General features: G+C 44.0%; 3 protein-coding genes across 7 annotated transcripts in view; 1 reads left to right on the top strand and 2 right to left on the bottom strand.

The window, feature by feature from the left end:
* Nucleotides 1-27,709: 27,709 nt before the first annotated feature.
* Nucleotides 27,710-85,309, top strand: PDK3 (pyruvate dehydrogenase kinase 3). Of its 2 annotated transcripts, none has more exons than XM_037512597.2 (12): nucleotides 27,710-28,030; nucleotides 53,058-53,199; nucleotides 57,714-57,785; nucleotides 59,927-60,111; nucleotides 61,692-61,781; nucleotides 67,803-67,880; nucleotides 74,677-74,753; nucleotides 76,028-76,129; nucleotides 76,517-76,627; nucleotides 79,519-79,632; nucleotides 82,111-82,250; nucleotides 84,393-85,309. In XM_037512597.2, the coding sequence occupies exons 1-12, from the start codon at nucleotides 27,925-27,927 to the stop codon at nucleotides 84,421-84,423; spliced, it is 1,248 nt and encodes a 415-aa protein (XP_037368494.1). In that variant the 5' UTR covers nucleotides 27,710-27,924; the 3' UTR covers nucleotides 84,424-85,309. The 2 variants fall into 2 exon arrangements, with proteins under 2 accessions (XP_037368494.1, XP_037368495.1); XM_037512598.2 differs by having other exon boundaries at nucleotides 27,885-28,030; nucleotides 82,111-82,242.
* On the bottom strand, nucleotides 79,732-80,371 carry LOC119246268 (60S ribosomal protein L17-like). Its single transcript, XM_037512599.2, has one exon. It carries the CDS (start codon nucleotides 80,339-80,341, stop codon nucleotides 79,787-79,789), a length of 555 nt encoding a protein of 184 aa, XP_037368496.1. The 5' UTR covers nucleotides 80,342-80,371; the 3' UTR covers nucleotides 79,732-79,786.
* Nucleotides 85,310-101,853: 16,544 nt separating the features above from the next.
* Nucleotides 101,854-144,179, bottom strand: part of PCYT1B (phosphate cytidylyltransferase 1B, choline) — a 114,438-nt gene continuing 72,112 nt past the window's right edge. For 2 of the 4 annotated variants that reach the window (XM_037512591.2, XM_037512590.2), the window contains exons 5-8: nucleotides 142,434-142,512; nucleotides 131,953-132,095; nucleotides 129,492-129,680; nucleotides 101,855-105,043 (exon numbers count right to left, since the gene is read on the bottom strand). In XM_037512591.2, coding sequence (XP_037368488.1) covers nucleotides 104,831-105,043; nucleotides 129,492-129,680; nucleotides 131,953-132,095; nucleotides 142,434-142,512 — 624 coding nt within the window. In that variant the 3' untranslated portion in view covers nucleotides 101,855-104,830. Of the gene's footprint in view, nucleotides 105,044-128,090; nucleotides 128,144-129,491; nucleotides 129,681-131,952; nucleotides 132,096-142,433; nucleotides 142,513-144,179 lie in introns of all 4 variants that reach the window. The other 2 variants (XM_037512592.2, XM_037512593.2) reach the window with 2 other exon arrangements.

The raw sequence follows: 144,179 nt of genomic DNA, 5'->3' as shown, positions 1-144,179 counted from the left end.
TAACACTAATGAAATATTAAGTGCAAGTAAACATTAATTTGATTTCCTAAAAACAGATTAAACAATGGTTGCAATCTATATTAAAATGTTTTTCAGTTTCTAAGATGTATCAAATATGATTCTTTCTAATCATTTATCATGATTAAGAAACTCAGGAAGCCAACGTGTCCTTAATTTCATTTACCATGACTTGTTATTGAAACCATTTAATTGTGAGAGTTCTTTCAGAGCGTGCAGCACATCCGATGTACTTAACAATTGTGCCATCTAGGAAGTGTGGGGGTGGGGGGACAGTGGCTGGAGAGCCAGTCACGTCTGGAAGGCATCCTGGCTTTGTGGCTTACTAGCTGTTTGACATTTGACAAATTGGTATAATAGAGGCTCAGCTTCCTTGTCTGTAAAACAGAGAACATAATATTAGGTAGAATTTTATGAAATTGCCATCTGTAGAGGTCAAAAATGGTCAAATACCAGCAATTTCATATGGTTCAACCTAATGATTACCTTACAGGGTGGTGGTGAGGAGCAAACGAGATAATACTTGTTTAATATCTGGCACAATGCTTATTAAATGTTAGTATCCCCTTTGATAAAGGTGAAAAATATTAGCATGGATGTTTAATTATCTTTTGAATTGGCTGCACATACGTTAGTCCATTGCACATTCTGTCCTTATTTTGTAGTTTGCCTTGTTCCAGAAAGGACGGAAGGGAGCTGTTAATGCATAGTTGGCACTAAATAAATATTTGGATACTAGTGAATTAATGTTTAGTTTTGGCTCCTGGGTAAGGTATGAGCCATCATTTGGTACCTTACTAGAATTTCATCAAATGCCAGAGAGTCCAATTTGGATTGATCTTTTCCACAAGGGTTTGTAAGAGAGTCTTGTTTTGTAATTCCCCCATGGGTTGTTGTTTCCTAGGAGCCAGCCCCTCACCCCACCACCCCCTCACCCCCCATGTGGTAACTGTTTAACAATGGGCTCTCTGTAGGTGGGGGTGGTAAGTGGGTGGCCCTGGACCCTATCAGTAGCATTGTCAATTTCCACGGTGTGGATGCTTTCCTCACTGCTGATTCCCGACAACAACTTGATGTCACCAAATGCAGAGCTGGGAAGAGGTGGGTGCAGTCAGCCGGGAGCAGCTGGCTCCTGTGGGTCACCGGTTCCAAGACACAGGGAACCCGGCCGGGGCCATGCTCTAGAGACAGGAACTGCTAGTTTATGTAGGATATTTGATTTATATCTGTGTGGTTAATATAGAATTCTCACAATTACTGAACATTTTTGAAAAACAGAACTAAACAGAATAACTGTGAAAATGGAACAAAACTATAATTACAATATTTATCTCTAGCCTAGATCTGTATGACACCTTCTCATTAAATTGCTTTTCTTGATGAGACAACCTGCAGGGTTTTGTTCTTTTAGTTTTTCCCATTTGTCAACCTATTATTTTAATGGCTAAAATACTAAGTAAATATTCCCAAGAAAAAAGTACTATGTAATTGTATTTATTGACTCAGTGATCTCACTGACTCAGATCTTGGGAAACTCCCTTTTGATGGGATTGTAAAATCAAAGATCAAATTTTTTTTTTAATGTGAAGAAGTGTGAATCACAAGCGAGGGAGGGGGGAGCTGGTGACTGAGGAGATGGATCCTTTTATTAATAATATGTGTAAAGATTTTAAAAATGCTATTGCAGGGCCTCCTCGGTGGCGCAGCGCTTGAGCGCTGGGTTGCGAAGCTGCCCACAGCCTCTGCAGCGCCGGTTCGATCCCGGCCACCGGAGGAGGGTCCCACATGGCGCGCCGACCTCTCCTGCCGCCCGCTGCTCCCCTCAGCAGTGTGCTTCGGTCTTCTGCCTGCTCTGCTCCCCGCTCTGGCTCTGGTGAAATTCTCTCACCCTCCCGCGCTTCTGACTGTACCCAGTGCTTGCATAAATAAATAAAAAACAAAACAAAAAAAAATGCTGTCGCAAATACAGTTTTTTTACTCTAAATCAGATACTACGTGAGAAACAGTATTGTGTAGGGGGACGGGAGAGGGATTTTCAAATTGATGGTGGCATTTATTCGGGTTGTCACAATGACTGGGGGCACTATTGACGTTTATGAGGGTAGGGCCCAGCAGTGTTAGGATTGGATATTGACCCATGCTCTGAATGACCTTCAGACGTCCTGATGAACCATCATGTAGGTGAAAATAAGCACCTGAATGCAAGCTCAGTATAAATTGAGGGACACTTGTATTTAGGTTTGCTTAGAACTTTACAAGTGTTAGTGAATGAGCGTGACTGCCACCGAAGCACACTGAGGCCACTCGGTCTGTGTCAGTCTCACGTCTTGTGTCTTGAACTGTCACTGAGAGGCTGTGATCAGTATAAATTTCTGGCTACTTTATTTTTGTCTTCTAGTGTGGCCAGGTCTGGAGATTTACGTTTTGTATATTATATATTTGTATATTATACAGTACTTGTATTTCTACTCAGTCATTATGTTGTTGTTGTATGATGATATATAAGGGCATGCTATCAGCTGTGAATTTTGTTGCAGGATAGTACAGGAGGGCTACTAAATATGTTATAAAAGTGGTCTGAGACCACTGATCGAAATAACTCATCCTTAGCCTAATATGACCATACGTTTCTGCATCCAAGGCTCCCTGTGTACGTGCCTATCATCCGGCATCAAGTGTTGTCCTGGGGCCTCCCTGGTGGTGCAAGGGGTTAAGCACAGCACTGTGAAGCTATACAAAGCCACTGCAGCACGAGTTTGATCCCCGGCCAGCCAGGGAGCCACCCACATGTCTTGCCCGCTGCTCCCCTCAGCAGCGTATTTCAGTCAGTCTGCCTGTTCTGTTCCCTGCTCTGTCTCTGGTGAATCCTCTCACTGCCCGCACCTCTGGCCTGTACCCCAGTTCTTGTATGCATACATAAATAAATCTTTAAAAAAAGGTTGTCCTGTATTAGGGCCTCCTTAGTGGCCAGAGGTTAAGTCTCAGCACTATCAAGCAATCACCAACCACTGCGGCCTGAGTTCCATCTCTGGCCAGGTTGCTGACCCACATGGCACAGCAGACCTCTCCTGTCTTACCCACTGCTCCCCTCAGCAGTGTATTTCAGTAGATGCGCTTATTCTGCTCCCCACTCTGTCTCTGGTGAATCCTCTCACCCCCACACCTCTGGCCTACACCCCAGTTCTTGTATGCATAAATAAATAAAAATAAATCTTAAAAAAATTGTCCCATATCATATTCCCTTAGCTTCAAGACTGAAAAGTGATTGTTCAACTCTGCCCCAGACATTTGTGGTTTAAAATAACATTTCAATCCATTTCCTTGATCCCAACGCTTAACAGTCTTGCCATTTGTTCTTCGGAACATTTGGTGCCCTCCTGGAAAAGGACATAATCAAAAAAGTCCAGTGGATCCAATCTTGAAGGCAGTTGTGAAATGAAGTGAACCTCAATTTCCTTGAGTTCAGAATTTCCCCCCGAGGAGTTTGGAAGCAAGCATTGATAAGCACATCCGTTTCATCTCATGCCATGCATATTGGCAATAAATACCCTGGTAAGAAAATAAGCAGTTAGTGCTATGCACACAGTGACAAAAAATAAATATATACTTTGAGCTGGATTCATATCTGAACCTACAGATCATGTTGTCAACACAGTGAAAGAGGGAAAAAAAGCATCATCAGCGAATAAGCCTGTAATGAAGATGCAGGGCTAACCTTTGGCAAGACTGCAAAGTAGCTGGCGGCTATTCCAATGCCCCCCCCCCCCTTCTTTCTTGGTTGCCTCCTTCTTCCCTCAGCACTTCCCACAACTGCATGCTTTCACCCGCAGTCAGCATGAAATTAGCAAGCATTTTTTTTTCATTTTAAATTTTGGAACCAGAATGCTTTTATTACCAGAATGTATGAAACACTGACCCTTTTATGATTCCACAGTACTGCCTCAAATTCACAATGATTCATCTTTTAGATTGCATCATATTTGATCAAAATAAATATGATTTTGTTGCTCTTCCTAATAGAATATAGACTTTAGCTTTGACAAACTAGACCAAATTAAAGAGGAATGACTAAGTTTGGGCCCAAAATAAATGTAGTATAGAAAGATCTTGGAACTCCACCAATGCACCAAACCATATTCCATTACGATTTTAGCAAGTATTTTTGAACTACTTCTGTATGCCAGGCACCGTGGTAGGCATACCTACGTGATTCTGATTTGAAGGAGTCTCCCTATCAGGAGGAAAGTGGTCTGATAAAAAATTTTTTCTTACTAACGCTAGGATCTTTCAAAAGCAGGTGGATTTCTTTTAGGGAGCAGGATAGAGGTGATCTTAGACAAGAAGGATGACTAAGAAGGGGCATGAAGGCATTTGGAAGCTGGTAAGGTATTTCTTTTTTTAAAAGATTTATTTTATTTATGCATATAAGAACTGGGGTGCAGACCAGAGGTGTTGGGGGGGGTGAGAGGATTCACCAGAGACAGAGTGAGGAGCAGAATAGGCAGATCTACTGAAATACACTGCTGAGGGGAGCAGTGGGCGAGACAGGAGAGTTCTACTGTGCCATGTGGGTTAACTCCCTGGCCAGGGATCAATCTCATGCTGCAGTGGCTGTGGATAAACTCATAGTGCTGAGACTTAACCCCTTTTCACCAGGGAAGCCCAAGGTATTTCTCTTTTTTAAAAAATTTAGTGAAAAGCTGCATATCATAAAATTTACCACCTTAACCATTTCTGAGTTCAGTAGTGTTAAGTATATTCACACAGTGGTTGTAAAACAGCTCTCCAGGACTTTTTCACCTTGCAAAGCTGAAACTCTGCACCTACTAGATGCTCTGACCCCAACCCCAGTACCACCACTCTACTTCCTATTTCCATCAATTTGACCACTCTGGATAGTTCAGATGAGTGGAATCACACAGTATTTATCCTTTTGTGACTGACTTATTTCATATAGCATAATGTTCCTCAAGATTCATGCATGTTGTAAATGACAAGATTTTCTTCCTAATGTTGTATTTCTTGATCTGGGTGCTGGTTCCAGGTATGGTCATCTGGCCAGTTAGGGCAGACGGTGCTCAACACCCAGGAGTACTTGCTGAGGGGAGAGCTTCAGAAAAGATGGCTTCAGACAGGCCCTCTTCAAATCTCTCCTGATGGGCACCTCTCCGTCCCTTTATACAGAAGCCTTTTGCTGTCCATCATAACCCAAAATCACTAAAATTCATACCCCCCAAATAAAAGCAAAAGGGTAAGAAAAAACTGTTCTTAAAGAGAATAATGAACTTGGGACTGTAACAGGGTGGTCCCAGGAAAGGGGGAGGTTCCCTGCCCCACCCAAGGGAGGGTGGAGCTGAGCAGGAAGAGGAGAAGCTGCAGAAGAGACTGAGGAAGGAAGCAGGATGGAGCCAGGAGACCTGGAGGAGGCGCATGGAGCCTAGAGACACGTGAAGAAACTGTGCTTGTCTTTTGGTCTTGGACTGGGTGACACAGATGTGGGTGAGACCCGTGGGGAGGTGACAATGGCAGCTTTTATCTTGATGTTGATTTTGTTCTTTTTCTTTCGGGCTTGTCTGGTTGTTTGTGACCCTTTTCTGTGGGTCCCCACTGGAAGATGCTTTAGACTTGTGGCAGGCTTTGGGGCCTTGCTCTGGGCCAATCCCATTTGGATGGACTTTTACCCACGAGGGGACGGGTAACTTTGGGTGCTTTATTTAGAAACTAGATTCTTTGCCTTACCTGTATTGTTTTCTAGTTTTATTAAAGTTCCTTTTCATTAAAGTCTCCTATGTTTTGTGTTGATGCGGCGGATGGCAGAACCCATTTAGAATAGGCAGGTTTGCGGGGTTTTGGGCTGCCCCTCTTCCTGTCCTATAACAGGACGAGAGTCCATTAAAATGAAACTTTAGGAGAAAGAATAAAACAGAGTTGAAAGAATCACATAGGATTGCCAGGTTCAGTAAAAAAACAATAACAACAAACCACAATCACTTAATACAGGATGGCCAGTGACATTTGCATTTCAGATAATCAACAAATAAGTTTTTCAGGTGCAAGTATTTTCCAACTACTGAAATTCAGGTTTCACAAGGCATCCCATGTTTCACCTGGCCACCCAAGATGCAAGGGAAGGGAGAGAGAGAAACAGAGGGAACATGAAAAATGTCTTTTTAAACAGAAGACCATCCCCAACGCCAACTTCTCTGACAAGTTACCTAATACTGGGGAATAATCCTTGCTGTAAATGAGGGCTAGAACTTTCCACTAGAAATCAGTTTGATTTTGCAATTGTCTTGCTAGAGGTCCAGAGTTTAAACCAGATTCTGTCACATTGCCTGTTTCCCAGAGATCTGGAAAACAGAAACTGCCTAAGAGAAGGGTGTGTGGGCTGCAGGCAGGAAGGGCGAAGGGCTTCTTCTAAACCTAGTTCCTGCTAGTGACTAGTCTTATCAGTTTGCATCTGAAGAAATCCTTGATGTGTATAAACAGGGTTGCCATTAAAAGTGCTACAGTAGTACTGATGGTGAAAAACAAATCCCCAAACACTCCACCCTTCCCTTTCATCAAAGCAGAGTCCAAGAGAGTGACTCAAGGTGAATGGGGCATTGCTCCACAGAGTCGGCCTTGCCCCAGAATTTCTGATTCCCTTTGAAGCCCTGCAGTTAATCCCTTCTAATGCTGAGTCGATAGAAGGGCTGCTCGGGCTGGATCAATGAAAATGCTGCAGCTCAATGTTTAAAAAGAAATAATTTTTTAAATTGCAAGTATATAGTGAGGATTAAATCATTAGAAAATGACTCTAACCTGAGGTTTGGTAAGGTCCCTTTTAGTGATTTGTTTTAGAATCAGAAGTATAGTTGCGTATAGGTAAAGGCAAATGTCCTTAGGTAAACTCTGTTCTGTGATCTCCTTACACCATTCATTACTCAGCTTTTCTTTCATGGAGTGTCTGAAGTAAACTTTGACCTAGTTCAAATGGAATTATCACAATACCTGAAACACAATGAAGACTGAATTTGTTATATGGAAGCTGTATCTGTGACTGTTATCAACTGGATTTGTAGAATATTGATTGATGCTTTTTATGACCTTGTGAAACTGTCAACAGCCGTGACCTGTAAGTCCTTGGGTGCCTGTAGGTGTCTACACTTTGGCTTCCTCGCCTACAAAATGAGGGAGTGGCCGAGCTGATCTCTACTCTCCAGTCCCTAATACTTCATGACTAAATTACCCTGAAGTGTGTCCATCTCCCAGAAACAGATGACTCAGAATAGCTTCCGGAGCTTTCCTCGGTAGCAATGTTTTTTTTTTTTTTATTAGATAATAAATTTTATTGTTATATTCCCCATACAATTGCAGCGCCCCCATTCTGACCCCAATCCCTCCCCTCCCGCCCCTGCCCCCTAAAAGTGTCTCTGGTTCATAGTTTTTTGTTGATTTTGATTTTCACTTTCTTATAGTTATTCATTTTCCTGGTCCCTTATTTAAGTTTTCTAGATTCCTGCTATGAGTGAGACCATCCGGTATTTTTCTTTCTTTTTGGCTTATTTCGCTGAGCATGATCCCTTCCAGCGCCATCCATGTTGCTGCAAATTGCATGTGTTTATCTTTTTTATTTGAATAAACAAAGGTAAGAGGAGTGTAGAAATAGTGTTTTCCATTCCTTCTTTCCTGGGTAAAATAATCAAGAGCTGGGGTCTCCCTGGTGGCACAAGGGGTTATGATGCAAACTATGAAGCTGACCACAGCCTCTGCAGCACGAGTTTGATCCCCAGGCGGCCAGGGAGCAACCCACATGGCACAGCAGACCTCTCCTGTCTCACCTGCTGCTCCCCTCAGCAGTGTATTTCAGTCAGTCTGCTTGTTCTGCTCCCTGCTCTGTCTCTGGTGAATCTGTTATAGGACAGGGAGAGGGGCAGCCCAAACCCCGCAAACCTGCCTATTCTAAATGGGTTCTGCCATCCGCCGCATCAACACAAAACATATGAGACTTTAATGGGAAGGAACTTTAATTAAACTAGGAAACAACACAGGTAAGGCAAAGAGTCTAGTTTCTAAATGAAGCACCCAAAGTTACCCGTCCCCTCGTGGGTAAAAGTCCATCCATATGGGATCGGCCCAGAACAAGGCCCCAAAGCCTGCTACAAGTCTAAAGCATCTTCCAGTGGGGACCCACAGAAAAGGGTCACAAACAACCGGACAAGCCCGGAAGGAAAAGAGCAAAATCAACATCAAGATAAAAGCTGCCATTGTCACCTCCCCACGGGTCTCACCCACATCTGTGTCACCCAGTCCACGACCAAAAGACAAGCACAGTTTCTTCACATGTCTCTAGGCTCCATGCGCCTCCTCCAGGTCTCCTGGCTCCATCCTGCTTCCTTCCTCAGTCTCTTCTGCAGCTTCTCCTCTTCCTGCTCAGCTCCACGGTTCCAATTGTTAGGGGAAAAAGGCTGTCCCAAAGCTAATTCCATACAGGCTTTGTGGACTCCACCCCCACCCCAGTGTTAGGGGGAAAAGGCTGCCCCAAAGCAAATTCCATACAGGCTTTTTGGACTCCACCCCCACCCCAGGCCAAAGCCAAAGACACTGGGAACTCCAAATCCCATCACCACCAAAGGGAAGGTGGCTGGGACCTGAGGGTGGGGTTAAGCAGCCAGGTGGATACAAAAGGCAGACATGTGGGCTTTGGGGCTCTCTCCATTTTGGGGCCCTCGGCCAGCTCGCGGCGTCCGTCTAGCTCTGAGAGTGACTTTGGGTTTCCAGGTCGTTGGATCGGGTAGGACGCATTAAAGACTTTATTTCCCTATTTTCTCCCTGAGTTGTACATTTTCCTTATTTCTTTTTCTCTTGTAAATAAACCTTTTATTAACCCTTTTGCGTGTGTCTGTAGTAGAGTATTCATAAGTCCCTTTAAAGCGCGCGGGTGAGGACCCACAGCCAGGCAACCCGTTTAATATCGGGGCTGCTCTATAACAAATCCTCTCACCCCTCGCACTTCTGGCCTGTACCCCAGCTCTTGTATGCATAAGTAAATAAATCTTAATAAAAATAATCAAGTGTTGGGCCTCCCTGGTGGCGCAGCGGTTGAGCGCTGGGTTGCGAAGCTGCCCGCAGCCTCTGCAGCGCCGGTTCGATCCCCGGCTGCTCCCCGGCCACCAGAGGAGGGTCCCACATGGCGCGCAGACCTCTCCTGCCGCCCGCTGCTCCCCTCAGCAGTGTCCTTCGGTCCTTCTGCCTGCTCTGCTCCCCGCTCTGGTGAATTCTCTCACCCTCCCGCGCTTCTGACTGTACCCAGTGCTTGTATAAATAATAAATAAATAAATCTTTAAAAAAAAAAAAATAATCAAGTGTTGGAAACACCCAGTGATAACCTATGGATGGGAGCAAGGGTGGGAGAAGTGCAAAGCTGGCCCTGTGTGGGGAGTAGATCCCTGAGAGAAAAACACACCTGTCTTCGCTCCCTAAAAGCCAGGTGGTGCCTGTTGGGAACAAGAGCTCATTGTTAGCATATTCAGTACTGCCAGAAGCAATGTCTTCTGTTGCATTTCCACCTCTAAGGCAAGACGAAACCCTGCCTGGGGCTGAGTGTTCCCGTTCTCCCCACCTCCCAGGGGAATGATCTGTAGGCAGCACTTTGAAGATCAGGGTCTCTCAGTCCTAAGAGTATTCATGCCCATTAAATCAAATGTTGACAATGCAAATTAGCTGTATCACGAAACCCCTTTTTTTTACTTGTACACTCATTGCCAAATATTTGTGCAATTTCTGAATGTTTTACAGATTATAAATGAATCTTAAAAACTGTCCAATCACATCATTTTACTAAGACTCTTTGACCTGAGACACCTGTGATCACCCCCGCAGCCAGTTTCTCGAGACAGTGGCAGCTTGGAAGGGAGACTTGTTGCTGTGTGCGCCGTATGCTTCAGGACAGACTAATGGCAGCTAATTCGCTGGGTGATCTAGGAGAAGGGGAATTCCAAAATGGTAAGGACCAGGATGTATATGGAGTGTATATAGTGTATGGTGTTTTTTTTAAAGATTTATTTATTTATTTATACAAACACTGGATACAGTCAGAAGCGCCGGAGGGTGAGAGAATTCACCAGAGCCAGAGCAGGGAACAGAACAGGCAGACTGATGAAATACATTGCTGAGGGGAGCAGCGGGCAAGAGAGGAGAGGTCTGCTGCGCCATGTGGGATCCTCACTGGTGGCCGGGGATCGAACTGGCGCTGCGGAGGCTGCGGGCAGCTTCACAGCCAGTGCTCAACCGCTGTGCCAACTGGGGAAGCCCAGTGTATGGTATTTTGTAGCAAAATTCAGAAACTTCCAGAAAATCTTGCAGAAATTTCATCTTCTGGGGCATGGAGGTGTGGATGGCTGAATGATCTTCACACTCCCCACTCAAGATGTCTACCTCATTATACCTAGAACCTGTGAATTTGTTACCTTGTGTGGCAAAAGGGACTTTGCAGATGTGATTGGGTAAGGCTGTTGAGATGGGGAGATGAGCCTGGATTGTCCCAGTGAAGCCAGTGTTGTCATGTGTTCTTAGAAGAGGGAGGTAGAAGGGTCGGGGTCAGAGGTAGGAGGGTCAAAGTCAGGTCAGGGTCAGGTTAAAGATCAGTGATGATGGACACAAGAGTAGGAGTGATGTGACGTTTTGAGCCAAGGAATTCAGGCAGCCACCGAAAGCCAGAAAGGCAAGGAAATGGATTCTTCTCTAGAGCTTCCAGAAAGAATGCAGGCCTGCCGACTCTTTGATTTTAGGACTTCTGACCTCCGGAACTGTAGGAAAATACAACTGTTTTTTTTTTTTTTTTTAAGATTTAGTTTTATTTATTTATGCATACAAGAGCTGGGGTGTAGGCCAGAGGTGCAGAGGGTGAGAGCATTCACCAGAGACAGTGGGGAGCAGAATAGGCAGCTGACTGAAATACACTGCTGAGAGGAGCAACAGGTGAGACAGGAGAGGTCTGCTGTGCCATGCGTGTTGCTCCCTGGCCAGGGATCGAACTCATGCCTCAGTGGCTGGCAATAGCTTCATAGTGCTGAGACTTTAATTCCTGTGCCACCAGGGTGGCCCCATTTGTGTTGTTTTAAGCCACCAATTTTTGGGTAGTTTTTAGCAGTGATGGGAAACTGTAATAGCAGAGTATTGGGATAATGATTGGTGGGAATGATCTGAGAGCCAGTCACTGTCCAGACTCTTCTGAGAGCCTGTCATCAGCTAGAAACCAAGAGATCTCGATGGTGGGCAGCCATGGGCTCTGCCAAGATGAACTTACAGCCACAAGAGGAAGACTGGCATTCAACCAAAACTTGTTATGAATTAACTTCAAGTGTGAAATGTGCTGTGAAGAAAGACTGCAAGGTGCCAAGGGAGCGATTGAAAGGGGATCTAGCCCATCTCGTCAGGGAAGCTTTTCCCGAGGATGTGACATGTAAGGCAGACCGGAAGGGTGAGCAGGTGTTTACTGTCTCAGGTCAGTGGGGGTGGAAAGAGCTTTTAAGACAGAAGGCAGAGCATTTCCAAAAGCAGTAGGCAGGCAAAACGTTGCATTTTGAAGAGTTAAAATAAAATCTGGTATTGCTAGAGCAGAGAGAATAAAAGCTAGAGTTGTATAAGGGGAAATGGAGTGGTGAATAGGGGCTAGAGTAGGCAGAACCTTCTAGGCCATTGAAGGAGAGTGGCATGACCATATTTACATTTTAAAGATCATCTAGGTTGCAGGGGATGAAAGAATGGAATGGAGGGACCAGAGAAGATTCTAGGAGACTAGGGAGAAGGACACCGCAGTAGCCCAGGTTAGAAATGATGGTAGCCTTGGCCAGGATGGGGGCAGTTGGGGTGAAGAGAAGCGGAAGGATTCAAGAAATATGTGGGGCAGAGAACGAAGACTCGATGATTGATGGAGTGAGAGGTGACAGAAAGGGAGGTGTCAAGGACGATACATAGGTTCTTAGTTGAAGCCACCAGCAAAACTGCCGTTTCCTAAGGAAGGGAACAGTGCTGGAATAGAACATTTGTGGTGGGAAGTTCCTGAGTAAAATGATGAACTGAGACATTCACGTGCAGATGGCAGGTAGGCGTTTTGATAAACACAGACCAGAGACTTACGTCTGGGAGTTGGAATTTAACAGGTAACTGAAGCCATGGGGTGGGGCGGGGAGTGGAGATTGCCTAGGAAGAGAGAAGCAAGTAAGAGGAGGGCCCAGGAACAAACTTGAAGGAACCCTAAGGTGAAGCGACGTAGCAGATGTCAGAAAGAGACCCGGAAGTGGCTGCAGAGCAGGGAGAAAATCAAGGAGAGGCTGGAGGCTCTGAATTCAGAGGGAGAGGGTTTCTCAACAACGAGGGAGGGTGCATGAGGTGAAGAAGAGTAGCAGCTTACAACGTTTCCCTTGGACATGAAGATCATTGGTGACCTTAGCAGGAATTTGGTGTGGTGGGGGGATGGGGCACAGCGAAAGAACCATCATCCCTGAGTGCTTCTGGCAGACACGAATGAGACAAGGGTCCTCAGGAAAAGCGACATGGTGATGACAAGTCCAGGGGGAAACTGCTGGGGGCAGGGGGCTGAAATACTTGGTTCACCTGTCACCTCTGGTGGGGTCACCCCATCACGCTCTTCTCCCAGCTCTCTAGCCTTCCTCACTGCCGCCTCTGTCTTTAGTTATTCTGCGACTCAGACCATGAACTTGCCTCTCCTTTCTCTCTTCCTTTCATTCTCCTGGTGTTGCTGGAGAAATCGTATGTGTCCAGAGAGACACAGTTGAGTCAACATTTTTCTTTGCAATCGCTTCTCATCCAGTGTGTATGCCACGGTTCCTCGTCAGGAGCACGGCCAGTCCTGCGAGCAGACAAAGGACGCTCGTGGGGTAGAGGCCCAGGGGAGGGGAATGTAATACGCCTCCTCTCTTGCGAGAAGCCAGGAAGGCTTTGGAACAGCCAAAAGAGTTGCTCTAGGTTGAAGTGTTAAATAACGAGAAGAGCACACGTTCTTTTATTTTTTGACCTGTCTGCTGGAAGTCAGGGTCCGTCTAATTCAGATAGAGCTCCTTAACCGTGACTACGGGGGCTATCTAGGAGCCCAGCCTTCTCCACCCTCTGGGCAGCCTAACATAAGAATGGGAGCAGGGCCTCCCCCGGTGGCGCAGCGGTTGAGCGCTGGGCTGCGAAGCTGCCCGCAGCCACTGCGGCGCCGGTTCGATCCCCGGCTGCTCCCCGGCCACCAGAGGAGGGTCCCACATGGCGCGCAGACCTCTCCTGCCGCCCGCTGCTCCCCTCAGCAGTGTGCTTCGGTCCTTCTGCCTGCTCTGCTCCCCGCTCTGGCTCTGGTGAATTCTCTCACCCTCCCGCGCTTCTGGCTGTACCCAGTGCTTGTATAAATAAATAAATAAATCTTTAAAAAAATAAAAAAAAAAAAGAATGGGAGCAGGTGTTCCTCGGATGCTGCTGCTGAATAAGACTTAGCCAAGATCAAAGTGACTTTCTCTCTGAAACCAGAGTAAGAGGAGCAATGCCGAGGTGGGGCGGGGGTGGGGGGGAGCAACAGTAAAAGAATGAAGTCATTTTGAGGGAAGAAATAAAAGAAGAAAAGGGTTATACAGAGAGAAACAGAATACAGTGCTGACTCATGTAATAAGCTTGAATGATGAAAAAATAATTGGAGTAACTGGGAATAATATGAGAGTTCTGAACTCGGTTTTGAACACATGCAGAGCTTTTATTTATAAATTTGGGGGTAGTTACTCCCCCCCCTTCACTATTTCCTTAGTCCTTCAGATAGGGAAATTCTTCCCTCAAGTAAAACAAAATTATTTCCTTTGGCCTCCTGAGAAAGTGCTTGTCAACTCTTCCTTCAGGATCTGCTGAATGAGTTAGTACTCAAGGAATGATGGCGGCGGGCGATGACATTAGCACTGATAAATAATTGAGTTCTTCTCATAGACTCAGGATCTCCATATGAGAGAGCAGCTGAAGTCCAGCCCTCTCACTTTACATTTGAGAAACTGGGCATGAGAGATGAAGCGATTTGTCAAACCCACAGAACTAGTCAGTGGCAGATCTAGGCCCGAGACATTGAGGTTAGGCATCTGCTTAGGCTTGGTTGTCATGCTCACATGCACTGAAAGAACAGAAGCAGCTCCCATAATGGAAAGCTCGCCGAAGTCAGGAGGGCGCCATGACAGTTCTCACAGCAAGCTTCGAAAGGAGCTTCGATCACTCCCATTTTGCATTTCCCCATGTCGCTCTCTTCTTAAATAAATACATACATAATAGGAGCAAGTGTGACCCCAATACCTGAATCAAAATATTGTAGCATTCGCTGGAGCTCTCTGACAATATCAAATTGTGAGGAAGAGGCTACGGATGAACAAAATCTCTTGTTCATTCTCAGCAGGTTAAGTTGGTTTAATTTGCATTATCTTATAAACTTCGAATGCCTTTCAATCCCATTATTCCAAGTCCATAAATCTCCCCAATGATAACATTCACAGCAGTGCTGCTTACTATTTTTACTAGCTAAATAAATAAGTAGATGATAAATCAATTGATTAGAAAGCACCCAAGAAAATGGAAATTGAGAACAAAACTAGAAACAACCTAAATGCCCTATGGCTACACTTGTGACATAAAAAGAATGTGCGGAAAGCTAGTTCCAGAAGTTTTCTTACAGCACAGCACTCTGTGTATGAAGTTGCAGAGAGCTGAAATGAAATAATATGCGTATGCCAAGAGGTGTGATAAAATGGTTTTTCATAAAATCCAGAGAATCATAAAACCCTGGGCAGACACAGGGCTCCTGAGAAGCAACTCTCCACCCTGACCAAGAGAGTGGGTGGCCAGCACCCCGCCCCTGGCCTCTCAGCTGTGTCTGCCCTGCCAAGACTCTCCCTCCCCCCTCCCCACCCCACAGCACTGGGGTTCCAGTTACCTGCACTCGCTGGCCAGATTACAAGCCCTGGGTTGGCTGGCGGCCCTGCTCCCCTGGCCGTGTTTTCTGGCATGATTTCTAGAAAAAGCGATTTGCACACCATCTGCTTGGGGGGCAAAAACAAAGTCACCTCTAAGATCCTCATGGTGATTTTTTTAGCGTGAACATGGAAGTCTGAAAACATGAATGGAAAACCAAGTTGGAAGCATTGGAAGTAGGAGGTCACCTGGTGCTGGCACTAATCATCATCCAGGCTTCCGTGTCAGCCAGCTGTGAGCTAGGGGTGCTCCTGCCCAAAAAAGCTGAGGTGAGAGGGGCCCACCTACTTGCATTTGCTCCCTCAGATCCCACAGGCCGTCCCGGTGCTCAGCCCTCCAGGGATTTCTCCTAGCTGCCTCCACTACACATGCTCCCTGGTCTGTGGCTCTGCCTTCCGCCAGAAAAACATCACCCCCAAAGAAGCATTTGTGAATGAAACACCAGTTATGAAATTACCAGGGAGGGGAGGACATAGGTCACACAGTCTCAGCCCTTCTTAAGCCCTGCCACCTTGATTTCCCCTCCAGTCTGCTTCTCCCAAGATGATGGGGGTTAGGGAGAGTGTCCAAATTTTCCCTCTACAGCTCCAACCCTAAAGCTGTGTATCTGAACCCATTAAGACGCTCTGCACGAACAAGGAAATGTTAGGACAGTGTGAATGTTCTACTCATAATCTTAGGATTTGGACAAGTCTGTATAATTAACCCTCATCTTTTGGGGTGAAGGAGAACTGAGTAAGGGTATTCACATTACCTATCCTGAGCTCATATATTTGCAATGTGTTTTCACCCAGGGACTTGAAGGATCTCCTCATTAATTTTTCTTCCTGCTACATCTACTATGATAGATATTTATAGGAATCTTTTTTTACATGAACAGGGAAAGTCTGATCTTCAACAGCACCCACACAAAACCTCCTTGTGAAGTTGGGTTAGACGAAAAGGAAAGCAATATTATATCACGCGTCACTGGTCATGGTTTGTTAACTTGGCATAAGGACTAGGGAGGTGTGACTTAATTTAATGAGGCTGCTTCATGTGAAGCAGCGTCAATTTCAGGAACACGTCTCCTCCCATTTTGTTGGCATCACTTGCTCTGCTGGTTTAGGTCTGCAAGTCAAGGCAGAGAGGAAGGACCTGGCAAGCAAATAACATTCTGAACAATTGCCTAGTTACTGGTTCAACCATACTTCAGTGGCTGGCCTTGGGCAAGTTACTTACTTCTTTGAGCCTCAGTTTTCCCCTCTGTAAATGGGGTATATTCCTGTGTGCTTTGAGGGACTGATGTGAGCATTAAAAGAGGTAACTATACCCAACACAGTTTTGGCACAAAGAAGCTGCACATGTATTTACTTTGTCTCTGTCAACATGAGGGGCATATTGTAATGTGTTGTGCCCAGCACTTTCCAGAAGTCTGATGTGAGCCCCACATTCCAGCCACAGATGTAACTTTTCATTTCCTGGAAGCTACACTTAAAAAGGTAAAAGAGGGCCTCCCTAGTGGTGCAAGGGGTTAAGATGCAACCTATGAAGCTGTCCACAGCCTCTGCAGCACAAGCTTGATCCCCAGGCAGGGAGCAACCCTCATGGTGCAGCAGACCTCTCCTGACTCGCAGTGTATTTCAGTCGATCTGCCTGTTCTGTTCCCCACTCTGTCTCTGGGGAATCCTCTCACCTCTCAAACTTCTGGCCTGTACCCCAGCTCTTGTGTGCATAAGAGGATAAATCTTTAAAAAAAAAAGCAAAACGCACAGATGAAGTTAATTTTAATAATACATGTGATTTGACCCATTTAACCAATGTTATCAAAAGTCTTTTTCACATGCAATCGATATAAAAATTATTAATGAGATGCTTATATTCCTTTTTCACATACTAAGTCTTCAACATTCAATGTGAATTTTATACTTACAACATGTCCCAATTTAGACCAGCACGTTTCGAGAGGCTTAATAGCCCCACGTGGCTCATGGTGCTGTGTTGGGCAGGGCAACCTTAATGCTTCTAGCAAGATTGAATGTCTTTAGATTTTGCAATCTGGTGCAATCTGGACTTTTTGATTCTTTTCTGTTGATTCTATTCTATTTGATTCTTGTCTACATTTCAAACTGTGGGAGGTGCTTGGCCCTGGTCCTGTTCCTTTAATATCTGCAATCTATAGTTGTCTCATACATCAGATCGTACATGGGACAGCTTATCCTAGAGCAGAATCCCCAAACTTCTTGAGAGGAATGATTGACTCCTGGAAGCTTTCAAACCTCCAGCAAGTTAGGATAAGTGGATCGGGGCAGGGGGGCGGGGAGAGGGGTAAGGCGAAAGAGTGGGCACTGATAAGGAGACACCAGCAGCCAGCTACACAATCCTCCCTGATGGAAATCTTTGCAATTTGGGAACTGACTCAAGTCCAATGTCAGGTTCACTGTTGTTCGTTGGGGGTTGGGGGATCAGGGGAGGCTGTGCCATGGCAAACAGCCTGGTTGGATGAAGGCTGCCCTAGACTTGCTGATATAAGAAACGCCAAGTTTTCCAGATAATAGGTGGCACCTTAGATGTCAGAGTCCACGGCAAATAATGGTTAATGTTCAGTTAATTATGGGCACTAAGTAAATATTAATAGAAACTGATAAGATCGTTTTTGGGATAAAAACAGAAGAGCAGTAGATTTGGACAAATCTCTGTGTAATTAACCCTCATCTTTTGGGGTGAAAGAGAACTGAATAAGGCTATTTACATTACCCGTACTGAGTTCATATTTTTTTTTTTTTTATAGAGGCATGTTTTTTATTTATTTATTTGTTTGTTTGTTCGTTTGTTTCGTTTATACATGCACTGGGTACAGTCAGAAGCACGGGAGGGTGAGAGAATTCACCAGAGCCAGAGCCGGGAGCAGAGCAGGCAGAAGGACCGAAGTACACTGCTGAGGGGAGCAGCGGGCGGCAGGAGAGGTCTGCGCGCCATGTGGGACCCTCCTCTGGTGGCCGGGGAGCAGCCGGGGATCGAACCGGCGCCGCAGAGGTTGCGGGCAGCTTCGCAACCCAGCGCTCAACCGCTGCACCACCGGGGAGGCCCCTGAGTTCATATATTTGCAGTATGTTTCCACCTAGGGACTTGAAGGATTTCCTCAGTGTTAATCCAAACATGGCCTCCCTTAAAGTACCTCTTTAGTGGTTCTTGTTGTTAGCATTTTGCTGTTTCCTTCTAGACTTTTTTCTATGAAATTCTTGTCATCTTCTCCCAGTCGAGCTCAATTTTAACTTTATATCTTGCTTTTCCTCACTTATGTTTGCATTTTCCATCTTCTCATCTAGACCTCATATAGCAAAATTTTAATGACAATGTAATGGTCCATTGAGTGCATGTGCCATGATCTAATTAACCATGCTCCATTATTATTTCCCTTCTTCCGGGCATTATGATATAATTTTGTTCTATAATATTTGTGCACATGAAACATGACCTCTATTTTTTAAAATCAAATTAAAGCTGGGTTTGAATTTCCACATGCAGAGTTAACAAAGCACCCAACAGCAGCCCTCGCTGGGGCTGCTTATTCCTGTGTGCATATTCAGGATTTCTGGAGAAAGTTTGGCATGAAAGTTAGGAAACTTCTGACTCTCAGCAACACAAGTCTACTCAAGTTGGTCTAAACTATAAAGGAGCTATACTAGCCTCTGTAACTGGAAGTTTAGGGCTGGTTCAATTTAGTCATCTGATGATGTCATCAAAACCCCATCTTCTTTCCACTTTTCTCTGCTTTCTGCAAAGTCAGCTTTACCCTGGTCACAAGATGGTTATTCCAGAAGCTTCCTCTGAATAACAAGCAAGTTTCCTTCACGGAAGCCCAAGAATTGTCTCTTCCTTTCCCATTGGCCTAATTGTATCACGTGACCATGGCTGGTGTCCAGAATTAAGTTTATTAGTTTTTAGAATGAGCTATAGATCTCATTACTATGACCAAAGTGGCCTGTGCCTGCCCCCCCTCTCCCAAGCACAAACACACTGGTTGGAGAAGTAAACAAAAGGTGTATGTGTGGGGTATCAATAGAAGAGGAATGAATTTACAGAGACTACCAAAATGTCTCCTATCTTCCAGCTCTTGTTTTCAGTCCTAGAAACTAAAGCACGCCACTACACTACTACACAAAAACAGCTCACAAACTCCTGAGAGCACAGCAGCCCAAATCCCAGACCCAAAGACTCTGTTGTCTGTCTGGTTGGGGAAGACCAACCCTCCAAGCATCAGCCAAAGCAAAACAGAGGTTTAATTTCCCATAAATTATCCTGCTACACTATCCCTGTACTTAAAATCTTTCCTGACCTCTTTTGGAGGAAGAGAAAGACTACTAAGCCTGAAAACTCTTTAAGTTAGAAATGATAGAATGAGACTTTCAGTGGTGATCATAATGTAATGTAATTGTAATGCTCAAACTAGAAAGGTATATACCAGAAACTTAAACAAAAAAGAAACAGAACAAGAGAACAAAGAAAACAAAAACAAACTCTTGAATGATGAGAACAACTGGTGGTTACCAGAGAGGAAGAGGGATGGGGGGCAAATCAGGTAAAGGGGGTCAATTGTATGGTGATGGATGGAAACTGGACATTTGGTGGTGATCATAATATATATTATACACAGATGTCCGAGTATAATACTGCATGCCTGAAACCTCTATGATGTTACAAATCAATTTTACTTCAATAAAAATTAGAAAAGAAATGAAAGGTCTGGGATATATGGACATCATGGGGATTTGGACCATCCGAAATAGTTTGTCAAAAAAAGAAAGAAAGAATCAAAAACCTAGGTAGGCACTTGGGAGACTAGAACTACTGCTTCAAATCACACACACATTTTTTTTTTTTTTTTTTTTTTTTTTGCACAGAAGAACTAGGGTGTAGGCCAGAGGTGCCGGGCAGGAGAGAGGATTCAGCAGAGACAGAGTGGGGAACAGAACAGGCAGATTGACTGAAGTACACTGCTGAGGGGAGCAGCGGGAGAGACAGGAAAGGTCTGCTGCGCCGTGTGTGTGTGTGTGTGTGTGTGTGTGTGTGTGTGTGTGTGTGTGTGTGTGTGTGTTAACTTCCTGGTCCGGGATTGAACTCAGGCCATAGAGGTGATAGCAGTGAGACTTAACCCCTAGGCCACCGGGGAGGCCCTACACACATTTTCGATTAAAGATACAAATTTAGGGCCTCCCCGGTGGCGCAGCGGTTGAGCGCTGGGTTGCGAAGCTGCCCGCAGCCTCTGCAGCGCCGGTTCAATTCCCAGCTGCTCCCCGGCCACCGGAGGAGGGTCCCGCATGGCGCGCAGACCTCTCCTGCCGCCCGCTGCTCCCCTCAGCAGTGTACTTCGGTCCTTCTGCCTGCTCTGCTCCCCACTCTGGCTCTGGTGAATTCTCTCACCCTCCCGCGCTTCTGACTGTACCCAGTGCATGTATAAACAAAACAAACAAACAAATAAATAAATAAATAAAATGCCTCTATTAAAAAAAAAAAAAAAAAAAAAAAAGATACAAATTTAGTAAACTTTTTTTTTTTATAAAGATTTATTTATTTACAAGAACCGGGGTACAAGCCAGATGTGCGGGAGGGTGAGAGAATTCACCAGAGACAGAGTGGGGAACAGAACAGGCAAAGGGACAGAAGACACTGCTGAGGGGAGCAGCGGGCGAGATAGGAGAGGTCTGTGGGGCTGTGTGGGACCCTCGCTGGATCGAACCGAGCGCTTCAGAGGCTGCGGACAGCTTCACAGCGCAGGCTGCGCTCAACTGCCTGCGCCACCAGGGGAGGCCCTAGTAAACTTTTTAAAGTAACCCTAGCTCTTCACACTTGCACTCCCCACTATTAAAATGAAAAGGTGAACTGGTGAATCTTAGATGCAGCCAAAATTTCCTTCAATAGGTGAATGAGTAAGTAAACCGTGGTTCACCCAGACAATGGAATATTAGACCTAAAAGGAAATAAGCCATCAAGCCCCGAAAAGACATGAAGGAACATAAATGTACATTGTGAGTGAAAGAAGCCAATCTGGAAAGTCTACATACTGTATGAGTCCAACTACATGACGTTCTGGAAAAGGCAAAACTCTGGAGACAAAAAAGATCAGTGGTTGCCAGGAGTTACCGGGAAAGAGGACGGCATAGGATGATGCAGAAGATGTTGAGGGCTGAGACACGACCCTGCATGAAGCGATAATAAGTGAGATATATCATTTCGCTTTCCCAAACCCACAGTGTCTACACCACTGGGAGTGAGCCCTAACGTAATGTGAAGTGTAGACTTTGGCTGATAATGATGTGTCAATGTAGGTTCACAGATTGTAACCAGTTCACTCTGGTGGGGGATGTTGGTGAAGGAGAACGTGTGCGTGGGGGTATGTGGGAACTACCTGTTCTTTCCATTCAATTTCACCCTGAGCCTAAAAATGCTTTACAAAATAAAGTCTATTTTTAAAATAGACTTTATTTAGGTTGGTATTAGGACAGAGAATTGAGTTTCAGGAGACCTGGCTTCAAATCCAGACTGTTATTTACAAGCTGTGTAATCTTAAATTATTTTAACCTTTGTGTGTCTTAGTACACTTAGCTGTAAAATGAAGATAATCGTCATCTGTCAGGTTTGCTGTAAAGAGAGAAGGTAGGTGCAGGTGCTGTCGCCTGACAATGTTGCAGTCCACGATGACCCGCACGTACACTGGTGGTCACAAGAGGTGACACCATGCGGCCTGGGCATGGAGGGGGCTATGCCATCTGGTTGTGTGTGATTACACTCCATGTCAGTCACACAATGACAAAATTGCCTAACTACACACTTCTTAGAACATGTCTCCCGTCATTAAGCAATACACGACTGGACTTTCACAAAGCACACAGTAGGTCCTCAAAGCACACAGTAGGTCCTTAAGAGTGTAGCGAGGAGGAGAAAAAGACAGGAAAACAAGGATTTCATAGGCAAACCACGTAATGGTGGAGGCTTTTTAGAACAAGATCCACCAACTAGTGACTGAGGATGGGATAATCAGGGGTTATTTTTCTTCATTTGTTCCATTCCACTTTGACTTTTGGTTTATCAAGTTATGATTTAATCAAATTTTCCTTATTGCTTCAGTTTCTCAGAATACCACCCCCTTGCCTTTGTTCCCCATCAAGAATGGATGGGAAGGAATGCAGTTTGGGATCAATTTTATATTTTTCATGTTTTCATTTATTTAATATTTGCAGTGACCCTAAGTAGTGATTGGTATTTATGCTAGACCCTGGGGGTGGAGCTGTGAGTAAGCCAGATGTGGGCTCAAGGCCACCAGGCTTATGTCCAGTGCAGAAGATAGCATTAATCAAATTATAACCAGGCTTTTTGACTGTTACCGTGGGACGTACAATCAGGACACCATACAGCAGGGGGAAATGCAGAGCCTTGATGGCCAGGGAAGGCCTCCCTTGACGTCCAAGTGATGAGTATGCCAAGGTCTGAACTTTGGCTACTAGGAATGGGAGCTGGGATCACAGGCACAAGGCAGGGCACCGGTTCTCACACTTGAATTGAACACAGGTCAGGATCTCCAGGGGCACTTGTCAACTAGTTAATGATTACTACCTAACAGAGGATGCTAAAGTTTAGCAGCTGCAAACAACAAATAGTTATTACAACAAACTCTGAAAGTTTCTGTGGGTCAGGAGTTCAGGAGCTGCTTGACTGAGTGGCTGTGGATCAAGTCTCTCAAGAGGTCACAGTCAAGGTTCCAGACAGGACGAGGATCTGCTTTCAAGCTCACTCTTGTGGGCTTCTCTGCAGGACATGGCAGGTGGCTGCTGAGACATGGAGACAGAGAGTGAGGGGGAGAGAGATACCCCGAGATGGAAGCCACAGTCTTTTTTTTTTTCACCTGTTGACTTTATTATTTTGGGGGGTAATACATGTCCCTTAAAATTGTTACAATTTAAAACAAAGGGAAACCAGCCTTGAAAATTCTCTGAGCACACAAAACCAGTTTAGTCATAACTGAAGCCTAATTTAGCTTATTTTGTGAGATTGACCTGCCATTTCTTACTTATACCTCTGGAAATCATAAGCAAAACTTAAGCTGTTTTCCAAGGTATGTCATACGAGGTAGCCACTGACCATTTCCCTAGCAGATAAGAAAATTTGAATATGATCAGTCACCATGAAGAATAAATAGTCACTGCACCATAGTAAGTCTATTTAATATCCATCACCACATATAATTACAACTTTTTTCCTTGTAATGAGAACGTTTAAGATCTACTCTATTAGCAACTTTCAAAACTTGGAGTTATAAGATAAAGAAGTTCTGGAATGTAACCCTCAATGTGAGGACTAGAATTAGCAATACAGTTTCAGATTCCTAGCGAAATTGAGGAGATAGACAAAATTCCCAGTTTCCCTGCTAACATCTTATAAATAAATGTACATTTGTTACAATTCATGAACCAATATTGACACATTGTTATTAAACAAGTTTAGTCCAAAGCTCATTTTTCATCCAGAATTCCTCAGCTCTTAGTAATATTCTTTTATCCATCCAGAATCTCGTCCCAGATAGCACTGGGACACGTTCCTGGTTATGTCTCCTTAGGCTCCTATTGACTGTGACAGTTTCTCAGACTTTCCTTGCTTTTAAAGACTTTGATAGTTTTGAGGAGTACTCTTTAGGGCGATATCTGCAGGGCTAAGCTGTAGCATAACCAAGTCCTTGAAGTGAGATTTTATCACTTCCGGCCATGCCCAATTTGTGAGAAGACAGTACTGAATCTAGCCCACACTCAAGGAAAGAATTCAGTTCCATTTCTTGAGGGAGGCTGTCAAAGAACTTGTGGCCATAGCTTAAGAACGCCATAGCTTGTTAAAACGCAGATTGCCTTCAGAGTGTCCAATTCGGTGGGTCTGCAAAGGGGTCTAAGAGTTTGCATTTCTAACAAGTTCCCAGGCGGTGTTCCTGCTGCTAGTCCAGGCATCTCCCTTTCAAAGGCACTGGAATGGGGCTTGGGCACGGCCTTGCTGTGCACAAGGAAATTAAAAAAAATCATCAAGCTCTATTTCTCATAAAATTCTTCTAATTACAACAGCACTGAACTCAACCCACTGGTTTAGCTTTTGGACTTTGCCAGTTAACATGAAACTATCAGGTAAAGATATATGCATTGCTGTATAAAAGAGATACACTATCTGGTATTTATTTAAGATATGGGTTATTTGTCACAAATGCCAGGGAGAGAAATTGGGTCTGTCTGTCTGGCATAAGAAATAACTGGGACACAGAAGAGCTAGGTGACTTGTCTAAGGCCACACAGCTAGTTAATGACAGAACCAAGGTTAGGACCTGGTCACTTGAGCCCTGGACCAGCACAGTTTTTATCATACCAGGCTCTTTCATATTGATGCCAACTTCTAGGACTTTACCACCTTTTGGAAAAGCATTAAGAAAGCTAGGCGCCTGATAGCTGAAGTAATCAAATCAACAGAAACCATAGATTTAAAGTAGCGTTTGATTTCCATGTTTACTGCAGCACTATTTACAACAGCCAAATTATAGAAACAACTTAATTGCCCAAAAACAGATGAGTGGATCAAGAAGATGTCGTATATATGGTATACATGATGGAATATTATTCAGCAATCAAAAAAGACAAACTTGTGTCATTTGAGGCAACATGAATGAGCTGGAAGGGATAATGCTAAGCGAAATCAGTCAGAAGGAGAAAGGTAAATACTGGATGGTGTCACTAATATGTGGACTATAGAGAAACCAAACTAAGGGTTAGAGACAAGCTTAAACTCTAACCCTTGAAAGCTGACTAAAGAACTGAAACATCTGGAGAGGGGCAGTGGGTGGGGGGTGGGGGTGAAGAAGGGGTAAGAACAAAGAGGGAAGGAAATACAATGGGCTTTGGTGGTGGGTGCACTACAGTAGCAATACCCGATGGGGGCACCGCATTATTATCTCAATAATAAAAAAATAAAGTAGCATTTTGATCAGTGATAAGGGGCTGATATCCAGCATCTACAAAGAGTTCACAGAACTTCACAAAAAGAAAATAACCTGATCAAAAAAATAGGCAGAAGAGCTAAACAGAAACTTCTCCAAAGAAGACATACAGATGCCAACGAGCACACAAGAAAATGCTCATCATCACTTCTCATCAGGGAAATGCAAATCAAAACCTCAATGAGATGCCATTTCACACCCGTGAGAAAGGCCTTTACTGAAAAGACCAGAAACAATAAGTGAGGCAGGCCGTGGAGAAAAATGAACCCGTGTACACTGTTGGTGGGAGTGTAGACTGGTCCAGCCCCTGTGGAAAACAGTATGGTGGTTCCTCAAAACATTAAAAATAGATCTTATGATCCAGCAACCCCACTCCCAGGTATTATGCAAAGGATGAAAGGGGATGTGCACTCCAATGTTCTTTGTAGCACTGTTTACAGTAGCCTAGTTATGGAAACAACCTCAGTGCCAAGGCCAGATGAGGGGATTAAGATGTGGTGTATACACACAATGGGCTACCACTCGCCATTGTGACAAGAGTGAAATACCACTCTTGCCATTTGTGACAGCATGGATGGAACTGGAAGGGATGACGCTAAGTAAAATAAGCCAGGAGGACAAAGACAAGTACTGGATGGTTTCACTCATCTGTGGCATATAAAGAAACAAAACAAAGACTTCAACAGAACCAAAGCAAAATCAACTCTAGAAATCTGACTATAGAATTGAGGCTACTAGAGGGGAAGGGGAAGGTGGAGAGCAAAGGGTGGAGGGGGCCCAATGGACTGTGGGGTAGAGGACAACGTGTTGGTGGGGGTGCTTGTGTGGGGGTGCGTATGGTGAGGTGTGAACCTCTAAATCATATACAGTGCTGTCAACCAATGTCACCTCAATCAAGAGTAATAATAAATTTTACAAAAGAAGAGACATGGTCATTTATGTAGCATTCCACCACCAAGGTGACCAAGATGTACTTGAAAACCCGGAAGTGTGGAAGGCCACCGGGGTGTCTTTTAGTGTATGCGTTACTTTAAGTTCAGAGTCAAGATGTAACTTGAGCAAAGAATTGTGGGCATAAGCACCCGGCGAGGGCACAAAGACTAGCTAGCTACATACCAATAATCATTGAGAAAACCAGTCCAATCAGACCAAAGGAGTGGTTTCCAGTTACACTTACCTTTCCTGAGAGAACATTCTACCTTTTAGTTGATGTGTACCCACTGCCAGAAATAAAATCGGGTTTGGTGGAAAGGGTAATCAAGCAGAGCTTCATATATTCACATACATGAAGCAGGAAGTTGCCTCTTGGAACGGAAAGTTCCCTCGGTGTGGGCTTGCCCACAGTAGCAGCCACGGCTACCTTGACCCCCTTCACAAACAATAAAGTCTATGATAGACGGGGTGACAAGCTCCTGCATACAAAGTGTTTAAAACCTTACCGTTCCTGCAATTCGGGGCTCAGACTTTTGGGAGCTATCCCACTGGGCCCGCGGGTGTGACAATTCAATCTCCTGCTCTCCACCTCTCTGAGTGCCGCCTGATTTCTCAGGGAAATTGCCATAACATTAGGAAATCGTCATTTCCTATAGTGAGCTCCGAGTTCAAGTTTAGTCTTACAAAGAATGCCCAACACACGTCGTGTAGCAGAGACTTCGCCCAAAGCAGTGGTGCTGGTTTGGTGAAGCTGAAGAGTTGGGGAGCTGCCCTGTGGTGGAGGTGGTGTTGAGGGGGCAGGAAAGATAGTGCCAGTGACCTTAAATTTGATCCTATCCAACGGTAATGGTGGTGGGGGCATGCGGCAGAGTCGTGACTTTATAATTCATCTTGTGCAAAGGTGTTGGCCCCGATGGGTGAAAAGAGGTCGTGAGGGCCTCCCCGGTGGCGCAGCGGTTGAGCGCTGGGCTGCGAAGCTGCCCACAGCCTCTGCAGCGCGGGTTCGATCCCAGCTGGCTGGTGAGAATCCCACATGACGAAGCAGACCTCTCCTGTTTCGCCCGCTGTTCCCTTTAGCAGAGTATTTTGTCACTCTGCCTGTTCTGTTCCCCGCTCTGGCTCTGGTGAATTCTCTCACCCTCCCGTGCTTCTGACTGTACCCAGTGCTTGTATAAACAAATAAATCTTTAAAAAAAAAAAAAAAGAGGTCGCGAAATAGATTCAGGATCCTAACAGTCCTGTCTGAAGGTGTTCATAAGAGTGGAGGTGGGCGGGCGTGCGGGGCACAAAACAGTAACATTGCAATCCTGCCAAAATTGGGGGGTGGGGGGGCGAAACCAGCCAACAGTTAAATGGTAAATAGAATATGAAAGTGCAAGTGGCAAGATGGTACCAACACCCTGAGATCGCGGGTCAGTCTATCCCGGAGAGCTTCCCGGAAGAGGTGTCTTCCCTTGAGTAGGGGCCTTGAGCGTCGCTCAGCAGGGATTCTGGGCGTGGGGCTCGGGCCTCCTCCCAGTCCCCGGACACCTTCGCCACCTTTCGGCCGCGGCCGACCCAGCCCGCGCGGGGGGCGGGGGGGGGCGTGGCCGGCCGGCGGCGTCCCAGGGGCCGGGGCTGGGGGGGCCGGCGGGGGGAAGTGCCCGCGTCCGCGCGGGGCGACACCGGCCGCGAGAAAACCCCGGCGGCGGCGGCGGCCAATCGGCGGCCTGCGCGTGCGGCCGCGCGCCCCCCGCGCCCCCCGCGCCCCGCGTACGTGCGGCGGCTGGCTCCGCCCACCGGGGCGGGGCCCGGGAAAGCCGCGGGCGGCCGGCAGCGGCGACCCGGGACCAGCGGCGGCTCCGGAGGCGGCGGCGGCACCCGCGGCGCCGAGGCCCAGGCGGAGGCCGGGTGCGCGCTCGGCGGACGTGCCGGATCCGCGCGGCTCGGCTGCGCCGGCCCCGCGGCCGCCCGGGCGTCGGAGCTGGTGTGTGCGCGGCCCGGCCAGGATGCGGCTGTTCCGGTGGCTGCTGAAGCAGCCGGTGCCCAAACAGATCGAGCGCTACTCGCGCTTCTCGCCGTCGCCGCTCTCCATCAAGCAGTTCCTGGACTTCGGTGAGTGCGGAGCCGCGGGCCCCGCGGTCGCCACGGCCCCGGGTCGCGGGGCCGACGCCTTCCGGGCCTGTCGCCGCCGCCGCGGGTCTCCGCTGCGAGGCAGAGTCCGTGGGAACCGCGGGCGGAGCTCGGGAGGTCCGGGGGTTCGAATTTCGGGGCAGAGAGGGGCCGGGCCTGGCACCCACCCGCCGGCGGGGGGCTTACCCGGAGACACTGAAACCGTATCCGGATCCTCATCTCGGCCGGGACTCCTGAGACCCGCCAGGGCTGGCCTCACCTCCACTTGACGCAGAGCTCACCTTCCTTCAAAGTTCGGAGGAGACTGGGGGTGGCTTTTTACCGGTGTTGTTTGTGGACGATCGTTTCGTCGGGGCCGGGGCTGTTTAGAAACACCTCGAGGTGGGGTCATTTAGGCAGCGGCGTCTTACTCCTTTTCTGCTCGAGGCGCTTCTGTGCGGCCGAGCGCAGGACTCGAACTGTCGTCTTTGTAGTCTGGTAAAGGAGTTAGAGGCCTGGACTGCTGGCGCCTGAGCACCGGGGGGCGGGGGGAGGTGGGGGAAGGGTGCAGGGGGCGCAGCGCTCCGACGGGTGGGCCCCCAGCGTCCCAGCAGGCTCTGAGCCCGCGGGCCTCTCGCGCCTCACCTTTCGCCCCCCCACCTTCTCCCTCGTCGGGTGGGCTGGTGGACAGGTTCCGTGGATGGAGGTGGGGGGCAGATCCCCGGACCCCCAACCTGCTCGAGGCCTGCGATGGAACTCGATTCCACCACCTGCTGTGGAGCTGATCGCGCTCCCCCCAGCGGTGCGGTTTCAACGCCGAATCCTGGCAGTTGGGGAATGCGAAGGCGCTGGCGGTGAAACGCCCGAAAGTGAGAAGTGCGCATCCAGGTGTCGGCATCCCTGAAGGAAAAGAAAATGGAGCGGCGAAGACGTCCAGGCGCTCAAGGGAAAGAGGCGCCTGTTCATTTCATCATTTTGGTGTAAAATGACAAGGGGTGGTGTCAGGTGGGCAGACAAAGTTCGGGGAAGACCGAGATGCCAAATTTGATAGTGTCGGTGGGAAGGGAGGAAGGAGTAGGTTGAAACGCTAAGACCACATGAAAATTTAAGATCGGTTGGTCAGAAAACGATGACGAAACTCAGAGTTCTATGGCATGTGGATTTTTTGCATCGTAAACTTCACTCCCTTAAGCTTTGGGCTAGTTTTGGCTAGTTTTACTTTCTACCATCGCTCGCCACTTGTTAGAATTTTAGACGTTAGAAGCAGCTCCTTAGTTTAGGAAGAAAATATTTAGAAAGAAAATGTCGCCATTGCTATAAATAGCATGTTTTTCATCTCTTATTTATGCTTTGGGAAGATTCTGAAGACATCAGCCTTTCATAAACTGAGCCAGGTTAAGGTTAATTACAAGAGAAGGACCCAAATGCATCCAGAGTCTTCCAGTTCTTACCACGCTCAAAGTTGAAGTAATAGTTTTAATGACTTGGTTAAATTTCAGTGGATGTATTTCTATAGCAGCGCGTATCTACCCATGTTAATAGGTGTCTGGGCATGGATGTTATTCGAGTAGGAAAACCACAGCGCAGATGGTGTTTTCATGGAAAACCCATGGGACTGGTATCTGGAAGTAAATGTTCTCATTCTTCCTCTGCCACTAGCTCATGAGTGTGGCCTTGGCTGAGTGACTAAACCTCACTGGGGTCATTTTCCTCACTAATAAAATGTGTGGATCATAGCAGGTCACCTCTAAAGCACACCTCGAAAAACTGGGTGAATAATTTCAAAGGAAAAGGGTGAGCTTTTCAAAATGATCAAGTCTTTTGATAAAGATCCCCTATCTAGGGCTTCTGACCTATCTTGGGGGGAGAGGGAGGAATACACTAATGTAAATAATGCAAGAAGCCGAATAATTGAAGTCTTTTCCTTATAAGGAAGCTCATCAAGGAGCTATATATCACTGTAGTGGACTTTGCTAGAAACTATAAGCCTGGTTTGTAATATCCAGAGATGAATCAGATAGCAGGCAGCCTGTTTTAATGACATGCCAATTAACAGAAGCAGGTCCTTACACAAAGGCCATCTCTCCTTCTACCTTAGTTCTCAGTTCTCTCTCTCTCTCTCTCTCTCTCTCTCTCTCTCAGCTCTATTTGGGCAGTGAAGTGGGGGTTGGAGACATTAGAATGGCTGTGGGGATATTTTTAACGTGAGGAGGAAGAAGAGTAGGGGGCTCTATACCCCCAACGGTTTGGAGAAAACTGCAGGAGAGGGCCACCTCAAATGCTTAAGGGGCCAGATGGGGAGCTGCAAATGACTGCAAGAAGCCAACCAGCTGGGGTCTATGGCAGTGCCCCAGGTATGTGCCACCTCGGGAGAGGCAGCTGATTGGTACCAATTTACTGTTTTAAAAGACCAGTGGCTTAAACAAAATGGACGCCTAGAGCCTCTTGACTCATGGGTTGCCATTTTGTGAACTGTATGACTCTCTTGGCTACTTTAGAAATGAGCTGTAAGTTTTTGGCTAGATTAACTAGACAGGGGCCAGAGAAAGAATATACATGGAATTTCATGTTTTATAGTGTCTTAGAATGATGTCAACAAATAAATTGTAGTTCCTGTAGCCATTGAACTTAGCTTTATTAGACTCGTGTGTGTATCCACACTGGTAAATAAGGAGATTGTCTTGCTTAAGAATGAATTGTTTCTCAATGGGGACAGGTCATTGTTGGGGGGGATGTGGTGCTGTGCATTGTGGCAGCAGCTTTCCTTTGCCCCTGCCCACCTAGTGCCAGTAGCAACTTCCACCCACATCCCATTTGTGAGGCCTAGACATGTCCTCTGGGGGAGCAAAATCACCCTCTGTTCAAGACCTCTGATGTAAAGCATTTTAGACCAGCAGTTTTCATGCTGGGCCCTTCTCCCCAAACATCTAATATAAATAGTCTGGGGGTGGGGTGCAGGGCATTGGTATTTTTAGAAGATCCCCAGGTTGTTCCAAAGCATAACCAGAGTTCTTGAAACTCCCTCTGATTAGACCTTCTGCACCTCGAGTGCTATCTATCCCCTTTTCATTGGTGTGCTGTGTCCTGCCATGCCCTTTAAAAGAATAAAAGTTTCCTGAACTCAGTCTTTACTTGAAGTAAGGCCTTCACACAGCTAGCAAGTGTAGAAGGTATCGCAAGTGTCCTGTGTGGATTGTGAGTTTATATTGGTAGTAGTGCATTCTAAATGGTGGGGGTTGTTTGAGATTTTCTTTTTGGTAGAAGATTATATTCATATGATTCCAAATTCAAAAGGTACAAAAAGACATAGAAAAGTCAGCTTTCTGCTTTTGTCCACTTTGCCTCCCTGTCTTTGGCATACATGGCAGTTTGTTAAATACCTTTGCCTATACCTTTTTAAATTTAATATCTTAGAAAACTTTCCATATCTGTATCTGCAGAACTTCCTTTTACTTTTTTTATCACTTCCAAGGATTAGCCCATTAGCAAACTCCCTGTTGATGGCAAGTAGGTTGTTTGCAATCTTTGCTGCGTGCGACAACTAGAGCTGCAGTGAATTGCTGCATGCATTATTTCATGCACGTGTGAGTGTGTATATAGGACAGGTTTCTAAACATGAGGATCACTTCATCAAAGGGTATATGCACTTGAAATTTTGGTAAACATTGCCAGATTGCTTTCCATAGGTTGATCTGTTTACCTTCTCACTAGAAGTTTGAGCGTGCCAATTTTCCTCATACTTTGTCACACTGTTGTCAAACTTATTAATTGAAGAATGGTATCTAGATAGGATTTTTTTTCTCCTTGAGTAAACTTTTTTTTTAAGATTTTGGTTATTTTGAAATTTTAACCATATACAGACGTATATGGAACATAATGTGATGTTAGTCTCTAAATGTTTGCAGACTGTTAGATTTTTCTTATCAATGTCATACTTGTTTCACCAAAAAAAAAGTGTTCTCTTTCTATGCCAAGAACAATTCATCTTTCAAATTATATATTCTTTTTTTTTCTTTCTTTCTTTTTTTTTTTGTGGGACCCTCGCTGGTGGCCGGGAACGAACTGGCGCTGCAGAGGCTGCGGGCACCAGGGGTTCAACTGCTGCGCCACCAGGGGAGGCCCTCAAATTACATATTCTTTAAAGATTTCATGGATTCCCCACCACCACCACCACCAAACCTTTTAAACCTAGTGAGTTAGAGGGACTATTGCTTTTTGACAGCTTTCTCTATTCTTTGGCATTGATCTGCATCGATTTTTTTGTTCTGGAGTGTGTTTTGATACATTTCTAGAGACTATTACTCCAGTCATGAAGATTTTGAAGTCATTTTGCATAACTAACATTGTAGTCTCTTTTCAGTCTTAATTTTCTCTGTCTCTGCCCCCTTTCTTTCTTTTGTATTTGTTTTCCTGCCCCCTTTATTATATTAGATGGTGATTTATTTGATTGGACTCTTATTTAATGAGTTGTTTTCTAGTTAATTAATGTCCACCTTGACTTTATTAATTCCCTCTGATTTGTTGGGGTTTATTTTATTTGTTCTTTTTGAATTGGGTACTTATTTTCTTTCTGTTTTGTTGTTTATCTCTATTTAATATTTTTTTTTTATAGAGGCATGTTTTTATTTATTTATTTATTATATTTGTTTGTTTGTTTTGTTTATACATGCACTGGGTACAGTCAGAAGCGCGGGAGGGTGAGAGAATTCACCAGAGCCAGAGCGGGGAGCAGAACAGGCAGAAGGACCGAAGCACACTGCTGAGGGGAGCAGCGGGTGGCAGGAGAGGTCTGCGCACCATGTGGGATCCTCTTCCGGGGCCGGGGAGCAGCCGGGGATCGAACCGGCGCCACGGAGGCTGTGGGCAGCTTCGCAACCCAGCGCTCAACCGCTGCGCCACCGGGGAGGCCCCTGTTTATCTCTATTTAAAGCTATAGTTATCCCTCTGAATACTGCTTTAGCTGCTGGTGTGTATAATATTTGAACCTGCCCACCCTGTGAACTAAGAGTTATTTGAGTTTTTTTAATTGCCTGTGTAGCTACATCCCATATTTTTTTAAATTAAAAAAATTATTTTTGAAGATTTTATTTATTTATACAAGAACCAGGGTACAGGCCAGATGTACGGGAGGGTGAGAGGATTCACCAGAGACAGAGCGGGGAACAGAATAGGCAGACTGAAGAAATACACTGAAGGGGAGCAGCAGGTGAGACAGGAGAGGTCTGCTGTGCCATGTAGGTTTCTCCCCGGCTGGCCAGGATCGAACCCGCGCTGCAGAGGCTACGGACAGCTTCACAGTGCGATGCTCAACCACCTGTGCCACCAGAGAGGCCCAAATTTTTTAATAAATTAATTTTTTTATTTTTTACATCATTGTTCATTTTTAAACATTATTTGCTTCCCCCCCCACCTCAGGTGTAGTCCACATAGAGTTTCCTTCACCAATGCACCCGTGCACCATCACCACAGTCCCCTGTGCTCCTCCCTCCCTCCCTTTGATCCCTTTCCCTCCTCCTCCCCTGCAGGATGTCTCTGATTTATAATTGTTTTTGCTTGATACATCCCATATTTTGATTCATGTTTAGTTTTGTTGCACTGTGAGCAGGGAATGTTGTCACCATTATTATTTCTTTAATTTATTGACATTTACATTGTGTTCCAATATGTGGTCATTTCCTGTGAATATTTTTTAGGCAACCAACAGCAGTGACTATTCATTTCTCAGGTTACAGTTTGCTGTACCAGAGCTACCATATTAATTATGTTATTTAAGTTTTCTACACCTCTACTTTTTTGATGTGTCATTGTCTGAGAGAAGTTAGTCTCCTAATAATATGATTCTATTTCTCCATATATGTCCTATAGTTTTTGCTTTATGCCTATTAATGATATGTTTGTGGCTTAGATAGTAACCATCATGTCCTCCTTGTGAGATATACCCTTTACCCAGTGTGTCCTTTTACTAGTTTAGTGTTGTAGCCCTGACCTCAATTTATTTAATATTGAGATCTAGATCCCTGTTTTCCTTCTGGTTACATTTTCCAGTATAGCATGGCCATCCTTTAATTCTTCCGTCTTTCTGAATAACTTTGTTTTAAATACTGTCTGGAAATGCAGTATAAAGTTGGGTGCAGTTTTGAGTCAGACTTTCCCTTTTATGTGGTAGTTTAACTTATCTGTATGTATTGAAATGGCATCTCTCATCTCTAGTAATAAACATCTGTAACTCTCTTTGATGAGTTTCTATTTGTAATACTGTGATTTTCCTTCCACATTCTAGCTTTGTTTGTTTTTTTTTTTTTTTAAGATTTATTTATTTATTTATACAAACACTGGATACAGTCAGAAGCGCAGGATGGTGAGAGAATTCACCAGAGCCAGAGCGGGAAACAGAGCAGGCAGACTGACGAAATACACTACTGAGGGGAGCAGCGGGCGTGGCAGGAGAGGGCTGCGCGCCATGTGGGACCCTCGCCAGTAACTGGGGTTTGAACTGGTGCTGCAGCGGCTGCGGGCAGCTTCGCAGCCCAGTGCTCAACCACTGTGCCACAAGGGGAGACCCTATATTTGCTTTGTTTAATCACATTCCTTTTAATAATTAGGCTTGCATTTTTGGTTGTAGTGGTTATCTTTATCATGAATCCTCACTTCTGCACATTCTTTGTCCAGTATGGTCGCCACTAGTCACATGTACATTTTGAACCCTTGAAGGGTTCAAACTGAGTTGATTTAACTAAAGTTAAAATTCATAGTTAATTGAAAACTTCTAAGTATGTTTAGAACAATTTGGATATGAGACTGTACCTTGTCAACTATAAATTTGATGGAATCTAACTATAGATCAATTATTTCTGATAGAAATTTGGTTTCTAATCTGAGATATGCTGAGAGCCTACGACACTGGATTTTAAGACTTTATTAAATAGTAAAATCTCTCACTATATCTTTGTGTTGATTACATGTTGAAATGATAATATTTTGGGTATGTTGGATTAAATACAATAATATCAAAAATTTTACCTCTTTCCTTTTATGTTAAAGTGACTGCTGGAAAATTTTAAATTACATTTCTATTGGACAGTGCAGCTTCAGATCGTATTTATTAATTCCTTATTAGGAATAATAGAAACATTGCATCATAATGTCCAGAATAAAATGTATTGATTTTAGTGCCTAATGCAACTTTTACATATCTTGTGTCATTATTTTTTCCCTATAAACCTGTTACTCTCAGGATTTGGGGACCAATGTATTGTCTTTGAATGGCAGTTAATGTTATGGTGGTTCACTCTTATACTTGCAAAAGTTTGAATTCTGTCTTAAGTAGCTATGAATGAAAAGTTCTCTATGATAGAAGAAAAGGAGACCTTGAACTGTCATGACACAAATTTTAGATAGACCCTCCTGAATCTTGAATGAATTCATAGGAAATGGTTCACATTGTCATTTGGAGATGCTTTTCATCTTCAGCCTCACTTTGTCCGATTCTGGTTCCTTCATCAACACTTTATCACCTCCCCACAGACTTGCTTCCTCTTGGCTTTATTTCCCAGTTCCTTTGCACTTGTCCTTTGCGCAGCTGCACTTGTATTAATCTACTGGCACCTCCTTTTATTTCATTTTGTTCTAAACTGTTTCCCCAGAGGGCAGTGCTCTCCTCTTCTTTGTAGCCTCTCCCAGCTTCCTCAGCTGTCTGCTCTCTGCTCAGAGTGGGTGAGCCATAAATGGTGATTACTGACTCCAAGGAAAGGTTATTAAACAATATGTCACTTCGGTCAGTTGTTAGAGAAGTTTAAGCTTCCACATCGTCCCCACATTTAAATATAGCATCTCCCAAATAAAACCACCAGAAAGCAGGTTGTCTGACAACTCTGCCTTCTTTTCAGAGGAGATTTCTACTGTAGTCACACCTCACACCTGTTTAGGGAACCTTGGAGCCTTTGGCGATTAAAGGCAGAGGCCTGCTTTGATGATTCTTGAGGCTTAGGGGCCAGCTGCCTCTTCTTTTCCTTTAGAAAGTATTTTAAGGTTCTGGTACCCACTGAGAAGTGGACTTTGGTTCCAAATGACTGGTCTTCGAAATGCCTTGGTTTTTTAAAGTTGTTTTGCTCCTTGAAGCCTCATTACCACTGGGGAGGACAGTGATTTTCTTTCTGGAGAAGATGAAGAAGGTTTTGTTTCCGTTTAAAATTGTATTAGGAAAAGGGCAAAACGGTCATATTCTGTTTCTGAGTGTGTTGATTTTGTACCTTTATATACGTGTACATGACGCACCTTTTCTGGAAGCAGTTTTTTTTTTTTTTTTTTTTTTTTCCTGTGAGGAGTTGCCACTCTTTAGACTGCTTGTTTGGAGACAGAAGCCAACTTTCCAGAATTGAAGAGGGAAGAACACACTTTAATTTAGGGTAAAAATAATCTAACTTGGCCTAATGCATTTTGGTCAGTGTTTAAATTTACAGAAAGAATTGGCCTTCTGAGCCATAATGATCTGAGAGGATGGATTTCAGCATTACGTGGTCTGTCAGGCTCTGGGAACTAATGGTGTAGCTCGGCTTTATTGTCTTTGCAGTTCTGTGTATTTTTGAAGGGGAGACACAGCCCCACTTACTGATATCTTAATGACTGAGTGGTTTCTTCCCATTAAATTTTGGAAAATTGATCACTCTTGGCAAGGCTTCGGAAACCTTGATTTGGTTACTGGATGGAATCAGAAAATACCATGGCTTTTCCTTTTCCATTATATTCCGTTGGCATTCAGTTATTTTACTTCTGCGACAATCTGGTTTCAGAGCTGAGCAAATCCTTTTATTTTAGGAAAACCTTAGTCTAAGGTAGGTTGTCAACCTGTGGTCTGATGATCTGCCACCTGTTTATTTTCTTTTAATTAACAGACCGTTTTTCAGAGTAGTTTAGGTTCACAGAAAAATTGGGCAGAATGTGCAGGGAACTCCCATAACTGTCTTCCCCCCTGTAAGGGCAGGAATGGACACAGTGCAGGTTTTCTAGATCCAGCAGATCGGGTAAAGGAGGTGTCAGAATCCTCAGTGGCTTTTTGCAGGTTTTTATTGGGATTACCACGTACACAGCAGGCAGGGGTGCTGGGGGGCCGGGAGGCTGGCAGGCCTCCCAGCCCCCAGCAAGTCTTCACTCTATCTGGGCTCTCCGGCGTTCTTTCGGCTTCTACTTCTCTTGCTTCTCTCTCGGCTTCTCTTTCGGCTTCTACTGGTGTCCCCGTGATGCCGCCCTTAAAAACCCAGTTGAATCCCATCTACCTATGCCCACACCCTACTCCAGGTGCCCGCCATCAGGCATGCATTCAGGACTACAGGGTTCTGTCATCTATCCTAATGGCAAGAGGGCAGAAAAGCCTGATACCTTTTACCTTACCCTACACCCCCAAACACAACTTTCCCCACCATCAGCTTTCACAAGTGTGGAACATTTGTTACAACTGAACCAACAATGACTGGTCATTATCCTACAGAGCCCATAGTTAACTCCAGACTTCCCTCTTAGTGTTGTACATGCTGCGAGTCTTGACCACACTTGTTTTTGTAAATAAAGTTTTATTGAAACACAGCTGCACCCATTGGTTACATATCATCTGTGCCTTCTTCTGTTCCACAACAGCAGAGTTGAGTAGTTGCTCAGAGACTGGCCCACAAAGCCAAACATATTTGCAGTCTGGCCCCTTACAGAAAGTTTGTGATCTCTAGCCTGTGATGATTTGGATCCCTTTTGAAGAAGCACACACTGATTGCTCTTAATTTGTATTTAGATGTGATAAAGCTGTTTCTCCTGTATGGCTGGTAACTGTAAACCTTGGTTGTCTGCATTGATTTCGAGGTAGCAAAGACCTTTCCAGGTAATCATACCTACAGGGTATGTGCCCTGAGTGGAATTACCTGGTGAAAGGCTTTGGGGGATTTTCTAGCTTATACTGCAGGGCTGTCAGCAAAGTTTAAGTGTACCAGTTTCTCCACAGCCTGCCAAAATGAGGTTTTATGATTTTAATTGTATAACCATTAAGATGGAAGATGAAAGTTCTATTTTTTCCCCCTTGTGGGTTTATTGTCTACATTTTGTTGTGTATAAAGTGGTCTTAACCATTTAGTAACTGGATTCTGGAATTTTTATCATTTGTATGAATTCTTTGTGTCTATTCAGCATAGTAAGCTACTGTGCTGTGTAAGTATTGTTTCCCATTGTTCTTCTTATATTTGGGAAAGTAATTATCAAAATATACAATTAAAGGCATTTGGAAAGACTATCTCCTATAATTCATTCATTTTTTTGTGATAGCCTCACAGCTTTTGCCCATGTATTTACTTGTGTTAATACTGAGTATTGGTTTTCTTTATATTCAGTGCATAGTCTGAGTTTTTTTATAGTCAGTCATTTACAGTGCTTTTATCATAGTCAGACTTAACCACTTATGGCAGTTTGTAAATTGTTACTGAATCTCTCTGGAATTTATTGCCATTTCTAACTGGACTTTTGTGGCTAAGTCAGTTTTGTTCTGTTCTCTGTCGAGTTGCACAGCAATCTTTACCAAGACCCCAAATCTTTCTCTGTTGTTTCTGTTTTATCACATAGTAAGTTCATAGACTAGTTTATATCTGTGGATTCTATTAGGTCTGATTTCTTAAAAAAAAGATTTATTTATGCATACAAGAGCTGGAGTACAAGGCCAGAGGTGTGGGGGGTGAGAGGATTCACCAGAGACAGAATGGGGAGCAGAACAGGTGCATTGACTGAAATCCACTGCTGAGGGGAGCAGTGGGCGAAGCAGGAGAGGTCTGCTGCGCCATGTGGGTCAGCATCCTGGCTGGGAATTGAACTCGTGCTGCAGTGGCTGCTGATAGCTTGATAGCACTGAGACTTCACTGCTGTACTACCAGGGAGGCCCCCAATTTTTCTGAGTTTAACTAAATATCATATGTCAGCCTTTGTCTTGTAATTTGTGTTGAAATTTGATGAGGGCGGTTCCTTACTTATTACCCTAGAATTTTACAAATTCTTGTTGTTCTTGCCATTTATTCTTCTTTGGAAATTAGTTAACATAATAGAAAATGTGCTTAGGGGGCTGTGGGTGGGTTTCCTGGCATCACTAAAACTAGCCTGAAAGCAGTTAGCCCATTTCACCATTATGGCAGAAGGGGCCAGCCTGCCTCTTTACTCCCCTCCAGGAAGGCAGAGTTGGGCTTGATTGTGACCAGGGTAGGTGTCCTTCATATCCCACAAGGATATGTGGTTATAAGTTGATGGTAGATTATTTCCCTAAGAATTCCCCCAGGCAGTCATGAGTTTATTTTTATTCTTAGACTTGATCTGCGATTCCACTGGAGCAAATGAGTGCTGCCAGTGTTGTTTTCTTTCTTACCTGGAAGTCAGTATGTAATAGTTTTAGTGTTGGGAATACATCAGTATCTCTAACGTTTTCTCAAAGCATGAAGTTAAATATTTCCCTGTGTATTATTGGCCATAAAATTAGTGGAGCCCTTTGAAAATTACATCTTTCCCCAACAAATTATTCATTTCATACACCAGAGCTACTTAGGATTCTCTCTGAACCTTTCTTTGAATCTCTTCCAGAAGAGTATGTTTCCTTCAGCTCAGAGCCAGATATCAATACCTGACTGTGAACTTTCCACACGTTTCATTTATTTCTTCTCCTGCTCCTGAAATTAAATAGAAAGGAAATGGTAATTGCTGTATTGCTGTTCCTATACTTGTCAGGTAATGTGCTCAAGTGAGCACTTCATTTCTAATAAGCCCTTAAGCTTCTTGCTCACAGTGAGTCCCCCCTTTCTCTGAAATCTGCCCTCCTCACACTGGGCACTGCTTTGATTAGTGCTCTGGACAACTTCCCGTGTCATCTCTGGCTGGCACATTCCTAGTCCTGCTTCTAAAATCTGAGCGTGGCTGCAGTAAAGCTGTTCAAGAGGGAAAATGAAAATGGACTCTATAGAAACCAAAGAAGACTCAATAGGCATCGCCGAGTCCTTGCCAACAGTTGGTATAAAATATGGTATTGCTCAGTTATCACACTAGTCATGTGTTTTACAGATTAGGGAACAGAGATTCAGAATAGGTAAGAAAGTGACCTGCTCATCTTACTGGCCTCCTGTAGCCGAGAAAGTAGGTAAAGGGTTGGGGTGGCTCAGGAACTAAGCAAAGTGGAGGAGAGGATGGCAGGTGCAGCGGCACCTTGTGAAGCCACCACATCCTGCAGCTCTGCCCTTTCCTCATGTGAGTGTGCAGCGAGTTTTACCTTCCCCATTTACGATCACCTAAAAGAGAAAGAAAAAGGTAGTTGATGACGCTGACAAGTCTCCTGAGACTATGAGGATGTTCGCGGTCAGTTTCCTGCAAGACTGAAAGTAAACTCAAATGTGAAAACAAAGACTAACAGTAGAGGGGTAAATGGGAAAGCTTCGGGTGCTTAATCACCTCTGACTGAGCCTGTGGCACTCTTTGATTGCCGTTTTCTGTGATTAGACACTGGTCAGTGCTTCTTGGTCCTGGCTGCTCCTGAGGGTCACCTGGGAGCACCTCAAACTAGTGATACCAGCCCCCCCCATCCCCCGCCCCATACAAGCCAGTTAATTCAATCCTGCGGCTCTGGTATAGGCACTGGTATTTTTCAGTTGTCCAGGTGATTGTAAATGTGCTTCCAGCGTTAAGAAGCAAAGAAGTGTTGGATCTGCTACAATTTTTGCTCAAGCCCAAAGCTATGAACCACTTCAGGGGTAGTCTGTGGAATGGTTCAGGAGCCCCTCAGCATTAGCTGAAATTTTTGATTGGGAAGAACACATGCATTTATATGTGCTAGCCAAACTTTATGACTCCTGTGAGTTTGTGGCATGATTTCCTGTGTCCCTACCTCTCCCCTGGAGGCTTGCGTGATAGGACTGCTTTCTGGGAATGTGTGAGGTGCTAACCCGATTTTCCTTCATCCAAAGTGTTCTTGGAGGCTCTCTGGATAGAGAACACAAGTGTAAATGTGTGTACTCTCTTTCTGAATTTCTACCTCCGTTCTCCTTGTCTGCTTATTCCTAGCAGGGCCCTCTCTAGATTTGTCCTAGAATTTGTATGATGAGGCCAGGTGCAGGATAAATAACTTTAAAGGGTAGAGAGATACAAACCAAAGCCTTATCCTCTTAGATTCATTCAGTGGGAGGTTTTGCTCAGAGCTGACCTGGCTAACCTCTCCCCAGTTTCATGCCTGGGAAGTAGAAGTCCCGAGTAACAGAGAGACTGCCCAGACCATCCACGAGCTGTTGATAGAACATCGTGGCTGCTTCTTCCAGAGTGGACCAAAAGGTATTCTTTCTTGGAGGGAAGGGGACTTGCTCTCTTCCAGACACAATAGTAGGCAGATTAGCTTACATTCTCACCACATGCAGTTGAAGTGGTTGTTTCGAGTTCTTGGATGAAGATGCTACTTAGATGATTTAAGTATCCTGCCTAAGCAAGGATGGGGTAAAAACCACAGTTAAAGTTTGGGTAGGTTGACCTTTTATTTTATATTTTTTAAAGATTTATTTATTTATTTATACAAGCACTGGGTACAGTCAGAAGCGTGGAAGGGAGAGAGAGAGAATCTAAGAGAGAGAATTCACCGGAGCCAGAGCGGGAAACTGAACAGGCAGACTGACGAAATACACTGCTGAGGGGAGCAGCGGGCGTGGCAGGAGAGGTCTGTTGCGCCATGTGGGACCCTCACCTGTGGCGGGGGATTGAACCGGTGCTGCAGAGGCTGCAGGCAGCTTTGCAGCCCAGCGCTCAACCGCTGCACCACCCGGGAAGCCCTGACCTTTTATTTTTTATCTGTTTTTTACTGGCAAAGGTGAGCACTTTATTCAAGGCTACTATAGTAGTGACTCCCTGAAAATTTTTTAGTTGAGGTTTTATTTAGGGTATGGCTTAGAGAAAGTTCTTGAACTGAGTGGGGTGGTGGTACAGCATGTCCATTTTCAACATTCCTGTGATTTTTTTTTTTCATAATTGGCCAACCATGGTTTAGTGTGGTCATTGCTTATGTGTTTTTATTTGCTATTGTTCTTGTTGTTTTGATGTTTACATAGAAGGTTTATTTTTATTAAAATAATTTCAACTTAATATTCATGATATTTTGGGCAAGTTTAAGTGATTCAACTTAAGCTTAAACACGACTCTTCGTCTTTTCTGATTTGGTCACTATGTAAAAAAAAACCTAGCATTAAAATAAAATTTGGATTTATTATTTCATGATTCAAACTTTGTAAAATTCTTATGCTGGTAATAGACCTTGTGAATTGTTATTGTTTCCATAAAGGTTTTTTTTAAAGATTTATTTATTGCTATTGAAGTACCATTGTTTTACATCCTTGCCAGTGTCTTGCCAAAATACAGTCTCCCCCCTCAGGTGTGGTTACCATGGCTCTCCCACCAGTGCGGCCCCTGTGCTCCTCCACCATAATTCTCCTCCACTGTGCCGACTGAGCTTTTAAACCTGTGCTCTCTTCACCCAACACCATATACCATATCATTTAACTTACCCCAACCATTGCCCCAATGCAATTCTTTTTTTTTTTTTTTTTTTGTGGGACCCTCGCCGACGGCGGGAATGAACCGGAGGCTGCGGGCAGAGGCTGTGGGCAGCCTTGCAGCCCAGTGTTCAACCGCTGTGCCACCAGGGGAGCCCCCCCCCCTATGCAATTCTTTATAGCAAGCGGAGTTTCTATTTAGTAACGCTGAGGTTTTGTCTCCATTTGTTCTGTTAGGCCATCGAGAAATTGCATAATCTAATATTCATTTACTCTTGTTTCCCAACTATCAGACAGATACCCATTTCATTTACTTACACTAAAGGCAGTTTTTATTCTGAGAATCACCACCATTTGTTAGTCTGCCTGCTGTCTTCGGGAATCTGGACACAGTCTGTGTAGACATGCACTCACCCTGATTTCTGGTGCTTACGGCAGCATGAGTTTGGGCGGATCACTTAATCCCACTGTGTTTTAGTGCACTTATCTGCAAAATAGAAATGATAGCATCTAATCATCGACTTGTTACACAGATGACATTGAGATTGTGCAGTGCAGGCATGGCACATGGTCGGTGCCAGTAGATGCTGGTTATGCTTTTATTATGGCAAGTTAGTGACACAGCATTTCTTGGATGAAGTCAGCTTCCTGCTAAGAATAAAAACATAGGTAGCTCTTAACCTTGACTGTTAATTATCTTAGTTGTTGGCTGAAGGTCCTAGCTATATAAGCTGATCATTTTCCAAGAAACACAGCATTTTCAGTTCAGCCTGTGCTTTGCAAGTGAGTGCCTTTGGGTCCTCTTCATCCACGGTAATAGTTAACTTGACATTTTGCCTCAATTTAACCTAGAAGAGTACAGTGTGACCTTAACTATTCCTGCTTCCATGACAACAAGACATCCTGTAATTCATCAGTCCACCAGCAGGACGGATCTTAAAACCCTCCCACCTCCCAAAGAGTTATGTTGATGCAGACCTGTGGGTGGCTAGCTGGCCAAAGCTCTCCTTGTGATGTCGGGTCTGGGCCCATTTGTGCCGTTTCTCTCCGCTCTGATCCGGTACACCCTATTGACAGTCACTGACATTTTATTGTCACCTTCCTACCTACCTTTTGGCACTGCTTTTCTGAACACTAAAGTTTCGACTACCTTTAACCAAATATATAGAATGAAGTGATCTATGAATAAGAGGAATTTGCCATTACCGGCAAATGTTGCTGTGACCCCCTGAATTTTGGGGGAAGAGTAAGTTTATGCTGAAATTTAACTAGATATTTTGATTGTCAGTTCTAGCCAGAAAATATTTATTAAACATTTGCGATGTACCCAGTGTCATGATGGTGGACTCTTCAGCTTGCTAAAGAATCCTGGGACCCACGGAGTGTAGGACTCAGTGACGGGGGCCATGGTGGTAGGTTACCCAGGCAGAGGGCAGAAATTGTGGGCCCATGAGGAAGCCATTTACAACTGGCTTTGGTCTTACTTGGCATACAGAGGAGCAGATTTCTCACTCATTTGTTCATAGGAAAAATATTCATAAAGGGTATACAAACAGGGCCTCCCCTGGTGGCGCAGGCGGTTGAGCGCCGCGCTGTGAAGCTGTCCCCAGCCTTTGCAGCCCCAGTTCGATCCTGGCCGGCCGGGGAGGGTCCACATGGCGCGGCAGACCTCTTCTGTCTCGCCCGCTGCTCCCCTCAGCAGTGTATTTCGGTCAGTCTGCCTGTTCTGTTCCCCGCTCTGTCTCTGGTGAATCCTCTTACCTTCCCGCACATCTAGCCTGCACCCCAGTTCTTGAATAAATAAATAAATCTTTAAAAAAAAAAGAGTATACAAACAGGATTTCTGAAGAGAGAGGATCAAAGCACTAGTGGGCCCTACTTACTTTCCTTCAGTGCCGCCACAGATGTCCTGCAGGGAAGGATGCAGTACCCCTTGCCTGCCTTATTGGAGAACCCTGTCATGAGGACATTTTCTGATGTTGATGCTGGACATCAACACCCTTAAGGCTCTGAAGTTTAGTGGGGGGGGGGAGGGACAAAGGGACATGAGGGATGGTGGTGGGGGAAAAACAAAATGGGGAAAAAAGAATATTTTGCACTTATTACACATTGAAATGATAATGTTTTAGATATACTGACTAAAACCAAGTATATTATTAAAATCACCTTCACCTATTTCTCATCATGTTTTTTACATTTATTCTTAGCCAAAAGGCTGAGAAGCAATCTCATTAAATTTAAAATTGAGTGAGGGGAATTTGCATTAAATTTTTACTGGATAGCAGGAGATTAGCTAATATTATTAGCCAATGTTAAATTTCCTCATTTTGACAACAGTAACTTGGTGGTGTAAGAAAATGTCCTTATTTTTAGAAAATACTGAAGTATTTAAGTATTCAACTTACTCTCAGATGGTCCCTCCTCAAAAAGGAATGCTGTCTCAATCACTTTGTACCCTCTTTTCCCATAAAAAACAACAAAAACCATTCCCTGAAGGTACCATGACTTCAGGCCCTGTTTGGAAGGTCTATGTATGGTAGCGTGTTCTGTGTGAGAGTTGTGTATTTTGAAAAGAATGACTCCAGTAGATTAAAAAAGTAATAATAGAGTGACTCTAGAGCCATTCCTTAAAAATAGAAGACCTTCTTTCTTGAAGACTGCTTTTGTTTGTAGAAACATTCTTTTAATGACTGTATTTCTCCATGTAAATATATAGATTGTAATTTATTTTACTCTTCCCTACATGTTCACTATTTAGCTTGTTTACAAGGTCCCTCTCAATCCTTTTATTTGGAAAAATTTCAGCCCTTAGGATAAGTTGCAAGAATGGTAGCATTCACACCCATGCCTGGCACCTACAGTCACCAGTTCCTGCCATATCTGCTTTTTTCTCTCTTTCCCCTCCTTTTCCTCTCTACTTACACTGTTTTAGCAGAACCACTTGAGAGTAAGTTAACAGACATTGCAACTCTTCACTCCTAGGTATTTAAGAGTGTGCATATATATGTATATTCTAAGCATAAGAATATTCTTACAAGCTATATATAGTGATATAGGCCTGTAACTATGAGATAGTTATCACACTTGGGGGATTTACAATGGATAGCATAATAAAACTGAATATTCAAATTTCAATGTGACTGATGATTCCTATGTTGGACAGCTCAGTTCTAGAACATACTCAAAAGGTACTGTGGTCATGGAGGCCACCCATGTTAAGTACATGTTAAGCCCCAGGAGAGTCTTCACCTCAATAATACAGTACCAATGATAATGGGTGGGAGTGACAGGTAAGGCTGCCTGGGTGAAAATAGGAGAATGAACTGGAAATTTAACAAATAGAAGGACCATCCTCCACCCTGCCCATCCGAATGTTAGTAGGCAAGCAGTTCCACCTAGGCAAAATAAATGGCAAAAAGGGGGTTCTTTTCTGAAGATACTGAATGAACTAAGGAAAATTAGGGAAGATGATGTAGCGTTAGGATGTCACCAAAAAGCCCTGTGTAATCAGGTTTTGGGGATGTTTAGTTCATCTGTAGACTGCCTCACTCTCAAACATGACTGAACAAGTAAGTATCACCAGACATCTGAGAGGAGCCCACAGCGAGAAAGAGAGAAACTAAGATAAAAGGCCAAAAAATGACCTCAGAGGAAACAAATTAAGCAGTAGAAGAATGCTTTAAAATTTGATTTGAGAAATAAATCATCTTTTACAGCTCCTCAAGAACATCTTAGGGCAGAATGCATTTTCCCAAGATGGCTGTGATGATGCTTTTCTGTGATGTGTTCTTGCCAGCCCTCCATCAAAAGGGGGAGTCTAACCCCCTTCCCCTGGAGTCTGGACAGGCTTTAGCTGATTAGATGTATTGAGTACTGCAGAAGGGGGCTACCTGTGTGAGGCTGGGTCATAAAAGGCCATGCAGCTTCCTCCTTGTTCACCAAAGCCATGGAAGAATTCTACTAACCTGGACCTCCCTGGTGGCGGCACAAGGGGTTAAGACACAACCTATGGAGCTGTCAGCAGCCACTGCAACATGAGTTCAATCCCCGGCCAGGGAGCTGCCCACATGGCACAGCAGACCTCTCATGGCTTACCCGCTGCTCCCCTCAGCTGTGTATTTCAGTCAGTTTACCTGTTCTGTTCCCCGCTCTGTCGCTGGTGAATCCTCACACCCCCCGCACCTCTGACTTGTACCCCAATTCTTGTATGCATAAATAAATAAATCTTAAAAAAAAAGAATCCTACTGACTCAAGACTACCATGCTGTGAGGAAGCTCACAGGGAGGCCACCTGACATTGCTCTGGTAGGCAGTCCTTCTCAATGGTAGGTAATCATGGTTGGCAGTCCTAGTCAAGAAGTAATCTACCCAAGGACCAGACTTGTGAGTGTGGAGTCCTCAGATGCTTCCAGCCCCTGGTTTAGTTCCCCACACCCAGCCATTGAGTTTTCCCAGCTGAGGTGCCAGACAAGTCATCCCTCCTGTGTCCTACTGAATTCCTAACCCATAGCATCTGTAAGCATCAAAAATTAGATATTGGGCTAAAAGAAGTAGCATAATGTTTGGGTGTTGTTGAGGCATTGAACTTGATAGGGAATGAGTTGTGTCTCAGTTCCCTGCTCTTTGGCTCTGATATTTCTGGCCCACTGCTAGTAAAAATAACCAAAGCACAGACTGGCCTCCATATCCACTAGGTATATTGATTTCTTTTTATATTCAGGAATAAGTTCCCCAAACAAAGGAAGCTGTTTAACTTCTTGGGCAGCATAATATTACTCTGGACATGGAATAAAACAATCCTTTTAAAAGTATAAATGACGCTTTTTTTAAAAAAGGGATTCTTTGGAAGGACATTTGTCATCATTTGGTAGCTCTCCATTTAGATTTCAGGTTGTTTCTTCTGAAGGGACTATTTAAGTAATCATTGTTTAGCCCTGGCAAATCCAAGAATTAAATAATTTAGATTCTAAAATTCAGTGTTTCCAAAAGATCAAAATTTTGCAAATATAGCTGGAGAAAAATCAAAGAGCTGCCCCTAAAATACTATTTTCTCAGTTATATTTTACCCGTTTTAACATGGTTAATGGTCAAAGTGATTTGCTAACTCAATTATTTAATTGACAGTATGTGGAAAAAGCAGTGTGTTAAGAATGAGCTGATCATTTTGTTGATTTTGGTGCTTTGCTATTAATTTTTCCATTTTTACTCTTTTCCACTCCCCGGTTCCATTACCACCATTCCCAAACCACCCTAGCCAAGCGCTAAAGCTGAAATGTGGACAAAGATAGACTTCAAGTAATTCAGGCAGACACTCCATATTTGGGGGGGGGCATGTGCTTTGGTTTAATTAAAAGGTACACTATCTGGTCATTTCATTAACCGAAGAAATAATGATTTTTCTGCTTCCTATAAATTAATCAAAAAGAGGATTAAAGATTCACCGAGATACAGGGTACTATGGAAACCAGGTACAAAGCATTGCAAGTCAAACTCTTGCTCTCAGAAGGCCGGTCAAATGCTCCTTTCCTATCAGTTACTGTGACCGGGAAGGCTGCACACATTCAATTGAAGGTCATTTGTATTTCTGTGTCCAGTTATCCTATCTCTTGGTGAATGGAAAGCTATATGCACCCTTTCTAGAGAAATCATACCTTTTGCCAATGTTGTAATTGTCTCCAGCTTCTCAGTCAGAGGGCGACGTATGAAAACCAAACAGAAAGGAGAATTGAAAGCTCATCAAAGTAGGAAGAAAAACTGAAGAAATGCACCCGAGTATATTTAAGCCAGTGACTAATTTTTGTTCACTAACTCAGAATTTTCCATGCTTTCCCACCCCCTTTGTTGTCTTCTGAACTGTTACTAGGGAAAATTGTAAGTGGTAAATTTGAATAAGATGAAGTATATAGAGAAATGAAGAATAAAAATAGAAAATCAAAATTAAGGAATGCAGAGACCAAATAAGTGCAGAAAATAAGAAGTCAAATAACTGGAAAATACTCAATATGCCAGAAGACTTCTTAAAAAAAAAAAAAAGGACCTTTTTGAGAATACATTAAGTTAAAACCCTTTTTGGTAGGCTTACTAAAAAAAAAAAAAAAAAGATTGTTGGAACCCTTTGATTTAAACTGAGTAGCCAGCATTAATACATAGGATAAAATACTTTGAACTTATATGAGAAAACCACAGAAAGGTTAAAAAAATCAAGCATTTCATATTTATTTTTAGGTTCACTAATTAACTAAAAAAGTCTTATCCCCCTGTTAAGCTGATATATAATTAAGGTATCTGAGTACAAAGAATTTGTCTCTAAAGCTAAATTAGAATGTAGGAGGCAAAATCTGAGATTTTTCAGGTATTCTTTTTTTTTTTTTTTTTTTAAATACAAACTTCTGAAAGCAGGCTCCTTTCAGTAAGCGACTGAGCAGCTGCCATAGGCGAGCCCCTGGAATCAGTGCCACGGGGAATAGAGAGACGAAGTTTCTTTCCGCATGAGTTTATAATCCAAGAAGGCTAGAATAAATGCTTCCTCAATTTGTTTATCTTAGACCTTGACTAGTTAGCTGAGTTTTCTGGTTCTTGCAGAGTTGACCAATGGAAGCATTAAGGCTTTTATTTTAAAATAAATAAGAGTGAGTGGTACGGATACCGAGAATACTTTAATCCTTTTTAATCCTTTTTTAATTATGTAGAATCACCAAATGAGCAAGGAAACCACACTGAACCAGAATGCAGTCTCGCTCTTAGGGCTTAGCAAGTCTCAGACTATTTGATCTGGCACCCAGGGCCTCGGGCACTTTATCATCTTTGGCACCATTAGTGATTGTGGTTTAATCAACCCCCACTTCTAAATTTTAAGAACTTGTTAATGTTCAGTGTTAAGCACCTTTTAACCCTCACCACAACCTCTACGAGATAAGATAGGTGCTGTTCTTATTTTATAGATGGCTATGCAGAGGCCTTTCGGAAGCTTGTGGATGCCCGAGTTGAGATCCAAGTCCACCCAGTCTGGCCGGCACCTAACCTTGTCCTGATTGTTCTGCCGGATGGCAGCCTTTTATCCGAATTATGAAGCCCAAAAAGCTAAAAAAAAAATTGAAGTTCTATTTTCATGTTTTTGATGCCAGAATTCATTCCGTGGCAAAACCCGACCTGAACTGACCTGGGGGGGGGGCGGGCGGGTGGCCTCGATCCTGCTCAGTGTAGATGCTCGCAGAGTCCGTGCAGCTGTGTTGTGTCTCTGACGGGCCCTGGTTTCCAATGGGCGTAGTTTTAACCTTCTTTGGAGTCCAAAGACCTTACATTCTGAAACTGTCTACCCCATGGGCTTCCAGAACAGAAATAGGCCTGACCCTTGCCAAGCACTGCCCCCCTTCATCCTACTCTGGACTTTTAATTTGCCGCCCCTAATGTGCTGTGGATGTGCAGATTTAAGCATCTAAACTTGCATTACCCCAAAGCTCAGCCCGCTTTTAAAAATCCAAGTTCAGGACCTCCCCGGTGGCGCAGCGGTTGAGCGCTGGGCTGCGAAGCTTCCCGCAGCCTTTGCAGCGCCGGTTTGATTCCCGGCTGCCGGCAAGGGTCCCACATGGCGCGCCCGCTGCTCCCCTCAGCAGTGTACTTCGGTCCTTCTGCCTGTTCTGCTCCCCGCTCTGGCTCTGGTGAATTCTCTCACCCTCCCGCGCTTCTGACTGTGTACCCAGTGCTTGTATAAATAAATAAATAAATAAATCTTTAAAAAAAATCCAAGTTCATATTGATACTCCTAGTTCCATTTCAGCACCAGGGAATTCTTCCTCTTCTTCCCCACTGCCTAGCTTCCTTCTCCCACAGGGAGAATCTCAACATTCCTTTGGTGCTTTTTTGTTTTTTTTTAATGTCCTTTCTGTGTAACTAGGTTACAAAGTAATTGTCCTGGAGCTGAAAATGGAGCTGTACACTTGAGCTTAGATGATAGGGCCTCCATTTTATGATGAGATCGGCTATGGTTTGTTTTCAGAATCTCAGCATTTTAAGAATGTTTCAAATGAGCATAAATAATTAGTTCAAACATTGTATTTACACTTCAAACTATATATTTAACAATGTGCTTAAATGAAATGGGAAATTCTAAAAAAGAAAATAACAGCATTTTTAGTGGATGGAGACAATTCGTCTGTATAAATGCTGGGTGTACAGCACGTTTGAGGAATGATGTGTATCATGGGGTGCTAAATGCTCAGTGTTTTGGATGTTCATCATCTAAAGCCAAGTGAATGTGCACAGAGCAGAGGTGGGAAGGGCCCTAGTGGGGTGGTGCACCCCTTCTTCCTTACTTTGGAGTACTTGCTGTAGGAGGAAAGTGAAAGATGGAATCCTCAAACAGTTAAAGGCCTTCCGTGTACTCATTTAGAATGAGGGGGGTGAGGAAAATGGAGAAGGGGGCCAGGGGTCAGTGGAGGAAGAAAGTTTATGCAGATAACTTTCAAAAGGTAGGTCCTTTTATTTCCAATCCTTTTCAGTAGGAAAGGAGAGGAAAAGAACTAGAACTTGGCTGGAAATGTTAGAAACTCGGATTTACCTCTGAATCTCGCATTTGACTCCTTTCTCACATTTGGAAGAATACGAGAGTTTGGAGAAGACAATTTTTAGATGAGCTCTGCTTCCCCCTTTCTGGCGCTGGCTCTGAGGTTCCCCATTTCAGAACCGCCTCCAGGGACCCTGGAGAATTGGTAAGGACTCCCGGCATGTGAGACAGACATGGACCCGTAAGAATCACAGAGGACATTTGGGCTCGTGTTTATTGAGTGCTACTGTGTGTCAGGCTCCATTCATGTTATCACAGTCTTTATAAAAGCTAAAGTTTCTTTCTGCACCCCTGTGTTCATAGCAGCACTATCCGCAGTAGCCAAGTCGTGGAACCCACGTAAGTGCCAATGACAGATGACTGGATAAAGAAACTGTGGAACAGGGTCCTCTCTGGTGGCTCAACGGGTTGAGCGCTGCCCTGTGAGGCAGTCCACGGCCTCTGCAGCACGGGTTCGGTCCCCAGACGGCCAGGGAGCAACCCACTTGGCAAGGCAGACCTCTCCTGTCTCGCCTGCTGCTCCCCTCAGCAGTGTACTTCGGTCAATCTGCCTGTTCTGTTCCCCACTCTGTCTCTAGTGATCCTCTCACCCCCCTGTATCTCTGGCCTGTACCCCAGCTCTTGTATGCATAAATAAATTTTAAAAATCTTAAAAAAAAGTAATTGTGGAACATACTCAATGGAATACTATTCAAGTATTCCGATGGAAGCTATTGAAGAAGATGAAATCATGACTTTGGGGACAAAATGAATGGATGTTGAGGTGATGATGCTAAGTGAAATAGTCAGACGGTGAAAGACAGCTTCAGATGGTTTCATTTATTTGTGAATTATAAAGAACATATACTAGCAAAGCACAGTGAAAATAGTTCTTAGATTGTGAAACATAAACTGGTTACCAGAGTGGATAGAAGAGGGAGAGAGGAATAGAGGGGAGAAGGGACAGGAAGGGGACAGGTATGGGCACGGTGGGTGAAGCACACCTCATATGTGCACATATGAGGTCTGAAAATATACCCCCAAAGTTACACAGATATGTAAACAACTGACAAGTTAACAATTATGAAAAGCGAGGTTTCCAGATTAAAGCAGCTGAGACTCAGAGAGGTTAAGATTACCAAAGCCTTCCCAGCCCCAATATGGAGGAGTTGGGCCTGGAGTACATTTCCGCCCCAGAGCTCAGGCCCTTTCTGTCTTGCTCCCTCACCACCATCCTTCAACCATTATTGGGTATCCAGAAAGGCTGGGGGTGGGAGGCACAAGGAGTTCGGGGACTCTGTGCCATGGCAGCCAGGGAGGGGGTCTTTCTCTGTGTCCTCCTTACGTAAATGTACCTCTAGCTCAGGGCAACTAACAGAAGACTCCCCACTTTGTAGTCCTTCATGTCTTCCCTCGTGGACATGCCATAGTAGATCCCTCAGTTCTACACCGCCCAAGAGAGGTGTCTGGTTCGTCCCAGTATCGAGGCTCAGTCAGAGCTGGAATCTGTGGCTGCTTCCCAGAGCAGCAGAGCTCTCTGGTCCCTGAAGAAACACATTTGACGAAAATCTTAGGAAACAGCCAACACACAGTAGTTGAATATTTATGGAATGAATGGATCAATTGCCTTCTGGAAACCCCTATGGACAAGAGTGGATTTACACATTCTACTACTTTCATACTTGGCAGTTTGCCTACAGTGTTTATTTGAAAACAAATCCAGATTATATCCCAGGTCACTTTTATGTCGCTGCTGGTAGCACCAGGAATGTATTTGTGTTATGGAAAAAAAACTGCTTTCAAGGTTGCCTCTTGGAATCAGTGTGCTTTTTCCCTCCTAATTAAATTATTTTCTTAAACTTGCTATTTCAGAGGATAAAATTTTACTTGAGACTGCAGGATTATTTCATTTTCTCTGCCTGATTATAAGCTCATAAGCATTTTCTTCTCTTCATAGGGAGAGATAATGCATGTGAAAAAACATCATACATGTTTCTACGGAAGGAGCTGCCTGTGCGACTCGCAAACACAATGAGGGAAGTTAATCTTCTCCCGGATAATTTGCTTAACCGGCCTTCGGTGGGATTGGTGCAAAGCTGGTACGTAAATCAAGTGGCGTCAGTTGGGTCTTCCCATAATACCCTGAACACTTGCGATCGGGCCCATTTTCCCTAAAAGCGCACACTGCCTCCATGGGAGTGAGTCATTCAGAAGAGCACAATTTTCCCCACAATTAAAATTTTATTTCTTTTTTTAAAAAACTGATAATTTAAAATTGTCTTAATGAAAATCCTGCTAAACTGCACTAGACACTTTCTTGACTATTCAAAACTTTTTCCTCTGGTAATAAATGTGATTGCACTTTGCAAAACAAAATTGGAAAGTATAGAAAAATAGAGACGAGTAACTGCAGTGGCTCGAGAATAGGCCTGCAATCCTTTGGATGAGGGATGTTTGCCCTCTTTGAGCAGACTCAACTCTCCTTTTGTTTTCCTTTTAAAGGCATTTCTTGAAGGCTTTCCTTCTTTTTAGAGCAAATTAAGTCAGGCTGGAAAAATATGAGTGCCTGCTGTACTTCATTTACCCTGTGAAAAGTGTGGAAACTCTTAGCAGAGTGTAGCTTCAGGTCCAAGCAGTTACAGCTCTGCTGCTTAAAGCATGTGTTATTTAATTGAGGAAGTTGAACCTGTGACTCAGCTACCCACTAGGTAACGGGGTGAGGTCGGCGAGCTGTAGGCTGTAGGCTGTAGGCTGTCAGAGCAGGTGGTGTATTTTTAGAAAGGTATTTGCATGTATTGGAGAAACACTTGCATGTCTCCTCCTATTATAGAAACAAGGCAGAAGTCACTGTGGAGAAAGCTGGAGATGGGGCGACCACAAACAAAAAGAGCTCTAAAGCCAGCAGACGGCGTGCGGGGAGGGGGAGGATGGGCAGCATCTCAGCTGTGCTTTGGCACTGCCCCTTGACAGCTGGGTGGAGGTGACTGGGGCTGGGACAGGCGAGCATTCTCGGGGAAGGGAGCGATGTGGACAGATAGAAGGAGATGCAACTGTGTAGGGTAAGGAAAAAATGTCAGGCTATTCTGCCCTCCCGCCATCAGGATAGATGACGGATCCCTGCGGTCCTGAATGCATGCCTGATGGCGGGCACCTGGAGTAGGGTGTGGGCAGAGGTAGATGGGATTCACCTGGGCTAAGACTGGGCTTTTAAGGGCGGCGTCACGGGGACGCCAGCAGAAGCCAAGAACAAGCAGAAGCTGAGAGAGAGAGAACCACGAGAGCAGAGAAGCAAGGTCATGAGAAAACGCCAGAGAGCCCAGATAGAGCGAAGATTTGCTGGGGGCTGGGAGGCCTGCCAGCCTCCCGGCCCCCCTGCGCCCCTACCTGCGGGGTACCCGGTAAATCCCAATAAAAGCCTGCAAAAGCCACTGAGGACTCCAGGACTCCTCCTTTACCCAGTCTGCATGGGATCCTAGAAAAACCTGCTCAGTGGTCTTCCTGCCTCTACAAACTGTCAGTAAGTTTGTTTTAGAGAGCAGTGAAGGCCCAGCTACTGAAAGAGAATGGATAGTCAAGTCATTTCTCTCTATAATATTCATTATAGTAACTTTTCGGGGCCGAGAATGAATTGTCTGAGAAGCTCCGCAGTGCGCAGTCTTAGTGACCCAGTGTGCGGGCCCTGCCCCAGACAAGTGACAGCTTCTCGCCGTGCGAGGTGCAGGGGCCCTGGAGCCCAGGAGAGATCAGAGAGATGGCAACCGCGGCTTTGATCTCATAGGCACTTGTTTTCTCCTCAAAATTCATAGCTTGTTTCAAAAGGAGCAGCAAGCAAGTACTTGTTCGCTTGCGACCCCTTTATTGCTTCAAGACCATCCTTAGAGATTTTCCTGCAGAAAGTCTATAAGCACTTGTGGGGGCCACTGTCATGGGATGGCTTTCAAGTTGCCTGGTCCCGGTGGTGGTGACAGTCAGACATTTACTATTGCTGAAGGCACATTTACTTCAGGGGGTTCACAGTGGCTTGCTGGCAAAGTACAGACTCAGACAGAGCCTTCCCCAGACTCACCCATCGTCATGTGGCAGCGTTTTGTTCTCTCCTTCTCATTCTTTCATTCTCTGCGTACACATAAAGCACATAGGAATATGTCACACACATGTGCACACATTTGTGGTATACCACACACACACAGTGCACACATAGACAGGCATACCTCAGAAATAGTGCAAGTTAGGCCACTGCAATAAAGCAAATGTCGCAACAAAGCGAGTCACACAAATTGGCTTCTCAGCACGTATAAAAGTTCTGTATACACTGCACTTTAGCCTGTTAAACATGCAGTCACATTAGGTCTCAAAAAAATGTACCTACCTTAACTAAACGTGACCCAGAGACATGAAGACTTGCTCAACACAGGGTCGCCACAGCCTTCAATTTGTAAACAGCAGTGCCTGCAAAGTGCAGTCAAGTGAGGTGTGCCTGCATAACATACATGTTATCTTTTCCTGACCCATTGGGTTAATAGTAGAGATCATGTCCCTTCACCCCTAGATACTTTGACATGTCTCTCCGTAGAACCACTCTTAGGAAACCACAGCATGATTGTCAAATTTGGAAAATTTAACGGTGACACAGTAGCATTTTTGAGTGTGTAGAATTGGTTCTCATTTCATTAATTGTCCTAATAGCGCTTTTCTTCTTTTTTTAAGCACACCCTTTTACCCCCGCCCATTTAGGAATCGAGTTCAGGAACATGCGTTGTGCTTAGTTATTCCCTTTTCCTTTTAAAAGTGAGTTTTATGTATAACAGGCCATGAACCCCACCTCTGTCAGGGTGTTATCTTTGCTCCCTTGACTTGCAGACTGGGAGGCGCAGTATAATCTTTGACTTCTCTCCATTTGTGACTTTGCTTTTTATTTATTTATTTTTTTAATAGAGGCATGTTTTATTTATTTATTTGTTTGTTTGTTTTTGTTTATACATGCACTGGGTACAGTCAGAAGCACGGGAGGGTGAGAGAATTCACCAGAGCCAGAGCGGGGAGCAGAGCAGGCAGACTGAAGAAGTACACTGCTGAGGGGAGCAGCGGGCGGCAGGAGAGGTCTGCGCGCCATGTGGGACCCTCCTCCGGTGGCCGGGGAGCAGCCGGGGATCGAACCGGCACCGCAGAGGCCGCGGGCAGCTTCGCAACCCAGCGCTCAACCGCTGCGCCACCGGGGAGGCCCTGACTTTGCTTTTTAAAGGGGCTATCCCCTTCCAGAAGGATGGGATGCCTGCTGGCATGTGGCAGGGCAGAGGGCATTGCCCTGGATGACTGGCTGTAGCCTCTCAGGATGGTTTGATCTGATGACTCTTAACAAGTTCTAATCCATAGCTCTCTATGCCCAGAGGCCTTAAAAACATGCTCAGAGATGAACGCACTAAAGTATCATATATTGTCACAAAGTTCAAGTGAGGCTGATTAATAAGATGTCATTCCTGTTTATGTATTTGTGTGCTTAGTCATTTTCAGTTGCTGGAGTGCTCTCATCGTCTAGGCAAAGCTGGTGAGCAGGATTAATGGTAATTGGTTGTTAGAAATAATTAGCATAAGGGATAATTCTTCTAGGATGTGTTAAGACCCAAAGCGGAGATCACACCCCTCGAAGAAATTGAGATCTCTGAATCCCCACCAGACCCAGCAGGTCCTATCTGGATGTAGCTGCTGCACTCGTGTGCCTCCTTGAGTCCCACTTTTCTCTATTCTCCAGATCTTTATGTTGGACCCACTGTTTCTTGTACTGGCCCCGATGGAGTTTTGTAGCTGTTGGCCTTCCAGAGCTCCCGAGGGCCCTCCCTGCTCCTCCGTTACATGTTAATGAAATTAGCTTAACTCTGTAAAGGAACCTTCTTAATTTCTAGTTTATAAGTTCTTAGCTTGCACTTCAGTGTCACGCATGTGCTTCTTATAGTTTATATCCACTTTTCTGGGTCACCGAACTACAGATGTGGTGTAGCGGTTAGGATATGTTTGTAAGTAACAGAAAAGCGAACTTAAAATTCGCTTAAAATTCATTGCCTTAAAATTCATTGCGTCGTGTGACTCTGAGATCCAGCACAGGGTGAGCATTTGGCCTGAGTTTGACTCTGATACTCATGAAGTTATCCAGGCCCTGCTTTCCACAGTGTCAACTTCATTTTCTGACTGGATTTCCTCCTGGTGGCAGGAGAGCTTCACCAGTGCAGGCCTCATATCCGTGTAGCACACTCTGCAAAAACAGAGCAAGTTGATTGATCTCTCAAATACCTCCAGCAAGTCTGGACTGAGGCAACCTGCCCACTGCTGAGCCAATCCCTGTCTGCGTTCAGGGGAAGGAGACTTGGGGCAGGCTTAGGCCTAGACCGTTGGGCTAATTAGTGATCAGTGACAAGACAAATAAGGTTACCCAGAGAAAAACCAAGCCACCCAGGAACTCTGCCTGCCATCACTTCCCCTGAAGTACTCAGGCTGCATGTGGAGGGGGAAGGGGGGGTAGGAGGGACACCTGAGTAAAAATTTGGGCTACTCTTAGGAAGAGGGAAAGGTGGAATGGATGCTGGGAAGGTAATTAACATAGTGACTCTTCATGTTTTAGGTATATGCAGAGTTTTCTTGAACTTTTAGAATATGAGAATAAGAGTCCTGAAGATCCACAGGTCTTGGACAAGTAAGTATGGTGTCAAACTTAAACCTGAAAGTAAAAATGTCTAGGTGAATAATGCTTTGGTAAACGGAGCCTATTATTACTACGCACTAAGAAATACGGTTTGGACAAAAGCATTGGGTTACTTAATGGGTAGCAACTGAGCATTACAATTTTTAAAAATTTGACATAGCACTGAAGGGATAGTGACACTTCAGATGACACTTCACGGTCAGGGACTACAGCCCTTCACTCCAGGAGAACAGGCGCTCGCTGTCAACATTGCGGTAAATGTTCCACCTAGTGGCAGTTTTAAGAATGCAGTAGCCTGTGCCTATGGGTGACTTTATCTAAATCCTTAATGGAAATTTTTTTCAATGATACTGCTTTGGAGCTCAGAAAAGCTTTAAAGGTTTTATTTTGGAGAAGCGCAAGGGAATGGGTGCTTTTTCTCTAATAACCTGAATACTACTGCTGCTCTTAAATGCACAAAAACCCCTAAATCTCATGCTGATGAAAAATATTTCTGGTTTTCATATTCATTTAACCAGAAATCACTAACCCTAGCTCTGAGCGTGGCTTCTCCCATCCCCAAGAGAAATTAAACACCCTCTGCACATTCTCCTGTTTCACTGACACGATTGGATACATACAGCAGGTCCGTTGTGCCGAGGAATCGCTACGTAGCAACCTAGTCCACAGGACAAAGAGGTGTTCCGTAGAAAGAACTAGAGAAGCACCGTGTTCTTCAATGTGGTCATAGCTCCAGGCGTTTCACCTGGCCCTCCCGATTCACAGATAAAGGAACCAAGGTGACAAGAGTGCAGCGATTTGCCCAAGATGGTGACATTAGTGAGCAGAGCTGGATCTGTCCATCATGTTTCCCTTTCCATGGTGCCTTTTTCTTTACCATATCATTCTTTACCATACCACCAGAACTGGTTTGAGCCATGAGGAGCTAGTTAAGTTTCATTGTAAATTAAAATATAAAGGGAAAAAATTCTAGCCTGTTTTGTATGCAGCTTGGTGTTTTGTGGAATGGATCTGGCTGACACTTAATTCTTTGCAGTTTGATAAGTGGAGAATAGTATTGCATTGTCTTAATTTGCTTTTTTATTATCTGCGAAGGTGAAATTATTGGCATTTTAGTTTCCTTTATGGTAAATTTTCCCTACCAGATCCTTTGCCTGGTTTTCTGGTAGGGTGCTCATGTTTTCCTTTATTAAAAATAGAACTCTTGCCCATGTATTTTTCTATTTTCTCTTTTTTTTGGACTTTATGATATTTGTCCCCATAGAATTGCTGCAATTCTCCATAGTCATATAATTCGCTTCTTCCTGGGGTCTGCCTTTGGTGTTAAGCTCAGAAAAACCTTCCCTACCCCAAGGTTATGTACTTGTTCACCTGATTTTCTTTTTTCCCCCTGTGGTTTTGTTCTTTTAACCCATTTCTTTGGCTTAAGTCTTGAAAGCAGGAAGTGACTTAAATTGTTAGCCAGCTGCCCTAGCTAATGTGTTTCTCTAATAACTTGCAGTTTCACTTTATCAATATGCTAAATTTTTATACACATGCATTCACTCACCCATGGGCATGGTTCCAAGCTTTTTGTTTGGTTCCATTGACTGTTCTAAGTCGCCGTTCTTAATATATTTTTCCCTCCATGTGTTTATAATAATATACCAGAATACCGAAACAGATTTGTTTTCATTGCATTTGTCTTATCTACATTCTATCACTATATCTTATTTCTGTGAGAAGTTTATTTTAAAGTTGTATTCTAAAAAAATTTGATAGTATTTATTCATGGAAGTTACTGCTTTGAGTTTGCATGATAAATCCTTGGAGATGTTTTTGGACTGTTCTCATGTTATCAGAAGAAATAGTAATATATTCTGCAGTTTATTCCACCAACATTTATAGAACCTGATTGTGTAATCACTTATCCAAAAAGTCAATGGATTTTTAAAAGGTCTTTCAGCATTTTTCCCTTTCTAGAACCTTTTACTTTTTGTATCTCTGTAAAAAGAGTTTCTGTACAAAGTTTCAAGCAAAAACAAAGTTTCAAGTAAAAACTCTATTACTTCCTCACAGACTGTGGTGATAATGATGTATGCCGTCAGCCCATGAGATAGAGACCGATAACTTTTTGTTTCCCTCCCGTACAGCTTTCTCCAAGTTCTGATTAATGTCAGAAATAGACACAATGATGTGGTTCCTACCATGGCTCAAGGAGTGATTGAATACAAGGAGAAATTCGGGTTTGATCCATTCATCAGCAGTAACATCCAGTATTTCCTGGATCGGTTTTATACCAACCGCATCTCTTTCCGCATGCTTATTAACCAGCACAGTAAGTTCGGGTTTGTTGGTACCGTTTTGAGGAGGCAACCACGGTGACCGCTCCCAATGTTTAACTGTTACTTCATGTTTAATTTTACTGACCTGCATTTTTGCCTGTAGAAATTTCTTTTCTGGTTCACTTTTTTTTTTTTTTAAATGCTATGAGACTATTCTGTATTTTATTTATTTATTTATTCATTCATTTATACAAGCACTGGGTACAGTCAGAAGCGCGGGAGGGTGAGAGAATTCACCAGAGCCAGAGCAGGGGGCAGAGCAGGCAGAAGGACCGAAGTACACTGCTGAGGGGAGCAGCGGGCGGCAGGAGAGATCTGCGCATCATGTGGGACCCTCCTCCGGAGGCCGGGGAGCAGCCGGGGATCGAACCGGCGCTGCAGAGGCTGCGGGCGGCTTCGCAACCCAGTGCTCAACCGCTGCGCCACCGGGGAGGCCCTCTGGTTCACTTTTTCCTAGATGAATCTTGGCTGTTAAAAAGTTATTTATTCAATTAAACTCGTACACCTCTTTTTCTTCACTTAATCATTTGGAACTTTGCATATTGGTCTAATGCATTTATTTTTCCTTTTTCTTAATTAAAATCTGCCCTGTTTTAATCATTCTCCTCTTACGGAGCCTAAGTTATTCCCAATTTTTGGTTGATTTACAAATAGATATACCAATATAAAAATTTGGATTCAGATTACTATTTTCTTTGGGATTCCTTTTGGCTTTCATTCGAAAGTAAATGTTGGCAAAACTTGTGTATGTGTAAGTATTTGAATGTACTTTTACAAATACTTGAACGGTATTATTTGTGTATACAACATCAAAAAATGATCTCCATCACAGAGGCATTTGCAGTGTTTGCAGCGAAGACCCTTGGCAAACCTGGCCTTGTGGTTCAGAGTGCATTTTTGACATATTAAGTAAATGTCGGAAACACTGCCTGGAGTAGTGGTATCGTGAAGGTAGGTCAGCTTGGCTAAGGACAAATGGAAGTATTTCCATCCCGGTCACATTGGATTCGGGAGCAAGGGTTGGACTGCTGGCATAGGTCACTGCTTTCAGATCCACTAACTGCAATTGGCAGGTCTTAAAGCATGTCCTTCCCCCGCCACTGTCCGATAGAATTGATCGCCCATCGATTGTGTGGCTTCTGTTGCTTTAAGTCACTGTGGATGCAAAAATGATTCTTAGGAATAAAAGAATCTTGGGGCCTACCTGCTGGCGCAAGGGATTGAGCACAGCACTATGAGGCTGTCCGCAGCCTCTGCAGCACGAGTTCGATCCCTGGGCAGGGAGCGACCCACATGGCGCAGCAGACCTCTCCTGTCTCGCTTGCTGCTCCCCTCAGCAGTGTATTTCAGTCAATCCACCTGTTCTGTTCCCCACTCTGTCTCTGGTGAAGCCTCTCACCTCCCCCACCTCTGGCCTGTACCCCAGTTCTTGTATGCATAAATAAATAAATCTTTAAAAAAAGAAATAAAAGAATCCTAGAAGAATCCTTTCAAAACTTAAAAACCCCTCTATTTCTCTGCTTGGCCATCTCAGCTTGCATTGCTTTAATCTCCTCTCTTCTTGTTTGTTTAGCACTTCTCTTTGGCGGTGACACTAATCCTGCGCATCCTAAACACATAGGGAGTATTGATCCCACCTGCAGTGTGGCCGATGTTGTAAAAGGTAAGGACACCACACCCCACACCACTGTCATGGTCTCAGTTGTAGCCCCAACTAGAGTGTGGTTTCATCGGGGCAACTTGACTATCAGGTGATGTCGCCAAGTTGTTTGCTGATTCATCAGGCCCCTCTGGCCCAAGCCACTTGATCCAAATAGGACACGAAAGTTTAGGGAAAAAAGCATATTAAGACTACTCCAAATCGGAATCCCTACTTCATTGATTAGTATTTTACCTTTCTCTCTGAAACTATCAACGTTTGTTAGCTTAAGATTCTAAGTTTTGATTGCCAGTTACCTGAAAGTTTCAGAGAAGGCAAATCCTTGTTACAAAATTAAGCTGAATTCATAAGTTGATAAAATTTCACCATCTTTCTGATGTGTACACCAAGTTTTAGAATCTGCAAGGCCTGTAGGCTTCTCAGGCTTCTTAAACACCTGGCCGGATTCCAGTAGCCTTAGAGTAGAACGGAGCACTAGAGCTCTAAGTCCCTGGAACCCAGCACTTTGCTTTTGAATAGCATTTTCTCTTGATTCACTTAAGACAGATGCTTTCTCTAGGAAGCCTTCCCAATTGTCAGTGATGCACCCGATTCTTGGACCTCCAGTTTTCTTCTGTGCTGCCTCACATCCCCAAACTGCCCCTTCCCCAGATCGTGTCTCCTACTGTGGCCCTGCTCCCCCTCGCTTAAACACATGCCTGACACATTTTGCGGACCACAGCTCTCCCCAGTCTTCATCAGGGATCTTTGTTGCTCTTTACTTTCTCTGAACTGTGTAGCTGCATGGGTAGGCAGTGGGAGAGGGCCTTGGCTCCTTGGTAGAGCTCTCAAGCCCACCTCAAGCAGAGGGACCTTTGCTGTTGGAGTCTAGAGGACTGCACTTACACTCTATGTTCAAGTGGTTTTTCCAGCCCAGTGTGCATCATCTTTATTCTTCAATGGAGCATTGGCCTTAAGTCGGTTACTTTTCTTATGGCAAGAGGAGCTAGGTACCCAAGCAGGAAACCTGAAGGCTTCTTTTCTCTGTAGACTAGCGGGCATGTTAACAGGCAGATTCTGGTTCATTCCCTATGAGCCCTACTCTTAATTCTCTGAGTGTCAGAATACGCAAGCAGAAGTTTTTTCTAAAATAAGACCAGGAGTCTTATTTTAACCCCTGGTGGTACAGGGGTTAAAGGCACAGCGCTATCAAGCTATTGGCAGCCACTGCAGCATGAGTTCGATGCTAGGCCAGGGAGCTGACCCACATGGTGCAGCAGACCTCTCCTGTCTTGGCCTCTGCTCCCCTCAGCAGTGTATTTCAGTGGATCCACCTGTTCTGCTCCCCAGTTTGTCTCTGGTGAAGCCTCTCACCCCTGCCCCTGCACTTCTGGCCTATACCCCCATTCTTCTATGCATAAGTAAATAAAAATAAATCTTTTTAAAAAGTTAAGTAACATGGTCTATTTGAAGACAAAATATTATATGCAAAGAAACCTGAAGGCTCCACCAAGAAACTATTAGAAGTAATCAATTAATTCAATAAAGATACAAGATACAAAGTCAATTAAAATTTAAATACCTAGGGTCTCCCTGGTGGTGCAGGGGTTAAAATCTCAGCACTATGAAGCTATCACCAGCCACTGCGGCATGAGTTTGATGCCTAGCCAGGGAGCTGACCCACATGGCACAGCAGACCTCTCCTATCTCACCTGCTGCTCCCCTCAGCAGTGGATTTAAGTAGATCTGCCTGTTCTGCTCCCCACTCTTTGAGCAAAATGGCACTCAAGTCTACACCCCAAATGCCGCAGGAGCAACATCAGAACATCTCAAAGGGCCGAAGCCTCCCTGCTCTTCTTCCCAATACCCCTAAGAGCTGTCACGGAAAGGAAGAACTGCCTGTCAGTTTCCTGCAAGTCTTAGTGAAATCTTACCACACCCTTCCTCTTTTTAAGAGTAGTTGGTATTTTCCACCACTTTTTGACTGCTCTGTGTATCCTCTGAGATTTCTCAGTTAATCTTCAGTTAATCTGATTTCTCAGTTAACTTGGGGTCTCTATCACTAATAAGTTCCCCTTTTGTTTTAAGAAGCTGGATGTGAAGGGGGTAGGGGATTTCGGGTTTTAATCTGGGCTCTACTGATTTCTTCAGCTCTGGCAATCCTACATGGTTTAAGTATAATCAGATGTGTCCAGCCCAAATGACTCCTGCGTGTGTGTGCACACACGTGTGTGCATGTGTGTTTGCATGCCTATGCATATACCTGCACGTTCGTTGTTTATAGTCTTAGGAGGCTTAATGAACTAACAGTGATTCCATACTTAGATCTCTTAAGACAGACCATAGAAAACATTTTCCGGTGTAGAGGAGAGAGACAATATTTTTGACTAGACAATTGTATAAATTTGTAAAAGTGGGGTGCATCCTGCATAACATTGACTGGGCAGAACACTGAAGCATGCCTCCTTGCTGCTGATTTAGAACATTAATATCTACCTTTACACATCTTCAAATTACAGAGTCGTGGTAGAGAATGCTAGAATTAGTGTTGTAGAGCAGTTCCTAATATCCTCTGGGAGGTCTTTCCATTGTGACCCTTTTTCCTCCTCTCTTTGTAGAACCCAGGAAATAAAATGGAAAATCCTGTGGTAAGATCATTTTAAAGGTGCACACTTAAATACTTGGGAGAAGGGTCGGCGCCCACAGCTGTTGGCACGTCTGTGTCGCTCCTGTGTGCTGTTACTGCGCAGGGTGTGAGTGTCCCTGAGAACGTGTCATTATTCTGGTTCAGAAATAATGTCTTGGGCTCCCACTTCGGGCTTTTCAGGTTGCAAGTAATGGAGACCCACACATGCTAGCTCAAGCAACAGCTTTTTTTCAAGAACCTAGTAAGTTCCCTGGTGATCCCAGGCAGGAAGCCCTTTACAGTTGGAGCCATAGAAATTAGAACTGGGAAACAGAAAGCAAGGTTGCTTTCTGCACATCCTTGCCTGTGGTTTTGCGAGTCATGGCCCCTGCACTTTGCTCTCAGTCTGTAGACTGGTGGGCTTGTTTAGGGCAGCGTGTTTAGGGCGAAAACGGGCACTTCAGGCCTTCCAGGATCATAACTCTCTCTGTGTCCTTTTGGCATCGGCCCTGCCTCAGTGTCTCAATTGTATCCCCCAAAGATGACTTTAATTGGGTCAGCCCATCTTTCTGCCCATGACCACAAGCTTTAGGGTTGTGGTCAAACTGAAGATCAGTTGCCCTCGCAGTGGATTTTCTTCCCCCCTCCTCTCTAGTTGACTGTGGTGTGGAAGGTCACAAGGGTCCAGTACTTAAAAAAAAACAAACCTAGTATTGCCCACTTGGGTTGGGTTTTGGATAGCAGGATGATTGTAGACATATTAGAATGCTTTGCAACTTAAAAGGGTTTCTGAAAAGCATTTATCTGTGACTTGCACTGTTATGGTCCTTTACATTTGCTTGATTATAGCTGTGGTTTCTTCAACTTGAACCCTCCAGGCTCAAAGTTAAGGACCATGGTGCCTTCATTTTTGTTTTTTTGATATTCACTCCAATTCATCATAGTCCAGCAGGGGTTTCTAGGGCTTTTACACTTAGGACATTACAACGGCCTTTAGGGTTCCCTATCAGGTGCCAGGGGCAGAGACCAGCATCTGTTCTTTCTAGTATCTCACAGCAGGCTAATGCCATGAGCAACTAGCACAGTTACTGGGGTGGGGTTCTTGTCCTTTTTGGTAGTGAACTGAAGAGCAATGTTTGGACATCTTTAAAGGTGTTAAATACTTTCATGATGACACATTGGCTTTGGATATAGATAACCAAGTGTCACTTCAGATTTCAGTATTTGTTGGTTTAAGGAAAGAGGCTTTGGAAGCTCCCGGCCGGCTCTGTGCTGTCATGTCACTAGGTGGAGATGTAGTATTGTTTGGTGGTGTAGCCAAAGCAAAAAGAGTATGTCTCAATGTCTCTTTGTAAAAGTACTTTAAAATATTTGATGAGGTTTATTACCCCCTGGGAAGAAAACTGTAAATTTAATACAATTCTAAATTTTAATTTTGGGGGGAAGGGTTTAAATTTCAGTCCTTTTAAAAAATTTTTGTTTGATTTTAAAAACATTTTTTTTATTTATTTTTAATTGAGGTAATCTTGGGATACCCTTATCAGGTGTTACCACCATGGTGCCTACTTTTAATGTTTGTGTTCACACTGATCTCTTTCGATTTCCTTCGCTTGCCCTCATTATTTCATCTTGTCACAGTTATTCTAAGTCTCTATCTGTGGTTCTTTAAAGTAATTTAATTCTGAAAGTTTAGTGAGATAATCAGATTTTTTGAACATTATATAAAATTTTAATTTTATATGAGGCAATAGGAGGTTAAATAAACCAAAACCTATAGTTTGAACATGCTCTAATCTTAACTTATTTTAAGTTGACATTGTCCAATTTTAGCACATTTAAATTCTGTATTTATTCCCCTTCCTTCTCTCTTTCTCTTGCCTTTAAATCTTAAGTATCTATTCTAGGCACAGTGTAGATGTAAGGAATAGAAGTATGAGACTGTTTCCAAAGATCAGATACCCAGTTGAGATCCAGCTGCAAATGTGCCCATGAACATTTTAATGTAATTTGATTATCTGATCTTTAGAAACTATATGGGTGAAACTTAAAAAATATCTCCTCACTTTAGAAAACTCTCTATAACTCACAGGTTTAAACATAGAGCTGCCATATGATCAAGCAGTTTTCCACTTCTAGGTATATAGCCAAGAAATGAAAACATATGTTCACAAAAGGCTTGGATGCAAATGTTTAAAGCAGCGTTATTCATCATAGCTCAAAAGTGGAAACAGTCTAAGTGTCCATCAACTGATGAATGGACAAACAAAACGTGGTCTGTTTGTTCAGTGCCATATTACTCAGCAATAAAAAGGAGTGAAGTACTGATGATACAGGCCACCACATGGAGGACCCTTGAAAGCATGATGCTAAGTGAAAGAAGCCAGACATAAAAGATCACATTTGTACGATTCCATTTATATGAAATGTCCTGAATAGCAACTCTGTAGAGACAAAGTAGGCCCATGGTTGCCTGGGGGGCTAATGGTTAAGGGGTTTCTTTTTGGGGTGTTGAAAATGCAAAGTTGATTGTCACGGTGGATGCACAACTCTGCAAATATACTAAAAACCACTGAATTGTATGTACACTTTAAATGGGTTTTTTTTGAAAGTACATTATCCAAAGATTTAAAATTTATCAAACCAGGGGATGTTTATGGACCATGTATGTATACAGGCATATAGTAAGTTATTTGCAAGTTATGAAACAAGTGTAAGGCATCAGACACATGGATGGCAGATAATAATGCACCTTTGCTGTCTGAACTTGTTCATTATCTTTGGGATGTAATCTCCTGACCTCTCTTTTAGCTATTTTGTAATGGCCCTGATGTTCTTACCCCCCTTTTTTGTCTTTCTTTCAAAAGCAAACTGTTGCTCTTCAGACTTTGATAAATATTATTTGTCTTTAACTAACTTAAATGGTATTTTCAAGCACTTGTAGTGTCTCCAGTAACTTAAATTGTGTGGCTCAGCGAAGCCCATTAACTCAGCAAACACTTCTTGATGTTTCACCTACATATAATTGACAAATTTGAGGACTGTTGGCCTTATTATTTTGAAAATTACAACAAATGTCTCTTTGCTACAATTAATCAAGTTACATGGTGTAGAAAAAGAGTATGGTCTTCAGTTTATAGATTTTCATTAAAAGAGCCTTTTAGGAATATTTAAAAGTAAATGTATGCTGGCCATATTGCCGCTAGTGCAAATTTAAAATCATTGTGGTCATTAACATTTTGAAGAAGGAGAACAGGCGTAGTAATTCTATCATAGTCCAAAGAAAGGTGTTTTTTCTTTTTTAAAGGCAGTGGTTGATTATTCTGAAATCTGACAAGTTAGAAATCGTCCTTGTTTGTTTAGTTATCAGATCTACCTGTTGTTTGTCTGTGCTGCAGCTAATCCCTTCTCTTTCTTTGCAGATGCATATGAAACTGCTAAGATGCTGTGTGAACAGTATTACCTGGTAGCTCCAGAACTGGAAGTTGAAGAATTCAATGGTAAAAGAAAAATGATTTTAACCTTAAATACAAAGAAACTGACTAAAATGCTGATTATACCTGAGCTATATTTCAGTGAGATCCTAATACTGTGCTGCTTTTTCATCTTTTGTCTTTTTTTTAAAACTTTTTCTATATCTTTGATCAACTAGGTACATTGATGTAAGAAGTTATTGTACAGGACTGTAATTATACATATTACTGTTAGAACTCAAAAGTTCTTGGCACAGAAGTAATCAAGGTAGAAAAGATACAACATGTATATTTATAATTTAATTTAATTTTATAAATATGCATTTGTTCTCAAAATAACACATGCAAATGGTCAGTATTTAATTCTAGGGAAAAGTATTTAATTCTACTAATCAAAGAAGTACAAACAAAAATACTAAACATGCCACAAAATTGGTTTACAAAAATACAGAGAAATGCCATTTTTGTCTTTTAAAATTGGCAATACTTAAAACATTTTAGTGCTCTGACTTGGTGCCCAGAAAAATACTTTCTCCCCAACACTTATACATTTCTGATGTAAGTTTACATTGGTCTAGTCTCTCTCAGAAAACGCCAAGACCCAGTAAAATTAAATTCATCACGGTCATAGTCTTTGGTCTAGTAAATTAAACTTCAGAAAATTTATTATAAGAAAATAGAGATGTGCACAGATGTGTAAGAGTGCATAGAAAAATTGGAAAACCCAGGATTTCCACAAGAGAGTGCACGTTAATAAATTGTGGTGGACCCATGACATAGGATACTATGCAGCCATTCAAACTATTGCTTTCACAAAAATGGACAATTATAAATCAGAGACATCCTGCAGGGGAGGAGGAGGGAGAGGGATCAGAGAGAGGGTAGGAGGAGCACAGGGGACTGAGATGAGGGTGCACGAGTGCATTGGGGAAGAAAACTCTATGGGGACTACACCTGAGGGGGTGGGGGGAAACATATGTTATTTAAAAATGAACATTGATGTAAAAATATATATATAAAAAGTGATGGGGACAGGCAAAAAAAAAAACAAAACAGCTATTGCTTTCAAAGAATGTTTTAATGTTGAAAAAGTTGAGTTTTTTTTTTTCCCCCTAAACACAGGCTGTAAAAGTTTGTGCCAGTTCATTGGTAAATATTTTGAAGGATTTTATAGCACCTGGCTATAAACAACAGCTCACTAGTGAGGCTATTCATTAATCATAGGATTCTTTTATCCTTTTATTTTTAAATGACAAAAGAGACATGCTGGTTGTTAAAGTACAAACAATGCAGAAATGTAGACTAAAAAGTGAAAGTCCCCGCTACTCGCAGTCCTATGAGAGGTTTGTTTCTTTACATGTTCTATAACGTGTGTATTTTATTCACCTTCACGGTCTTTGCATGTGTGAATGTCATTCGAGATCATCTATAGTGTAGGTTACCATAATCCCATAATCATCTCCCAGTGGGTGGACTTTTAGGATTTCTAATTTTCTCATATTCCATGTAATGAGCAATGAGGTGATATGGGAGAGGGAAGTTCATGAATGTGTGGAATTATTTGTTGGGTGGAATGAAACAACTGAGTCTCAGAGTGTGGACATTTGGAGTTAAAGACAAACCACATTCCCTCCCCAAATTATACCTGAAATATGTTTCTCTAATAATAAGATGAAGACATGCAGAACATTCAGGCTGCTGTTATAGGGCCTTTGCCCCACTGCATCCTATAGCAGATCTGAAGTCAGAGCCGCTTTCAGGGTCTGTGGTTTCTCTGATAAGAGCTGCTTCCCTGTTTTGATGGATGCACGACCAGGACTGTGTGGACTTTGCTTCTGTATTCCAGTGCAAGCATCTGCATATTCTCTTTTTCTTCCTACTGGTTGGACCTCATTGTCCAGATTTATGTGGGTCGGACACGGAACTTGAATTATCAGGCGGTAACCAGTACCTCTTTTGAAGGCCAGAGAAGCCAGCCTGTTCTCGCTGATGCCTGGCTGCCAGCTGTGTTGGCATGTTCCTTCCCTGCCGTGCTGTTCCGCTGGGCAGTGCCCCCTCCAGGAGGGGAGCCTCACAACTGTTTCGGGCACTGTCTCGTGCGCTCTGTGAAGCCCCTTCCCGTCACTGAGATAAATGAATCCTGGGGGTTACAAGTTGCCTCTAGTTCCCTGTTGTTTTAGGTAATGTGTTTAGATTTATGTTTACAGTTTCTTGAATGTCAAAGCTCTTTGTGAGCACGCTAAGGACGGCACTTTTCGCTCTAATAAGCTCCTTGCTAGAGATGCAGGTTGGAGGTTGGTGCTGAGCACCCGAAGTACATGTGGTTGCTTTGCAACGAGCGAGCACGTGCCTCCCAGAGCCTGATGGTGTGCTCTGTTTTCTGGGGGACGTCTCAGATCCAGAGTCCATGGATTCCTTTTCAGGACCCATGTGAACTCGCATCGTATTCCTGTTCAGGATGCTGCCATTACCCAACGGGGCCTTTACCAGTTAGCAGAGGTGTCCTCTCTGCTCTCTGCTCTGCATTTCAGAGGGTGACGCTGCCATTCACCCAAAGGGACGGCGTGTAGCTGCTTGAGAATTTAAGGTCTACTGGTTTGACATTTCATCTTTTTTTTCTGAATTTGGTTTTCCCCCCTTTCCCAATGTCACCCCAGAGAAAATAGTAAATAGGATTACGGAGGACATACTGTGTGAACACCCTCAGTATTTACCAGCCACATCTGCCTTTCTTCACTAGTTGTATATTAGTCTTGTCCTGATAAGACAGTGGCTCATAGCTTTGGTTTTGGTAGGAAAAAAAAGATTTCAATTCATACTATGTGTATTTTGTTAGGTATGTATCGACCCTACGGCCTTTGACCTCTCGTTTCCCCACATTGGATACCTTTGGATATTTGCGGTTAAGTGGTTCCATATCACAGTCAAAATCCCATCACTGGTAGCTCAGTTCTCACTGTGAAAATTAATTTTTCATAATGATAATAGCCAACATTTATTGAGTGCTTACTGTGTGGCAGACTGTAAATTAGTTTATCACCATTATCTCATTTCATCCTTATATTCACTCAATGAGATATGTACTTTGTCTGTTTCAGAAATATAGTGCCAAGGCCCAGATGGGTTAAATACCTACTAATATATCTACTAAATGCCAGAGTCAGGACTTGATCCCGGGGTGACTTTGATCCTCACCATATACTGTCTGTAATAGCTTTATCCCATGACTTTGAGAGTTGATCAACCATCTGTAAGTGCTTCCTTTTCTCTTAAATGTGTTATTTCTGTTCAGCCTTTGGGTTTTTTTCAATCTTCTAGGAGATCTATCTGAAAATAAAATTCTTTATAGCCTGTTGTAGAGTCCAGTAGATATTTTTAAAATGTTTCAGCTAATGGTGTTTGGCGCAATGACTAAGCAAAGTAGAGGCTTTATTATTACCTGAATCTTGAGCATGAAAATCCTGGACCATTTTTTCCATCAACTTTGAAAATACACCCTTAGCTGGAAAACATCTATTAAGGGCCCACTACATAAATGCCACTGGACCCAAGGTTAGGGAAAAATAGTTGACATGGCTTGAAAAGGAAAGAAAGAACCTAAACTCTAATGTGTACAAAGAAAAATACAATTAGTCGAGCAAGCCTTCAGATGACTCCTGGAAGTGTTGGCTGAACTGAAAAAAACAAAACAGAACCATCAAAGGTATTTTAATTTCCCTGATTTTTGGAGTGAAATGGTTGAATGCAGAAGGCTGTTTATATAACTAATCATACCTTTTGGTACAAGATAAACTAAGCATTCAACTTGCTCCTGGTCTCCATTAAAATGACAATATAGGGACATAAAGCTCTCATCAGTCCACCACTGCCCCCACCTCATGCCAGGAAATAACCAGATGGAAGCACACTGATTAATGGAACAGAGCAGAAGTCACCAAGGAGGAAGCTGCAGCTGAAGTGGCACTGGATTTGCCAGAGGTTATCCTGGAGGACTCTGGGAGGAGAGCCAGGAGGTGTGAAGGACTGGAATGGGAAGCCACAGGGAGGGGCTAGTTGGAAACTGATCTGAGGAAGAGGCTGAATGGGTGATGGGAGCAGCTTGCCTCTGTCTGTGCCCTGTTGGCCATGAGTATTTCCTCTGGGGCAAAAATAAAAACCTAAAGTACTGCCTTCAAAAACAATCTGGGAAAACAGGCTGTGGTGTGAGTGTCATAAAGCCCTCTTCAGTCCATTCGAGCATTTGGGGGACCCTCTGATCAGAGGCCAGCTTACTGTCTGCTCATCATAAAGCCAGATAAAAAATCTTGACCAGGAATACAGAATTCCAAATGTAGCCTTCCCATTTGAGGGGAGAGTCCCAAGGGAGAAAGAATGCTAGCTACCTCAAATGATTAATCTAGTTCTTCATTCTTAAACAAGAGTATACAACCAAGGTGTGTCAGACCTCGAGGAAACACCAGCAGTGTGCACGCTAACCTGACTGGCATTAAACATGTCAGCTGCACTGTCATTGCCAGAAGCCCTGACCCCTGTCTGAATTCTGAGAGAAAATTATTTCAAACCTAGAATTCTCCACCTAGCCAAACCTCCAATCAAGGGAATCAGAGAAGTAAAGGTTGAGAAACGGATCTCCCATGCATGCTTTCCTGAGGTAGGCTAACTGACTGACTTGGTGGTGGGTATAATATGGACATAAGAAATAACACCTAGAGCTTCAATAAAAAACCACTTGAAGGTGATGGTTATGTAGCACATTGGGAAAGCTATTGATGCTGATTTGAAAAATCATCAAGAATGGAATCGCCATCATGCGGTAGGACAAAGAGCTGGACCATCTCAGTAATGTGAGGAAACAGATGTTCCTTGTCCGGTTACCCGAGAGGAGGGTTTGTTAGAAATTGCAGGAAATATATATACAGCTGTTAAAAAAAAGACACAGTCCAGATACTCAGTAACTCGCAAGGGGCAATGTGATTTTGAGCAGTTGGAGGAAGATAAAGAGGACAGATTTCACCAGGACACCCAGAATGTTCTCCTGCAAGTGACACAGGAATCCTGCCGTGGGGCTCAGGGAAGGCGATGTCCTGCTGGTGCGCTCTCGCGGCTGCTCTGCCATCTTCACGACTTCCCTGGCTGGGGTATTACGCACTATGGTTTCCAGCCTTCCCCCTCACGAAATGGTCATAGCAAGTAAGAAAACAAAAAGGACCTATAGGCACAGTACAGAAGAGTTAATTGGGGTTCCAGAAGGTAATGTAAATTTTATCAGCCAAAATAGTTGTGAGTGGCTGCCTCTGGGTTCTGGCTCAGGGGTGAGATGGGAAAGGCGGAGGGACTTCTACTTTTCTTCTAAAAAAGCATTTTAACAACTTGTATGTATTACTTACTAATTAAAAATATGGTGATCAGGAGCACAAGGTGACCGAGAGGGGAGCCAGTTGGGCTTGGCCTCTTGGGAATTTGATTCTGGGTCTTGCACTTGGGCGCAAGCCTCACCTTGGGTCTCCAGAGGCAGTTCAGGTTCTCCTCGCTCAGTCAGTCCACAGTCCCAGCGCATTTCAGCAGGAGCATTGGTGCTGCAGCAGTGGCGTTTAATGAGGAACTTGATCCTGTACAGAAAACCTTTGTGGACAAGATTAGGGAACGCAGGACTGCGTGACAGGCATCTGGAGGACCCGTTGCTACCGGCAGAAGATGAACAGATGATGGCAGAGCAGACATCAGTGCGTTGCCTAACCTCACATTTGAAGAACCCAAATTTGAAGTCATTGAAAAACCCAGTCCTGAAGAAGAGATGTGAAAGTTATCTGGTAATCTGGTTTAGACTAGTTTCACAACTGATAAGTATCAGGATGAACATACATTTCACCCCTGTCACATGTGCTTTCAATTCTGATTCCAAATAAATAATTTGGTGATGTTGGACATTAAAACAATACTCATCATCAAGTTTGGGGACTTGTAATCCAAGGCTTCTGGCTCAGGTATCCAATATCAGCATGTTTTCTGCTATGGTGGGCAAGTCACAAGGTCTCTGCAAGGCCATTGTCGTCACCCATAATAATGCCACCGCCCTATGAGCCATGCAGGATTGGGGAACATACACAGTCAGATAATGTAGAGTGGTCAGTCTCCTAGAAGGTCTTGGGTCACCAGGAAGAGGAAGGACTAAATTTTCCAGCTTCCACTCTGTACCCCACAGTTCTTAGTGCTGTTCATAAGATTCTGTGTTTCTCAGATTTCCCTCAGAAGATCCCTGATGAGGAAGAAGGGTCTGTAGGCCTCTGGGGGTTGGTCTGCTCGCTGCTAGTAGAAAAAAAGTTATGTGAGCCTTACAGTCTACTCTATAATACACCTTGTTTCTTGTAATTTCACAAAATATAACTTTACTGTTTGGTGCAGGTCGCCAAGAAAATAGCCCCTTGTCCTCAATACTCCTCATTCCCCTGGTGGCTCACCACAGGGGTGGGTGGTGGAGGGGGTATCTCCCAGTTTGAAAAACACCGAGCAATATTTAGATGACCCTATGTAAAGTACAAAACATTATGACAGAGGAGATAATACTCCAATTTTGGTCAACAAAGTCTCAAAGGAGATTGGGTCATGTGCCCAGGGTCGTAAAAGTGACGACTGTAAGAGACGGAACTGGATTTTACCTCAAGTTGGTTTGACTTTTGCTCAGACCTGTCTTTAGAGGTGGGAACCAAAGTTAATCTTTGGCTGAGTTCTTTTATATGTACTCGGAAAATAAAATGCAAACAACGTTCTTGACTTTCTTATAGTTTTGTTCCTTATTCATTGACGTTTTTCTTTCTGTTTTCAGCCAAAGCTCCAGACAAACCTATTCAGGTAGTTTATGTGCCCTCACATCTGTTTCACATGCTATTTGAGTTGTTCAAGGTAAGTGGAATTTAAAAACATGGAAAGAAGTCTTCATTTTAAATTACTTTGATTCAGGGCATAATGGATTCATTAGATTAGCATAAGAAAAAGGTTTTGCATAACCACTTTTAAAATTCTATTTCTGATATCCTGTGGGCTTTATAATTTGTACACTGTGAGATCAAAAATTGCTGTGTACAGTATAGTTTTTGTGAATATTAGTACATATTGATTTTCAAGCTTAATTGTACTTTAGTGATTTTATGTAAAATCCATACCGTTTTTTTCTTCAGTTATAAGATTAGAAATGCTTTTTAGTTTCCAAACCTGGCAGACTTTATTGGTGATAGCCAGATCAAAATAAAAACATGTTTTGCATATTTATGCTTTTGAACATTCACTGTGGTGTTTGCGTCCTGGGGACACTGTGACCCTCTTACATACTTGAATCCGTTCTAAAGACCTGACACTATGGTCGACTGGGCCACAGAGGCATAGGGAAAAGATGTAGAAAACTCTAGACTTTTTACTGCTTAAGCTATTGCTTTTGTTAACCAGTGCTTATGGCATTTACAGTAGCATATAAAAGGTCACGAGGCATTTGAGCTGAAATTTCATTTCTTCCAATGTATAAAGCCCTAAATTGAACACCTCAAAGATCAGGTTTGCTGATTTGCTTCCAAAAATTATAATGTTACTGATGTAAACTCTTTTAAGGTTAAGGTGGGCATTCAATTGTGAACTTTCAACAGCTGTGGCTTTTTTAGAATTTCTTTATAACTGACATTTCTTCTGCTTCTTTCTGTTTTTTTTTTTTTTTTCAGCCAAATGATTAATTTTGCTAGGAAGTGTGAATCTGCTCAGGTTTTCTGCCTTCTTTCGAGGAAAGGTGCACTGTAAATGCAGACTGCTAAATAGGATTTTAAGTGCTTCCATGAGCCTCTGCAACCTCGTTATGTGTGATCAGAACATTCATTTTGGTTTAAGAGTTGAATAATTTAAATACCTCAGAGCCAAAACAAAAAGAAAAAAGGAAGAAAAGAGAAATATTTAGTGTGGTACATGGAGCTAAAACTAGATGACAGCCAAAATCAAGCAGCAGGAAAATATTCCTGAATCCAAGCACACATTTAGCTAAGTTTCTTTAGAAGGAAAAAAAAGAATCCGATAAATCAAACTAATACTTGCCCCACAAAAGAACGGTTGTATCTAAGTAATCTTACACTAGTTTCTCTTTCTGTATTGTGGTTTGTGAGTTGGCTGCAGGCTAAGAAAACCTCCTGTTGTTTCAGAACTCTATGAGAGCCACAGTGGAACTGTACGAAGACAGAAAAGAGGGCTACCCAGCTGTTAAAACCCTGGTGACTCTGGGTAAAGAAGACTTGTCCATTAAGGTAACTGCTTTAGTTAGAAGCATCCTCTCATTCTCAGATAGTTTCACAGTGTCTAGACATTGAGGAATCGGAGGGGCAGAAAACTGACGTTAAGTATCTTACTTTGAAGTCCTGCTTTGGATCGTTGCCTTAAGTCACTGCATTTCGACGTCATTAGAACCCCATTTTTCCCAGGGCACTAAACAAGATCTCAGAGCCAAGCATGCAGATCCTACTGCACTGCCCAGCCTGTTGTGTACTGTTCACCAAAGGAGTCATATTTCATTGGGCGTTCAAAGCCCTTGTGTGTTTTAGAGTAATCTGCTGTGGACTTTGTTTAATGAACTCTGCTTCCCGCGAAGTATACGGTGACTTTTTTTTTTTTTTTTAATGTTTTGTGTATTACAGATAAGTGACCAAGGTGGTGGGGTCCCACTTCGGAAAATAGATCGTCTTTTTAACTACATGTATTCCACTGCTCCTAGACCGAGCCTGGAACCTACAAGAGCTGCCCCACTGGTAAGCGTCTCAACTGCTGCTTCAAGAGACCATCACCAGCAAAGGCACAGGGACAGAGCTGACTCTGTCCCCAGGTTATGGCACTAGCTTTGTTGACTCCAGATGTTTCCCGCCTGGTTCAGAAGGGGGGAATTTTGTGCTGCTGTCCTTTGGACTTAGATTTCTTGTCTAATTTGTGTCTAAGAAGCACTCAGAGCTGAGTGCCTCATTCCCAAATACAGAGAAAAAGCATTTCCCTGTGGTTAAAACTACTGGAGCGCCATTTACTGCCCGCATTCCCATTGGGGGGAGTGAAAGGTAAATAGCGGGTGAGCAAAAGAACAGCACAGCGTGCCTGGCTGCTGCCTGGTCCTGGACACTTGGGCGCCACATGCTGCAGAGCCCAAATCACCCCGGGCCTTTGAACTTCTCCCATCAAATTTGTTTATATAATTAAAAGGTTAAATTATGAACACATTACATTTTTTATATTAAATAACATAAGCAGGAAACATACAGGTGGTGTATGCATTTTCAGAGCCCTTTCTGTCTTGCTCTGGAAATAACCTTCAGCCTTATTAAGGCAGTGAGAAAAGCCTCTGGTTACCATGGCAGCATTTAGAGCCTGGTAGGGCCACACTTTGTTCCCCTGCTGAGTGTTTCTAATTGACAAACAACAATTGAACCCTTTGTCATTAAACACAGCAACATATCTATCAGTCTGCAAAATGGTTCAGGGGATGCATTAAGTTTCATTTTAAAGTCCTACCCGACTGATAAGCATGTAAGATTATATTTTATTTGTATGAATAAATTCTAACACTTTGCATCATTTATTTGAGACAGAGTTTGTTAACTCAGCATGTTGGGAACAGAGAGGAAATCATTTATGCAGGGTTCAAGAAAATTCATGCAAGATCAGTTTTGTAAGGCATTGCCTTCACCAGACTATGGTACCTACTTAAATTTAAGTGTCAGAAGAAAAATAACAATCCCTACAAGCACATCCCAAACCTTCCCTTGTTGTTTAAAAGGAGTATGGATTGTCTTTCTCAGGTCTCAAGATAGCATCCTGGAGACAGCTGTTATGTCATGGTTTTTTGTGAACCTGAACAGCTGAAGTAAGAGACCTTAAGAAAATTCTGTATCCAGCTCCAGCCTCCCACTTCATATATGAGGAAATAGATGAGATTAGTGCCTTGCCCTAGGTCACTGAGCTAATGATGCAGATGGTCTTGGCTGTGTCTGCATCTTCCCAGTGTCACGTATGGCCTCTCCTTTGGAAAAATGCTTCCACTTGCATCTCTCCCCAGTTACTAAACTGCCCTCAGCTTTCAAGGAGGCACGTGGATACATATACATGATTTCCTCACCAGACAGCTTGCTGTGTTACAGCTCTTACCTTGACATGTCATTTCTTTTTGGGGATGTCCACCTGGCCAACTCCTGTCGATCCTTTGACGCCCTTGGAAGACTTCCTGAACCTTACCAGCTCAGAGTTAGAGGTCTGTCCTCTGCATTCCACAGGACTCTTGAGTTCAGCTGTCTCCTCCTTGCATTGCATCAGGCTCAGGCGTGCTTGGCTCTTCCCCAGTACACCTGAGGGCAGGCTCTGGACCTTGCTGGAATGGAGGAAACATTTCCTGGCCCTCTTCCTGGAAGCCTGCTGCTTTCTCTGCTGTGGTGACTTCAGTCACCATTACAGCTATCTGGTCTTCACTGCCAGCCATATTCTGCCAGTCCTCAAGCCCTTAGGTAACTGGGTGGGCTCTGTCACATCGGGACCTTTGATTTCAGCCCCACCCCGAGGGAGGGTATCAAGGAGAGATATTAAAAAATGGCAGCGGTCCATGTAACAGAGTAAAGTTCCTACCCTTTGGTAGCTGTAATGACAACTTCCGTTTATGTAGCTTTACTGTGCCTTAGGCACGGTGCCAAGACTTTACACTTATTATATCATTTAATCTTTATAGTAGCTCTGAGGTAAGTTTTAATTAATTTTCAAATGAGAAAACAGTCCCAAGAGAGGTTGATTAAACTGCTCAGAGTTGCTCCAAAAGTGGGTTTCAACTTTGGTCTCTCAGAGCTGAAAGCCCATGCGGTCACTGCCCTGTGAGCTCTCTCCTGCCCTGCTCCTCTGTAGCCTTGTCCATGGATTTCATCAGAGGGGCCAAAGCGTGTGGGAGAGCAGCTTCCCCTCCACCCCAGAGTTACTGAAACCACTCTCAGTCGTTCTTACTGTTCTTGTCAATGTCCAAGACCTTTTGTTTTCCCACAACCTGTCCCTGACAGGATTCTATGACAGAGATATAGGAGGGAATTCTTTTCTTGTCTCTCAAAATGTATGGACTATGGTATATCAAAATATTGTAACAGTGCCAGAACCTTAGGAAGGATCTTCTCAGGAAATGCATGAGCGAGGCAGAAAGGGCTCTGAAAATGTAAACACCACCTATATGTCTCTGCTTATGTTATTTAATACAAAAAATTCCCTGTGTTACCCTTGGTGCTGGTAGATTTGAACTCCTGTGCTACTCAATTTAATTTTCGCTTCACACAGCAAGGAGATCTCATAATGGAACTTTGAAAAGATGTGGCTGAGTTTTGTTACCAGATCAAATTCTTGCTTTGGGGCTTGCTTTTAAAATGCTAAAAATTTGCTTTATAATACTTAAAAAAAAAAGCATTCATCCAAAATTGGAGTCTCTCTATTATTTTCCAAACATATGAGAAGTGTTTTTCCAAGGTGAAAATAGATTGTTTGACATAGGTGAACACATTCACCATTGTAAAGGTTGAGCCAATAGTTTGATTTAAATCTGAATCGAGAATTTAATCTTTCCAATGGTCCTCATACCCAATGTGGTAGCATTTGTTCTTGTCTCACTGTATTAATTTTCTTTTCTCTGTAGGCTGGATTTGGTTATGGCTTGCCAATTTCTCGTCTGTATGCTAGATATTTTCAAGGCGATCTAAAACTGTATTCAATGGAAGGCGTGGGTACTGATGCGGTCATTTACTTGAAGGTACTGCACTTTACCTCTCTTATACAAAGCCGTCTTTACTTTTTATTTATTTATTTTTTTTTTCCAATTTCAAAGATACTTGAAATATATTTACTAATGAAAAGACAACCAACATTTTGCTTTTACTTTTGCTTCCTTTTATTTTACGTTGAACTTATTCCCTTGCCATAAGTTTTTGTTTCTTCAGTTTCTTCTGCGATATCTTTTTCTTTTGTGCCACCTCCTCTTCTGGTTTAGGAACAATCTGCTCTTTTTCAGTAAGGATCATCTCAATGTGGCAGGGGGAGCTCATGTATGGGTTAATCCGACCATGAGCTCTGTAAGTTCTGCGACGCATCTTAGGGGCTTTGTTCACCTGGATGTGCTCAATGACCAGAGAATCTACATCTAAACCCTTAAGTTCAGCATTACTCTCTGCATTTTTAAGCATGTGCAGTAAAAATTCAGCACTCTTTTTGGGCCACCGACCTTGCGTCCAACCCCACTGTTTGGCCTGGGCACATCTGCCAACGCCACCATTGTAACGACGGAATGGCACGCATTGCTTCTGTAGAGTAACATCCTTCAGATACTTGGTGGCTTTTCGGATATGCATACCCTTGATGGCCTGGGCAGTTTCACGAGTGTTCTTAAAATGAACACATAGATTTGAACCTCTTGATTTGCATGACTTTATAGGGTTTTCTGGGTCAAGTGAGTAGCGAACCATTTTCAGAGATCACTAAGGCCGCATACGGGAAGAGCCGTCTTTACTTTTTAAAGTGATACATTCTAGGGCCTCCCCTGGTGGCGCAGTGGTTGAGCGCTGGGCTGTGAGGCTGCCCGCAGCCTCTGCAGCGCCCGTTTGCAGCGCCGGCGAGGGTCCCACAAAAATAAATAAATAAATAAATAAATAAATAAATAAATAAATAAAGTGATACGTTCTAATACCTTTCTAATAATGGAGACTGGCGCTATTTTATCTCTTATATTCAGCTCAGTTTTATTTGAAAACCATGTTGTATCCCACCTTTAATTTTTATGCTCAGATGAAACAAAGTGAAAGTGGAGATGTAAAAATGAAAATATTCAATTTTGAACCATAACTCTAAGTTGTGACTTTTAAAAAACCACATATCCATTGAAAATCAGAACCTGAAAAGAGACAGCCTTCTATAAACTGAAGTCTTGTAGTCTTTTGCTTTAAAAACGTGTGACTTTTCCAAAGTCACAAAAATGCAGTATCATCATCTGGTGACATAAAAGGCAGATCTAACAACAAAGTTCTCTGTAACATGGATTTTCTCATTCATTCGTGCTGTCAGACTTTTTATTCATTTCTAAACTCTAGAATATTTGGAGTATTTTTTGAATAAGTAATATAGGCGCACGTTACACAATTTTATTTTTAATATAATTCATTTATTTATATATATTTTACATCATTGTTCATTTTTGTACAGTGTTTGCTTTCTCCTCTCAAGTGTAGTCCCCCTAGAATTCCCACCACCAATTCACCTGTGCACCATCTCCATAGTCCCCTGTGCTCTTCCTGCCCCTGTTTTGTTCCCTCTCCCTCCCCTCCCCTGAGGAATATCTCTGATTTACAGTAGCCTGTTAATATTGTTTTTTATTATTATTTTTCCCCTGATCCCTTATTTGGTTCCCTGTGTTCCTCCTATAAGTGAAACCATCCGATATTTTCCTTTTTCCTTCTGACTTATTTCCCTGAGCATAAACCCTTCTAGCACCATCCATGTTGCTGCTAGAAAAAGAAAAAGCTGAAAGTCTTCCCCATCCCTGGTCTGGAGCTCCCCTCTTCTCTTCCCCGCAGCTGATCCTGGGTGCCAGTTTCTTGTGGCTCCTCCTGGAATTAATTCTGCTTTGATAAACGTGGGGGGAAGTTAATTTTTGTTCACACAGATGATTATTTCAGCACTTTGCCTTTTTAAAATCTAATATATTCTGGAGATCTTTGCATATCAGTTCAGAAGGAACTTTACTGTCTCCTTCTTCTTAGTAGCTGCTTCGTGTGTTGGTATGTACTACACCATAACTTAACCAGCTAGTTGGAGAATTTATCTTAGATGCCAATGCATTTAAAAGATGTGATACTTGATATCACTTTATGGGTTGATGCTCTTCAGTCTAGTATAGGAACCTTGACTTTCTGGGCCTTTGGGAAAACAAATTGCCCAGTAAGTAATAGTGCTTGGTCTAAGCACATATAGTCAAGGTAATTGAGTATCTCAAAGCAATATGAAAATGTTGTTTGTTGTGGTCATGTGCACTTCAGCACTGATTTTGAATGAGTGAATGATTTTGTTTCTTTAAAAGTGTTTGTTTTATCTTAGTCAGTCAAAGTAAACTGCTATATTAAAATGTAATTTTAATAAAATCCCCCCCAGTGAAAAATTTAGAATATTTTAAGTAGTACAATGTGGGTTAGGATTTCACGTGAGAAAAATGACACTCTGTCTATTTTTGTTTTTCCTTTAGGCTCTTTCAAGTGAATCATTTGAGAGACTTCCGGTTTTTAATAAGTCCGCATGGCGCCACTACAAGACCACACCCGAAGCTGATGATTGGAGCAATCCCAGCAGTGAACCCAGAGATGCTTCAAAATACAAAGTGAAACAGTAATTTACCATTTACCTCCTATTAGACAGTATATGATTGTTGTCCTAGAATGTACTAGCCAGACAATTGGTACTTTCAGCCAAAGTGATCCTAGAGAAAGAGTGGAACAGCTTTTTCCCCCCAGAGAGGAGGGCTAGCAAGATTTGGGTAGCTAGAGGAGCCATTCTGTTCTAGGAGGCCTTGCTCTGTGGGTCTACTAATAGCAGTGAGCACAGTTTATCCTGCCATGGATTTTATTAAAAGTCAATTCAGTTTGTAGTTTGTTGCTACCCATAAAGATTAACTAGAAAGAAGTTTAGAGAAATTCTGAGTTGAAACTGAAAAAATAAAGATGTCAAGGTAAGTAGCCTGTGGTTTATGCATACAACTGAGACCTATCCAGCTGATTAATCTTTGAAAGCTTCCTGTTTTCTGGGCTAACATGATATCCTATGCTCATCTACACCTTCTGTGCCCCCATCCTAAATTAGGAGTCCCCAAGGAGTCCTGTTGCTTTTCAGTGGGTAATAGAGACTAGTCTGGGAGTTGGGAGTTCATGTTAGAGCTTTTCTAAGCCCCTTTTCTGGCCAGGGCTATAACATATATATAGATACCTTGTTTAAAAACCTTAAGTTAATATTGATATTTTTGATTCAATTTTAACATTGCGATGTTTCTCCCCAATATATTTAAGTGTAAATATTTCTCCTTACCTTGACTCTTAACATAATGCAATATAAAGGGATTTCTATGCAAATGCAGTTTACATAGCTTTTTCATTTTATACCATGGTAGTTGCATTAGTCCTTTCTGAAGAATGATAGAAAAGGTGTGGATACTGGTATTTCTTTCTTTCTATGGCAGGGTTATGATGTACCTCTGTACAATATTGCTGTACTGTTCACTCACCTCAAATGATTAAATTTAGGAAGTTTGGTTTTTGCGCGTGTATGTGCATGTGCACGCATGTGTATATGCACGTGCAGACATACACACACACACACACACACACACACACACACACACACACACACACACACACCCCATCCCCAGCTAAATTCACTAAAAACACATGGGTCCATTTCCCTTCATCCCATTTTAGTCTGTATGTAAGTCAGTCCAGTAACTTGTTGGGTATCAGTGTGACCAATCCATTCAAGCTCTTACAGGGGGAGTTTTTTGGTAGTACAGAAGCCGTCTTCATAAATCAATTTAAAAAATCTAAATAGTTTAGTGGTTTGTGTACTAGTTAACTATAAATACCCATTTCTAATATAGTATTAGACAAGTACATTTTAGCAGAACTTAATCTTTAAATTTCTAAAATGATTAGTCTGCCATTTAAAATTGTTAAATTAGGGCCTCCCCGGTGGCACAGAGGTTGAGCACTGGGTTGTGAAGCTGCCCGCAGCCTCTGCAGCGCCGGTTCGATCCCCGGCAGCTCCCTGGCCACCGGAGGAGGGTCCCACATGGCGTGCAGACCTCCCCTGCCGCCCGCTGCGCCCCTCAGCAGTGTACTTCAGTCCTTCTGCCTGCTCTGCTCCCTGCTCTGGCTCTGGTGAATTCTCTCACTCTCGCGCACTTCTGACTGTACCCAGTGCTTGTACAAACAAACAAACAAACAAACAACTAAATAAATCTTTAAAAAAATAAATAAAATAAAATTGTTAAATTATACAAATAGGTTCATTGGTGACCTTGGGAAAGTATTTAGTAGTATGTTAAATTTAGTAGGTGAATGAGAAATTCTTAAGAAATTTTGTTCTTTAGTCAAATTTTTTAACAACATCTTTATTAAAATATAATTCACATACCATAAAATTCACCCTCTTAAAGAGTATAATTCAGTGGTTTTCAATATAGACACAGAGTTGTAGGGACCTTCACCACTACCTAATTTCCAACACTCCAAAAAGATACTCATACCCGTTAGCAGTCATTCCTCATTTCTAATGTTTTTAACTAAGAGTAAAGAACTGTTTTAATATATAAGTAATGAAATGGTAATTGTTTTTCTGTAGTGACCATCAGAGAATAATTCTAAGCTCTAAGGCAAGAATTTTTGATTATCACTGTATAAATGCTTTGAGCAAGTTTTGGTTAAAATCGAGAATGTCGTACTCATAATCTCATTATGGTTATTTCTGTTATTTTCTTTGTAGAGACAAGATCAAGACTAATAGAACTTTGTAGTGAACTGAATGCTTTGGTTCTCTCTGTGATGCAAGATTGTCTTCCAAAGCCAACCAGAGAGAATGCCTGTCCTCCACCAACTCCGAGTGTGGCACCATAGTTATTCCAATGCTTGAATGTGTATTCTCTGTACCAGCTGGACCATTTCCACAGAAATTTCCTGTAACTGCTCCAGATATTCCACTAAAGTAACAACTTGAGTAGTTTCTCATAGTGTGCTGTGGTTTAGTTGGCACCTGTCACACAAGAGCGCAGAGGCGCTTAGGACTCTCATGTCCTCTTAAGTCCCTCGTTGTTATCATATTGTTGAGTGTCCACAGTTTTCCCAGGATCCTGAGGCCCTTCCCCATTCGAATACAGTTGCTCTTTGTGATTAAATGCCATGTTTGTCCCAAGCCACCGACTAAGGCCTGAGGAACCTGGAAATTGAAGACCCCAGCTGAGTATGTCTGGGCGATGCATACTCAGGGCCTTTCCTCTCTCTGCCTCTCTCCTCGCTCTCTGACTTCGACTTTGCTTTCTTCCATCTGAAGGTATTCTCATGGTGAGGTTGGGGACTTTTGTGTTAAATCTTACTTTTTTGATGCATTGGTTTTATTTTAAAATTCTTTCATATATTTCCATTCTGTTCATTAAAGCATTCCAAAAGTTGTCTTGGAATTTTTCCCTGAACTGTTTTGTTTCAAAGATCTTAAGTGAAAAAACGACTTTCTGGTCATTTTCGAGTTTGTAAAGACTGGGAAGTGCACTTTTGTGCTTCAGTTAAATTTTTATTTAATACTGTACCTTTGTTTTATTATATTCCTTTGTAGCTTTCTAAGGAATTGGAAATCCCTGTGTAATGCACTTTACTGCCTGTAAAATAGATTATCAAAGGGGAAAAAGTTTTCTGGTTTATTCTGAAAAATACCCTAGGTCTTCATAATTTTCATTTTCATGAATTTTAATGAACTTTAGAATAGTTCATCTGATTTTCATACTTTTTGTTGGACGTTGGAATTGGCAGAGCACGTGGGGAGAGGAAAGTGGAGCCATATTACATTTACCCTTGTCAGTGGAATTTGGGAGAGTTTGGGTTAAAATCCACAATTCATTTAGCTCCAAAGGATGTTTCTCTTCACTGTATCTTATTCATATACATCATCTACTTTAACTTCTCCTTTCTGTCCAATGTTAAGGCTCAGTTTAAAACTTGTGACTTGGAAAGTGTTCCTTGTCCTCCAGCCATACAGTGACACCCATGCAGCTGGCCCGCTGCTGGCACAGTGCAGCGTTTCCCCCCGGGAGCGGGGGTGCTCTGGCCCGCTACATGCAGTCATGCAGCTCCGTTCCTCTTAGTTCCACTAATCTGACTTGCTTTCATTTCCTTATGTTACCTGAGCTCCTGGCAGCACCTTTCACCTTTAGAAAGATCTCATCTCTTCCATCCTTAGAAACATCTTTCAGAGAAGTCATATTATCAGGTAAAAGACCGAGACTGATGTCCTTCCAAAATAAGGGTGACGACATGGTGTCCCTGGAGGCCAAGTCAGTGTCTTGGAGATCGGGTGGTTCTATAGGATTATTTCCTTCTGGTGCAAAAAAAAAAAAAAAAAAACATAAGAATAATGGTCCTTTATGTAAATTCAGAGACCCCAACTTCCTTATAAATATCAGGTAGTGTGTATCTTACCAAGTCTTCCACGTCCAACCATAATCCTTTGCCACTTTCAAGTGTGATTTGTTATATGAAGAGGAGGTGGCAGTTGAGGAAGTTCCTGCTTACCTTGTCCTGGCTTGTCCTGTTTTAACTCTGTGGATGAGGAATGCCCGTGGATTGCTGTTCCCTTACCACAGGCGCCATGGACAGGTTGAAGATAGATAATAAGGTGTGGACAAATCTATCACAGTCTCCCCTTAGAGGTCTATTTCAGAAGTAAAGATTCCTGTCAATATTTTAATAACTTAATTGAAATCCTTTATTCATATGCTTTCTGGCTTTCTCATCTCTATCTACCCCAGTGCAATCTAGCCTCTCCTGTCTGTGCTGTCTAAATTAAGACTTTAGCTTTGCTCCCAAAACAACTATAAGAAAAGTTTTCAGAACATCTTGCGTCCTCAACATTTAATGGTCCCAAGTATTCGTTTTTCTCTTTTGTCAGCTGCACGTGACTGAACTTAGGTGCGCCCCTCTGCCTCTTGGCTGGGTTTGTGTCTTAAGCAAATGATGGAATTTCTACATATAGGTTGTAACATTAAATAGACATCAACTCTTTCTCAGCTAGATTCATTTAGTTTTCCCAATTCCTTTGTGTTTCCCTCTCATTTACTTGATTTTATTTTAAGAATTTGAAGACTATGTCTACTCTTTGGAATAGTGCCTGGCCTTCATACCCATTAGTTAAATCAAAAATGAAAACAGGTTTGCTGAAAGAGAGGTCTACGCAGTCGCAGGCTGGCAGCCTTGGGAGGAGAGCTGTCTCTGCTGCTCTGCAAGGGAGGTGAGTGAAGAGAAGCCCTGGCACGGGCACAGGTCACAGGTGGGCAGGAGGGCTGCCACCCTGCAAAGGGAAGAGTTGGCGGCGAGGAGCACCTGGATAGGCATAGGGCAGAAGGGCTGCTGCTGAGTTTCCATTTTCATAGCGCTAAAAAGTGGCTTCAAAATGTAGTGAGAGGAAAGGAAGTAGGATCGGATCCACGGGAGCCATCCTACCCTCCGTCTTGGAATCTCTGATTTTGGCTCCTTTAATACAGTGGATTCTTCCCCTCTAGTCAGGTAACATAGTTCTATGATCGTCTAGATTCCAAAGAAGTTCCACATACAGCATTTCATGTGCTCCTTCCCGTGCCATGCGGTGACCATGCAGGTATTACCTCTTTTGTATGAGTCCAAAGCTGTTCGGTGGTTTACCAAGATCCTGTGGTAAGTAAATGGAAGAAGCACGGTGTGAGGAGCTGGGTCTTCTTGTTCGTAGGCCCCTCTGCTCAGCCGTGCCCCAGGTAGTTAGCAGTATCACTGTTCAAGAATTCCTTGGGTATGTTCGCCCTCAAGGGTAAAATACAAACCAAAATTTTTCCATAGTGCAAAATCCACTTAGGAAAGGTTCTTTTGTGTGTTTTCATTTTGGCACAGTTCGTTAGAGGAGAGAATTGAAAAGATTTGGCAGCTTTTACCTGGAAAGACAGGCACGTTGAAGTGTGTAGCGATAGGTAATTACTTGAGTTCTGTAGACTTAATTCCGTGTGGGAATGAACTCAGTGCTCACCGCCAGCCCTTTCGAACAGAGAGTCTGCATTCCAGAGTTGATGCTTTGCTCTGGGACTGCATTAGTTTCCCGTGGATTTTCTTGCCTCTTGCCCAGGGTCCGTCGGTCGCCATTCCTGCCGGACAGCCGCTGGGCTGGCCGGCCGAGTTTCGAGCTCATCTTCTCTGCCTCGATTCTTTGGCGACATCGCCGGATCAGCTCGTGTCTGGTGGTGCTGAGAGCGTTGAGTCCCGAGAGACGTTTCTACCCCTTTTGTAGACAACTGCCCTGGGTCCTTGTGATTTGTTATTTTTCTTTGAAATTCAGTAACTTTATTCGCATATGCGTCAGAGTTGACAGTCCCGTGGCTTTTTGTGGTAGGCGGTGAACGTTCAGATTCTGCTGTCGGCCCTTACTGCGTTTCCTGACAACGTGTTCTGTTCTCTTCCTCGGCGATGTGTCCCTGGCTCGCTCTGTGCCCTTCGTATTTCTCTTTCCTTCGATCCCTTCCTCTTGTCTGTCTGGACGCTGTGTGATTTCTCAGGTTTGACCCTCTCGATCACAGACTAGTTTTCTGCGGTGTTGATTCTAGGCCTTGAAGCTCTGCTGTAGTTTTATTTTTTTTTTTTTTTTTTTTTTTTTTAATAGAGGCATGCTTTATTTATTTGTTTGCTGGTTTGTTTGTTTGTTTTGTTTATACATGCACTGGGTACAGTCAGAAGCGCGGGAGGGTGAGAGAACTCACCAGAGCCAGAGCGGGGAGCAGAGCAGGCAGAAGGACCGAAGTACACTGCTGAGGGGAGCAGCGGGCCGCAGGAGAGGTCTGCGCACCATGTGGGACCCTCCTCCGGTGGCCGGGGAGCAGCCCGGGATCGAACCGGCGCCGCAGAGGCCTCGGGCAGCTTCGCAACCCAGCGCTCAACCGCTGCGCCACCGGGGAGGCCCTGTAGTTTTATTTTTTAATCCCTGTGTCTCTCCTTCGCTCTGCCGGCCTTTTCTCTCACTCCATTGTCCTCTTTGACTCCTCCTTTCATTCCTTTGAAGGCTGGACTGTGTCATCCACAATTTTCATGGTTTCTGAAATCATTCTGTTTCCAGAGTGTATCTGGCTTTGCTTTCTTTCATTCTTTGGTGGTGTTTTGCTCTTTGGTGTTGCACAAGGAGCGTGATGGTTTTCTCTGCTTTGCATGGGGCCAGTTCTGTCTGCCCGAGAAGAGTCAGGGGAGATCCTCCTTGACTCCTTTAAATGAGAAGGCCTTGCATGATCTCCTGACTTGAACTGTAAGGCTAGGCCTGGGTGGGTTGTGATGTGGAGGCTGTTTTCCTTTTTCTTTCTACTGTGGGGACGTTTGAGAACCAGGAGTGAAGCAGAGCCCCTTCGGCACATGTTCTCTCCAACTGCCTCCCCCAGGTGCTGGTTGAATCTTCTGCTCTGGGGGGGAGGAGGCAGGTCCCACCGGGCAGGGTCCTTTTTCCCTCTCCACTGGGCGTCTCCTGGCAGGAGGGGGTGGATTCATACTGCCCCCGCCCTCGCTGCACTAGCTGTTGTCAGTGTTTCAGTGATTGCCTCCCGAGCTGCTGCTCCCCTGCACGCAGGGGGTGCGCCCGAGCCTCCCGCCTTGCTTGGCTTCAGGTGGGAACGTGCCCACGCAGTGTGCACTCCCTGGCTACGCCCGCCTGCCGCCAACCTTGCCTCTCGGGTTAAGAAGTGATTGGTATCACCTGAGTCTTTTTGCACCTCTTGTGAACTGGCCCGCGAGGGGTGTCTGCTGGGCAGCTGTGAGAATCGTCCTCTGAGGAGCCCCCGCTTTCTTGTCCCTGTCAGATGCCCCCCTGGAGTTGTCGTGTGGGGTGCTGGCGCTGTTCGTTTCATCATGGACAGCTTGTTTCAGTGTTTGGACATGAAAGTGTTGAGGGGCAGTGTTGAGGGGCAGGGGCACGTACACGTTCATCCTGCAACCTTGCCCGGCCATCCAGGTGCGTAAACATTGACTTTGAAGATAATGTCCTTCGTAGCCGTAACCTGCGTTTTGGTACACAGAGGGAACCAGCTCTGCCAGCAGGACGGAACCCTTAATAACTCAGTCAATATGGGAGCTTTGTTTATTGTTCTGTGTGGAAAGATAACTTTTAACTCGGTTTCCTGTTTCATCAATTAGAGATATCAGTGCCTTCTGGTTTGGAATAGGGGCTGTGTGACATTTCCATGAATTTAAGCTCTCGGCCATTGACAATTATTAATGAGTTAATTAAATAGGATAGACTGTTTCAGACTGTCACATAATCAGAGTTGTCAAGAGAAGCGTAAACTACGTTTTATTAACAGGTTGCTAGTCAGGCTGCCCCCCCACACACACACCCCCCCGCCGGGGACTGAAATCAATCAGCTATTTTAAAATTGGGTTCATTAAGAAATGGAAAGGTCTTCAGCCCTCATCACAATTTCCTGCGTTACCTGTGATGTATATTGAGATGGTCAGTAGGTCTGGGGCCTGCTACGGAAGCACGTGAGTTAGTTTCCAAAGTGCAGTTCCAGGCGCATCACAGATTGGGGATTTTATGGGGCCCATCTGGGGGGTTGAGGCCTCCTTGGGCAGCACGTCCCGGTAGGCCAGCTTCTCGCCGGCAGAGCCGCGCCACGCGGTGCCTGTCTCGAGGTCCGAGGCTTTGCCCGGGTTCTGTTCTCGCAGGGCGTGGAGACAGCGCAGGTCCCACGGGCGAGGTGCAGGTGGTAGACAGGGGTGGTGTACAGGCGAGGCGTGTTCACGCCTCCCTTCGGCAGTGAGGGGCTCTGGAGTGCCGAGTGCTGGGCCGCGGCGGCGGTGGAAGCCTGGGGGCCCCGCCTGTGCAGCGCGGGTTCCAGCGAGAGGCCAGGTGAGGCATGAAACACGTTTCTAGGACAGCTGGGAGTAAGAGCCTGGAGAAAAACCGCCAGGGAGGGGACGCAGGGGCGAGCCGGTGATTGTTTTCATCTCGGACGGTGGGCAGAAGTGGTCGATTCCTGAGTTTTCTTCACCTTTGTAGCTGGTTGGCTGAGTTTGGAGCCTGTCTCCTGGGCCTGGCGCTGTGTGCGGCTCTGGGGGGCCCAGCGGACAGCCCCGTGCTGTGCCTTTGCACAGACAGAGCAGACTGGGCCTGTTGTGGTTCCTTGTCGGCCCACCAGCGGGGAGGCAGGGTCGGGCGAGGGGGGCCAGCGTTTACAATTCAAATTTCATTGAGTGGTGTGGGCGGCATCTGGCTGTTGGTACTGGAGTTAAACTAGCTGCTTTGCAGGAGGAGGGGCCCTCTTGAACACTTGCAAGCTGATTTTTTCAGAGGGTGAGGAAAGGATTATTCAAGAAGGCTTCCCTATCAAGTCTGCAGGTTGGGGGTCAGTTGTGTTCACCCCAAAAATGAAGATATGAAAGTGACAACGATACAGTGGTCACAGGAGCCTTAAGAAGTCTTTATTTGGCCTTTCCACCTGTCTCTAAAATAGGGACATGAATTGCCCGTGACCCCGGTGAAAGGAGCAGTGCGAACGCGACATGGGCTGCTGCTGGGGCCAGACGTGTGGTGGGGGCAGCGCAGCCCCCTGGACACCTTCAGTTCTGATGCCCACGCGGGCTGACCAGGTGGAGCTGAGTGGCAGAGGAAATGCGATGTGTTTATTTCCAAAGGTGGGGCCAATTCTCACCCTTTAAATAGACTTATTTGCATATAAATAAAAACACCTGAGGGCATCACTATTGAAAGTCTCCAAATGTCCCTCACACACGGTGGAGTGCCTGCCCACCGCTTCTCTGGCATTTGTGGGCCTGTGTCAGGTCCACGCCGCGCTGGACTTCCTGCGTCTTCTTCACGCCAGTGTTGTCAGCTCTGCTAGGGCTTGGACGATTCCCAATGGGACGTGGTGACTTCAGTCTGTGTTGGAATTCGCCTCTCTTGAAAGCAAAAGAGCTGCATGTCTGGAGTCCCATGGTCTACTTTGGACAATGGGAAACAGTTTTTGTAGGATTTTTTTTAAATGTCAGAGGACCGAGAGTAGGTTTGAGGCAGTACTGGATCCAGGAAACTTAGAGTGAAAAGAGTGTGAACTTAACCTGAAAAATATTTCTCTGTTCTATAAATCTTTCAGTGACATTTGGATTAATCAAGCATAATTAAATGTAGTTAGATTTTTGTCAGATTGTAGTTCAAAATAATATTCATCTATGGAGAGGGTAATATATTCTGTAGAAATTTTATTAAGCACTTTAGTTAAGCAAGCACTAAGGAGAACAAAATCAGACTCAGGAAGGTTAATTACTAAAAAAACACAAAGTATAGTAGATTATGTAAATCATTTTAATTTTGAATACCATGGCTTGAGCTTTAATTTACATAGAGAGGTATTTTGGATTTGTTTTTCACATTATATTTTCTAAAAGTACAGAATTGTAATTGCATTCTTTAAAAGTTCTAATCACTTTAGGATTCTATTAAGTTTGCCTAACTTTTTTCGTGTTCTGATTTCCAAAAGTGAAGAATTAATTGCATTCTTTAAAATGCAGCTAATTATTTCAGGATTCCACCAACTTTATTTCATTTGTAAGAAGTGTGTTTTCTGTACCTTTACGGAAGTGATATTTTAAGCGAAGTATTAGGACAGAGAATGTGTGTAGGAGCCTCCCTGTGCCTGGCCTTTCAGGAAAGGAAATGAATTTTTTTTTTCAAGATGAAACAAAGATTTTAGACTATAATAGGAAATCTTCTCATTTTAGTAATCTCTTTAAAGGAGAGAAGTAAAGAGATCAAATTGATTTTATATATTTTTTTTTTGTACTCAGAGGATTACATTTTCCCTATCCTTGCCTATCTCAGGGAACAGCCTTTGATAAGAATCCCCAAGAAATCTCTGAAATTCTTTCATAGTGTGTTCAAATTTGATAGTTCTAGTCTAAATTTCTAGAGCTAGAGTTTCAGAAGTATTGTGAGCTCAGGAACCTAAGATTACTCCAGAAACTTGAACCTGCCCTTATCGCTGGCAGATTCTAAGTAGCTTTAGGCATTTCTTTTAAAAGATTTATTTATTTATGCATACAAGAACTGGGGTACAGGTGAGAGGTGGGGGGGTGAGAGGAGTCACCAGAGACAGAGCGGGGAACAGAACAGGCAGACTGACTGAAATACACTGCTGAGGGGAGCAGCGGGCGAGGCAGGAGAGGTCTGCTGCGCCATGTGAGTTGCTCCCTGGCTGGCCGGGGGATTGAACTCATGCTGCAGAGGCTGCGGGCAGCTTCATAGGTTGTTGCATCTTAACCCCGTGCGCCACCAGGGAGGCCCAGCTTTAGGCATTTTTAAAGTTACACCCAAATGTCCTTTGTCTAGTAGTATACAAAGATCTCTTTATCACATGTATTTGAGATAGACAATCCCTGCAATTTGATTTTGATGATTGTGCTTTTCAGCTTTAGCTTTTCAGTGAATACTCTATAGTCCATTGGGATGGAATCCTTATAATAACATTTCTCTTAGAAGAACATTCTATTGGATAATTCTAACATTTGCTGATCCCAAAAGTGGCCTAACCGTTTGAATTCTGTATATCACTTTTGCAGTTTGGTCGAAACAACACATATGTCAAAGATCATACATACTCTAGGCAATGTCTGCCCTACAGGCCATCAAAGTAATGTCTAACTCTAGTACCTGTGACTGGTTTCACTGCTCTGGAGTTCATTTTGCCTTCCAAATTTGCCAAAAGTGGCAAACTTCTAATGAATGCACATTTATAATAGTGCTACTTAATGCTTTAAAATATTTTTAAGATTTGGAGCCTCCCTGGTGGTGCAGGGTTTAAAGACACAGCGCTATCAAGCTATTGCCAGCTACTGCAGCATGAGTTTGATTCCCGGCCAGGGAGCTGACCCACATGGCGCAGCAGACCTCTCCTGTCTCGCCTGCTGCTCCCCTCAGCAGTGTATTGTAGTAGATCCACCTGTTCTGCTCCCCACTGTCTCTGGTGGATCCTCTCACCCCCCCCCCCACACCTCTGGTCTATACCCCAGTTCTTGTGTACATAAATAAATAAATTTTAAAAACTATTTTTAAGATTCTTTTTGAAAGAAAAAGAATCTTAACATGTGCTTCTAACCCTGCCTTGGCTCTTCATATGTGCTAGCTATTAAAAAAGGCAATAACAATTGGAAGTCAAAGCATTCACACTTTAGCTAGGCTAAATGTAGCATGATAAGAGGAGTTTGCAAAAACAGGTCGGAAGAGCCTAAAATGTTGTGTTGTTTAGAGCATTCCCCGGCACCACTTTCTTAGAAACTCCTTTTGTTACTTGAACTGTTAGAACCACAGGAACCTTCAATCATATTTTAAAAGGTACTATATTTACATTAAGATCTGGTTATGCCTTTATCTAGAAAACTACAGAGGTCACTTCCTCACATGTTCCATTCGAACAACTGTTTTAGGATGTTGGCAGCTAAAGCCCATCACTGGCGGGATCTGAAAACACAGGAGGCTGCCCGTCTCATCAGAGTGACTGGGCTGGGCCGCAGGCCTTGCTGGTTGCCATGTTGTGTCTGTTCCTGCTCTAGCTGCCTCGTGGAAGCGTCACAGCAAGTCCTCTGGTGTCTTGCGTTTCACATAGGAAAAGTTCTTAGTAGAGCTGGCATGTGAATTGGACCAGTAAATTGTGCAGATATTTAAAATCAAAGTTTAGACCGCGCCAAACGAGGTTATCTTGAGTAGACAAGCAAGGCAAAGTTTACTTAGAAAATAGAAAGTATTGAGTGTTTTAAAATGGTGACTATTCAGTGTTCAGGTCCTCTTTATTCTGATATCAGGTCCTGTTGCCACCTCCTTTGTGTCCAATATTTTCACAGTTACAACTAATCTTCTCATGCTGCACCGGACTAGACTTGAATGTTATGCTCTGATTAAAATCTGAGTTTGTGCTTAAATCGGTCCTGGACCACCTGACACCTGTTTTAGAAGACTGGCACATGCCACTTTAGCATTCTGGCTCACCTAATCTCTGCAAGTTGCTTGGTGTTAAAATTATTCGAGGTTGTCTTTGCTGCTTCAGGTTTGTCTACACAGCACACCATCTGTTGCTCTGAGTTAACATCCTCACAAAGTACACAAGTGTGTGTCATGGAGATACATATTGCCAATGATATATAGTCCCGATTTAGAACACAAGTTGGGAATACTTAAGAAGTGCTTGAACAAAATAAGAAAAGTCAACATGGAGTCAAAACACACCACCACGAACATATCTAACACTGTTTAAATACAAAGTTATTTGCTTGGCTGATTTTGCCTCAACTCATCATGGCAGTATTTAAACTGGGAGCAACAACTGATTTGACAAGAGGAAAATATTAACTTACACATGAAACTGAAGTTGATTACGATGTTTGTGCCCATGAGCCAAATCTGACATGGGTCACGGAGTCTGTCACCTCATCCCAGCGATACACGCGCACACACGTCCCGAAGTTCCTGGGCTTTGTCGGCGGAAGCCCGGGCCCCTGAGAGTCTGTGCTGTTTTGTCACCTGGCTGGTAACGTGCTGTCATGAGTGAAGGATGACTTTGGTTTGAGGTAATTTGTCACTCCGTGTTTCACGGAGAAAGGTTTTGCTGTGATTATTGGAAAAACCAATCCAGAAAAGTTCTGTGGCTCAGATAACGTGCCGCACACGCTGCGGAGCCATCTGTGCCGTGTGTCGCCGCCAACAAGCCCTGCAGCACGTGCGCAGCTCTGAACCGCGATCACTCGAACAATAAAATGTAGTTGTGACTCACTGTGTCGGCGTGGTCTTTTCCTGAGCTCCGTTCTCCAGGCTCATCCCTCCCCTCGCTCCGTTTCGGAAATTCAGCACGTGCACAGCTCCGGGGCCTGGGGGCGCTGCAGGGAGTGGACAAGGGTGCCTAGATGCTCATGATCCGTGGACAGAAAGACAGGCTACTTGGGTTGTTTGCAGGAAAAAACCCTGAGCTTGCCTTTCTTGGGGACATCCTTTTGGTAAAATAAAGGAGCTGAGTAACAGTAAACTGTTAATAGTGGTAGTTTTCAAAACATGATCCATGGATAGGGGACACACACACACACACACACACCCCCAAGCCAGGACACTTTTGACAGCAAGAAAGAACACTAGGCTGTCCTGGGCCCATCGGGCGAGGACTCATCCATGCAGGTCCACATGGGACTCTGGACTACCCGTGCCAGAATTACCTGACATGCTGGTAAAATGCAGATTTCTTGGCTCTGCCTCAGCTCTGCTGATAGAGATTCCCTGGGCTGGAGGCCCAGGGGTCTGTCTTCGCAGATGTCCCGTGGGAATTCTTAAGCACACGGTGAGAACTGCTGGCGTAGGCAACGTTTCACTTTAAGGGCTCTCGGTTTCATTGTCCCTTTTGGGGACCTGGGGCAGCACTGACACCAGAACCCAGCGCTTCCAAAGCTATCTGGCTGTGATGATGTGCTTCGCAAACAACCCAAAGAGATCTTCATGTTACCAATATGTCATGCTTCGAAACATTCTGTGGTAAATGTGTCTTAATGGTTTTTTTTTTTTTTTTGAGAGCTTCATAACCTGAATATTTGTTACTAAAAACACAATACTGCTGGAAAATCTCAGGCGAGGCACTTGGGTTTGAATGACTGAGGGAGTGTTCATGTTGGAAAGTCAGCGTGTTTGCCTTGGGCCTGCTCTCAGCTAAGCTGTCAGTTAACACGCGATAGTTTTCTTTTCTATAAAGTAAGCAAGTCGAACTACATGGTTGCAAGGCACCTTCCAGGTCTGATATTGTATGGCATTCTTTAAAACCTAAAATGGGGGGGCCTCCCTGGTGGCGCAAGGGGTTGAGGCGCAGCCTATGAGGCTATCTGCAGCCTCTGCAGCATGAGTTTGATCCCCGGCCAGGGAGGTGACCCACATGGCGCAGCAGACCTCTCCTGGCTTGCCTGCTGCTCCCCTCAGCAGTGCATTTCGGTCGATCTGCCTGTTCTGTTCCCCGCTCTGTCTCTGGTGAATCCTCTCACCACCCCCAACCCCCACCCCACTGTGCCTCAGGTTCTTGTATGCATAAATGGATGAGTCTTTAAAAAAAAAAAGCCTATAATGGGGAGCAGCTACTAATGCACTGCTTTCATGTTATGATATATTTTGTCTCAAAAGACAGAACCGGTGACTCCTGAAAGGGAGAGTGGTTTTAGTTAAATTTAAAATTATTGATCTGCATTTTACCAAAAGTCAGCCACTGTGCTAATCCATCATTCCTGACAGAGAAATAGCATCCTTGTAGCAGCCACCCTGCCCTGTTTTGAAGTTCATAAAGTGCATTTGAAACTCACAAAGAGAGCCTCCAACTCAGTGGTCCCTGGTTTCATGAAGCGGCTGCCAAGCCATTGCTATGTTTTTACTTCCTTGTCCTCTTTTGAAAGTTCTTTCCAAAGAACAACACAAGTTTACAAATGATCAGCTGCTGGTATTTTCAGATGTTTCCCTCATAACACATAAATGTACTCTTCAATCACGTGAATAAATCATAAGGCATCACCTAGAGGGGGTTGCCTCTGCAAAAGGTTTCTGGAGACTGCCGCCCAACCCTATAACTTTTGTGATGATGGGAATGTTCTCTATCCATGTCCTCCAGTGTTGTCACCACCAGCCACCTGAACATTTAAAATGTGGCTAGTTCAACTGAGGAACTGGATTCTTTTTTAAGATTTATTTATTTATGCATACAAGAACTGGGGTACAGGCCAGAGGTGTGGGGGGTGAGAGGATTCACCAGAGACAGAGTGGGGAAGAGAACAGGCAGATTGGCTGAAATACACTGCTGAGGGGAGCAGTGGGTGAGACAGGAGAGGTCTGCTGTGCCATGTGGTCTCCCTGGCTGGGATCGAACTCATGCTGCAGTGGCTGCGGATTGCTTCATAGTGCTGCATCTTAACCCCTTGTGCTACCAGGGAGGCTCTGGATTTTTAATTTTTATTAAACAAATATCTACCTGTGGTTAATGGCCACCATATCAGACCATGCAGCTATATGCAGCCATAACAAGCTGGTGAGCTTTTAAATTGACATTGGCCACCCATTTTCACCAGTAGTTGCTCTGGGTGTTTAAGAGTACCCTTGTTATTTCCTTGCCTGTTGGTCTTAAAATGAATCCTTAGCCTTCTGTCCAGTGATAAGGACAGAAGTATTATGTCACCAACATAATACTTGTCTCTCTTTGGATAAGAAAAGAAAATGATACCTAGACCTTTTTTTGTCTTAGCTGCATGTTGGTCAGTTCTCATCTTTGCTAGAAAATCTCTTTGAATCCAGTTCCTCTCCTAGGCTCACTCTTTTTCCCGGAGTTGAATCATTTGCTATAACCCAGGGCATCTCAACCTGGCCACATCAGACTCTCCAAGGCCCGGGCCCACTTCAGATCCACTCCCTCAGATGGTCTCTGGGAAGCATTTTAAGAAGAGTTCCCTAGCAGATGTGTGACCAGGTTAAAAAATACTGATAAAGTCTGAACCATAAACCAGTTTTTGAGAATAACTAGATAGCTGGCTGCATCAAATCTTGTCTACCTGGCACAGAGCAGCCTAGAGTCCTTGCAGAACCTGAGTGTGGTGTACTCTGTGCAAGAAAGAATTCAAGTTGCTGATGACCTTAAAATAGGGAGATTGGCCTAGGTTATCCAGGGGACCCCAATGTAATCATCAGGGTTGTCATGAGTAGAGGAGAAAGGCAGAAGGCGTGTTCAGGTGACACGAGGAAGGCCGGACTGGTGTTGATGGAAGGGGATCACGAGCCAAGGAATGTGGGTCAGCTCTGCAACCCCTTAATTTTATTTTTTATTTATTTAAAAAAATTTTTAAGATTTATTTTTTTACTTTTTTTTACTTTTTTTAAAGATTTATTTTATTTATTTATACCAGCACTGGGTACAGTCAGAAGCGCGGGAGGGTGAGAGAATTCACCAGAGCCAGAGCGGGGAACAGAACAAGCAGACTGACGAAATACACTGCTGAGGGGAGCAGCAGGCGGCAGGAGAGGTCTGCGCGCCATGCGGGACCCTCCTCCGGTGGCCGGGGAGCAGCCGGGGATTGAACCGGCGCTGCAGAGGCTGCAGGCAGCTTCGCAACCCAGCGCTCAACCGCTGCGCCACCAGGGGAGACCCAACCCCTTCATTTTAGACCCATGTTGACATCCAATCTCCAGAACTGTAAAATAATAACTGTTGCTTTCAGTCACTAAGTTTATTACAACATTAGAAAACTAATATATCCCTCTCCAACTTTTCCCATGTACAAAACATGGAAACAAATGGAAAAATAATGACTCCGCTGGGTTCATGTCAACTTACAGTCAGCTTAGCGAATGGCATCTTGTCAGCATCCGTCCAGTGGAATGTGACTACCAGACGAGAAGAGCTGGTTGTCTCTCAAGCGATAGAGTCAAGTCTTCTGCCATGGGTATGGCAGATGACGGGTTTTCTCTGAACTTGGAAATTTTAGTGACAAGGTCATTTGCAAGTATAAGAAGTTGAAAAGTTCCCTGTGGAAAAGGTGAAGTGTCCCGACTTTTTCAGGTATGAATTCATTCAGTCATTTACCATGAAAGGTTACTTATCAAATACTTTAGTTGTGTCTAGGCTCGCCATCAGAGAACTCTGCTCTTACGAATATAGTCGAAAATTGCAGGTCGATTCCTTAACCCCCCACCCCCGCCAAAGAAAGATGATGATGGTGAGAAGAATAACAATTGCCCTTAGAAAACAACAGTCACTGGTCCTCTCAACGTTTCTCAAGTTTTCCACACTTGGTCAGTTGCAGCTGAGATTCAGCTAAGACGGTGTTTTTTTTTAGAACATAGGTCATGGCAGTGCGGCAGGGCCTAATGAAGACCAATTAGCATCTACAGCTGTTTGTGCTTTTTTTTCAAGGCTAAGCTTCTGGTGCTTTATTTTTTTTTTTTTAAAGATTTATTTATTTTATACAAGAACCGGGGTACAGGCCAGATGCGCGGGAGGGTGAGAGGATTCACCAGAGACAGAGTGGGGAACAGAACAGGCAGCCTGACTAAAACACACTGCTGAGGGGAGCAGCAGGCGAGACAGGAGAGGTCTGCCGCACCATGTGGGAACCTCGCCGGCCGGCCAGCCGGGATCAAACCGGTGCTGCAGAGGCTGCGGACAGCTTCACAGCGCTGCACTCAACCGCCTGCACCACCAGGGGAGGCCCTGTTTGTGCTCTTAATGATATTTTCCAGACTTTACTGGTTATTTATTGGTTTTTACTTGCTTGCTTAAAGAATTTGATCACTGATGAGACTTTGGCGTTTGTGAACGGCTGGACTTTGTCTGAAAAGCAACCTAGTGGGAATCTTTTTTACCTAAAAGCTCCTGCTGAGCTTCTGGAGAAGTTGCTTAAACATGTCAATCCCAACAGGCAATGAGGCCTCCAATATGAGATGATTGTGTGTGTGTGGTTTGTACGTGTGTTAACATTTTTGATAGTGTACCTTTTTATCACAGGGGTTCTGTTGATTTACAAAGGCTAATTCTCTTTGGGGCAAATCTTGGAATTCTTCAACACATGAGTTTTATTTTGCCTGAGATCGGATTGTTTATCCCTTGAGAAGATTTCTGAGGTATCACAGAAGTCAAGAAAAAACTGGTAACTGTTACTGTAAATACAGCCTGTCAAGAATGTGTTTGAGCCGTGTGGCAAACCCAAGCTAGATGGTCTATGAATGATAGGTATTGTTTTTAAATGAATTCCCTTGCTGACTACAGGCCTGGCTTTATTTCTTCCAGAGTCTCAGCTAATGTTAGAACTTGTCACTTCAAAGCACTAAACCTCACCAGATGAAGTGAATGGAAGCTCCTAAATTCAGCTAGTGGGGGCATGAGCGCTTCTCAGAACCCGACATCTGCCTTAATTGCTGACATTTGGAATCCTGATGGAGGGCCTCCGCCCCCATCTATCTGTTTGCAGCTGAGTTTCCCCCAAGATAGTAAAGTGGTGGAGCTGGCCAATTTGTGGCATTTAGGCCCAGGTGAAAAGCATTCCGTCGGGAGGCCCTATAAGGAGGGTGGGTAGAAGCCGGAAGCCTGAGGAAGCTGCAGTGAGTCCTGCCACTGATGCCATGGGTTGTGGAGGCCCCTGAGGCCTGGAGGGACTCCCCACTCCGCGAAAGGTAAGCACGTTCTCGTGGTCACCCTCACCCAGGGACTATGCAGGCTGCCTCATGAATTCAGACCTTTACAGGCAATAGGCCACCTTAGAAACCACTTCCTTCAGCCACCTCATTTCTCTAAGGCAGACGCTGAGGCCAGAGGAGTAAAGCGGTTTGGCCAAAGTCACAACTCAGCAGTGGAACTTACAACTCAGGGTCCTGACTGGGCTCCCCACATGCCCTCCCCTGCAGATGGGTCTGCGCCTCACTAGCTTTAGAGTCAGGTTTGGGCCTTTGGCAACGGCCAGGCTTGGGCCCGGGCAGCGGGGTGCAGGGTTCCATCCTTCCGAGATGTTGGGGCCACAGCGGGGTGAGCCGGGCCAGCGGCTCGGCGGTCCCTCCCCCATGGAGGCGCCTCAAACACGACCACACAATAGCAGGCTTTGAAGGAAGCTGAGAAAGCAAAGTGCAATTCTGTATCCCTTTATTTAGAAACAAGTCGGGAATGCCGTATGTGGGAGCGGGAGCGGGTTGGGGCGGCGGGGAGGGGCGGGCTGATTCCAGTAGTTGGCATTCTTCAGCACCAGAGCAAAGGCTTGGGCACAAGGTCGTGCGTGACCCAGGCGAGTCGCCGTCATCTTGTCTTGTAGGTACAGCATAGTCTTAAGTAGTTATTGTCTTCTTATGGCTTTGTCCCGGGACACATCGCGGTGACACAAGAGAAAAGTCTAGAGAGAAGCTGAAAATGCCTCGCGAGCTCATTCTTTAAAAAAAAAAAAAAAAAAAAAACAACAAAACGGGTGGCCGAGCCCAGCACTGAGGGCCGGGAGCTGGGCTGTCTCCGGTTCACCGGCGGGCGTGAGGCCCTCTCGCCCCCGCCGAGGGTAACTCAGGGCTCCCGTGAGACCCGGCCACGGAGGGAGGACAGATCCCTGCTCTCCCCGGCCCCCCTCCGAGGACGGACCCGCAGGAACTGCAGCCTAAGGCATGAGCCAGAGCGCTGCCCCTCCCCCGACGCCCGGCTCTGCCCCCCCCAGAGCCCCTCAAAGGCAGGCCTGGGCCTCAGGGTCGTTGTTCTTGCAGTCCTCTGCCCGTCCGAGCTGGCACGCAGAGGCCGGCGGGCCAGGAGCCGCCCTGTCGGCCTGACTGCGCGGTCTCAACGCCCGCGTCCGAGCTGGTGGGAGGGTGGCGGCTGATGGCCGCATCCCCGGGGGGCCTGGTGGCTAAGGGAGAAGAGGGAACTGACAGGGACCTGACAGGCTGCATGGTGCCTTCTCGCCTTGTGTGCCTGGAAGGAAGCCTGCTTTCCTGCCCCTGGGAAGGTAACTCCCATCCGTCTGGACCATTTTCATCCCCCTTCATAAGCAGCCCTCTGCCGGGCTCCAAGCGGCTTTCTTCCCCTTGCAGGGCTGAGAATCCTGCCTTGCTTTTTACCTGCTCACCTCTCCGATCTCTTAAAGCACTTGGTGCATCTCTCACTTACTTCAGCCTTAGTGAACTCGCTCTTGACCCAGGCAACTGTGTGGCCCAGAGCAACCCCGTCTCTTCCTGGAGGTGGGAGGGAAGACAGGGCGACAGCAACAGCCAGGATGCACCAAAAAGTGGGTTGCAGAATCCCCTCATTCCTTCTCGGAAGTTCTCTAGTTTTAGCAAGGTAGGGAGGCATGGTTAGGGGGCGGAAGGAACATAGGTAAGATTTCCGTCCTAGCCGAGGATTCTTTTGGCTCATCCCTGGAATATTCCAGACATGGTCATTCCCCATCCTCGGTAGCTATGGTGGCACTGATCTGAGGCATCATGGAAGTGGCACCTGTCAGTGTAGAGTATAAGGCCTGCAAACTTATCAGCCTTAGACAGTAACCCCACATCATTTGATCCAGAGTGGATCAGGTAAAGGTGATCTGGGCCAGGCCATGGAGTAAGCACATGGAGTAAGTGAGGCCTTCCCAACAGTTCCCCTACAGAGAGTAAGGCCCTGAAATGCCTTGAGAAAGTAGATTTTCTTGAACCTCCTTTCTTCACTTCAAGCACCTCTTTTCTTCCCTGTCTCACAACCCTGCCTTGCCCAGCTACAAGTTGTCAGCCAACTGCAATGCTGGCATAAGTGCCCTGAATGCCCTGGCTACCTGATGGAGACCAAGTGGGCACCAGGGAAGAAATGGGGCCTGTGCTCTCTCAGGAGCAATGCTCCCAGCCTTGTCCACCAAATTTCTCCCACATGGTGTTGCTGCCAGCTCTCTGCCCCACAGAGGTGCTCAGCAGAATTCTGGAGAAAGTGCCAGAACAAGGGGTTCCATGCCAGCTAAGGGCTTCATGGTTATGCTTCCCAAAACACCACTCATCTCCAGCTGGGCAGAGAGGGAGGTCAACCCCAACACAAGGCGGGGAAAGACATCACCTGCCTTCATGGGTTGCCCCACTTGTTATTCAGAAGGCAGCTTCCCAAGGTCTCTGAAAAGGGGTGCTTCTGTCACAGATGCTGGGCTCTGCCCACAAATTTCTGGATTGAGCCTCTGTTCAGTCAGGCCTCTGGCCTTACAGAGACAACCAGGCAATGCTGCTTTTACCCAGGAGTGTGGTTCAACACCCTGACTCCACCTGCCTGTTTTCTAACTGAATAGGGCATAGTAACTTCAAATAACTGAGCAGGAATGCTTGATCTGCATGCCACTTGGCAGACCTACGGCGGTGCGGGTGGAGAACTACAATCCACTTAGACCAATCAGATGCGAACATCAGAGCTGGGGTTTGCACAGTGCTCTGGAAATCTCTTTGGAGCCTCCTTGCACCCATACATAGGAAGACCCTGAAAACAACATATTAATTTCTGGGTTGGGACAAGACAATTCTACGGAATCCAAGATGAGTTCTTGACAAAATGCCCAAGTCACAAGGGAACAAGATAGTTCTTTAGACCAAGGATTTCAGCGGGGTATTAGGGTGAGAGCAGGAGGAATAGATTATAAAATGCCACCTCCACATATTTGTATTGCATATGGTAGACACCCTGGATGGCATATTTGGGGCAACATAGAACAGACACGTGCAGGTAGCACCCCCTATTGGTACACTATGTGGGTTGGGACATCAAACTGTTACTTGAGGTCTACGAAATGTTAACTGGTCAGAGATGGATGGGAGAAGCCATTCTGTAAGAGCATCTGTAAGGAGAAGCTTCAGGAGACATTTGCCATCTGCTTAACTTGGAGTTAAAACAATGCCACTCCTGTTTTTATATCTATAGGGTTTTTCTTTGTTGCATGTCCCATAGATTAAGGTAATTTCTGGAAAACAATGGAGTCAACCAATGATGGAAGAAGTACAACCAGGAGCACGTGGGGCTATATGTGCCATTCTCCTTGACAGATCTGTCCTTGAATGAGAAGTTAAGGTTCACACAGGATGAACTTTTATATATCTGGCCTAAAGCAAGGCTTTGTCTATGCACCATATTCCTGTAACTGGAAAAATTGATGCGCTGCAACATTGGGTCTCAGTGGCTGAACTGAGAAGGTTGGATTTCGTCTTTAACTTGACTATTTCAGAAGCACTTGGCCACCTCTATTGGAAACAACTTTATTCTGGCAGAGCTTGGGTGGTAGGAGATAATGCGCAGGACCCTTACAGAGCCGGAAGTAGCAGGTTGAGGGAAGAGCTGTTTCCACAGGAGATGTACTTGATGGGGGTGGGTGTAAGGACCAAAGAAGAAGGTGTTCCCCTCATTGCAAGTCTCTCAGGGGTGTTCTTCTTTCCTTAGCAAGGTTAGAGTGATTCTAGATGATGCTAAGAAGGTTTGTATAGGTTGTCCGGCTGGAAAGCTCCATGCAGAGCTTAAGTCTTGGGCTGAGTGGAGACTGAGGGAGAGCTGGTCCCAAGGCCTTCCCTTAGAGCTCACGGTCTCCCTGCTGAGTTGACGCTCCTTGTGACTATGACCCTCCAAACACCACCCAGGCGTCCCTGCTCGCCCTCCCCTCTTCCCCAGCCTGTGTGGTGTGGCTCCTGTCATCTACCAGCAACCTTTACTTTTCATCCTCATCCCCCTCACTCATGCTGCTGATGGAGGCTGAGGCTGCTTTCGGTGAAGAGGGGGGTGAGGTTTTGATTGGGAGCCATGAGAAGGTGGGCGACGGGGAGCGGGAAGGGGACCGGCTCCTGGTGGGACTGCTCACAGGGCTTTGCTTCGGGGACAAGGCCTGCAGCATTCGGCTGCTCCTCTCCTGGAACATCTGTTTCTGAAGAGAAATGAGAGAGGCCTCTGTTACGTTAGCCTTCTGACGGCAGCACAACAAAAAGGAAAGGCGGGAGGGAGAGCCGCTATCCCAAAATGCCTGCACCCGAAAACACAGACTCTACTGCATTCCTTGCTGTCCAGGACTGCCTGTGGGGAGGAGCTGAGCACAAGTCAGGGGCAATGAGATGCCAACATACAAGACTGCGCCTTCTGGCCATCCTTCCTGCATCCAGGAAGGATAGAGTATGTATTACTTGCTAGGCAAATGGTAATATTCAGGGTAGCAGAAGGGTAACTCGTTCTGCTAAAAAAAAAAAAAAAATCCTCAGGCTTGTGGCCATGAGGAGTCGCACCATAAAACAAGATGTGGAATGTCAGATGGAGCTATGGTCTGTGAGAAAAGTAAAATGAAAGATGACAAGGTGGGGTGGAGGACAGGTGGGCTACATGTGAAAATAGGGCGCTCAGGGGAAGGCCTTGCTGAGGAGATGCTATTTGCACAAACAGCTGAAAGAGATGAACGAACACCAGGGCCGCGCACTCCAGAAAGGCCACGGAGGAAGGGAGCACCCAAGGAGGCCACTGTGGCTGGAGTGAGTGACCGGGTGAGGAGGGACATGGGAGAGGGTAGGAGGAGGCTACCGCAGGACTAACGGAGGCCTGTGTCATGCAGGGTCTGGGCGGCCCTGTGAGAACGCTGACTTTTACTCTGAGAAACCTCTGGAGAGTTCCTTTAAGTGTGCAGTTCTGAGCAAAAATGTAACAAACTCCGACTTCGGTTTTTAAAGGATCACTGTGGTAGTTATGCTGGGAAAAGACTACAGGGAAGCAAGGGCAGGAGTGAGGCGAACAGTGATGAGCTGGCTGAGATAGAGCTGGTGTCCGAGCTGAAGACCGAGCTGGTGTCCTGGACCGCAGGGATGACGTGAGAGCGGAGAGCAATGGCTGGGTCTGGTGTACTTCCCCCACATTTTTATTGACTTATACATCAAGCCCTTTTTAGTGTGCAGTTGTGACAGATTGTGTGACCACCACCATAACAGGTATAGGAGAGGCCCAGCCACCACCCAATTCCCTGGGGCCCTTTGAAATCACCCCTTTCCCACGATGGCAACAGATCTGTCTTCTATCCCTCTAGTTTTGCCGTTTCCGGAATGTTCTCCAAATGGACTACTGTGGTCTGGCTACCTCAGGAGGTAGAGCCAATAGGACTCGGAACAGATGATGGGGAAGGGCGGGGATGGGGGTGGGGGTAGAAGAGGTTCGGGTAGAGAAATGGGTTTTCCAAAAATGGCTTTTCAGGTGACGAATGCCCAGTGATTTCCAAACTGAGTCCTTCACTGTCCTGTCTTTTGGGGAGAGCAATCCTGGTGCTGCCAGCCCATCTGATCGCCTGCCCTGGCATCCACCTCAGGCCCCAACCCAATGCTCCGCCCCGCCCACTTCTGAGTGTCCTGCCCTCACTTCTCTCCATTGCTCGCTGCTGCCGGGCCTCAGCCCCCAGCTCAGTCTCACCTTTTGATCCTAAAATGGTTCTGAGAGTCAACTCTCCATGAACCAGTTTAGATTTGTCATTTGAATTAATCATTTTACGAAGCACACCTGGGGCCTCTGGGGACCAAGTGCTGTATAGGAGGAAGGGGAAGAGGATAAAGTCAGTGGTCGTGGCTCCTGGGCCTTCTATGATGGCAGGAAGGTGGTGAGACAGGCTTGGCAGAGAGCAGCTTCTGAGCAGGGGGTACTAGTACTGTGCCTGCTGCCCTCTGCCCAGAAGCTGGCTCTGCTAAGTGCTACTCAGCAGACAGTACTCAGTAGAGCTGTTTGGCCTGACTGGGAACCTGGGTGCCTGTGGAGTGGCAGCAGCTGGTGCTGAGTACCAGGAGGAGGTGAGATTTTTCTCCCTGACAGTCTTGGGAAAGACTTTTATCAAGTGTCACAATTGTGGTCCTTGGGTATGAGCATAAAAGTAAAGAAAGCATAAGGAAAAGGGTGAGGGTTGACTATATAAAAGTTTAAAGCTTCTGTATCGCAAGCCAACATGAAGGTGGATGGCAATGAGAACAAAAGGGGCGTGAACATTTAACCTCAAGTTACGATCTTGGTATCACACAGGGCTTACGAATCAAAAAGAACACAAAACTTCCATAGAAAACCGAGCGTGTGGTATATACAGGCAATTCACAAACAAGTTATAAATGAACTATAAAATAATGCTTGGCATCATCAGTCATCAAACAAATGAAAAGGGAAGTGGGAACCTTTTTAACCTATCAGGCAGCTAAAATTTTACCTTCCCAACTCAAAAATTTCCCAGCCTGACGTTGACCTAGAGCACAGTATGAGACAGAGGTGTCAAGCACAAGGACTTGACTTGCACATATTCTGGAATATTTGTGCAACAAGAGAACAGCCATCATGCCATATAGAGATTTTTCCTTGTGATGAGGACTCTTAGGATCTACACTCAACTCCTATACATGTATATGAGTAACCGTGTGAACTGTCATCATGACATAAGTCACGTTCCAAAGAAGTATATTTATCTTACAATTGAAAGTTGGACCTTTGGACCAACTTCATCCAGTCCCACCCTCCACCCCCCCACCGCCACCTCCATCTCTGGTCATCACAAATCTTTTTTTTTTTTTTCCCCCAGATTCCACATATAAGTGAGATCATACCTCCTTTCTCTTTCTGACTTATTTCACTTCGCATCATTCCCTCAAAGTCCATCCATGTTGTCACAAATGACATGTTCTTTCTCCATTCTTTCATCAACAGACACTCCAGTGCTTTCCATGTCTTGGCTATTATAAATAACACTGCCATGAACATGGCGATGCAGCTCTCTTCAATATCATTTTTTAATTTCCTTTGGACCTATTCCCGGTAGTGGAATGTTGGATCATGGGGTAGTTTTATTTGTAACTTTTTGAGGAATCTCCATGCTGTTTTCTGTAGTGGCTGTGCCAGTTTACCTCACAGCACAGTGCACAAGGGTTTCTGATTCTCCATGTCCTAAACAAGCATTGTTGTCTCTTGTCTTTTTGATGCTGGTCATTCTAACAAGCATGAAGTGATAATATGGTTTTGATTTGTGTTTCCCTGATTAGTGTTATTGAGTATCTTTTCATGTACCCATGGGTCATATTACTTCTGTAGAAAAGTGTCTACAGAGATACTCTGCCCACATTTAAGCTGGATTATTGTATAAGTACTTGATATGTTTTGGATATTAACCCCCTATCAGATACATGGTTTGCAAACAATCTCTTCATTATAAAGGTTTTGTGTTTGTTTTCTTGATTATTTCTTTCTCTGCAGATTTTTTTTTTATTATAGTTTGATGTAGTCCCACTAGACTTGCCTGTGCTTTAAGTATCACATATAAAAGAATCATGGCCAAGACACATGCCAAGGAGTTGTTCTCCTAATGTTATATCTTACGGTTTCTGTCCTTACATTTAGTCCTTAATCCCATTGCAGTTATCTGTGAGTGGTATAAGATAGGGGTCAACTTTTATAATCTTTTTTTAAAATTTTTAAAAAGTTTTTTTTTTAAAGATTTATTTATTTACACAAGAACTGGGGTACAGGCCAGAGGTGTGGGAGGCTGAGAGGATTCACCAGAGACAGAGCAGGGAACAGAACAGGCAGACTGACAAAATACACTGCTGTGGGGAGCAGCGGGCATGACATGAGAGGTCTGCCATACCGTGTGGGAATCTCCCTGGCCGGCCGGGAATCGAACCTGCGCTGCAGAGGCTGTGGACAGCTTCACAGCACAGCTCAACCTGTTGTGCCACCAGGAGGCCCAACTTTCAATCTTTTACATATAAATTACACCACAACCATTTGTTGGAGAGACTCTTTTCTCCAGTGAGTACTCTTGACTCCCTTGTCAAATATGAATTGAATGTATATGCATGGGTTAATTTCTGGGATCTCAAGAATGTTCCATTGTTTGTTTTTATGCTAGTACCATGCTGTTTTAATTACTATTGCTTTATAACTAGAAATCAAGAAATGTGGTGACTCTCATTTTGTTTTCAGGATTGGTTGACTATTTGGGGTATTTTGTGGTTCCATATATAGTTTAGGATTTTTCTATTCCTATAAAAAATGCCTTTGGAATCTTGATAGGGATTGCTTTGAATATATAGATGCCTTTGGGTAGTACTGACATTTTAACAATACTAATTCTTCCAATTCATGATCATGGGATGTTTTTCCATTTATTTAAAATTTATTTTTATTTATGCATACAAAAACTGAGGTGTATACCAGAGGTGCGGGTGATGAGAAGATTCACCGGAGACAGAGCAGGGAGTAGAACAGGCAGATCTAGTGTAATACAGTGTTGAGGGGAGCAGTGGGTGAGACAGGAGAGGTCTGCTGTACCATGTGGGCCAGGGATCAAACGCATGCCCCAGTGGCTGGTGATAGCTTGATAGTGCTGAGACTTTAACCCCTACACCATCAGGGAGGGCCTCTATTTCTTTTGTCTTCAATTTCTTTTATAAGTGTCTGACAACTTTCAGTATAGAGATCTCTTTTTGGTTAAATTTATTCCTAAGCATTGTATTGTTTTTTTTTTTTTTTAAGATTTATTTTTATTTATACAAGAACTGGGGTACAGGCCAGAAGCGTGGGGGGGGGGTGAGAGAATTCACCAGAGAGAGCGGGGAGCAGAGCAGGCAGATGGACCAAAGACACTGCTGAGGGGAGCAGCAGGCAAGGTAGGAGAGGTCTGCTGCACCATGTGGGTATCTCCCTGGCTGGCCGGGAATCAAACCTGCGCTGCAGAGGCTGAGGACAGCCTCACAGCGTAGCGCTCAACCCTCTGCGCCATCGGGGAGGCCCCTGTGTTGTTTCTTAATACTGTTGTAAATGGAAGCATTTTATTTTTTCCAGACAATTAGTAGAAAAACAACTAATTTCTGACTGCAAATTTTGTATCCTGCAACTATCAGAGTATGTTGAGTAGATCTGTTTTTGGCTTGCGTTTTCAGGATTTTCTAGATATAAAATCATGTCATTAGCTAATAGAGCAAGTTTATACTTCTTAATTCTGATGCCTTTCATTTCTTTTTCTCGGCTTTGTTGGTCTGGAAAGGACTTCAGTGCTATAATGAGTAGGAGCGTGTGGCAAGAGTGGGCACCTGGGTCTCCTGCCTCATTCCTGATCTTAGGGGGAGGCTTTCAGCCTTTCACCGTTGAGTCTTAGCTGTGGCTTTGTCATATATGGCCTTCATTATGTTGGGGTATGTTTTTTCTACACCTAACTTGTTAATTTTTTATCATGAATGTATGTTGAATTTTGTTAAATGTTTCAGTCTATTAAGATAAATATCACTTTCCTCCATTTTATTAAATGGATGTATCACAGTGGCTGATTTGCATAGGTTGAATCATCTTTGCATCCCAGGGATAAATCCCACATAATCATGATCATCTTGTTAATGTGCTGATGAATTTGGTTTGCTAGCATATTATTGCAAATTTTTGCATCTATGCTCATCAGGGATATTGTAGTTTGCTTTTCTGATAGTATCCCTTTCTGATTTCAGTGTCCGGGGAACTATGACCTTGTAAAATGATTTTATAAAAATCCCTCAATTTTTTGGGAAGAGTTTACAAAGGATCGGCATTCTTATTTAACTGTTTGGTAAAATTTCCCCATGAAATTATCTGCCCCAAGATTTTTTCACTAGGAGATTTTGATTACTGAATCAGTTTCTTTACTAGTAATTGATCTGTTCAGATTTTCTATATCTTTCTGATTCAGTCTTGGTGGGTTGTAGGGTTCTAAGAATCCTTCCATTTCTTCTACATTTTCCAGTTTGTTGGTGTATAGTTGCTCATAGTAGCCTCTTAGGAACCTTTGGTATCAATTGTAATGTCTCCTTTTTCATTTGTAATTTTGTTGATTTGCATCCTATTTGTTACCCTTGCATAGTCTAGCTAAAGCCTTGTCAGTTTTATATTTGCAAAAAAGGAACTTAGTTTTTTAAAAATCTTTTCTATTTTCGGGCCTCCCCGGTGGCGCGGTGGTTGAGCGCTGGGTTGCGAAGCTGCCGGCGGCCTCTGCAGCGCAGGTTCGATTCCCAGCTGCTCCCGGCCACTGGAGGAGGGTCCCACATGCTGTGCAGACCTCTCCTGCTGCCAGCTGCTCCCCTCAGCAGTGTACTTCGGTCCTTCTGCCTGCTTTGCTCCCCGGTCTGGCTCTGGTGAATTCTCTCACCCTCCCGTGCTTCTGGCTGTACCCAGTGCTTGTATAAATAAATAAATAATCTTTAAAAAAAATCTTTTCTATTTTCCTAGTCTCTATTTCTGTTCTAATCTTTATTATATCCTTCCTTTGCTAACGTTGGGTTCCTTTGTTCTTTAATTTCTTACTGTAGGTATTTATTACCATGAATTGCCCTTTTAGAAGTGCTTTCATGGCATCCCTTCAGTGTTAGTATGCTGTGTCATTTGTCTCAAGATATTTTATTTCCCTTTTAATTCCACCTTTTATCCATTAGTGGTTCAGGAGTGTTAATTTCCATGCATTCATGAATTTTCCAGTTTTCTTTTTGTTATTCATATCTAGTTTCATACGACTATAGTATGATTTCAATCTTGAATTTGTTACTCTGTTTGTGGCCTAATACGCCATCTATCCTAGAAAATGTTCATTGTACTCTTGAGAAGAATGTGTATTGTTTGATAGAATTGTTCTGTATGTGTCTGTTAGGTCCATCTGGCTTATAGTACTATCTAAATCCACTGTTCCATTATAGATTGTGTCTGGATTAGAGACCCCATGTTGAGAGTACAGAATTAGAGTCCCTAGATATTACGGTATTGCTATTTATTCCTCCTTTTAGCTGTTAGTTTTCGCTTCATATATTGGAGTGCTCTGACGTTGGGTACAAAAATATCTGCGATTGTTGTATCTTTTTAATGAATTGGCCAATTTATCCCCTTATATAATGGCCTTCTTTGCTCTTTTAACTATGCAGCTTAAAGTTTGTATTGTCTGATACAATCAGCTACCCCTGATTTTTTTTTTTTTTTGGGGGGGTATACCATTTGTTTGAAATACCTTTCTCCATCCTGCCACTCTGTGTCTTTAAAGCTACAGTGAGTCTCCTGTGGGAAGCATATCATTGGATGTTTTTAAAATTCCATTCTGTTATATCTTTTGATTAGAGAACTTAGTCTCTTTACAGTTAATAGAATTATTTGATAGGGAAGAATTTAATATTATTGCTATTTCGTTCATTGTTTACTGGTTTTACAGATCCATTGTTCCTACTTTGTATCCTGTGGCCTATTGTGCTTTCCTGTCTTTTTGTATCCATATGCACTGACTTATGTTACTTTTTGTAATTACTGCAAAATTTTCCCTTTGGTTACCATGCATCTCACATAAAATATTTTTTTAACACCCTATTCTAACCTGATAACATCATTAAAATTTCTACACTTTCAATTTTTACTTCTCCTTCTCACATTTTTGGTTATTGATGTTACAGTTCCCATATTTTTAATACTATATAACCCATAACAGATTATTTTTTTAAAAAGATTTATTTTTATTTATTTTTAAAGATTTGTTTGTTTATGCATACAAGAACTGGGGCTCAGGCCACAGGTGTGGGGGGTGAGAGGACTCACAAGAGACAGATTGGGGAGCAGAACAGGCAGACTGACTGAAATACACTGCTGAGGGGAGTAGCGGGCGAACAGAGAGGGGTCTGCTGCACCATGTGGGTTGTTCCCTGGCCGGGGATCGAACTCGTGCTGCAGTGGCTGCAGAGAGCTTCATAAGTTGCCTCTTAATCCCTTACGCCACCAGGGAGGCCCCAAGATTTATTTTTATTTATGCATACAAGGACTGAGGTGTATACCAGATATGCATTCCCACCAAATTCTTGCCAGCACCTGTTTGTTGTCTTTCACCCTCTTGAAGATCGTAATGCCAATAGGTATAAGATGATATCTCATGTGGTTTTAATTTGCATTTCCCTGATGATTAAGCATCTTCTTGGGTAACTGTTGACCATTTCAATGTCCTCTTTGGAAAAAGTGTATTTCATTCTTTTTTTTTTTTTAAATAGAGGCATGTTTATTTATTTATTTGTTTGCTTGTTTGTTTGTTTGTTTATACATGCACTGGGTACAGTCAGAAGCGTGGGAGGGTGAGAGAATTCACCAGAGCCAGAGCGGGGAGCAGAGCAGGCAGAAGGACCGAAGCACACTGCTGAGGGGAGCAGCGGGCGGCAGGAGAGGTCTGCGCGCCATGTGGGACCCTCCTCTGGTGTCCGGGGAGCAGCCGGGGATCGAACCGGCGCCACAGAGGCTGTGTGCAGCTTTGCAACCCAGCGCTCAACCGCTGCGCCACCGGGGAGGCCCTGTATTTCATTCTTATACCCACATTTTAAAGCTTTTTAAAATTGTATGACTTCTTGATATATTTTGGATATCAACCCCTTATTAGGTATTTGGTTTCCAAAATTTTTCTCTCATTCTGTAGGTTGCTTTTTCATTTGCTGTGCAAAATTGAGTTCCCATTTATTGATTATAGCCCCAGTTATTGATTTGTGATTTTGGCATCATATAGAAAAAAAATCATTGCCAAAACAAATATCAAGGAGCATCTTCCCCACATTTTCTTCTAGGAGTTTTATGGCATTAGAACTTGTGTTTAAGTCTACAATCCACTTCAAGTTATTTTTCATGAGAGATGTAAGCTAGGCATTCAATTTCATTGTTCTACATGTGTTCTCCAATTTTCTCATCAGCATCTGATGAAAAGACTATCCTTGCCCATTGAGAATTCATGGCTCCCTTGTCCACTATTAGTTAACCCACACACATATGGATTTCAGGGTACTTGATGCTTTTCCTGTGACCTCTATGTCTACTTTCGTGCTGGTGCCATACAGCACAATTATTCTGATTCATGAACTTGGGGTGTCTTTCCATTTTTGTCTGCCTCTGTTTATTTCAGCTGTCTTGTAGTTGTTACTGCATAAATCTTTAACATCCTTAGTTAAATCTTACTAAGTATTTTACTGGTTTAGTGCTAGTGTGAATGGGATATTTTATTTCTTCAGATGTTTTATCATTAGTGTAAAAGAATGCAACTGCTTCCTGTATGTTGACTTTATATCCTACAAGTTACTGGAATTCTTTATTTCAAATTTTTTGTGATTGACTCTGTGGCATTTTCGATATGAAATCAAACAAAACCTGACGATTTTACTTCTTGCTATCCAGTTTGGATGCCGTTCATTTCTCTGCCTTGCCTAATCATTCTAGCGTAGGAACACCAGCACTATCTTGAATAGGGGTGCCTGTAAGTAGGCATCATTCTCTTGTCCTTGATCTTAAAGAAAAGGCTTCAATTTTTCTCCATTGACTATAGTTATCTGGGAGATTGTCATAAGTGGCCTTTGTGATGTTAAAGTTCATTCCTTCTACTCCCTGTTAAGAGATTTTATCATAAAAAGGATGTTGTGTTTTGCCAGATGCTTTCTTCATCTATTGAAATCATGTAATTTTTATCTTTCATTTTATTGATGTGACGTGTTTGCATGTATTGAAACACCCTTTCACCTCAGGGATAAGGCCCACTTGTCATAATTTATTCAATGTGTTCTTGAATTTAGTTTGCTAATATATTAAGAATTGCTACAACTGTATTCATCAGGGATATTATTTTTTCCCTGTAGTATCCCTACTAGTTTGGATATCAAGGTAGTGCTGGCCTCAGAGTAAATTTGGAAGTGTTTTGTCCTCAAACTTGAGGAAAATTAATACATTCTTTTCTTTTTCTTTTTTCTTTTTTTTTGTGGGACCCTCGCCGGCGGCTGGGGATTGAACCGGCACTGCAGAGGCTGCGGGCAGCCTCAGAGCCCAGAGCTCAACTGCTGCACCACCAGGGGAGGCCCAAAATTAATATATTCTTTAATGTTGAGTGAATTCACCAGTGATTCACCTCTTTCTCCTCCTCTTCTGGTACACCCATTATTCTTGTGTTGGCATTTCTAGTAGAGTCTGATAACTTTTGTAGGGTTTCTTCACGTTTTTCCAATCTTCATACTCTCTCCTCTTTTCCCTGAATCATACATAAATTCCTATACATCAGATGGCTTATGATCTCATCCATCTGATCTGTTCTATTTCCATTGTGTTTTAGTGCATTCTTTATCTTCTAGATTAAAATAATTTTGAAAATCCTAGAGTTGAAGTACTCAATCTCTTTGGTAAAGTTCTTTCTGTTCCTTAACTATATTCCTATTAATTGAATTACCTCTCTGAGCTTTGTTCACACAGCTATTTAGATTTCTCTAAATAGCTAGATTGTGACTCTGTGTCTTTCAATTTTTTGAATGTCATTTCATCCTCTTTTGACCTTTAGTGTTTTTATTGAGATTGCTGATTAATCATATAATGGTCTCATAATTTTTCTCTTGCTGTTTTCAAAATTATTTCTTTGGCTTTGGCTTTTGCAATTTTAATGTGTCTCAGTTTAGTACCTCAGGTTCACTCTATTTTGTAGCTTTTGAGTCTAAAGGCTCTGGATGTCCATTTCTCTCCCCAGGTTTGGAATGTTTTTAAGTCATTATGGCTTTAAATACGTCTTTTATTCTTTTCTTTTTCTCCGGGAATTCCCTTAATGTGGATATTATTACATTTGATTGTGTCCCATAAGTCCTGAAAGCTGTTCTTCACTCTTTTTCATTCATTGTTTTTGCTCTTTTGACTAGATAATTTCAAATCCCCTGTCTTCCAGCTCACTGATTCTTTATGATTGAGACTGCTGTTGAAACTCTTTTGAGTTTCAGTTCACTGTACTTTTGGGCTTTGAGATTTCTGGGTTTCTTTTAAGGTTTCTACTTGTTGACCTCATATTCATGCATTGTCTTTCTCATTTTGTTCAATTGCTTGTCCATCCTTGTAATTCACTAAACTTAGCGGATTATTTTGCATTCTTTGCTAGTTCATAGATCTCCTTTTTTTCAGGGTCAGTTACTGGAGTTTTATTGGTTTCTTTTGGTGGTATCATGGATTTTTCATGACTCTCAATTCCTCCCATATCACCACACTGGTACATCGAAATAAGTTGCCTTCTCTTCTAGACTTTACAGTTTTGCTTGGCAGAGAGAGTTCGCCAGTCAGCTCAGTAAAGGTTTCACTATGCGTCTAATGACAATGTCCTTGGGTGGTTGATTTTTGTTATCTGGGCCTATTTGGGGGCCAAGTAGCTATCTGAGCTCTTATGGAGACTCGTGCTGTTGGATGGGACCGCTGGCTTGGGTCCCTGACCAAGGAAGGCTGTGTGTAGGTTCCCCAGCTGTCTGGGGTCCTGGTCTGGCTCGCTAATGGTCAGGACTGGGTGTAATATTTAGCAGTTCAGGCTGTACATTAGCTTCTCTGCACTGGTGTGGCAGCAGGGCGAGTTCTAGGGCCTACATGACTGGCTGTTTGGGGATCCAAATGAGGTAAGACATGCATAATGAAATCCCTGGTTAGATAGGGCCACTGGTTTTGCTTTGCCAATGGGGAAAGCCATGGGCTGTGCTCTCTGTTCAAGTGCCACTGTAAACAGGCTGTTGGATGGAATACACAGCTTCCAGTGTTCTGGTCAGCTTCCATGGTGGGGCATGCTGAACGTTATATTCAGCAGTTGGCAGAGAAACTAAAATGCAGCTCTGTGCTGGCACAGTGGAAGAACTAGCTCCAAGGTCAGCCAGACTTGGCTTGCTGCACAGAGCCACCGTCTTTGCTCTTGAGGTTATCCTCTCTGCCTGCTGGATTTTCTGCTCAAGCATTGCTGGGCTACACACCTTCTAGGTGTTCTGGCCAGGCTTTCTTGACAGATAAGCCTGGGAATTTCTACAGTGGCAGGGCAAGAAGTCAGTACCCCTGTCTAAACAGAGGAAGACCAGAATCTGGGGGCTGGAAAACCTCTGAAGACAGGCAGACCCACATTGTGCCAAGTTCTCCAGTTAGACTGCACTAGCCTGGTTCTGCAGATGGGCAAAGCTGTTGGCTGGGACTACTACTTGGCAGTGCGGGTGGGAATTTGGTCTGCCATGATCCAAATGGTGGTTGTTGCAAGCCCTTCCCCTTTGTCCATCACGATCAAATCCCTAGTGGTCAAGAGTCCCATAGATCCGCCTGGTATCCACCTTGGGCTCTTTTACCACTGGAAGAATTGTAGGCACAGGGGAGGCCTCAGCATGGTGTTACAATGGCCTGGGGAGAGGCAATACATTGTACAGCTAGCCACCCCTCCTACCCGTAAAATGCAGTCTGTCTTGATCTTTGGTTTTTTAAAGATTAATTTATTTATGCATACAAGAACTGGGGTATAGACCAGAGGTGCGGGGGGCTAGAGGATTCACCAGCTACAGAGTGGGGGACAGAACAGGCAGATTGACTGAAATACACTGCTGAGGGGAGCAGCAGGAGACAGGAGAGGTCTGCTGCACCAGTGGGTCAGCCCTCTGGCCGGGATCGAACTTGTGCTGCTGTGGCTGCGGACAGCTTCATAGTGCTGAGACTAAACCCTTGTGCCACCAGGAAGGCCCCGTCTGTCTTGATCATTGTATTACAGGCTAGGGGTTCAACCTCACCCTTATGTTCCAGGATTCTCTCATTGGTGTCTTGTCTATATGAACAGTTGTTCCTGTGTGTGAGAGCGAAGTCAGGAAAAACCTATGTTGCAATTTGGTGATGTCACTCTTCCAAGTTTTTATTTTTTTAGTTTGTAATGGGCACTGTTGGTGAGAGTGTGGCAAACAACATATTTTTCTTACTGCTAGACAGGTAAAATAGTAGTCCCTTTCTGAGGGGTAATTTAGCAATAAGTGCAAAATATTTTCTGAGGTTAATCAGATGTAAATAAATACTGTGTACATTGCATATTCATTGCAACATCCTAAGAGATAAAACTGAACTTCCTAAACAGGTTAGAGAAATACTGCACAACTCCAAGATAATATAGTAAGCACCTGATTAAAATCAAGTCCTTACAGACTATTTAATATGAGAAAATGCTCATGAGCAAAGTAAAAATGATGTTAGAACAGTATGTTCTGTGTGATCCCAATATTGTAAAAGGAACTAGATAGATAGGGAAAAAGATTGGGCAATTGCCTTGGGATAATAACAGACTACTGTGGATGATGAGCCTAGGGGTGATTTTTTTTTTAGTCTTTTTATTCTTTACTGTCTAGTAGTTCTGTTATGAACATATATTTTATCATCATAAAAAATAGGATAGGAAGAAAAATATCTGAGGCAAGGTGATTAGGCTGAAGGGCATGGCGATAATGACACATAAGGGAAAATATTAAGGCCTCAGGCACATCGTCAATCTCTCCCACCCTGCACACATTCTCCCTTTATAAACTCGAGCCCATTACTCCTTAGAATCTCAAATCTCCCCTAGCAGATATAATGGAGATGACTTGCTGATTGCTAAGATCCTTTCCAGATTTACAGTCCCATAATTCTACAGATCTGTCAATTATTCACCTTCCATTAAGGGCATTGATAATTCTGCCTAAAGACATTCAACTCCCCTCAAAATCAAACGCACACAAAATAGTGTAGTACAACAGCATTACCTTAGATTAAGCCCATTTATGAGACAAAATCAAATGCCAAAAAGGCTAGGTGGCCTATTATTAACAACATTTAAAAAAAATCCTTGAACTTCTAGCAGGCACTTTAAAATATGTGTTTTTATTACTGTAATCTTTAAGTATATTTTTAGTGGCAGCCATTAGCCCTCCTGCTGCTAATGGGTTGTCAGCATTTCCATTAGAAGCCCAGTTTCTAAGGAATCTGCAACTTGTCTACTATAGTTTGACTCAAGCTCATAACTGAGAATATTCTGCCTAAGAAGGTGAAAGAATTTGAATCCTTAATGATAAACAATAGTATCGTACTTCATGAAATGTGATATTCGTATAAAACAACTCTAGGACTCGATCTGCAAACTCTGATGTGTTTCTGGTGCATTTTGAAGGGCGGTTCCCTTGCAAAGGACCTAAATTAAATCAGGTCAGGAGACAGTTCGTAATGAGCTTCCTGGGAAGAAAAGCACTTTAGAAATATAATAAATAATGAAGACCATAGCATGGCACTTTCAAAGAGAAAAGGTATTTAAATTCAATGTTTTACTGTATTAAGAGGTTTCAGTTATAAGTTTTCCGCCAAGAAAATAATCCTATTTATAGCCCTGTCCATATGAAAGTAACTTTCTGTTTTCCCTTCCTACAAAGTTTTCCCTTTTAAAGTTCTTAACATCTAGGGAGGCAGTAAGCTCTTAAGTATCTTTAAATGCTTCAGTATTCACATATATTCTGGCATAACTACCAGGAAAAAAGAAAATTATCCTACTTACATCTGGTTTGCACCTCTGGTAAGTAAGATGGGATTCAAGGAGAGTTTCAATTCTGGTCAAATGCGCAGACAGCTAACCCTTCCACACAATGTCTAACATGGCCTGAGGAGAGGCGCTGCCAAAGGGCTTTAATGTTTAAAATAATTTACTCCTCCCAAGAACTCTAGCAGCAGCTGAGAAGCAAAGAACTTCCCCAAGGCGGCCTAGCTAGGGAGGGAGGCCTGCTCCTGAGGACCTGTCTTGTGACCGTTACTTTCAGTCAGAAGCTTTTCATGTTTACTCATATTTATTTTACCTGTGCATTGGTTGAAGAGAAATTTTTGTAACCAACTGTCAAAGTGGGGAATCCAATCAATTCAGCTCCCCACGCTGAATTTTATATTCCTTTTCTCAAAAATCAAAGCAGTCTTAAATATTAAGCAGCAGTTACTAGGATACTAACATTAAAAAACTCAAGCATCAGACAACAGCAAGTGCTGGAGATGTGGAGAAACTGGACCCTTACGGGAATGTAAAATGGAATTCTATTAGGATAGTTATTCCACTTCTGGACATAGACCCAATAGAATGGAAAGAAGGGGCTTAGAAACATTATTCACAGTAAAAAGGTTAAAAAAAAAATCCAAATGCTCATTGACAGATGAATGGATAAAACAAATGACGGTACACAGAAAATCTGTGTGTGCGTGCGGGTGCATAGGTAAATATATATACACACAATAGGATTTTTTTTCTAGCATGGAGTAGATACTTCCATGATAGATGTTGAAAAGAATATGATGGAGGGTTTTCCAGGAATGGAAACCCAAAAATCCAGTATCTGAGGATACAGCAGTGAAACAATAGAAAAAAAAAATCAATGGTCACGTTTTCCAAGGTATAATTGACATAACATTGGATTAGTTTCTGATGAGCAACATGGTTTGATATTTGTATATAGTGAAATGATTACTACAATGTCAACATTCATCACTATATAAAGTTAGAAATTTTTTCCCTTGTGATGAGAACTTTTAAGACACATTGGTAGCACCTTTCAAAAAAGGCAATACAGTACTAACTATAGTCACCATGCTATATATTACACACCCAAGACTTACAAGTGCAATTTTGTCTACCGCGTAGTCCTTCAACCATTAACCCACCTCCACACCTTGGGAAACCATTAATTTATATCTATGAGCTCCTTTTTTTTAATGAGATCATAACAGTACTTCTTTCTGTCTGACTTCTTTCACTTAACATAATGCCCCCAAGATCCATCCATGCTCTGACAAATGGCATTTCCATCTTGTTATCGCTGAAGAACATTCTATTTCATGTAGCTGCCATATTTCCTTTATCCATTCATCTGGCAGTAGACTCTTAAGTTGTTTCTTATGTCTTAGCTACTATAAAAACTGCAATGAACATGAGGTACATGTCTTTTCAAGTTGTTTTCCTTTCCTTCAGCTATATCCTCAGAAGTAGAATTACTAGATCTTGTGGTATTTCTAATTTTGAGGCATCTCCATAACTATCTTCCATAGTGACTACACCAATTTACATTACCACCAAGAGTGAGTGTTTTTTTCTCCACATCCTTGCCAACAATTATTTCTTGGTTACCAAATTAACTTCTAATTGTTCAGAGTAGTCCCTTTTAAAACTTTATATTTTTGTGATCTCAGTTGTAACTTTTTCATTTCTGATTTTAAATCCTCTTTCTTGATGAGTCTGAAAAGAAACCAAATTGACAACCTTTAGCCAAAGATCCAGTTCTTAATTTCACTGATCTTTTATATTTTATTGATTTCTGCTGATATTTTCTTTCTTGGGCTTCATATTTTTTTTTTTACTTCTTGAGGTATAAAGTTTGAGATTTTTCTTGTTGATATGTCTATGTGAAGCTACATCAACTTCCCTTTTAGAACTGCTTTTGCTGGATTTGCATTTGTCTCAAGGAATCTTTTCATTCTCATTTGATCTTTTACCTATTTGTTCAGTAAATTGCTGTTGTATCACCACACATTTGGAATTTTCCAGTTTTCCTCTTATAATTAATTTCTATTTAGGGCCTCCCCAGTGGCACAGCGGGTTGAGCGCCGTGCTGTGAAGCTGTCCGCATACTCTGCAGCGCGGGTTCAATTCCCGGCTGGCCAGGGAGATACCCACAAGGCCGCGCAGACCTCTCCTGCCTCGCACGCTGCTCCCCTCAGCAGTGTCTTCAGTCCGTCTGCCTGTTCTGCTCCCTGCTCTGTCTCTGGTGAATTCTCTCACCCTCCTGCACCTCTGATCTGTACCCCAGTTCTTGTATAAATATTAAAAAAAAAATAACTTCTATTTAAATAACATTGTGGTCAGAAAAGATGCATGATATAATTTCAATCTTCTTAAAGACTTGTTTTGTGTCCTAATATAAGTCTATTCTGGAGAATGTTCCATACACTTTAGAGAAGAATGTGTAGTCCGTTCCTCTGCATGGAATGTTCTGTATCCGTTGATAAAAGTGGGATATTAAAGTCCCCCATTATTGCATTGCTGTGTCTCCATTTAGGTCTGTTAATATTTGCATAGAGTATCTTTCTCCACCTCTTAACTTTCAGTCACTGAGTCCTTATATCTAAAGTGAGTCTCCTGTAGTCAACTCTGTGCTCTGATTGGACGGTGTAGCCTACTCACAATTACAGTAACAATTGATAGGTGATAACTCTTTTCTGGTTTTGTAATTCCGGTTTTTCTTATTCTTAGTGATTTCTTTAATGGCAAATTTATATTTCTTTCTCTTTATATTTTTGTATCAGTTTTTTTTTCTTTGTGGTTACCGTAAGGCTTACATATAACAGGTTATATCAAAGTCTATTTTAAGTTGATAATAAACTTAAGTTTGAACACATTCTAAGTTTCTACATTTTTATTGTCTGTACATTTTATACTTTCAATGTCACATAATACATTTTTTTTATCCTGGGTATCCCTTAACTACTTATAGTTACAACTATTTTTATGTTTGTCTTTTAGCCTTCATAACCAGTTTTCTAAGAAAGTATTGCATTAATCTAAGTTAGGTTATTGAAAATTTTGGTATATATATACTTTCATATTTTCCTGTTGTTGTTAGTACCCTTTTCAGCTTCAAGATATTACCTTAACATTTCTTGTCAGACTGGCTTACTGGTGATGAACTCATTAAGTTTTTGCTTATCTACAAAAATATCTCACCCTCAATTCTGAATAAAAAAATTTGCAAGGTAGAGTGCTATGGGTTGGAAGGCTTTTTTTCCTTCACTTAGAAGGGAGTAGCACAATATATTCAAACCTAGTTTCTCCTGAAAAATCTGACAGTCTTATTGGGTGTATATATAATATGCATACATATATAATCATCATATTTAATATTATAAATACATAGTTCTCCTACTGCTTTTAAGATTCTATCCTTGTCTTTAACTTTTTAAAAAAGATTTATGCATAGAAGGGCTGGGGTACAGGCCAGAGGTGTGGGGGGTGAGAGGATTCACCAGACAGAGTGGGGAACAGAACAGGCAGATTGACTGAAGTACACTGCTGAGGGGAGCAGCGGGCGGGACAGGAGAGGAATGCTGCGCCATGTGGGTAGCTCCCTGGCTGGCTGGGGATCGAACTCGGGCTGCAGAAGCTGCAGATAGCTTCATAGGTTGCATCTTAACCCCGTGAGCCACCAGGGAGGGCCCTGTCTTTAACTTTTGATATTTAAATTGTGTCTTTGGCATGGGTCTCTTAGGGTTCATCTTTTTAAAAAAATTCTTATTGAGGTAACATTGATTTACATGTTTTAGATGTACATGCTCCCCCCCACTCAGGTGTTACCACACCACACCCACCATTCACCCCCATAGCCTATTGTGCTCCCTTCCCCTCTTTCTTCTTACCCCTCCCCTTCTCTTTCCTGGTAATTTCAATTCTACAGTTTTCTAGGGTTAGCTTTATCTGACCTTTGGTTTGCCTTCTCTACATTTCACATATAAGTGACACCATCCAGTATTTTTCTCCTTCTGACTTATCATGGATGCAGCTGGAGAGGATTATGCTGTCACAAATAGCAAGAATATCTTTTAACTGGGTAGTATTCCACTGTGTATATATATCACATCCTCCTGATCCACTCGTCTGTATTTGGGCACTTAATGTTAGCAGAGCTTGGCTATTATAAATAGTGCTTTGGGGCCTGCCTGGTGGTGCAGGGGGTTAAAGACAGCGCTATCCCCAGCCACTGCAGCACTGAGTTCAAGCTCCAGGCAGGGAGGTGACCCACATGGTGCAGCAGACCTCTCCTGCCTTGCCCGCTGCTCCCCTCAGCAGTGGATTTCAGTCAGTCTGCCTTTTCTGTTCCCCACTCTCTCTGGTGAATCCTCTCACCCACCCCCACGCACCTCTGGTCTACACCCCAGCTCTTGTATGCATAAATAAATCTTTAAAAAAATAAATAGTGCTGTAATGAACATGGGAGTGCAGGTTTCCCTTCGAATTAGTGTTCTTGTATCATTTGGGTACATACCTAGGGCTGGAATTGCTGGCGCTCACAGCTGATCCATTTTTTAATAGTTTGAGAAACCTCCATACTGTTTTCCATAGGGCTGGAGCAGTCTACATCTCCACCAACAGGGTAAGTGGATTTCAGTCCATTTTCTCCACATCCTTGCCAAAATTTGCTGTTTCTGGTCGTGTCGTTGAGGGTCATTGCCACAGAATTGAGGAGCCTGCTCATTGTGATGTTAAGTGAACATTTTTTCCTGTGCCTGTTAGCAACTGTATGTCCTCTTTGGAAAAGTGCCTATTTAACACTTTTGTCATGAGCTCTTTGTAGATTTTTGGTATCAGTCCCTTGTCAGATACATGGTATGCAAATATTTTCTCCCATTTAGGGTGTCTTTTTGTTTTGGTGGCTGTCTATTTTGCTGCACTTGCAGTTTTCTATTACTGAGAATGATGTTAGCTGTGGGTTTGTCATACATGGTATTATCTTGAGATATGTTCCATTTATCCCCAGTTTATTGAGGACTTTCATAAATGGATGTTGAATCTTATCAAAAATGTTGACTTCTATTGATATGATCATATGCTTTTTATCTTTAAATTGATGTGGGGAATTACACTGATTGTCAGATGTTGAACCACCCTTGTGTCCTGGTATAAATTTCACTTGGTCATGGTGTATAATCCTTTTAATACCTTGTTGGATTCTGTTTGCTAAGATTTTTTTTTTTTTTGCATCTGTTCACTAGGGAAATTGGCCTGTAGTTGTCTTTTAGATTTGGTAATAGTGTCATGTTTGCCTCCTAGAATGTGTTTGGAAGTATATAAAGTACCACAGGAATAAGAGCAAGCTCAAATAACCATATACAAAAACCCAAAGCAGTAGAAGGAAATAAATGAAATAGAAATCAAAAAGCCAGTCCAAAATAGTAAAACCAAAAGGTGGCTCTTCAAAAAACAGTGAGCTTAGCTAGAGGTTTATCTTAAAAAGAATGTGAGAAAATGCGTTGAACCGAGATGTTACAATAGACATTACAGAAATTCAAAGGATAATAAGAGATTACTAGGAACGTTTATAGGCTAATAAGTTCAACAACCTAGAAGAGGTGGATATATTAGAATTATACAATCTGAGATGGAATAGGAACTTACACATGATATAGTTATCTCACTTATGAGTATTTACCCAAAGAATAGGAAAAAAACTAATTAGACATCACTGCAGCATTATTTAAAACAGCCAAGAGCCCATCTGTTGGTGAGTGAATAAAGATGTGAGAGATGTGTGTGTGTGTGTGTATGTACATATACACACACAAGGGAGTACTACTCAGCTACTAAATAATGAAATCCTGCCATTTATAACAACCTGGATGGATCTTAGAGGGTATTATAGTTAGTGAAATAAGGCAGATGGAGAAAGACAAAACACCCTATGATTTCACTCATGATACGTAAATAAAATGAACTAAATAAAGCAAAAATAAACAGTGATACTGTAAGGCCAAATTAGAGGTTACCAGAAGATAAGGGTGGGTCAATGACATGAAGCTAGAACTGCACATTTAAGTGGTGAGCTTAATGTAGTATATATAGATGTTGATTTACATAATGCTGTAAAACAATGTTACTTCAATAAATCATTAAATTTAGCTTCTTTAAAGTCCCTCCATTTCTTAAAAATCACCTCAGCTTGCTGTCACCAGACTTCCCTAGAACAATTCGAGCTACTATTTTACCTTCACTGGGGCCTGAGACAAGCATCTGCAAAGTCTCTGACATTACAGTCCTTCCTGCCTTTGCTCATTCTGGATGGAGAAAACACATCCCCCCCACCTCCAGTTACAGTACCAGGGGACTCCTTAGCAAACGAGGGACTTTAAAGAAGACAGACAGTCCAAAGACTGTATCTGTCAGAGACACATTGTCCAAAGAGAATACCAAGCTCTGTTGGGAAGGCTGCCTTTGCAGCTCTGGCTGGATTACAGGCTGACTTTTGAGTATGAGTCGAGACTAGTTATAATAATCAAGCATTTAAATAAGTAGAATTTAGGTGAGGAGTTATCAAAGCCCAGAGATTTTTCAATCAGACTGAATCAATGAGAAGAGATATTCTATTGTAGTGATTGGGAAGTAAATTGTTTGCTTCAAATTCTCAAGATACTATGGTAGCCAGCTGCAAAGATGCCCCCCCAACACCTGGGATTCACATCCTTTTGTAATAGTGCCCCATAATGTACCAGGCTTAGTCTGTGAGGCCAATAGAATATGGCAAAAGTGATGATTTGTCATTTCTGATATTCGGTCACAAGAGTATCTCATCCTTTTTCTCACTCACTGAGGTAAGCCACCTGAGATGTTGTGAGGACACATGGGCAGCAGAACTGAGGTATCCAGTCAACAGTCACCCGAGTGAGTGAGGAAGAAGATCCTCTGGCCCCAGATGACTACAGTTCCAGCTGACAGCTTGACTGCAACTTCACGAGAGACCCTGAGTCATAACCATGCAGTGGAGCTGATTTCTGATCGGTTTTAAGTCAAGTTTTGGGGTAATTTGTTTTATACCAATAGATAATGAATACAGTCAAGCTGTGTGGTTTCTGCTTGCTTAAGAATAAGGCCAACAGTGCCTGTCCTGACTTTAAATAGCTGGTTGCCAAAACCAGCTTTGGCCAGGTTATGTCATAAAGCCTTAGAGGGGGTTGGTAGCCCTCAGTTCTCCACAAAGCAGACCCTGACCAGAGGAGAGAGTGGTGCCTGCATCCTGTGGACATTCCTACTATGAAAACCACAGTGCAGGGAAGGAGGGAGAAAGGTGTGGGCTCAGGATCCATCCATCCAAATGCCTATGAGGCTGAAAGCACTTCATGATTTTTCTAGGCCGTTCTTTCCTTATAACACAGCTATAATCCCACCTTCTCATGTGGTTGACACAGGTAGTGTAGACTTGAAAGGAATTTGGACAATGCTTTTACCTGGCTCTATAATTTCCACAGTGACATCACTATACCACTACCAGCACCACTTTCCAACTCAGCTGTGGAGTGCAAGGGTTTGGATCGGCCTTACTAGCAAGCAGGGGATCACCTGAGGAAATTTCAAGACGCAATGCCATGGGGAGCACACACACACATTCCCTGGGACTGGGTGAGCAGCACGTGTGTGGGAGTCAGGGGGCAACACAGGGAATGGCGTGAACACGGCGAGCTAATGCACATGCCCTCCCTAAGACAGACGTTGAAACAGTGTCCAGGGGGCCAAGCAAACCGAGTCCGCCTGCTGAATCTGAATCGCCAAGCTGTCCTCAAGCCCTGTATCTAGCACCATAAACAATAAAAGGCTCAGGGTGTCTATTCATCGATACGTATCCACAGGATACGGATGTCCATATAGATATGGAGGATTTAGGCCTCCTCATATCCTTTGCAGATGCTGGCAGGTTCTGTGACTAAATCCTCATCACGCATCCATTCATTCACACTGCTATTCAATCCAGAAGCAGTTCTGGGGCACCCACCCACGGGAAGCCACATCCTAGGCTACATACCAATCCTGTCGTAGCACGTTTCATACCTTAAATCCCATTTTGTGTCTTTCCCAGTTCGGGTTATTTGTGTTGGTACTGTATTTGCAGGTAAGGCAGATCCTCTATTTTAAGAAATGAGTTTCAGTCCCCAATCCACAAATAAAGAATTATTATAATAGCATATTCATGAAAAGCAAATTACTTATCCTGGCGTTTAACATCCCTGTAACTATTCCTGTACTTTTAATGTCAACAGAAAAAAAGTAATGTCTAAGTCTGGCTGATACGGTAAATTAATGTTAATAACAGTTTTGACACTAATAGCAAGTTTTAAAAAGGAAAAACCTCCCGTCTCTATGCTGGGTTTCATTTCTTAAAAATCACCTCAGCTTGCTGTCACCAGACTTCCCTAGAACAATTCGAGCTACTATTTCACCTTCACTGGGGGCCTGAGACGACAAGCATCTGCAAAGCCTCTGTGACATTACAGTCCTTCCTGCCTTTGCTCACTCTGGATGGAGAAAACACATCCCCCAACACACACACCCCCCTCCAGTTACCATACCAGGGCTCCTTAGCAAAAACATTTCCGAATCCCTGTAAGCAAATGCATACCTATATAGATTCAGAGAACAGCAGCTGAAAACTGCTAGGTGTTTCTTCAGAACCTGAAAATTGGTTGTGAAAATATGAACACACATTAATAGGGACTATCAGACTGCGTTACAGAGATCAGGGTCAGGGTCTGTACTCCATCTTCTTCCCTAGTACCGTGCATCGATAACATTAATAAATGACCCATGAGTTAAAATCGATCTGAGCTAGAAATTGTGACAGGCCCAGGGAACATGAAAAACCCAGTCCTTGACTCCTCCCCTCTTTCTAGAAGTCGTCGAGGGCTCAAGCAGCCGCTTGAGGGCCTTCCACCCTTCCTGACTCGCTCGATAGCACGTAGTAGGCCGACGACATTCACCTCTATGATCACCTAGAGGCCACCAGGCATTAAACAAAGCATTTCCAACTTCTCAAACATTGTTCTTTTTCTACTACTAATTGAGTGTTTTACTTTTAGATAATCCTATAATGAACCAGCTCAAATGAGCAGAGAGGCAGCAGTGACAACCCATCAATAAAATAATTAAGCCAAAGTGAATTTTGTTAGAGACTTCTCGTGTCATAATAGGAAATTTAGGCTACTTAAAACCAGAGAAATCAAATGGAATAATTTCTTTGTTTTAAAAGGAAAAGTTAATTTTTAAAGTCTCTTTCACAGAACCCCTATGAATTCTACTGACAACACTGGTTATTTAGTCTGGAAGTGTACATACAATAGAAATATCAATGGAGTACAAAGTGGTTTCCGGAATTTTCTTTTCCCTTTCCATAGTTACCATTTAGTTGTCTGTAGAATTCAGGAAGGGGCACATGTACATTTTCTGTTTCGAGATTCAGATCACAGCCTCAGCCCCGTAAGACATTTTTACCTTTACTCCAACACTTACCTGCCAAGGAAATACAAAGGAAAACCAGGGGCTGATGGGAACAAAGGCAGAGCTAAATCCTACCTCTTCTCTCTCTTCCAACCAATGAAAGAGGAGGGGGTTCTGGAAAACAAAGCTCACAAAGGGACGCATTTCCTTTTTGTCCTCGGGTGTCAAGCGACCACTGACCCACTTCACCCTTCTCTCCACGCTTTGCATCATCTCCAGCCGAGACACTTGAATGTGCTACAGAACCAACCTCTATGGTAACAAGACACTCAACGATTACCAAATGACTCCAGTCTCCAGACGAGAAATGGAGAGAGGCCATTGCTGGCTTCAGGTACTATTGATGCCATATTGAAGGGTAAAGCAGAAACTAAGGGAATGAACTAGAAGTTACTCAGGCTGATACCCAAAGCAGAGGCCACATATTGGACTAAGACAAGAAACAAAGGGACTCCCTTATTTCCATGAAAAGGAGAATAAACTCAAAATACCCATCACCACAGGGCCGAGTGAAATGATTACATACCCAAGCTCCATCAGGCCCAAACAGTTCTAGAAAGTTGCCAATGAATTCCCTCGATTTTTCTTCCCATTTCTGAATTAGATCATGACTCTTTTCTTCCACTCTGTTAACAAATTCCTTTGATCTTTCTTCCACATTCTTGACCTTTTCCTTCATCTTGTCCACCTGGTTTTGGAAGCGGTACTTCTTTTCCTGGTCAAAAATGAAAGGAGACAAATGAATTAATCCAAGAAGTCACGTTGAAAGAACAATAATTCCCACTAATCGTCATATTTGTATTTCAACTTGTATTTGTTCCCAACCTCAAGTCAGGATGTTGCTACTTCCCAAGGGCAAGATGGACAGAAGGCACATCTCCCGCAAGAAAAGTCATTTGTCACCAGTCTACTTGGATATGTGAAGGGAAGCAGAAGTGGTTTTAATGTTCTCTTTTAAATGTCCGAGTTGAATTCACATCTATCAGAACAACAACAAAAAATAAGAATCCACGCAAAACACAATAGGCACCCAAAAAACTCTAAGTCTTCACTATGGTCCTTGGATCGTTCTCTTCCAGAGTTTATGCCACAGCAGAAATGGTTGTGATGCACAGCTCCGAGGGGTGTGGAAGCATAGAATGAGCACTGACCTGGGTGCCACGAGACTGACAGGCTGATATTGGGTTGTTGTAAAAGTCATGATGCATTTTTTGCATAGAAAACAGAAAAGGGGACCTCCCTGGTGGCTCAAGGGGTTAAGTATCAGCACTAGAAAGCTAGATGTAGCCACTGTAGCATGAGTTCGATCCCCGGCCAGGGAGCTGACCCACATGGCTCAGCAGACCTCTCCTGTCTCACCTGCCGCTCCCCTCAGCAGTGTATTTCAGTAGATCCACCTGTTCTGCTCCCCACTCTGTGTCTGGTGAATCCGCTCACCCCCCACACCTCTAGTCTACACCCCAGCTCTTGTATGCATAAATAAAATAAAGCTTTTTTTTAAAAAAAAAGGAACACAGAAAAAATACAACACGACTTTTCCAACAACCCAATATCACCGCCACCCCTACGTTACTTAAAGGACTTCAGCCAGGTTCCCTTTCCGAGTTCAGCTTTCCTCGTTTCTAAATGGGGGGACTTGGATTGTTGACTGACCCTCTTCAGGCCCCTGCCACCTCTGACGTTCTGTTATTGATTACACACCCAGCCAATACCATCTGATTTCATCTCTGAGCTACAGCCAGCCCTGGCGGCACGGAAGAGCAACGAGCACATCCACGCCGACTACACAGTGCCCCGAGCTAAGTGGCTTATCTACAGGCTGCTGAGAGAGTGAGCAATAACTTTTGGGAATGACTCGACATGCTTGGAGGGTTGACTGAATTCAATTTAAAAGAGCAGACAGTTTAATTTATTGAAATAACCAGGGCTTTATTCTCCAGAAGAGCCCAAATAATCACTTTGAATTCTTTTCAGCCACTTGATCTGGTGCCACTTGAACCAGATATTTCCCATTTTTGTCGCCCTGCTCGTAGAGAGCCAGGGTCTGGACCCTCAGCACTCCTGCCTCGTGGGGACAACGGAAAACCGCTGATTGACAATGAACGAACCCCTCCTATTTTGAAGGTAACAATGACCCTTTGGATAGACCGCTGGATAACGATGCCTGCACATAATTATAAATAATCTAGCTTTGTAGGAAAATCACCCTTTGAAAACACAGCATCATTTGGGGGTGGGGTCGAAGTCCTGTGCATATGGAGAGTTCTCGTTTTACTCAACACCATCAGCTTCCCCAGGTCCAGGTAAATACAGTCGCCCCAGCTCACATCACCTTAAGCAACTGCACTGCCCTCTTTCTTTTACCGGCTTGTTTTGCTTGTTTTAAAGATTGTTTTAACAGTTGCTCTATTATTAAACTAACAGCAGCTCTGTGGGAACAATATGGTAGAAACACAAAAGGAAGCCAATGACTTGGCTTTATTTAAGCAGCTGTAATTTCTCTGGACAATAAAAAGCGGCTGTTAAGGTTTCTAATGAGCATCTGCAAGGCCTTAGTATAATGAAAGTTTAAAATGTTAAAACAAGAAAGCATTTTCTCAGCGTTTAGCTTTTCATTACCTCTGCCCTCCTTTCTTCCCTTTGAGCAAAAGATAACTCTTGCCTTTCATGAGGGCAGATCTCCCAGAAACCCTTCACCCAACCCCAAAACTCGAGAGAGGGAGGTTGGGGTGAGGAGAGGAAGGGGAAGCAGTTCCTGAGTGAAACAGGAAGCTCACTACCTGTGTGTCTTGGTTAACTTAGGTCACCTCTTTGGACATTGGTTTCTCCATCTGTAAAATGGGGTAATAAGACTCCTTGGGTTGGTATGAGGACTGAATGAAAAAATGTTATATAGCACAGACACTGCGTGGCATACAGTAAGCACTCAACAAACAACAGCGGTGGTGTGACGTGGTGGTCCTCAGGGGGGACAGGGCGGCTCTTACGTTTATGAAGCTGACATTCAGTTCCTTGGCTGTGTACCCTCTCTGGAGGTTACGTCGAGCATAAACATCATAGTCACGGACGATTCTGGTAATGATGTCAGATGTTGAGATGCCTTCTGTTCTTTGAGTTGGAACAAACATTCCTGTTGAAAGAAGAAAGAAGATTTAGGACAAACTAAGATGGCTGTGGTTATGGCATCTTCTTGGATGGCTTTCCTCTCCAGCTGCAGCTGCTGGCTGTGTCAGGAAAGCTTTCACATCTGGCCCCAGCTTCCTCTTGCAAGTCAAGTTCTGGAGATTTCCTCCCTGCCAGGACTGTTGTGTGTTCATCAACCTGGACCTCTTCTTCCCTGTGTGCACCACACACTCGCCCAGTCCCTGCCTGGCATTTGCTCACACCAAGCCCTTCCTTTCTGCCCTGCCTACCCCAACCGCAGAGTGACCCCGCACCCTGACAGGTGCCGCTTCCAGATGATGCATCTGGGCAATGTTTGCTGACATGACCCAGCAGAGTCTACTACATTTAGGACCGAACCTTGCCTCCTATTAATGACAGTTTTTAAAATATCCGTCTTCCTGCGGAAAGGGAACTTTCTCTGCAAGCATCCCCAGTACCAGCTCAGTTCTCCTGTGTCTCACACGTGCCAACTGCTCAGTGCATGCACGTTAACTGAGGACATGAATGGAGAATAACAACTGAGTCAATGAATGAGCTGGATCATGGCAACTTGCCTTCTTCCCCAGGACGTCTGCATCACGTTACACTGAGGGCAAGAAGAAAGTGTACTATTTTTGTAGTCTCTGATCTTAAGACATGCCTGTGGGGTGCCAGATGATTTTATCCCCTTAAAGGCAATCTTCTCTGGATGGTAGTTTCACCGAAGACCCTTTCATCTAGAATCCGTGGGACTGAGTAAAAATAAACAAGTACAAAGGATGCCAAGTTCTAATAGAACTTCCTTTGAAGCCCTTAAAAATATATCTGAGTGTACCAATACAGGACTACAAAGAGATCACAGATGTTATCACGGACAAGAATCTGGTTTAGGCACACACTTCTATTGTGAGCTGAATTAACACTGTAAGGTATTAGCAACTGAGATTTCTTTTTAATCTTGTTCCTATTCGGTTTACATCATTACTTGTATTTTAGAGATATAGGGGCTCCCCCTTCAGGTGTTGTTACTCCTCCACACCCACCACAAAGCTACCCACAGTCCATCCCCAAAGTCCTTTCTCCTTCCTTCCCACTTTGCTCTCGCCCACCCTCCCTGCCCTCCCGCTCTGGTGCCCTCAGATCTACAGTCAGCTTTTGGGGTTTGCTGTTAGTTTGGCTTTATCTGACCCTTTCTTTGGTTTCCCTATAGTCCACATAGAAGAGACATCATCTGGTCCTTGTCTTTCTCGTTCTAACTTATTTCACTTAGCACCACCCCCTCCAGCTTGATCTGGGTTGCTGCAATTGGCGAGTTATCTTATTTATAGCTGAGTAGTATTCCACTGTGTATACACAGCACATAGTCCTGATCCACTTAGGGTCATGGGCACTCAGTTGGAGACATCAGGCATGGGACAGCATGAAGGACACAGCCTGCAGGCAAGGGCGCTGGGTTCTCGGTTTGCAGACTTGGGCAAGTCACTCAAACCCCTGAAGGCACATTATTTAAACTTAGTCTCCTCGGCTGAGAAATGAGGTAGCTGGATAGGATGACCTGGGACTGACAGGCTACTTCCCTCTCCCTCACTCCCCATGCTCAGTTTCCTTCCAATTGCCAATCTACTTCCGCCATATCTACCCAATCCATCTACTTTCTCTAGCCTCCACCTAAGCCATCATAACACCATCAAACATAAAGATTACAGCAAGAGCCTCCAAACCAGTCTCCTGTGGTTTGTTTGTCCCTCAATTCACTGTCCACATAGCAAGATCCACAGAGCAGTCTTTCAAAATTCAAGCCTGCTCCATCCATCAGTGGCTGTTTACTGTCTCTCTATTTAGATTCAAATCCTTACCTTGGGCCTGGAGCGGCTCATGCCTGCGCTCCACTCCATTTTCATCTCAGGTTGTCTCCAGGCGCCACTCCCTAAGTCAAGCCCCACCCCCACCCCCGCCCCAACCAGTGCTGCAAACCTGCAGGGGGCTCTGTCCTCACTGCCACCAGCCAACCATGCCTTGATCCAGCCACACAAGGTAGAGATAAAGTATTGCCACCTGCCCCGCGCTCTATTCTCAGCACCAGGTGACTGCAGGCACTCTGGAAATATTTGTTGCATGAATGAGTGGGTGGATATTGAGCTCCAAGTACCCTTCCAAATCCAGTTCTCCCTGATGCTATCGACACTGGTGAACTTTCCAGTCTGTGGCCCCTCTTCGGGCGTCCCTTTGGAACTTTCTTTTGATGGCATCTGCACAGGCACAAGTGTGAGCAGGGGGTGGTACTGCTGCTGTTAGAAATAAAACACCCAGTTTCTAATATTCTGTGGCTCAGAGGACAGAGTCTACCAGTGGACAAAAGCTTTTTGTATCACATTCTAAAAAGGTGGAATCAAACACAGGCGACAAATGGAAACCTAAAGGTGTGGATATAATAGCACCCACAGACCTAGCTGCTGTGGGGATCCACTGGGCAGAGAATCCTGAGTGGTCCCAAGTCTGGGAGCTTGAGACAACATGGCCAGCTTGATGGGGGCCACAGGGAGTTTTCTGGAGAATAGTCTATCCCATCTTTCAGCACGAAGCTATTTCACCCACACCGTTGCCTGCTGAAATGTTTAGAAGACTCGCTAGCTACCAACAGACTTTAGCAAGTCATTTAGAAATGGACGACAAGAGCTCGCCCTTTCCTTGAAGTCACAGTGTGAGGTCTCTGTGACTGAATAACTGAACTGGGGTCTGGGAGAGATTTGCTTTGGCTGCCTGGGAGGTGGGTCTCTGAAAGAAGCCAAGCCCTCCACTGACATAATGAGGCACCCGGCTTCCTCCAAATCCTAATTATTGCTCTGCTAAAAATATTCCTTAATGAGCATGATCAGAGAACCTTTTTTCTCATCCTTTTCAGAATTGTGGCGTTTGGTTATGGAGCTATTTTAAGAAGCAGCAAAGCACATGTTAATGAAGGAAACTTTCAACAGTAGTGGGCAATATTAGAATGATGATGAGTAATGGGAACCGTCTATTTCATTTAAGCTCCGTCTTTTCATCCAGTTTTGCTGGAGAATTCTGACATATAGTTCTGATGAGCAGAATGCTATAAAGCTTAATTCATACCCTTGCTAACTCTGGCTTTACTTGAAGTGATTTTTAACTGCAAAATAAACCTCAATGAGAGTCTAAAAGCCAAATATAGATGCTCAGACTATTTCTCAACATCTTTCTCCCATAGGAATGCCCTGACCTTCTCTACCTGGGCCTCAAACAAACCTCTACTGTGGCTGAGGAATCAGAACAGATCCACAGCCCACACGAAAGCGTCACTGTGCATGAGAAAAGTCACATGTAGTCCCGTATCTATAGTCCCAGAGCAAATGGAATACCATTCCTGCCTACTCAATTTGGAGAGGGAGACTGTGGCGAATTAAAGATGGGCACCATTCCCATCCCCTGGAATCTGGGTTGGCCTCAGTGACTTGCTAGTAGCAAACAGAACAGGGTGTGATGCTGGCTGACTTCCTAGATGACGTCAGAAGCAGCCTTGTGGCTTTTACTAAGGTTGTCTGCTCTCTAGATGCCCCTTAGGACACACACTCTTGGACTCCACTTGCCACACTGTGAGAAGCCCACAGGCCACGCCAACTCCTGTGTCAAACCCAACAGTGCCCCCTGCTGACAGCCAGCGACCACTGCCAGTCACGTAAGTGCACCACATGAGACCTCCAGCCTGGGTGAACCTTCAGGTGACTGCAGCCCCATTAACAGCTAACTACAGCCATGTTGAGAGATCCCAAGCCAGCATCTCTCAAAACCACCCAGCATACCCCTTCCTGAAATCCTGCCCCCACAAAACTATGAGTAAAATGAAGTGGCTTTTTCAAGTTACTAACTGTGGGAATAATCTGCTATGCAATAATAGGGTGCCGAGGTGCTTAGAATGAGAAAAACATTGGCCCTGTGCCTATACCTCAACAACTGGAGCTTGCGGGTTTTATTCCCTCAAGTCAGGGAAAGCAGCTTTTCCTTAGCTCACTAGAAGTTACTCGTCCAGAAATAAAACCACCACCAAATGCTTGTTCCTACTCAGCTAGGTAGCAGAGGAAATAGCCCCCCCCCCCCGCAAGGAAATGCTGACTCAATGAATCCCGGGGGTAGCCCTGGGGGTGACTCTGGGTGAACTGGAATCCTCCCTCTAAATGAGGTCTATGGACTTGCCACATCTAACAACCTGGGACCTCATTAGAAATGGGGATGTAGGTCCCACCAGGCCTACTGAACCCAAATCTGTACCCTAAAAAGGTCCTGCAGGCATCTGTAGGCACAGTTATGTTTGAAAAGCACTGGTCTACATCCGGTCCTTAGGCAATATTAGGCAAGGGGTGTCAGATCTGCAAAGACTTGAAAAGGTAGTTAATCACCCCCATGCCATGTAACCTATCTCCCAGGAACTGATACATCAGCCAGTTTCTCCCCTGCCTCTCCCTCCCCTCCCACACCTGTTACACCCACCCACCCACTCCCCGCCATGTTTGGCAGCAGCCTTCCATGTGTGAAGTGTATGGGGTGGCCTTTCTCCAAACTCCTTACAAACAAGATTGGGATTTGAGAATGTCAGGTCTCCAGTTCTTATCAAGTTACCTGAGCACTAAGGGAATCCTTTCTAAGAGGATGGTACTTTAAAAAGAGATAATAGGACTAAATTGGAGTCACTTATGCTAGGCCCCACATCACTACACTAGAACTTAATACCTAACCTAATTGCAGTTTCAGTTTCTCCCAGGAATGGGATCTTAAGCCAGTCAATCTGGAATTAACTGGTCAGCAGTAATGAGACTATTTGTTTCCTAGATCCTTGCTATACCCCCAAAGGTGACCTTGCCAGAAACAATCTACTCTGTGCTAGAAATTTCCTTTGCCTGCCCCTTTCTGCCTATAAAAGCCTTCCACTTTGTACAGCTCTTTCAATTCCTTTCTACCAGCTGGACTGGGTGCTGCCTGCTTCATGAATCAATGAACCAAGATCTTTAATATGTACTCAGTTAAATTTTAGTTGTATTCCACAATATAGTCCTGACCAGCAGCCCTGTTGGGGGTGGCATGGAGTTTCCACAGCTGGCCCCAAAAGGGTGAGAAGCAACTAAACACCATCAGGGGGACTAAGTACATTATATGTAAAAGAGTGATTTTCTAAAATGCGATCCAGTGTCATTTTCATTTCTGGGCACAAGGCCCTGTTCGCACTGACAGTAAGACCTCACCTCAAAGGAAGGTGGAGATAGCTGAGAATACAGGGGACTGTGTTTAGCTCTTGCCTTCTAAAATAGGCTCTTTTGAAGACTCATTTCACAAAGAACAGTTATGAAAAATAAGGCTTTCGCTTCAAAGAGTCAGGCTTTGAGGAGCAAAAAGAGCTTTCGAAATCCTAGAAGTGTTCTTTGACTTATTAAGAACCAGATCCTGAGTGGACTCAGTACGGGAGGTTTTATTGTAAGCCCTGAAGTGGGACAGATGTGACGTTAACAAAGGGCCAGGTGCCTGTCCTCCAGGAAGAAGAAAAGCCCCTCTGGGGTGGAGGGAAAGAAACCAGAGAGGATCAGGAAGTGAGCGGCAGTGGCTAGAGAACAGGAGCACGCCTGGCCCCTGACCCCACTCAGGTTCAAAGCCCAGGGCCAGAGGCAGGAAAGAGACACCCTTAGAAAGCCCATAACAGAGGTGCTGGCACCCTGTTTACCTCCAGGAACTTTAGGAGGAGACGGTCCCATAGAGGTCCCAGTGCCAACATGGGGAAGTCTGTGTCAAGCCTTCTTCATGGCAGGCCAATCACTGGGCCTGACACGGCTCCCTACCACTGCCATGCTTCCAAGTTATGGGGAACATCTTCAAAGCTCCCAGGGACCCTCTCAAGGAATACTGAAGGAAGCTGAGGAGTCAGAGCAGCAGCAGTATTGGGTGGCACACCTGAGCGCAGGGGAGGGAGTCTACAGCAGGAGCAATGGCAGGACAGGCCAAAGGGGGCAGTAGTTGAGGGTCAGAGGGTGGGGGGTGGGGTGCTGGTAGCTACAGGTGGTGGCTGAGCAGGTCTTGATAGCGTACAACAAAAAGGTCATCAAGAACCACATCCCAGGGCCTACCTGGTGGCACAAGGGGTTAAGATGCAACCTATGAAGCTGTCCACAGCCTCTGCAGCATGAGTTCGAATCCCTGGCTGGCCAGGGAGCAATCCACATAGCGCAGCAGACCTCTCCTGTCTTCCTGCTGCTCCCCTCAGCAGTGTACTTCGGTCGATCTGCCTGTTCTGTTCCCCCCTCTGTCTCTGGTGAATCCTCTCACCCGCTATACCTCTGGCCTGTACCACAGCTCTTGTATGCATAAATAAATCAATCTTTATGGTGGCACTAGAGTACCTGTACTGTGCCAGGCAGGGCTGCCCTCCTGCGGGAAGGTATATACAGATGCACCCCACTGCCGCCACACGGAATGTGTGGTAGAAACTAAAATAGCACAAAATAAACCAAGCCATTAAAAATTGACTTCTGGGCCTCCCCGGTGGCGCAGCGGTTGAGCACTGGGTTGCGAAGCTGCCCGCGGCCTCTGCAGTGCCAGTTCGATCCCCGGCTGCTCCCCAGCCACCGGAGGAGGGTCCCGCATGGCGCGCAGACCTCTCCTGCCGCCCGCTGCTCCCCCCAGCAGTGTACCTCGGTCCTTCTGCCTGCTCTGCTCCCCGCTCTGGTTCTGGTGAATTCTCTCACCCTCCCGCGCTTCTGACTGTACCCAGTGCTTGTATAAACAAAACAAACAAACAAACAAATAAATAAATAAAACATGCCTCTCTATATAAAAAAAATTCCTTTAAAAAAAATTGACTTCTGCATCTACCTTTCGATGAAATACGAACTAGCCCATCCCTCTCTCAAACTCTCCCTGCTCCAAGAGTGTCATGCTGCAATGGGTTTATGGGCATTTGCAGAAGGCGTTCTGATGAAGGAAGGGAGAGAGAAGGTGAGTAGTTGAGTAGTTACTCCACCGCCCCATCCTCCATCTTAGACATCGCCATTGTTAGGGGCAGAAAAACCACCTGACCTTATAAGTGGAAGGAAGTAATTAGCTTCTCCCCATCTGTCTTTTTAAGTAATCCAAAGGGATATAACCTGGAGAGGTGGGATATTTCAAAATTCCCAGCAATGATTGTTTTAATTCTTGGGTAATTATTTGAAACATGGTGATACTGACTGAGAATGATTTTCCCAATATACATTTGCCTAAAAGAGCAGCCGTAATTTGTGATTTATATTCTCTCACCTGTTACAGAGGAAGAAAAATGCAAATTCATAGATATCTTTTTAAAGTATCTCAGTCAGGGCCTCCCTGGTGGCTCAAGGGGTTAAGCACTGCTCTGTGAAGCTGTCCGCAGCCTCTGTAGCACGAGTTCAATCCCCGGCCGGCCAGGGAGCAACCCACATGGCGAGGCAGACCTCTCCTGCCTTGCCCGCTACTCCCCTCGGCAGTGTATTTCAGTCAGTCTGCCTGTTCTGCTCCCCACTCTGTCTCTGGTGAGTCCTCTCACCCCCCGCATCTCTGGCCTGTACCCCAGCTCTTGTATGCATAAATAAAAATCTTTAAAAAAAATAAAGTATCTCAGTCAGACCATAGGCATATTTGAAACAAGCCCTTGTGTCTCTCACTGAATTGTCTTGGGCTGTGAGGCAGTGCTGTGTGGTGTAATTCAGCGCGGGCAGTTAGCCTCTCGTTCACACGCAGGTGTGAGGGACTCAGAGCCAAGATACCAATGGAAAGCAAACAAAATGAGTCCAAACGTACATGTAATTTGGATCAAAGCATTACCCCTTATAGCTAAATAATGCGAAAAGTTCCAGAAGGCAGAAGCATGTGTACATATTATCCACGTAAACGGCTCCAATCCCTGTGTGGGGGGAAGAGCCCTAGCTGGCAGAGGGTCCCATGTCAAGGTAACTCCCATCCCACCCCATAAGAGCACTGAAACTCAGGGGCCTCCCTGGTAGCACAGCGGGTTGAGCGTAGCGCTGTGAAGTCATCTGCAGCCTCTGCAGCACAGGCTCAATTCCTGGCCGGCCAGGGAGATTCCCACATGGCGAGCAGACCTCTCCTGTCTTGCCCGCTGCTCCCCTTAGCAGTGTATTTCATCAGTCTGCCTGTTGTGTTCCCCACTCTGTCTCTGGTGAATCCTCTCACCTGCCCCCACACCTCTGGCCTGTACCCCAGCTCTTATATAAAAATAAATAAATCTTTTTTAAAAAAAAAAGAGCACTGTCACTCAGCCAGCAGTTCACGAGCACTGCACATATACCAAGGACGACGCTGGAGGTACAAAGACAGACAAGACATGGCTGTGTCTTAGCACTTCTGGCTAGAGACACACACACACTCAGGATGCCAAGAAAAAGGATGCTGAAAGGGGGCCACGGGCAAAGAGTGTCTGAAGAGGGTGGAAGTAGAATGGGGGTGTGGAATTATGGCCAAGGGGTGAGGGCCTATTCCGCACTTGGGCCTGGAACTGGAATAGAAGATCAAAGAAAGGCATTGTAAGCCCAGAGAACAGCAAGAGCAAAGGCACTAACTAAGTGGGGTCATGTCTGAGAACCAGGATGAACCCCAGGTGTCTGGAATCTAGGGCCTGTGGAATGCGATGCAGAGCTGAGGCTGGCAAGATGGAGAGGCTGGGCCGGGCCAAGGGAGGAAAACCTGTTAACAAAACTCAGGAGCAGTCAAAGAGACTGAAAGGAAACTAGAAGGTCTCAGAAGTGTCCCAGAAATGGAGGACAAGAGTGTCTAAGAAAGAAGGGCTAGCCCAGAAGCCTGAATGGAGGCCACTGGTTGTGGCATTTCGTAGGTTATCAGAGATCTGAGGGAGGATGGGACAGAGGTTAGAGTGCAGGTGGCTGAGGAATGACAGGGAGGGAGACTGAGCAAGGATGTGACTGGAGGCAGGAGGGAGGACAGAAGGAAGGATCTGGGCTTGGTTTTTGTGTTTATATACTTGCACATGTTCATAAGCTAAGAAAAAACTACTTGAGAGTGAGAACCCTGGATAGCAAAGAGAAGAAAAATTAATATGGGCCCTAGAAGGTAGGTCCAGACAGAGACTAGCGTGGGGCAGAAAAGCCCTCTTCCTCAGGAATCAAGAGAGGAGGTAAGGATGCAAAGAACTATGGGTAAATCAGGGCAGGAGGGGGAAGAGGGGGAGGTGAAAGGAGCACTGAGGGTCCCAGTGGGACTAGAAACCACAGGTCAGGGGCGGTCATGCCCCAACAGCCAGCTCCCTGGGGTCGTCATCAGCGCAAGGGCAAGAACAGAGAACTGGATAAAAGATATAACTCCAGGGAGCCTGCAATGCAAAGAAACCCCTCTTTCCTGGCCCCCAACAGCTCCCTGAGGCTGACCAGAGTCTCTGACCTTAACAGGAATGCTTAGTGACCAAAGAGACAGCTTCCAAAGCTCAGACACCGCATCTAATAGCCACAAAATCACTTAACAGTTTCAGGAAGAAAATATTTTACCTGATTCCACAAATATTTAGAGGCCCCCCCTTTTTTTGCCTCTGCATGTGGTATCTGTGGGTATTGCTATCACATCACAGGATGACATATAACATATGACAGGACAGACTTTGGAGCAAAAGTCCAGATGATTAATAAGCCAGTTGTCTTCTGGAAGGAACTTTGTTGGGAGTATCAACTAATTTCATTCTTTTTTTTTTTTTTTTTAAAGATTTATTTATTTATTTATTTAAGGATACAAGCACTGGGTACAGTCAGAGGCGCGGGAGGGTGAGAGAATTCACCAGAGCCAGAGCGGAGAGCAGGACAGGCAGACCAACGAAGTACACTGCTGAGGGGAGCAGCGGGCGGCAGGAGGGGTCTGCGCACCATGTGGGACCCTCACCCAGCGGCCAGGGATCGAACCGGCGCTGCAGAGGCTGCAGGCAGCTTCGCAACCCAGTGTTCAAGCACTGCGCCACCAGGGAGGCCCCTAATTTCATTCTTAATGAGGAAAATGTCCTTTAAACAATAGATCTTGTGATTTTAGTCTGATGAACCCTAAAATCAAGCCTGTAATCAGAAGTTGAGTACTTTGGTGCTTCAGTTTTTTCCTAAGTAAATAACTGATGGGGATCTGGGGGGGGGGGGGACTGAGCCTTAGCCCATGTCAGCAGAAGCTTGTAGAAACTCCTTAGGAGACATCTCAAGTTCCAACCCCTGTATGTATTGGCTGCAGGCCTAGGGAAGATGTCCCTCATTAAACCTGGTTATTGTAAACACAGTGGACAGGTGAGCACAGCCCAACTCCTCACCTGCTTCCTTTATATGCTTGTATACGTCATCAGAGCCAGCTGAGGAATAGGGGATGTCATCATGAGCCACGAAGTCGATCTGGTGGAGAGAGAAGAGTCAAGTCACCACTGGGATGGATGTGCGTGTCTGCAATTTGGAAATGCCCTTCAAAAATAAAGCAGCTGGGGCCTCTCTGGTGGTGCAAGGGGTTAAGCACTGCACTATGAAGCAATCTGCAGCCTCTGCAGCACAAGTTCGATCCCTGGCTGACCAGGGAGCAACCCACATGGTGCAGCAGACCTCTCCTGCCTCGCCCGCTGCTCCCCTCAGCAGTGTATTTCAGTAGATCTGCCTCTTTTTGCCCCCTACTCTTTCTCTCTCTCTGGTGAATCCTCTCACCCTCTGCACTCTGGCCTACATCCCAGTTCTTGTATGCATAAATAAAAATAAATTTTAAATAAAGCAGCGGTAATAAAGCAGTTGAAACATGCTGTTTATACGTGGATTTGAATTGTTGACTGAAAAGTATTTCCGACTGTCTCCATTTCCAGAACGTAATGGAAGCTGGAATGGTTTTTCTCCTTTGCTGGTCCCTCTTCCTCTAACCTCTGATGGTAGATTTGCTTGCCCTTCTGCTCTTCTGCCTCTAAACTTTCTCCCTCAGAGAATTCATTCTTCAGATCGTAATCACCCCTGCTATGAGGAGGAACCCCAATCTCCATTTCCTGTCCCACTGATGGCTACGGGTCCTCACACTAAAGTCTTATTTAATATTGCAGAGTTCATGTCTTCAATATTCATAACCACCTAGGGAGGCAGTGGGGGCCCATATTACTACTTCAGTGGCAAATACGGGTGCTGAAACCGAGGAATGTGTCTGATTTCCCCAAAGTCATCCTTTTCTCTTTCACCACCCCTTGCTGTAACACGAACTTGTCTGAAGTTAGTTCACCCTGAGAGCTGCTGCCACCTTCCATGGCATCTCCATTCTCCCAGTTTCCCGAGATCCAAACATCATGGAATCAGTCTTTCCCTTCTTTCTTCACTCTCCATGGCACACTGTCACAAGCCCCATTGATGTGGGGGTTTTGGGGGGGGGGCGGCGTGTGTGGGTGGTGTGTGGACATGTGAGCATGCACATGTTTGCGACACCAAACACGGGCCCCTGTAGTCTAAATGATTGCTACCAACTTGCACCTGACTTTTCTCACTGTAGGGTCTCCGCTCCAAGCCATCCCTCTGTCACTTGGGGGGGGGGGTGTCACTCAGCCCACAGTTTTCTTTTTATCTTCACTAGTTCATACTTCACTACATCAAAAAACTCGCTGTCTAGTTCTCAAGTTCTTTATCATGAAGCTTCACTCTACCCCAAGAGGTAGAGCAGCAGTTTGCCTGGGTGTGAGGCCCACTGACCCCCCACTAGCTACAGAACTCAGAAACAAGCTGCATTAGGAGTTACATCGGGATTTCACAACGTCAATACTAGTGATATTTTAAACTGCGTGATTCTTTGGGGGCCTGTCCTGTGCACTGTAGGAGGCTCAGTAGCTCCCCTAAGTTTTACCCACTAGATGCCAGTAGCACACCTCGAATTGTGACAGCCAAAAATGTTTCCAGACACTACCAAATGTCCCTTGGGAGCAAACCTGAGAACCAGTGGATTCAATGGTATAATTATGCGCTTAGAAATAATAGTAACAGTAAGTAAGCCTCCCATAAATGTTCATTATCATTATTATTCATTCTATTCTTAGTACTCAAACTTA

The sequence above is a fragment of the Talpa occidentalis genome, unplaced genomic scaffold (genome assembly GCF_014898055.3).
Source record: "Talpa occidentalis isolate TD23 unplaced genomic scaffold, MPIMG_talOcc4v2.1 talOcc4.15, whole genome shotgun sequence".
Taxonomy (NCBI): Eukaryota; Metazoa; Chordata; class Mammalia; order Eulipotyphla; family Talpidae; genus Talpa; species Talpa occidentalis.
This window is presented reverse-complemented; position numbering and strand designations above follow the sequence as displayed.

What these genes read in the sequence shown, in the direction of transcription:
- PDK3 (XM_037512597.2), top strand. Translation starts at nt 27,925, where the DNA reads ATGCGGCTGTTCCGGTGGCTGCTGAAGCAGCCGGTGCCCAAACAGATC. An exon ending in TGTGGCCGATGTTGTAAAAG is followed by an intron (nt 61,782 to 67,802) that starts GTAAGGACACCA and finishes CTTTCTTTGCAG; the next exon opens with ATGCATATGAAACTGCTAAG. An exon ending in TCAAAATACAAAGTGAAACA is followed by an intron (nt 82,251 to 84,392) that starts GTAATTTACCAT and finishes TTTTCTTTGTAG; the next exon opens with AGACAAGATCAAGACTAATA.
- LOC119246268 (XM_037512599.2), bottom strand. Translation starts at nt 80,341, where the DNA reads ATGGTTCGCTACTCACTTGACCCAGAAAACCCTATAAAGTCATGCAAA.